Below are 144,179 nucleotides of genomic sequence, written 5' to 3' on the forward strand. Positions count from 1 at the left end.
AAAACTGATTTTGCTGTGTCCCATAGATTTTGTACAGTTGTGTTCTAGAAGCTGAATTTGTCATGTTTGTCCTTCATCTCATGCCTCTGAGTAGGTGTTTATTAACTATCAGTCAAATGAAATGGAAATATAAAAGGGGTTAGGGTCAATCATCAGTGAATTCTTTTCAGCCTTTAGAGAACCTATTTGCATTTTCAGCTTGAATCAGCTTGTGGATTCATACACTCATTCTCTGTGGAAATGGTGCTCAATTTTATTGTACTAGTGAGATTTTTAAGTTTGCCTCTTGGAGTTTTAGCATTCTGTTACTCTGTGCTTGCTCACCATATCCATGTCCTCCAGGGCATACAGACCGAGTCCTTACCAATCCTATTCTCCCTCCCTCAGCCTCCAAACCTAGTATATTGATTGGTTGGACCTTTTCTAGTTTTATATTTTTCTTAAAATACAGAAACAAGGACCTTATACATAGCGCCCTTTTTATAATGACCATTGTTTGACTTTCATTCATTCCATCAATCCATTCTTTTAACCACTTATCCTCCAAACATTTATTAAACACCTATTATGTGCTTGACACTGTGCTAAACATTTAGGGTGCAAAGAATAGTAAACACTCTTCCCATTCTTAAGGATTTATAGTCTAGGAAGGGATCAGTTCAGTTCAGTCACTCAGTCGTGTCCGACTCTTTGCGACCCCATGAATCGCAGCACGCCAGGCCTCCCTGTCCATCACCAACTCTCGGAGTTCACTCAGACTCACGTCCATCGAGTCAGTGATGCCATCCAGCCATCTCATCCTCTGGCGTCCCCTTCTCCTCTTGCCCCCAATCCCTCCCAGCATCAGAGTCTTTTCCAATGAGTCAACTCTTCACATGAGGTGGCCAAAGTACTGGAGTTTCAGCTTTAGCATCATTCCTTCCAAAGAAATCCCAGGGCTGATCTCCTTCAGAATGGACTGGTTGGATCTCCTTGCAGTCCAAGGGACTCTAGGAAGGGATAGGGGCATGTAAATATCAATACAACAGCACACTAGGGAATGGCAGATACTAGGATGGACAACTATACAAGCCACAGAAGAGTCACAATATCAGGAGTGGTCTGTTCTGAGTTGGGATCCAGAAAAAGGGTCACATAAGAGGTGTTTCTTGAGTTGAGGTGTGAATGTGAGGTGTTAGTCAAATGCTGCTGGTAGAGAGCACTCAAGGAAGACGGATGGTGTGAGAGCACAGATCCTGTAGCCTGGTTCAGATCTCGACTATGCAACAAGCTGTGTGACCTGGGCAAGTTAGCTACCTGACCTAGTTCCCCTGGTTCCTACTTTGTTTTTTTGGCTTGTGAGGATCTTTGTTCCCTGACCAGGGATTGAATCCAGGACCCTGGCAGTGAAGGCAGAGTGCAGAATTCTGACCAGGGACCCAGTTTCTTCTTCTGTTTTTTTTTTTTTTTTTCCTTTTCTTTTGTCCTGGTTCCTTATAAGAGGGACTAGTAAGAATTTATAAAAATAATAAGCTTCAAAGAGTTCTTAAAAAAAAAAAAAAAAAAGAGTTCTTATGAGGAAATTCCCTGGCGGTTCAGTGGTTAGGACTGTGTGCTCTCACAACTCAATCCCTGGAACTAAGGATCCTGCAAGCTGCCAGGCCAAAAAAAAAAAAGGAAAAAGGAAAAAAAAAAGTTTTTTGAGTTTTAAAGGAGGACTTATATATATGTGCTTTTAACATGTGTTTAGGGAATTCTACACATTTTGAAAAGAAGGTTTTTGAGGGGAAAACAAACAAACAAATCAGAAGAGTTTCACCAGAGTTTGTATCATATGGAGCTTCCTATACATGCTAAAGAGTTTCCACTTTATCCTGCATATTATATGGGATCACTAAAGACTCTTAGCAGGAAGTAACATGATTTGTGTTTTAGAGGGTTACTCTGGCTTAGAATACGGAATGGACTGTATAATACCAGAGTTAGCAAAGTCACCTGGGAGACTACAGCCAACTCCTGGACAAGACATGATGGAGGCATGGAAAGGGAGAGAAGATGGATTCGGTCCATATCACTGAGATCAAACCAAAAGGACTGAGTGGTGAATTGCATGATGGGAGAGGATTAAAGCATAGTCTAAAACATCTCTCCTATCACCTGGCATGGTGGAGAGTTGAGAGGTGGTAAGTGGTAGCTTTTATAGCGATATGGCTACCAAAATGCCAGCTTTGATGGAAAGGTGGTGTATTACAGTTTGTATCAGTTATGCCTTATTCACAAATTTATATAAAATATTAAAGTTTACTAGTGATAGAAATGAGAATTATGTCCTTCAGTTCATTTCAGTCTCTCAGTCGTGTCAGACTCTTTGTGACCCCATGGACTGCAGCACGCCAGGCCTCCCTGTCCATCACCAACTCCCAGAGTCCACCCAAACCTATGTCCATTGAGTTGGTGATGACGTCCAACCATCTTATCCTCTGTCGTCCCCTTCTCCTCCTGACCTCAATCTTTCCCAGCATCAGGGTCTTTTCCAATGAGTCAGCTCTTCTCATGAGGTGGCCAAAGTATTGGAGCTTCAGCTTCAACATCAGTCCTTCCAATGAACACCCAGGACTGATCTCCTTTAGGATGGACTGGTTGGATCTCCTTGCAGTCCAAGGGACTCTCAAGAGTCTTCTCCAACACCACAGTTCAAAAGCACCAATTCTGCACTCAGCTTTCTTTACAGTCCAACTCTCACATCCATATATGACTACTGGAAAAACCATAGCCTTGACTAGATGGACCTTTGTTGACAAAGTAATATCCCTGCTTTTTAATATGCTGTCTAGGTTGGTCATAACTTTCCTTCCAAGGAGTAAGCGTCTTTTAATTTCATGGCTGCAATCACCATCTGCAGTGATTTTGGAGCCCAGAAAAATAAAGTCAGCCACTGTTTCCACCATTTCCCCATCTATTTGCCATGAAATGATGGGACTGGATGCCATGATCTTAGTTTTCTGTATGTCTTTCAGTGCTTCATAATTATCAAGAATTATGCCAGGCATTTACTATATCTTATCTTATTTAATTTTCTCAACCCATATCCCCATTTTTTCAGATGAAATTACTGAGGCTTAGATTGGTAAAGTAACTTTCTATAGGTCCTACAGCTAATGAGTAGAGGAGCAGGGATTTGGTCACTTCTCTGAGTGCCTACAGAGACTGCATTTTATGTCGTTACTTAGAAATTGGGGTAAAAATTAGGAGAGAAGGGATTTAGGAAAAATGTCTGTTTCCCAAATGGCTCTCTCTTCCTGAAGTACTTACTGTACTTGGTCCTAGCTTTCAAAAGCCTGAAGAGACAAGGCAGAGAAAACACCCAGAAACATTCCCTGTGCCCGAGAGTCTCTGAGCTACTTGGAGTGGTGCTGGCTCTCATCCCTGTGGTTTTATAATGCATTTTCCTCTCCCAGGCCACATTCAGACACTGCTCCAAACAAATGGCAGTTCTGTTATCCTTCTGCTAATGGGTAAAATTGTCAACTTACTCTATCTTGACAGTTGCTGTTTTGCAAGAAACTTATAAAAATTTAATCATTGGGAATGCTTAGTCACCGAATGGACTTTCAAAGGGAGTTTAAAAACAGACAAAAAGCCTGCCTTACCTGCTCAGTAAGGTGTAGTGGGGGGTCCAAAGAGATCACATGTTAATTTTTGAAAATAACATGATTTTATTCAAATAAAGAGAGGATATGTTCTTAGATCTTGACTCTTACGCCTTATAAACAAGGGCATCTTGATGCAGTCATTCAGAAGGAAGGAAGGTAAAAAAATAAAGCCTGGGCAGAGATGCTGCATAGGAGGGATGTGTAGTGGATGTATTGTTGATCAGACATAGCAATATTCTAGTTCTGTGACCTTGGCTAATTTTGTAATATCTTGAAGCCTCAGTTTCTTTATTTGAAAGATGGGGATACTCATCGAAGCTCTTTCTAAGGTTACTGGGACTATTAAAGTAGCTAATACAGTGCTCAGTAAAGGAATTGCCACTGAGTTACAGTAGCAAAAATAATAGCAATTCTATTATTTTTCTTAATCACCATCTTGTTCTACCTGGTGGTCTTAGCAGACCAGTTGGGTAAGCCCTTAGTTGCTGACAGCTGTTTGGCACAACTGTTCTGATAGAAGACTAGGAGGAGTCTGGTTGTTGACCAGGGGTTTTATTTTGCCCATTAAAATGCTATCATAGTCTTTATGCAAACCAGCCACACACTGGCAGGAAGGAGGCCCTCTCCCATGAGGTTGTCATGAGTCTGTCTTCCTGCAGGAGTGGCTCAAGAGATAAAGTGGTTTCACCTGAAGATTGTGACGTGTTAGTCGCTCAGTCATGTCTGACTCTTTGTGACCCTGTGGACTGTAGCCCACCAGGCTCCTCTGTCTATGGAATTCTCCAGGCAAGAATACTGGAGTCATTCCTTTGTCCAACGGATCTTCCCAACCCAGGGATCGAACCAAGGTCTCCCGTATTGTGGGCAGATTCTTTACCATCTGAGCCACCAGGGAAGCCTGGTTACACCTTACTTAGGGAGAAAAGATTCCGCTGATTTTTCTAAGTTGGGAATTCCTCACATTGGTCAGAGTGCTGTCCCTTCCATCACCATGTTCCCAGGTCCTTTTGAGAAAAAAGAAAAATAAGCACTAAAAGAGGGAATTTCTCTCTTGTCCCAGATCACTTCTTTAATTGGTTGATTTTAATGTGGCTCCAGAGAACCCAGAGCCTGTGTTAGGTCTTAATGACTAGATCAGCTGTTTGCATGAGCACTTGTCCTAGTTATTTGATACTTTTTGCTGTAGGTCAAAGTGACTAGACATTCTGGTTTTGCAGGAACTGCCCCTAGTGACATGACTCCCAGTGTTTCCTTTTAGCCACTGTATGATGTCATGTGGTCCCTTCGTATTCCCCAACCCTACCCAGACTGAAGACGTGAAGTGATTGCTCTCGCAAAATGTTAATTGGAAGGATTAAATATCATCCTTTTTTTTTCTTCTTTCTTTTTCTTTAAATGGAGGCTGGAATTGAAATGGAGAACGTCCAGGGTAGCTGGTAATTGCAATCTGAAAAAGCTGGAGATTCTGAAAAACTGAACTGCAATGTAATATCTATAGAAGGAGGAGGCACAGATTTGGTTCAACTAGTTTGGAGAGGCAGGCTCAGAGAAGCTCATTAGAGCAAATTGAAAATTAAGAATCAAACCCCCTCAGGAAAGTGAGTCCAAGTCAGTGTTGGAAGAAAATTAATCAGAGGAAAGCCCTCCAATCAAGGCAAAGTAAGTGGCTTGTGGAATAGAGAGTTCCAGTGTTGACACTCACTATGAAGTTTTTTTTTTAATGTGGACCATTCTTTTTTTAATGTGGACCATTTTAAAAGTCTTTATTGAATTTGTTACAATATTGCTTCTGTTTTATGTCTTGGTTTCTTGACTGCAAGGCATGTGGGGTCTTACCTCCCCAACCAGGGATTGAATTCATATCCTCTGCATTGGAGGGCGAAGTCTTAACCACTGGATTGCTGGAGTAGGCCCTACAAAGTTTTGAGTAAACACTCTAATTGGATCTTTGTTGATTATTTTCAGATTCACTTACTGCGTTTAAAATGTGTTATTGGCAATGGAATTCTGACATTCTAGGATTAGGAGGGATGTTGGCATTCACCTAGTCTGACATGCCAATGAGTATATTTTGAAGGCAGGTGTATAAGCCACGTTGTGGCTGTATCTCCATCCATGGTCATTATAAATGAGACCTCAAGCATACTGGAAACTTTGTCCATTTGCAAAATTTAAATTGTTCTTTATTAGGTTGCTTCCCAAAGCATTTTTATATTAGAATATGACAAACTGTGGTAGGGAAAGTTGCTTGCAACTTTATCCTTGGTTTGCCTGTCTGCCTTTGAAATGTTGCAGTTTCAATGGTTCCATTGTGGACAAAGTGAAAACCTACCTTTTTAGAAAATGGGTATTAGGGGTCAGGGGCCTCTGACTTAGCCTGGATATTCACAGTCATCAGAAGCTCACAAAATGTTGAATTAACTGGTAATCACTGAGTAATTTCTGATACACTTTTTTGAGGCTTCATTTTTGATTCTGATATCATAGGAGAAAAGAATCCCAGCCTAATAATAACAATAATGCAAATTATTATTAAGACAGCTAATTTTACTGAGTGCTTATGAGGTACCAAATACTGTTCTAAGCATGTGTGTATATATATGAAATATATATATATATATATATATATATATACACACCCCCTTTGTATATATGTATGTAATTATTCATTTAATACTCATTATGGGTATTGCTTTTCACATATTGTTCAAGAAATTGTTCTCTACCCCAAGGTCACAAAGATCTCTTTTATTTTCTTCTGAAAGCTTATAGTTTTGTCTTTCACATTTAGCTCTATAATCCTCTGGGAGTTGATTTTTTACATATGGCGTGAGTTAGGGGTCCATTGGCAGTTTTTTCCGCAAATACCCAATTGTTGTTCCATTACAACTTGTTAAAAGACCACCCTTTTCCCACTAGTCTGCAGTACCACCTTTCACACATCAGATCTATATATGCATGTGTCTGTTCCTTAATTCTACTGTTTTGTAGTTTTATTTATGTATCCTTGGACCAATATTACACTCTCTTAGTTACTAGTTTTTATAGTTACTACACAGTCTGTAAAATAAGGCTTGGGAACTGGTAGAGTTAATTCTCTCACCTTGTTTTTCTTCCCTAAGAAAAACTAGTTTGGAGAGTTTTTCCTCTAAAAAGTTCCAACTAGTTCTAAAAGTTCTAAAGTTGTAAACTTCCTCTAAAAGTTCTGACTAGTTTTTCCTCTTCTTTTTCCTTTGCATTTCCATATAAACTTCAGAACAAGCTAGTCAAAAAGGACAAGAATAGCTTGTTGAACTTTTGATTGGAATCACAATGACTTTGAAAACAATGTGGGAACTGACATTTTTGCAATAAGTTTTCCCGTTTAAGAACATGGACCATAGCTCTTTTCTTTAATGACTCTCAGTAAAGATTTCTAGTTTTTCCCATAGTAGTCACAGACTTTTTCTAGATTTATTCTTAGGAAATTGATGCTTAATTGTGCTTAGTTTTTGATGTTGTCATACAGGGTGTCCTTAAATCACTTTATTTTCTAGTTTTTATTGGTGGAGTATAAACTACAATTTTTTTTGTGTGTGGATTTCATATCCTACTATTCTTATGATTTAAATGCAGTTTCTTTTAAGTTTTCTATGTTCATAGTAATATCATAAATTGTTTCCAAATTGTGGCTATTGAGAATAATGCTGCAGTGAACATGGGATTGCAAGTATCTCATTGAGATAGTGATTTCGCTTATTTTGGATGTATTTACAGAAATTACTGGATCAAATGGCAGTTCTGTTTTTATTTTTTGAGAACCACTCCCCATACTATTTCCATAATGGCTACATGGACATACACCCTCACAGACTATACAAGGAGAGCTCTGCACTTTGACTTTTAGTGATCTTACCCGCAAATCCACAACTCCAGTATGGATCTATAGCTTTTACTTTAAATTTGGCAAATGCCCTTAGGATTAAGCAGCTTTGAATGTTGAGCTTATCTTTTTGGGTTCTGCCTTATCGTAGATGTTGTCCCAAGAATTCTGTACTGTTTTTGTTTGTTCTTTAATACTTTTAATGGAATGTTTTATTGTAGTATTCTATCCAGTTTTAAAAATTATTCTCAAGAAGAAGATTGTTCTTTTGTAATGATGTTCATCTAGTATTTTTGAACTTTATTTCTTTTCAGCAGTGGAAACATTTATTCAAATTAAGTCTTCAGTCAGTTCAGTTGCTCCGTCACATCCAACTCTTTGCAAGCTGATGGACTGTCACACGCCAGGTTTCCCTGTCCATTAGCGACTCCTGGAGCTTACTCAAACTCATGTCCATCCACTCACTGTTACTCAAACTCATGTCCATCAAGTTGGTGATGCCATTCTACCATCTCATCCTCCGTCGTCCCCTTCTCCTGCCTTCAATCTTTCCCAGCATTAGGGTCTTTTCCAATGAGTCAGTTCTTCACATCAGGTGGCCAAAGTATTGGAGTTTCAGCCTCAGCATCAGTCCTTCCAATGAATATTCAGGACTGATTTCCTTTAGGATGGACTGGTTGGATCTCCTTACTGTCAAGGGACTCTCAAGAGTCTTCTCCAACACCACAGTTCAAAAGCATCAATTCTTTGGTGCTCAGCTTTCTTTATAGTCCAACTCTCACATCCATACATGAATACTGGAAAAACCATATCTTTGAATAGACAGACTTTTGTTGACAAAGTAATGTCTTTGCTTTTTAATATGCTGTCTAGGTGGTCATAATTTTTCTTCCAAGGATCAAGTGTCTTTTACTTTCATGGCTGTGGTCACCATCTGCAGTGATTTTGAAGCCCCCCAAAATAAAGTCTGTCACTGTTTCCATTGTTTTCCCATCTATTTCCCATGAAGTGATGGGACCAGATGCCATGATCTTAGTTCTCTGAATGCTGAGTTTTAAGCCAAATTTTTCACTCACCTCTTTCATTTTCATCAAGAGGCTCTTTAGTCCTTCTTCAAATTCTCCCATAAGGGAGGTGTCATCTGCATATCTGAGGTTATTGATATTTCTCCTGGTAATCTTGATTCCAGCCTGGCTTTTCACGTGATGTACTCTGCATATAAGTTAAATAAGCAGGGTGACAGTATACAGCCTTGACGTACTCCTTTTCCTATTTGGAACCAGTCTATTGTTCCATGTACAGTTCTAACTGCTGCTTCTTGACCTGCATACAGATTTCTCAGGAGGCAGGTCAGGTGGTCTGTTATTCCCATCTCTTTCAGAATTTTCCAGAGTTTGTTGTGATCCACACAGTCAAAGGTTTTGGCATAGTTAATGAAGCAGAAGTAGATGTTTTTCTGGAACTCTCTTGCTTTTTTGAGGATCCCACAGATGTTGGCAATTTGATCTCTGGTTCCTCTGCCTTTTCTAAATCCAGCTTGAATATCTGAATGTTCACAGTTCACATATTGTTGAGGCCTGGCTTGGAGAATTTTGAGCATTACTTTGTTAGTGTATGAGATGAGGGCAATTGTGTGGTAGTTTGAGCATTCTTTGGCATTGCCTTTCTTTGGGATTGGGATGAAAATTGACCTTTTCTAGTCTTGTGGCCATTGCTGAGTTTTCCAAATTTGCTGGCATACTGAGTGCAGTACTTTCACAGCATCATCTTTCAGGATTTGAAATAGCTCCACTGGAATTCCATCACCTCCACTAGTTTGTTTGTGGTGATGCTTTCTAAGGCCCACTTGACTTCACATTCCAGGAAGTCTGGCTCTAGGTGAGTGATCACACTATCTTGATTATCTGGGTCATGAAGATCTTTTTTGTATACTTCTTTTGTGTATTCTTGCCACCTCTTCTTAATATCTTCTACTTCTGTTAGGTCCATATAATTTCTGTCCTTAATTGTGCCCATCTTTGTATGAAATATTCCCTCGGTATCTCTATTTTCTTGAAGAGATCTCTAGTCTTTCCCATTCTATTGTTTTCCTCTATTTCTTTGCATTGATCACTGAGGAAGGCTTTCTTATGTCTACTTGCTATTCTCTGGAACTCTGTGCTCAAATGGGTATATCTTTCCTTTTCTCTTTTCTTTTCTCCTTTGCCTTTAGCTTCTCTTCTTTTCTCAGCTATCTGTAAGGCCTCCTCAGACAACCATTTTGCCTTTTTGCATTTCTTTTTCTTGGGGATGGTCTTGACCCCTCCCTCCTGTACAATGTCATGAATCTCTGTCCATAGTTCTTCAGGCACTCTGTCCATTAGACCTAATCTCTTGAATCTATTTGTCACTCCCACTGTATAATCGTAAGGGATTTGATTTAGGTCATACCTGAATTGTCTAGTAATTTTTCCTATTTTTTTTTCAATTTAAGTCTGAATTCGGCAATAAGGAGCTCATGATCTGAGCCATTGTCAGCTTCCAGTCTTGTTTTTGCTGCCTGTATAGAGCTTTTCAATCTTTGGGTGCAAAGAATGTAATCAATCTGATTTTGGTATTGATCGTCTGGTGATGTCCATGTGTAGAGTCTTCTCTTGCACTGTTAGAAGAGGATGTTTGCTATGGCCAGTGCATTCTCTTGGCAAAACTCTGTTAGCCTTTGACCTGCTTCGTCTTGTACTCCAAGGCCAAATTTGCCTGTTACTCCAGGTATCTCTTGGCTTCCTACTTTTGCATTACAGTCCCTTAGTGAAAAGGACATCTTTTTTGGGTGTTAGTTCTAGAAGGTCTTGTAGATCTTCACAGAACCATTCAACTTCAGCTTCTGCCGCATTACTGGTCAGGGCATAGACTTGGATTACCGTGATATTGAATGGTTTACCTTGGAAATGAACAGAGATCATTCTGTCTTTTTTGAGATTGCATCCAAGTACTGCATTTTGGACTCTTTTGTTGACTATGAGGGCTACTCCATTTCTTCTAAGGGATTCTTACCCACAGTAGTAGATGTAATGGTCATCTGAGCTAAATTCACCCATTCCATTCCATTATTGTTCACTGATTCCTAAAATGTCAATGTTCGCTCTTGTCATCTCCTGTTTGACCACTTCCAATTTGCCTTAATTCAGGGGCTTGACATTCCAGGTTCCTATGCAATACTGTTCTTTACAGTATTGGACTTTACTTCCATCACCAGTCATATCCACAACTGCATGTTGTTTTTGCTTTGGCTCCATCTCTTCATTCTTTCTGGAGTTACTTCTCCACTGATCTCCAGTAGCATATTGGGCACCTACTGACCTGGGGAGTTCCTCTTTTAGTGTCCTGTCTTTTTGCCTTTTCATACTGTTCATGGGGTTGTCAAGCCAAGAATACTGAAGTGGATTGCCATTCCCTTCTCCAGTGGACCATGTTTTGTCAGACCTCTCCACCATGACCTGTCAGTCTTGGGTAGAGAGTTAATTTAAGAGAGTTAAATCAAGTCTTAGGTGATCATAAAACACATAAAACAACCATGGTTGGGACGTCCCTGGTGGTTCAGTGGTTGGGAATCCACCCGCCAATTTTGGGCACGCGGGTTTGATCCCTCATCTGGGAGGATCCCATATGCTGTGGGGTGGCTGGGACATGCACCACAATTACTGAGCTCGAATTCTAGAGCCCATGCTCTGCAACAAGAGCCTGCAATGAGAAGCCTGCATACGGCAACTAGAGAGGAGCCCCCACTTGCTGCAACTAGAGAAAGCCTGGGCACAGCAATGAAGACCCAACACAATCAAAAATAAAAATAAGTAAATAAAATTTTAAAAAGTGCCATGCTTAAAATTACACAGGCATCAGTGGGCCATCCATCTCTTCCAAGAGTCATTTTCCTTCTGGGATTTGGAATTGCTTCCTGCTTCCTATTTCGATCTCGAGTGGTCTATACCTCTTTGTTACAATTATACTCCCACCCTTTCCACATTAATGGCCCTAAACAGCGCCCCTTGTTAATATTAAAACATTAATAAGAAACTGCTAAAGGGAATCAAAAATACTATGACTTATTGAAATTGCCTATTGAATAAATCAATACTGGTGACAATGTCAAATGTTTTCTGCTCCTCAATACAGGGCCCGAGTCTAATGCTCTTCAGTTACTTTGCTATATCTTAGCTTTTGGTCACTTCATATCCTTTTGCTGCTGCGGATCCAATTCATTGCACTTTGCAATCAGAAAGCTGGATTTACACCCTTTGCCAACTATGTGGTCCTTGTCCTCTCTCCCTCTCTTCCTCCCTTTGCCTCTTCTTCTTTTCCTTCTTTCCTTCCCCTCCTTCCTTCCTTTTAGTATGGTAAGACGCTTACTCCTTGGAAGGAAAGTTATGACCAACCTAGATAGCATATTCAAAAGCAGAGACATTACTTTGCCAACAAAGGTTCGTCTAGTCAAGGCTATGGTTTTTCCTGTGGTCATGTATGGATGTGAAAGTTGGACTGTGAAGGAGGGTGAGCACCGAAGAATTGATGCTTTTGAACTGTGGTGTTGGAGAAGACTCTTGAGAGTCCCTTGGACTGCAAGGAGATCCAACTAGTCCATTCTGAAGGAGATCAGCCCTGGGATTTCTTTGGAAGGACTGATGCTAAAGCTGAAACTCCAGTACTTTGGCCACCTCATGTGAAGAATTGACTCATTGGAAAAGACTCTGATGCTGGGAGGGATTGGGGGCAAGAGGAGAAGGGGACGAGAGAGGATGAGATGGCTGGATGGCATCACTGACTTGATGGATGTGAGTCTGAGTGAACTCCGGGAGTTGGTGATGGACAGGGAGGCCTGGCATGCTGCGATTCATGGGGTTGCAAAGAGTCGGACACGACTGAGTGACTGATCTGATCTGATCTGATCTAACAAACTAGTTGTAGACTATGAAAACATCTTAAAAGTCCCCTGAGGTTCTACTCTTAACAAAGCTGGTGAATAAGAATCTTTAGAAAATGGTGAGTTGGCCAAGTGAAACTCTTCCAAGTGATGGAGGCAGAAAGTGGCAGGGAGAAAAACAATGCACACTGGCCCAGTGTCATTGGTGGCCAGGACCTATTTTCAATTACATGAAATCAGAAGCTGATTTACCAGATGTTGTTTCTTTATGAAGTGGGTATACCCTATGCTTTTGCTTTGAAGTTGGGTGGAATTCAGGTGGATGTGTAGGAATCTTCAATAATCCATTAGAACATAGTTTATCCATATTTTCTTCCTCTCAGGCCATTTAGGGAGAAGAGAGCTTTGGTTATTTCTCCTTAAGTGCGGAAGATAAAATGAAACCGACAAAGGCAAACAAGCATCTACAACTGAGTCACTAAAATGACAACTTAGAGTTTAACAAATGGAACAAGCCTTTGCAATGGATTTGAGAATTTGGCTATGGAATTAAGACTGAAGTGTAACTTCACTGTTCACGTGAAACTATCACAACATTGTTAATTGGCTATATACCCCAATACAAAATGTTTTTTAGTGTTAAAAAATAAAACTAAAAATTAAAAAAAAATTTTTTAATTCACACACATTTAAGAAAGAACTAACAAGCATTATGCCTGATACTAATGAATTCATTTATTTATAGGGTACCAGGCACACATTATGTTAAGTGAAAACACAATAAATGAAAAGCATTCCTTGCAAAAAAAAAAAAAGACTGAAGGGTAAGCTGAAGAGTTCCTCTATATATGGAGCAACACTTCTCAGGCTAACTTTTTCATGCCCATACCCCATTAGCAAAGAAGTTATTGGCAAGCTTTATTTTCAAAGTTTGTATTATGAAAGTAATATATTTCATTTTCTAAATAGAACATTGTATTAAATATTGAATGTGCTTTTTCAAAATACCATTCCTTGCCCCCACTCCCATATTGTCCCCTCTACCCATTACTCTGTGCCTGAGGGTCACTGAACAGCACAATTCAACTGCCCTGCTCATGATGCTATGAATCTACTGTCAATTCTGGCAAAATGTCTCAGGGTATTCTTCTTAGGAAGTTTAACAGCAAACTGTGCAATGTTAAATAAAGTAGGGGAAGGTTTGGTAATTCTTTAAAAATAATGCAAATGCAGTGGTTTAAGTTTCTGGACGAGATACTTCTTAAAAATTGTTACTTTGACACAAATTATGTTGTTTGAGATCCATGAGATTCAAATGGGCCATTGATATTATGATTTTGACTAAACAAAATCTTTCATTTACCTCTCCCAAGCCATAGAAAGAAGCTTCTAATTTTCTGTATTATGTCTAGTGGCTAGAAAAACAGAGCATAGGAAAATAAGGGAACAGGATACAGAGGAAAATTTTTCCTTAGTCAAGAAATATGCCAAAACAGGAATTCTTCTCAATTCCTGAGTGCCTCATATAGAGCTGGGTGTGTAGGTGATAATTAGTAAATATGTTTAGACCAGCAATTGAAATTTCCTGTATAGCCATACATATTTAAAACTAGACTTGCTATTTTGTGGAGACGATGTCAGATAAAGTAGCAGAGACACAGAGAAAACTGGAGTAAGTGGATCTTGCCATTAAATGTCATCTTCTGCCTCTTATTATGTGACTTTGGAAAAACTGCCTACCTCCCGAGCCTCAGTTCTATCGTCTGTAAAACAGAAATTATAATCCCTTGCAACATTATTGTTTATAAGGATTAGAAAGCGTGTATGTATAGACAACAAGGATTTGCTGTGTGGCACAGGCAACTGTGTTCAACATCTTGTAATAACTCATGATGGAAAAGAATATAAAAGGATATCTATATCTATGTGAATCTCTTTGCTGTATATCTGAAACTACCATAATAGTATAGATCAGCTATACTTCAATAAAAAATAATAAATAAAAGTTAAAAAGAAATAGTATATATAAAGTGCTCACACATACTTGTTCCTCATTCAGTGGCAGGCACTATTATTACTGGTTAAAAAAAAAAGAACAACAATATTAACTTCAAAATTCTTTTATCAGGGAAAATCTTCCTTAAGCTAACTCCCTTCTAAATCCCTGTAGCTGAGCCTGGCCTCATCCCAAGTTTCAGAAACATGTAGCCTTGGCGTGAACTCTGCACCCAGTCCCTTTTCTGTAATCCCCAAAGACCCCAAGTTCATCTGACCCCAAAGTGCCTTAGTCAAAGGGGAATTAATGGGACATTTTGCCAAAAACTCTGAATGGAGATCTTCCAAGGACAGAACATTCTGGAACCCACAGTGCTTTATATCCTCTTCTCACATTCTCACAGTGGCTGGGTTCAAAGCAAAGCTGGAGGGAAAGCTGTCTGAGATCTGGACCCAAAAAAAGCCAAGAGTGGTTTTTTTTTTTGAATCTGTGTGTTGTAAACAGTATGTACCGGCATCATATTTAGATTCCTTTTGGCAAATTAGCTGGTCTCATTAGCAATAAAGTTAATTTTTAAAAAAATGAAACAACTTTTAGCAGCTGAAAAGTAATTCTTTGAAAAAAATTCACTAATTATTTTAATATTCCTTTTTAATGTTATTATATTAATTTTATATGCTGTGGCTCAAGTGAGAGTAGTTGTACCATTGAAAATTTGATCATCTTATTTGCAAATACAATTTTTAAAAACATTGAGAGTCATATAATTGCTAAAAGTATTTTCTTGTAAATTCCCTGGCTGTGTGGGGGGGAATGTTTTCTTAAATTGTGTTAGAAGCCAAGTGCTTTCTTTTATTCATCTTTGCATCAGCAGAACCTATTTAGCATAGTGACTGATACATAAAAGGTCATAAATAAAAGTTTGTTGGTTAAGTGGAGAAATAGATGAATAAAGTTTGTTTCTAGCATGAAGTGGTGGAGAGAGCACTTCACAGAAACCCAGAAAACCTCCATTTGGCCGTGGCTTTATCACTGATTCACTGTGTAACTTAGACAAGTGACTTAATTTCTCTGAGGCAGACTCTTCTGATGATGAGGACAAAGCAATATAATACTACTGATCTCGTAGGGATGTTCGGCTGGCCTCATAAGACTGGCAAGCCTTATATGCAGATGAAATAATGAATATGCTTTATAAACAGGAATGCATGATACAAATGACGATTAAATATATATATATATATAAAACTCTGCCACTTCTTAAGTTCTTAATCAAATTACCACTAGTTTCTGAGAAGCCAATCAAGTTGGGAATAGCTGATGTTCTCACTTAGGCTGTGCTGTATAATGACATAAATAATAGTAATAATGACAATGATTGTCATTAATTGAGCAGTTATTATAAGCCAAGTCTTGTGCTAGACATGGCACATTATTTGTAATCTTCACAACAGCTCTATAAGACAGAAGTTACTATTACTTTTATTTTACAGACAAGAAAATGGGAACTCAAGTCATATCCTTTACTTGATCTGTTTGACACCAATGTTCATACCCTTTCCACTAGACCGTGATGCCCTTTACAAAAGGTTTTACAAGGTTTTCAGCTCCACTGTGATAACAGGTTCCTTAACGTAGCAGATTTCATTGAATCCTCACCACAACCAACGAGGTGTGGTATTATTATGTTGTATCCATTCTAGAGATGACAAAACTGAGTCCTAGAAAGGCTAGGGAACCAGATCTGTCTGATTCCAAAGCATGGCTCTAGACTTTGTAATATTGTGTGTGTGTGATTATGCAGAAACAGTGGGATACACCTAATTTGCTATTGTCTGAAAGGCAAGAATGCAGTCGTAATATCTAATAGTCCTTCCGTATCAAGTGACCTTTGCCTTTGTAGAAACAAGTTGAAGATCGCCTGGGCTCAGGGCTAACCTTTATGTACAAGGCAGAAAAGGAGCTGAAAGTAATCTCAGTGGAGTTCGTGGAAATTTTTGCCTGCCAAATTTTGTGCAGTCATTCCGATTGGGGGAAATGCTCCTGCTATGAGTCTTATTACCCCAGGAGCCTCAGAGTTCACACCCAGACTCGACGGCTGCTAGGAGGCAGGGTGGGACCCAAATCCTGTAGATCCCAAGCTCCCAGTAGAGTCATTCATTCGGAGAACAGGGATCATGGGAACAAATGGGCTTGTGTGAGTGTGGCTCTTTCCTTTTGGCACTGGTGTCTGGCATTCCGTGGATGCAGCAGCAGAAGTGACAGCTCCCTAGGGCGCTTCAATTCCTGATGTGTGAGAGGCTTTGGTGCTGGTGGAAGGGCCCTGCGATGGGGACTGAGTGGGGACTTTCTGCCTTTGAGATCTTGGGTTTTCTCATGCTGGTCTTGGGCATTGCTATTGGATGCCTAAACTGCTTTTCATAAAATAAAATTCAAAATATCCTCCTCCTAATTAAATGAGCCTGGGTGGATTCTGTTTCTGGCAAATAAAACTCGTGCCAGATTCAGTAGTCAGGAAATTTAATGAGTAGGAGGGCTTGGCCGTCTCAGAAGACTTTGCTTGCTGCTGTGCTCTGAGCGGAAGGTCACGTCTGTCCTTTCCACTGTCCAGTGGCGCCGAGTAAGCGGGGCTCCAGCCCTGGATTTCTCAATGCTTCTAATGCTGTGATGTGCTGGAGCCTGCTTGTACTGGCTTCTGAAAGTTGAGTGTTACATTTTCAGGAATTTTATGAGTCTGTTGACAACTCTGATAGCTTGAAATCAACTATGTTGGGAGTATTTATATCGCAGAAACTTGCAAATGCTACAAATCAGGCCTCCCCCACTTCCCAGTCTGTTAAACATTTGCCAGCCTATCACTGCCCTGATATCGGATAATTCTGTACTCTTTGCTGCAAGATCGTTTATGAAATGTTCTGCTAAGCCTCATTCAATGTCAACAACTTTCTAAGACTTTTACTAGGAATCCATCTCAAATCACAACACAAGACTTGTAAGAACTTTGCCAGCGTTGTTTCCTAAACCCAGAGAACTCTTCCATTGCTCTTCTGCCCAGCAAACTTCAAGATCTAGAACCAATTAATCACCTTCCTTAGGTCTTAACTGACTCCTCCAACAAAATCAATTATGCCTTCTTCTGAGTGCCTCTCCCACCTTTAGCATTTGGCTCATGAATGCACTCTCGTCATTATTGTTCTTAAAACATTACACAGTGCTCACACATGTCACACTCTTTTCTAAGGCATTCTAGTGCCTAAGATATATTTGCTTACTATGTTCGTATTTACTGCCCAACAAGGGAGGTACAATTATTTGCACCTATTTTATAGGTGAAAAAACAGAGGCACAGAGAGTTAGGTACCTTGTCCAGGGCCACACGTGTTAGCATTTACACAGCCTGACTTAGGATCTGTGTTCTTGTTTTTATGTAGCTGCCTCCCTAGAGATTGTAAAAATTCACTGTTTGCCTTTTTGTTTTTGTGTGTTTCGAGGGCAAGATCTTGGGGAACCACACCTCCCAGCGTAGCAAGTGTCAGCATGTAATGTGCACTCAACTTATATGCCTTCGTAGTTTCTCAGCCCCTTCCTCATTTTGGAGATTCTTACACAGAAGCACAATTCAAAAGAGGGATAGGGATAGAGCTGCTCATGGGAAAGTCCTCACGGCCTTTACCGTGCTTCTTGAGGCAGCCCCTCTGGCATTGCCGTGGACCTTTAGGCTCTGGCCACGTCGTTTTGTGTATTACTGAATTGGACCACTCATCCTAAGTTTCCATTTAGAAAGTAAGATCTCAGTTTCTCTGATGATAGTGCTGAAGTTTTAGTGCTGTTACTGCTAGTATTAGGGCTGTGATCTAGGGAGGGGTGGGACCAGCAAAGAACAGAGAGGGAAATCCATTTAATAACAAAGAGATGCTCACTTCAAGGATAACCAGTCACTTTCGATAGTGGAAGATACCTTCAGGAACATTAGGGTGGGAGAAGGGGAGACTGAGCTAAGATTTGGAAGGATGGAACTCTGCTCGCTAGGAACATTGTATTTGCTGGGCTGCAGGCGAGCGCCTCCCTCCCCTCCTACCCCAGCAATGGGCTATCTCCAGTTAGGCCTTTTCAGTTGCAGTTTTCTCCACCTGAACTACTCCTCTGGCCGGGACACTCTGCTCATCATTCCTGATCCCATGCAAATGTCATTGCCTTGGGGAAGTCTTCTCTTTCTCCCTATGCCGCATCTACTGTGTAGATTATCGGGAGCTTTGTGGAATTCATCAAAGCCTCTGGGACTAAGGCTGATACAGTCAGCACTCAGTAATTGCTTGCTGAATACAAGACTTAAGAAAAAGATTGAGGAGGCTCTTCCTGTAATGGCCTCAAAGAAACCATTCCGTTCTTTGCTTGAGTAATTGCCTCAATTCTTCACCTGGTTATGGCCTTCAGTATAAGGGCACATGTGTTGCTTTCAGAACTTGCTTTTACCTCCCATCACTTTTTTTTTTCCCTTCTGGCAGAAGATTATTAGGATTGTGAAAGTTGAAGTCCAGCTTGACTCCAGTGGTGGCTGTGTGAAGTGTGGTCCTGTGTTGGGGGTGGTGGTATTAACTGTCTTCCCTCGGTGTCCTACTTTTCCAGGCACAGCTCTGTATATCCCATGGTGGTTTCTTTGTTTCTAGTATAGGGTGGCGTTTGTCATCCAGGAAGCTGTGGAGAAGAGCCTATACCCTAGAATGCACCAAACCCAAGTGAAGCATGCCAAGGGGCAACCAGTGATAGCCCCAGGAGCTAAGTTCGGGTCAATTTGGTCTGTAATTAGGCCAAGTTATTTCCTAATTCCACCTCTAGGGTGTTTCTAGGGAACAGGATTTGCCTCCCATGGCTGGGATGCGCAGTCTCTGTTCTTCCTGGACAGCCCTGGAGTGAAGACTCTGAAGGAGAGGAGGATGGACGCAGCCTCTACAAGCGCTCGGCTCACTGTTTAGACTCAGTAATAGCAACCACATGGTGCTGCCAAGGCCCTGCCGTGCCTGGAGGGCTTGGTTCCTGTTCTTATCCGGCTAGATCTCTGACTATAGCCAGGCTGAAAGTGACATGGCTTGCTCAGTAACACTCAATATCCTCTTACGGGATTCTCTGACTCAGAACTCACAGACAGGATGTGAGCTCAGCTTCTCGCATACCTTCACACACATGGGCACGGTCCTGTGTTTCCTCCAGTGTTAATTGGGGTGGGAAGAAATGCTAAACATGTGTGTGGGGGAGAAGGAAAGGAATTTCTTGGGGAGACTCTTTGAAGAGACACTTGGCGGGCTACAGAGGAGGATGGCTTTTCCTTCCTGAATTTTTGCCCTATTGTCCAGCTCTCAGCATTAAACCCAGGAGTGACTACCCAGTAGGCACAAAGCTGATCTCCTTTTCTTCAGTCTCTCAACTTCTTGTCCAGACAGAGAGGCCAGAGTCACTGTACTTAAGCAATGCCCCATCATATCCAGCTGTTTCTATCAAACCAAGTCTCTCCTGTCCATTCTGGTCAACAAAGTGGTCCATCGACTTAACCCAGTATTCCCGTCTTCCCTACCTCTTATCGTTCTTTCCTTTAGCTTCTATGCTGCCAGCTGGTCAGTTTCCTTCTAGTTTATCCCATATTTCCTGTTGGTTCTTCCAACTTAGTGTTGACGTTTATCCTTACTGGAAAGCCCAACTGCTTCAAAACAACCTCAAAATACCACTATCATGACCATCAGCATGACCCTTATCATCTATTAGCCCATCGTTTACACCAGGCTCTGTGCTAGGGCTTTCCATGAATTAATCCATTTAATTCTCATGATAATCCTATGAGGTGGGTACTATTTTACCCCCACTTTACAAAGGAGAAAACTGAGGATCAAAGAGATTGAGCGACTTGTGAAGGGCCTCAAGGGTATTAAGCTTATACCAGATCAAGGATTTGATCCTAGATCTATCTGATATCAAAGCCAGAACTTTAAAAAAAATTTGTAATTATTTTGTCTGTGCTGGGGTCTGTGTCTGTCTTGGTTGCTGTGCTGGGGTTACTCCCCAGTTGTGGAGCATGGGCTTCTCATTGTGATGGCTTCTCTTTTGTGGAGCCCAGGCTCTAGGGCATGGGCTCAGTAGCTGTGGCACCTGGGCTTAGCTCCACCAAGGCATATAGAATCTTCCCGGGCCAGGGATCAAACCTGTGTCCCCTGAATTAGCAGGTGGATTCTTAAGCACTGGACCACCAGGGATGTTCAAAGTCAGAGCTCTTAATCATGATAACATATAGCCTCCTGTTGACCCCAGGCTTTCTTACCTTGAATTCAATCAGAGTTCACATATGTAGTTTAGGGTCCGTCCTTGGGCATTTGGGTATTGAATGCAAGTGGGAATTCTTATTAGATCAGATGATTCAACACCTTTTTAGTAATTGAGAAAACTGAGTACAAGAGGGGCAGAAAAACTTGCCGAAGACTCTGAAGTAGGTTAATGGAGGAACCAGAACCCGGTCCCAGGTCTTCTGACTGAGGCACACCCAGTGCCATTTCCAGCACAGGACACGGCATCCATTTGTGTTCTTGAAAGTTTGTTCTCCATAAGCTTCAAAATTATTAATCTTCTCCACTCAGTTCAAGTACTAGTTAATTAAGGATCAAAGTCATATCTCACACTTTAAAAATATATTCCCAGTCTTACGTAAGATATGGAACCAAAGTGGTTTACATCGTGGTCCCTGAATGGAAAATTCAGAAGATGCTGGCAGTGCCTGGCACTTAGTCTACTCAGTAAGTGCTTTTCAAGTGAATGAGTGGATGAATGAAATGGTGTCAGGAAGACTAGAGTTGAATTTGAGCTGGGGGGTGTTTCCAGGAATATGCATGAAGTTTTGCAACAAAGGAAAAACACCCAGCTTTGAATGCTGCTGACAAGCTGGTCTTTAAAGAAAATTACAACACATATGTATGGAGAGATGAGTCACTGGAAAAGAGTTATTGAACCTGACGGGCATGGTGAAGAGAACAGAAGTGGTCTCTGACTGCTCAAGAAATATGCTGAACATCTGCTCGGCATCAACCGGACCATCTCTGCCTTCTGGCTGATGGGATGTGCCCCTGCGTCGAGCGGCGGCCTCTCGCGTTTGGCATTGTCATTCGAGCTCCGAAAAATGTGGTTACTTCAGAGGGTAAAGTGCCAGGAGTTTCAGGCATGCTCCTGTACAGTATTCCCTGGCTCAGTGCTCTTCAAACTTTAATGAGCATATGAGTCACTTGAGCATCTTTTCAAAGGGCTGATTCTAATTTAATAGGTCTTGGGTGGAGTTTAAGATTCTGTATTTCTTACACGCTACCAGGTAACGCTGATGCTGCTGATCTGAACGATACTTTGAGTAACAGAGTTCTAGGTGCTGCTCCATGGAAAAATACTAGAGAAGGCAACAGTTCAAAGTAGTTCTCCAGAGTTGTAAACACAGTGGGGGAAGGAGAGGGTGGGACAAATTGAGAAAGAAGCATGGAAACATACACATAACCATATGTCACTAGGTAGTGAGAATTTACTGTATGATGCAGACGCAAACCCAGGGCCCTGTGACTACCTGGAGGGGTGGCATGGGTGGGAGGTGGGAAGGAGGGTCAAGAGCAGGGGATGTATATATACCTTTGGCTGATTCATGTGGATGTATGGCAGAAATCAACACGATATTATAAAGCAATTATCCTTCAATTAAAAATAAATACATAAATAATGTAAACTGTAAAACAAGCAAACAGAAATACTGTTCTGTATATGTGGAATGTGTTAAGGGAGTGTTAAAAGTTCTCATCTCCAAAAGCAAGAAAGAAAGTAGTTCTTGTTCACTTCCTTAGCATTTTCTTCCGATCTAGGACACCCACTCAGGACCAGATTTCCAGCAGTGGGCTGGCCTCCCAGGGGGTAGTTATGATGCTTTCCTGGCGGCTGAATGGATTTGAGAGTCACGGAGATGTTATGAGATTGCAAATCAAAGAGATCAAAACTCATACTTCCTACAGATTTACACCTAAAGTCCACACAAAGAAACTCTGAGTCACTTAGAGATTTATCTTCATTTCTAGGGCCTAGCACATAGTAGCAGAGAAGGCAATGGCACCCCACTCCAGTACTCTTGCCTGGAAAATCCCATGGATGGAGGAGCCTGGAAGGCTGCAGTCCATGCGGTCTCTGAGGGTCGGACACGACTGAGCGACTTCACTTTCACTTTTCACTTTCATGCATTGGAGAAGGAAATGGCAACCCACTCCAGTGTTCTGGCCTGGAGAATGCCAGGACGGGGGAGCCTGGTGGGCTGCCGTCTATGGGGTCACACAGAGTCGGACACGACTGAAGCGACTTAGCAGCAGCAGCACCACCACATAGTAGGCCATTCTATTAAAAATGCCAGATGAATGAACAAGGGAAAAGAGGAGAGACTGTAATAATAAAAAAAAATCTAGATACTACATCTGTCTAAAATAAGCTTTACTTACAGAATTAAGAACTATGCCCCAAAGTCAAGTAAACAAAAATAGATGTGTGAAGGACCATACCTTAACACTCAGACATATTACTTATGGAAAACTTCTAAGCCCTCACTTGGAGCCTATTTGTACTTTTTTTAACGTTTAAATAAAAGAGTGAAATGGTTTATTATCAGTATAAACAGCATGATGTGATATCTCACCTTTTGTAAGATTTTACAATCTGCAATTCACTTTAAAAATAGCTTTATTGAGATATAATTCACATATCATAAAATTTACCCTTTAAAGGTGTTATTTGTGCTTACTTTACAACCTATTTTATAGAGCTTGGCTGTCTTAGTAGATGAGAAAAGGCAAGTTAAAGCGGTTTGGAGAGGACAAGAGACAGATAAAGGCAAAAGAAAAGATGGTGCTAAGAGGCAAGGCAAAAATAATATTAAAGAAGCACAGAGAAGTACCAAGAAAGTACAGTAATCTGGAATTATTTAGCTTGGTGGAAACCCATTTCTACTACACTTCAAAATATCCCAAGAAGATGGCTATATACAACCTGGGATAATAATGGATGTTCAGGTAAAGAGTCTGCCTGAAATGCGGGAGGCCCAGGTTTGATCCTAGGGTCAGGAAGAACCCCTGGAGAAGGAAATGGGAACCCACTCCAGTATTCTTGCCTGGAAAATCCCATGGATGGAGGATCTGGTGGGCTACAGTCCACGGGGTTGCTAAGAGTTGGACACGACTTCATTTTCATGGTGATGTCTTTGAATTGTCAAAGAGAGGTTGAGTTGTATTCAATGTACTCTGCTTAGGAAGCCAAGATAATTGTGATCTATTAGCACATTTTCTTTACAAGGGTAATAAGAAATATATTTTTAAAGAAGTTTTGGGTGCTTTAAGGAGTACTCAGCTCTCTCCACAATGAGTCAGTCCACAGGGATTCCAGAAAGCCCTGATGTTTTACAGTATGAACTGAGAGATAGGACCAAACTCAGCCACATGCACTTGGCCCTGCTGGCTTGTGGCAAGAAGTCCCCCTCAGCACCACATGTGTGATCAAGGGTGTCCAGGCTTCGATTGTGGCACATCTTTCTCCTGTGGGTACCATCCTCCCCTTTCCTTTTGGCACCTGACTATCTCCTGAGATCCTTCTGATTCTATAACTTAAAACTTCCTCAGTGGGAATCAGAGTAGTCCTGAATCTGAGAGGCAAAGAAAATGCTGGAAGACTTTCTGTCAAATTTTCCTTTGGTTTAAAAATCTGAAACTCATTTTCTCCTCTGACCCGTCCCCAGCTGCCTGGGGAAGGAAAACACCTGGATACACAATGCCAGGAGCCACTGTCTGAGCACTCTTACTTTTATACAATTAAAAAAATTTTTATTTTATTTATTTTTGCCTGTGCCTAATCTTCGTTGCTATGTGGACTTTCCTCTAGTTGAGGAGAATATGGGCTACTCTTTAGTTGTGATGCGAGGGCTTCTCATTGTGGTGGCTTCTCTCATTGAGGAGCATGGGCCCCAGGGCATTCAGGCTTCAGGGGCTGTGGCTCCTGGGCTCTAGAGCACAGGCTCAGTAGTTGTGGCGCATGGGCTTAGCTGCTCCAAGGCATGTGGAATCTTCCAGGATCAGGGATTGAACCTGTGTCTCCTGCATTGGCAGGTGGATTCTTTACTACTGCGCCACCAGGAAAGCCCTGAGCACTCTGATTCTTGATTGTGCAACATGCTTCCTAGTCTCTTGCTTTGAGGGGCTACATGATTATAGGGTTAGGCAAGTAATTTTCTGCACCTATGTTTCCTCATTGTAACATGAGGATGGTAATATCTGCCCTGCCTCCTCACAGTGTTAGTGTGAGGTTTAATAATAACTTTAAAAAGTAGGTCAAATATATTGAGAACTTATTATTTTTTTTCAGGTATCATCTGCATATTATCTCGCTTAATCTTTATATTAATGTTGGAAGTCAATAGCCTTATCATCCCTGTTTTGCAGGTAAGAACACTAATTAATAGAGGTGATGGACCAAGATCACCATGGCTAAGAACTGGTGGGGCCTGATCTTGAAGACAGGACCTCTGAGTTCAGAAATTATATGGGATAATGCCTACAAAAGCATTTTTTTGCAAGCTGAAGAGGTCTCAGAAATACATGAGGTTAATACTCTGTCTAGGATTAATTTATAGGACCACATTGGAGTCTACCTCCTACCTTTGTCTCCCTAATGTGGCTTTCCTGGCTGGGCCCTTCCTAAGTGGACTTAGGAAACTTCACAGCTTTTCCTGTGAAGCTTTTCCAACAAAAACTTTTTATGCTGCTTTTCCTGATGGTTCTGGATCACTGGCATCTTTGTCTATAGGATCTTGGAGATCACTGGTGAAATTTGAGTCTTCGACATCACGATAGTTCACATATCACTTGTAATGGCCTGACTCCTTACTGGGGAGAAATGCTTCCCCTGATCTTTGGAAAGGAAGCAGCCAAACTATTTTCTTCGTTATTATTAGGAAAATCAGCCACTGTACTTCTAGAATCGAAATGACCAAGATGACACCTTGCGCAGATCCCCAGTGGCTGCTATTTTTCTTTCCCCTTCCCTGGTCACCATCTCAGATGGAAAACTGCTGCCTGGTCTGCTCAGGTAAGAAGTACTGCTGATAAGGGCTTCTCAGGGTTGTTGGAATAGTTTCAGGATTTGTGAATATTTCATTTTATCTCTGGACTTCCCCTTTATTGCAAAATATCTGTTTCCTTGGGTGTGCTTGCCCTACACAAGGAAAAATTCCTCAGTCTCAGATTTCTTCCAGGCTACTTCCTGTTTCTTTCCTATGGTCATTTCTAGTCATCTTTGCCGTGGTGTGTGACTCAGTCTGGGAGCATTTCAGATTTATCCAACTTTATCCCACTCATAAACATATATTACTTTTTTTTTTTCCCCTACAATATCTTACACAGACTATCCCAAACTCTTGGCATGATTTTCTATTTAGAAGAGCCACAGTCAAGTTTACAGTCAAGGGCTGTTCTTTTGATTACTCTTCTAGCCCTTTCTGACTTCCATGCTTCAAAACCTCTGATGCTATCAATACTTTGCCAGCCATCACCTATGGAAGCCGCTGATTCTAGCGGATCTTTCTGAAAAACACAGCCAATTCCTCTTATATCACCGCCTTGACAGGATGCCAGCAGCTCTATACCTTCACCATTTCCCTTCCACACCCACCATTCCACACTCTGCTCCCTCCTTCCTTTAACTTAATATGTTTGCTTTTCAGAAAAAGATTAGGAAGAACTGATGGTAAGCACACAACTGGAACCAAGGAAGACTGCCAGGCACCCACATGATAGCATTCCTTTTTCTCTAATCAATAATTCATTTGGAACTAGGATGTTTGAGGAAAAGGAGACTCAGCCTGACATAGCCCTTCACAAACAAAAGAGAATGAGCAGAAGTTGAAAACAAAATACAGTTTGGGACATGAACCAAACAAAATGAAAACATCTTGCAGCGTGATAAAGACTGTGTAAACTTCTTTATGTTTCAATGGGATTGCTTTTGCAAAATGCAAGGGCATTGCTTATATTTTCTTTTGAAATGTATCTGTGTTGAGTAAATACAGCAATTGTGGCTTTTGACATGTCCTTCTACCCCAAAGTCTTACATAATTTGAATGCTGCAGTTTGATGGAGGCACAGACTTATATCATATCACATATTATCATCAGATCATAGTAAATAAAATGCTCAGCAAAGGAGATTATTACCCTTACAGATGAGGACAGGTCCTGTCTTCCTCTGGAGAAGTCCACAGGATCAGAAATTTCAGGAATGATTTGTTGTCGTTCAGTCACTCAGTTGTGTCTGACTCTTTGTGACCCCATGGACTGCAGCCAGGCTTCAATGTCCTTCACCACCTCCTGGAGCTTGCTCAAACTCACTTTCGTTGAGTAGCTAATGTCATCCAACTATCTCGTCCTCTGTCATCCCCTTCTCTCCTCCTTCCTTCAATCTTTCCCAGCATCAGTGTCTTTTCTAATGAGTCAGAAATGACTAACTGACTTCAAATGTCCAGGATGCCCATACATGAGAACACTTGGGTCCCTTCTCTGTAAATGCTCTTTTTGTTCCCATCAGGTTTATTCCCTGCTTTTTCTGCTCTCTTTCCCATGCCCTAATTTTAGTCTTATTATGCTTGTGGGGCTTTGTGTTTAGTTGCTAAACCTGGGCCCTTTTCACATTCCTCTCAAGACAGGTGAACATATCAAGTGTCTGCATGAGACAGCCCCAGGTGAGGCCACCAGCTTCCCCATAGAACAGTCCACGGCTGGGTCCCATTTTCCCATGTTTGCTCCTGGGCCCTGAGCCATCATGGCCAAAGCTTGGTCTGCGCTCTGCAGTCTCAGCGCCCCAGTTCGAGATCTCAGCGACTTGTGGGAAGTTCCTCCTCCTCAACCCATCCAGCTGGATCTCCAACACTCCTCTGCCCATCTTTGCTGTGGAGGTTCATTTCCTTCCTGTTTTTTTTTTTTTTTTTTTTTTTTTAGGTGGAGGGGGAAGTAAAACCGCATTTATTCACAGGGACATAGTATGTTGCCCTTGAGGAAATTGTTTTTAAAACATTTTACAAAATTTAACTGTATTTGATTAACACTATTCTGTTAGTTTCTGGTGTACAGCTTCAGATTCTTTCCCTTTATAGATTATTATAAGATATTGGATATTGATCTCTGTGCTATACAGTAAATCCTCGATGTTCATCTATTTTATATACAGTGGCATGTGTCTATTACTCCTGTACTCCTAATCTGTCCCTCTCTTCCCTTTCCCCCTCTGGTAACCTTAGGTTTGTTTTCTATATCTGTGAGTCTGTTTCCGTTTTGTAAATCAATTGATTTATATTATTATTTTTTTAGATTCGCACATAAGTGATACCATCAGTACATAGGATTTGTCTTCCTCTGACTTACTTCACTTAGTGTGATGATCTCTAGATCCATCAGTGTTGCTGTAAATGACATTATTTCATTCTTTTATGCAGCTGAGTAATATTCCACGGTGGGTGTATACACACATCTTGTTTATTCATTCCTCTGTTGATGGACACATCCGTTCAGTTCAATTCAGTTACTCAGTCGTGTCTGACTCTTTGCGACCCCCTGAACTGCAGCACACCAGGCCGCCCTGTCCATCACCAACTCCCGGAGTTCACCCAAACTCATGTGCATTGAGTCGGTGATGCCATCCAGCCATCTCATCCTCTGTCGTCCCCTTCTCCTCCTGCCCCCAGTCCCTCCCAGCATCAGAGTCTTTTCCAATGAGTCAACTCTTCGCATGAGGAGGCCAAAATATTGGAGTTTCAGCCTCAGCATCAGTCCTTCCAATGACATGTAGGTAACTACTATTTCTTAGCTATTGTGAATAGTGCTCATATAAGCATTGTGGTGCATGTATCTTTTGGAATTAGAATTTTCATCTTTTTCCAGATCTATTCTCCAGAGTGGGATTGCAGGATCATGTAGTAAGTCTGTTTTTTACTTTCTTAAGGAATCTCCATACTGTTCTCCAGAATGACTGGATCAGCTTACATTCCCACCAATAGGGTAACAGGGCTCCCTTTTCTCCACACCCTCTCCAGCGTTTATGGTTTGTAGGGTTTTTGAGGGGTACCTCATTGTTGTTTTGATTTGCATTTCTGTAATAATTCCCCATGTGGAATACAGTCATTGGGTTGCAGACAGTCAAAACTGAGCATGCTCACACACAATGTTCTTTCATGTGCCTGTTGGCCATAGGTGTGTCTTCATTACCCTTGATTTTTTTTTTTTTTTTAATTTAGAAGGTTTTGTGTATGGGCAGGTTTTCTCACACTGCTTCCTCTCTCTTTGTCTTGTTTTCCTTTGTGTGTCTGACTCTCAGTTCTACATGTGTATCTTATCTTGTATGAAATACCTGCTATGAAGTAGTATTGTCACTTCCTAGTAAATTAAAAAAAAAATCTTTTTTTTCTATGAATGCAGGAAGGGACCAGAGCTTGAAATTCAGGAAACACCTAGAACCCAAGTATGTAGCGGGGAATGAATGGGGAAGAATGAATGGGGAAGCGGGTGTAGAAGAATGGGGAACTTAGCTGGACTTGGCCCTCCCCCTCCTCCCAGAGACCCGGTCCCACCTTGCTTTGTTTCCTCTTCCCAGCTCTCCTCCCTTATAGCTCCTTTTGCAGCCTATAATTTCTATAGAGCCACCACTTCCACTCCTCTATGCAGTGCCGATTCTGCCCCCGCCCCAGGCAAAATCAAAGCTCTTTCTAAAATGCAAATGCAGATTAATTTTCACAGCAGGGGAGACAAAAATTAAGAAATTAATTAATTATGTTCTATTGATGTTTGTATTTTCAAGGATAAATATTTCTTTGATGATGTTGTCTTGAGAAAGCACTTGCTAAGACAGGCTCCTGTTTATGAAACAGAGGGCTTGTAGACCACGAGGGCCAATTTTCTCTTCCTGATGACCATGAGAACAGCACGATGTGTTACTTAAAGAACACAAGACAAAAATTTTTAAAAACGAGTGTGAAGCTAGAGGCATATGTTAAAATAGTTTGCTACTTGTTCTCCCGACTGCAGATGTGCCAGAGTTTAATCTAAACTGTACACAATCAATAATTACACCTCTTTGTGGCTACTGAAGTCACTGGCCTTGGTTTCTCTCTGTAGGACCACTAGTTGACCGTCTAGTCTAGGGGTGGGCATTATGGTATTTTCTTGCAGAAGAAAAGGATCTTGTATCAAAGGCTGCATATTCTAAGTTTTCAATTGCCTTCACTAGAAGTGACATGCATCTGATGGTTTGGACGGCTTAAGAACTTCAGCAAGACTGCTCTACATACATTTTTAGTCACATTCATCGTGAATATTCCCATACCTAGAGGTAGGTTTGAAACAAAGAAAAACATTCTGTCATTCATGGGTTCAGTGACACTCATTCTTTACTCTCTTGACCAAGTTTGTGTATATGTATTATTTCTTTGGCTTCCTCGGTGGTTCAGTGGTAAAGAATCTGCCTATGAAGCAGGAGATGCAGCAGGAGCCTCGGGTTCGATCCCTGGGTTGGGAAGAACCCCTGGAGCAGGAAATGGTAACCCACTCCAGTATTCTTGCCTGGGAAATCCCATAGACAGAGGAGCCTGGAGGGCTATAGTCTATGGGGTCACAAAGAGTTGGACATGACTAAGTAACTAAACAACAGCAACAATTATTTCTTTGGCTTTGACTTTTATTGGTATCTAGATTTAGCTATTGGCTCTGCAGATCCTGATAATAATTTAGATAAAATTTTAGTTTATTTCTTTATTATACATTTGGGAACTGCTAAGAAAATAGCCTATGTATAGCAAGATCCACATACAAGATTGTATATTTATATACAATCTTTAGTTTGCCTCCTGAGTGCATGCATGGTAAGTTGCTTTAGCTGTGTCCCACTTTTTGCAAGTCCATGGCCTCTAACCTTGCCAGGCTCCTCTGTCCATGAAATTCTTCAGGCAAGAATACTGGAGTGGGTTGCCATGCCCTGCTCCAGGGGATCTTCCTGACCTAAGGATCAAACCTGTGTCTTCAGAGGCTCATGCATTGCAGGTGGATTCTTTACCGCTGTGCCCTGGGGAAGCCCTGCCACCTACTTCTCTTCCAAGTGATATCTAAAGGCACCTGCTTTATCCCAGACACAGATGCCTTTTGAAACTCCAATTTGACAAAGGAACTTTTTTTTTTTTTAATATAAAAGCAGCCCCAAAATCAATAGCTTGTACTTTCTTGCAGGGCTGTCATTTAGAAGTGATTGACCAGATACTGTTCAGATTGAGGTGGGTTGATTTGTTTCCTGTCGAGGTTCCTCTATCAGGCATTACTGATCTTCTTCCTGGCTTTCTTTGGCACCATGCCATAGTCCATCAAAAGAGAAGCTTGTGATCAAAATAAGGCTGGAGTTTTAAGGAAGATATTTCATTATCTTTTACAGTGCAGAAAAAGAATTTTTGAATCACAGATGATGAAGCAAGAAAATTAGCAACATGAAAATAAACAGACATGTGGTTCTCAAATAGCAGATTACTGTTCAGGAACATTCCCGAGTAGAATTTCTAACTATCTTAAGAAAGACTCGGTACAGGACTGAGGGCAACAGCCATGGACAACTTAGGCTGCACCTCTGCTGCAAATAAATTAAGGGTTTTGCCTAAGGCCATGGCTTTCTATCCTAACATTATCCAAATTATATCTATCCATCATTAGTCCTACAAGGTATGGAAAGTTTCATTGGTTGAAGCTATTTGAGATACAAATTCACAAACATATTAGCAATCAGAAATCATTTAAAATGTTGTTCAACCCCATCTTTCTCAGCCACTCTTCCCTCCTCTTCTCCCACATCAGACCTGTTTCTATCCCTTGGATGTAGAGCCCACTGACCACATTTTGGAAACAGGATGCAACTCATTATTCTTCAGCTCTCTTGTGTGGGCCCTGCAAACTGCATTGACCACCTGGTTGCTTTTATGAAGAGGAGTGTTCTTAAGACCAGACACTTTCTTACAATTTGATTCTTAACATGTCAATTCTTCTACTCTTGGCCACCTGACATTTTTCATTTCTCACTGAAAAAAGCGGGAAGAAAAGTGGAAGACGCCTTGATGCTGCTAAAGAATTGTGGAAGACTCCTCGTATCACTTTGCATTCCATTTGCTCTTTCTTCAACAGTGAATTTAGATGGCTGAACACCAGGTTCTCTCCCTTCCCCAGGGATTGTCCCAGCTCAGAACTTCTGTGATTCCACTGTTTCAGGTTCCTTCTGCCCCTCCGCACGAACAACCTCACATCCTCATACCCAAGAAGCATCTCTCTAGGGGTTTACAGTCTTTTTTTCTTGGAATCTTCAGCAACTGGTTAGAGGAGATCGTGGGCCCTCTTCATGTCTTTGGAGAGCACCACTGAACATAGTTTTGCTGGATGTCTAGTCTTTAGCCTGCAATTTTCTGAACAATCTTTCTTCCCTGCGCCTGAGGCTTAAAGTTCATTTCCATGATATGAGTGGGCCACCAATGTAGATACAATGCCATCAGTTGTCAAGGTCCATGTTTCTTTTAGACAGTAGCTGAGTTAATTATTCAAGGTTATATTTCAAATAAAATCAAGAAAAGAGAAAGAAAATCTCATGGTCATCTCAGTTACTGTCTGGAAGTGAGATTTTCTTTCTTTTTCTTTCCTTCATTTTATTTGAACTATAACCTTGAATGATTCCTTTTCTTTCCCAATTTTCTTTATTTTTCTTTTCCAATTTTTCAAACAAATTGCATATGTATAGAAAATGTATATGCACACACATTTTCATACACACACACACACACACACAGAATGCATTCATGGAGGAAACTAAAAATCACTCATAATTTCATGACCTGGGAATCAAAACAGTTGACCTAGAGTTTTTACATTTCCTACAGCTCTATATTTCTGTTGTCGGGAGAAATTTATTTCCTATTATTGGCATTGCTTTGCATGGTGAGGAACAGCTCCCCACCCTGCCCCCACCTCTGGCTATAACACTCCTAGACTCTCATTCCTATCCCCAGCTTGACTCCTGGGGAGAGGGGATGTCTCTGGACTGGCAAGTTTGGGAGAGGAATTAGGTATGAAGCGCCCAGCTCCTCCTTCTGTTGGAGTGTGCCCTGCCAGGAACGTGTGGCCCCACTTGCTCTCAGTCATGCTGCAAGCTCAGGGGTAAGTCTGTGGGAGCTCGCTGGGGAGGCTGGATGGTTAAATCATACTGGTTAGGAGTCCAGGATTAGGAAATTTGTTTACCAGCTGATGTAAACCACAATATACGAGAATTAGCTTTTGCTCAGCCTTGCATCAAGAAAAGTGAGAATCGAGTCTTCATTCGCCTTTGTCTTTTAGGTTGAGCAGGAAAAGAGGACTGTTGTTTATGAGCCCTTGGAACTCTGCTGTCCCTAACTCTCCATTCCACCTTGAGTTTTGTTGGACTGGCTGAGCTGAGGACCAGATGCAGTAAGTGCTAAAAATGTGGCCGCATCTCTCCCTTTCCTTGGAGTCAATTTGCACATTATAATGCAAGGGGAGTTTTGTTTTATCATGGTAGAGATGGGGGGAGTTTGGACCAATGAGGAAAGCAGAAAGGCTGGGATGAGCAATATAGTATTTTATCCCTGCCTAAGTCTTTTATTGGATTTGAACATTTATGGTTAGAAGAATGAGGGCCCCAAATCAGAAAATCACAGAAGTCAAGAGAGACAGTCAGTCTCTGGCCCAAACAGAGCTCCTCTGGGCCCTAGTGACAAAGGAAGGTCCAGAATTGGAGAGGAGGACATTTTTTCAACCTCTGACTTAAACCTGGCAGTAGTTTGGCTGTTTAACTATTGGAAGTCAATCCAGGGCATAGGTGATGAGGTTTTGACTGAAAGCAACGGTGACGGCTGAAGTTTTGTGGTCAGAGGACATTGACAAGGGGACCAGCATGCTGAATGCTGGGAGATGCTGATGGTGGGATACATAAGACAATCTTTGGAAAACTTTCTAAAATTATGGAGGAATATTTTGAAATGGCCTAATTTCTAGGAATTATCCTGATAAGAATCTGTGTTGTGACAGCCATCAATTACCTGATAAATATTTACCAAGTGCGTACTATAAGCCAGATATTCTTCTAAGTGCTAAGGTATCAAGGTGAACAAGACAGATAAAGATTTCTTTCCCCAAGGAAATTAGACTCTAAAAGGGGAGTTAGAGAGATACATTTGAAGATGATGATGGTGATGATGATTACTTTTATTTGTCTGGTAAGGTCTGGGACATCTGTATGCATTTCTCTGTGTGCTGTATTAATATACATGTACTCAACCAGTGCCCCATACAAGCTTCGCTTGCCTTCTTTCTTTCTTTTATTAATTTTTATTGGCATATGGTTGCTTTACAATGTTGTGTTAGTTTCTGCTGTGAAGCAAAGTGAATCAGTTATACATATAGATATACACATATGTATTTGTGCTCAGTTGCTAGGTCGTGTCTGACTCTTTGTGACTTCATGGACTGTAGCTTTCCAGGCTCCTCTGTTTATGGGATTTTCTGGGCAAGAATACTGGAGTGGGTTGCTATTTTCTCCTCCAGGGGATTTTCCCAACCCAGGGATTGAACCTATATCTCCTGCATTGGCAGGCGAGTTCTTTACCACTGAGCCACCAGGGAAGCCCACAATACATATACATATACACGCTGCTGCTGCCGCCAAGTCGCTTCAGTCGTGTCCGACTCTGTGCGACCCCATAGACGGCAGCCCACCAGGCTCCCCCGTCCCTGGGATTCTCCAGGCAAGAACACTGGAGTGGGTTGTCATTTCCTTCTCCAATGCAGGAAAGTGAAAAGTGAAAGTGAAGTCGCTCAGTCGTGTCCGACTCTTAGCGACCCCATGGACTGCAGCCTACCTATACATATACATAAGCGTATACATATGCATATACATGTACATATGCATATGCATATACATGTTCCAATCCTTGTGTTTTTGAATTTCCAATCCTTGTGTTTTTGAATTTCCTTCCCATTTAGGTCACCACAGAGCACTGAATAGACTTTCCTTCTCTATACAATATGTTCTCATTAGTTATCTATTTTGTACATAGTATCAATAGTGTAAATGTGTCAATCCCAATCTCCCAATTACTGGCTATTTCTGATCCCCAACAGGAAACACAACTCCGGTTCTCTTGCAGCCAGCCCTATGGGTGCTCCAAACATACTCAGACCTTCCTGAACCCTCAGCAGCAAATGTAGCATGGCAAGAGGATTTTCCTGCTCTGATGATCTTAACAATATGCATATTAATTTACATGTCCCTGATTGTTTTCTTAAGCTAAAATTCTTTGAAGCATTTTTAAGGGATTTTGATACCCATTGTCACACTTGGCTTGACATCAGGCTAGCTTTAGCATCAAGAGCCTAGAGCATAGAGGGCTTGTTCTGTTTTGAGTCCAGACGTTACACAAAAATGTTAGCATCAGTCCTCTCTTTGGTAGAGTAACTCAGCTACCAGATGCTCAGGGTATTGCGGGGTCGGGGGGGTGGAATTCACAAATGTATGTCTTATTATTTTTTATTTTTTCACTTCCTACTCAATCTGCCCAGTGGTCGTACATTGTCCCAGGGCTTCAGTCCAGCCAGGTGGGAGGGAAGTTCTCTGACAGCACAGAAAAAATGGGTTCAGCGTTATTTGTGATGGACACACTCTGAGGAGCCGAGTCACTGCTCTGTGAATAGTCTAGCATTGGTGCTTCAGAGGACAGGGCTGCTGAAGGATTCCTGCATGTTTCCTCAAAAGCCCGGGCCCTTTGGATTTCTCCATCATCTGGAAGCATGTGCTAGAGGCATCCCGGGAAGAAGCATACTTGGTCTGAGAATGGCATCTGCTGATCGGGGGCGGGGGAAGTGTGGCTATTACGAGCCCCACCTGGGCTGGAGGGCCTGCCTGTGGTGACCACCAACTGTCCTGGTTTGTTCAGGACAGTCCTGCTTTTAGCACTGGGACTCCAGGCGAACTGGGACAGCTGGGTGCCCTGTTCCCAGTAAACGGCCCTCTTTGGGACACTCCCGAGGTAGACAATTGGAAGGTAGAGACAGTGACTCTGGGAGGGGTGTCTGTTTAAAATGTGGTGAAAATAGTTGGGAGCAGGAAAACAGAAGCCCTGGGCTGAGTTCATCTCTTTCTCTTGTGAGTTCTGATACCCTGGGGGGTTAACACGCTTCCCTGTGTTTTCTGTTTCTCACCTGGAACACCTGAGTAGTAAGTTTGCCCTGCCTGCCTCAGACAACGCCCATGAGGATCAAGCACGAGGTTGCCTAGAAAGCACTCTGTAAACTGCGGAGAAGGAAATGGCAACCCACTCCAGTGTTCTTGCCTGGAGAATCCCGGGACGGGGGAGCCTGGTGGGCTGCCGTCTATGGGGTCGCACAGAGTCGGACACGACTGAAGTGACTTAGCATAGCAAACTTGGTCAGTGTAATGTGGTTTTATTGTTCTAAGGAATTTATGGTTAATGATAGTCCCAGTGGTGATTGATTCCATTTATTCTGAATTTCATCTCTCAGCTCACATTTAGTTCAGGGTAAATGAATACACATGTCAAAAGTCATAGACTGACTGCGGTGGCATCTGAGATGGTGGTAAGGGGCTGGGTTTCCAGCAGAGCTGGACGAGCCTTGTGGAGCTGCTTCGAGGCCATCTTGAGGAAAGGCAGGGTGGTTACTCCTGGTGCCTCCAGGCACCTCCACCATCTGTGGGTTTTCTTCCCCCTGCTGTCTCAAAGCAGGAAGGATGAGATTGGGGCGAAGGTGGATTGAAGATTGATTCAATTCTGTCAGTTATGGAACCAGCTTATCCAAAGGTCCATCAGTAAATGACTCAAGAATGTAAAAAATGAGAACAAATGCCTTTTTCCCTTCTTTATTTTTTCCATTTTGTAAGAGCCCAGTTTTGTGAAATGGGCCTTTGGTGAGTTGTGTTTTAAAGGAGACACTCTGTGGAACACAAAACACGATGGGCCGTGTGAATTGCTTTTTGTGTTCTGGGTTTTGGGTGCCCACAGTTGCCTGACTGCAGCTCACTGCTCGAGAGAGAGAGGCATAGAATGGAAAAATGCTGTAGGCACGACAGAGGACCCATTATCTCAAAATAATTCTTCCCTTTTAGAAAGTCACCGCAGCCAGGCTGGGGGCAGAGAACAGATGTGGCTCCTAGTCAAAAATACTTAGAACCCAAAGGAGAAATCCAACCACAGAAAAAGCTGACACCCAGGATGAAAGGCCATGGGGGGCATGGTCCTTACTGAGCTGTGATGTCTAGCCCCTCAAAATGCAAATGCTGTTGTCTGCAGCACAAAAGCACTGATTTTCCCTTCAACAGAGCTGGTACTATTAAAATAGCATGTCTTGTGTGTAGTTGCCGCACATTCTTTCCATTTTTTTTTTTTTTTCTGTGCGAGTCAGAATGCAGATTCTCGACAAGGCCGAAAAGAAAGCCAGCCATCTCATTTACATGGGCATGGAGTATCCACATCTGGATAGAATTAGAGCAAGCAGGAATTATTTGCAGCATTTAAATATAGGCATGCAGAACTGCTTTCTCTTGACCATATGAGGTATTCACATATAATTCCATGAGAGCAAAATGTGAAAAGTCTACTTCTTATTAAAAGAGGATGTTACCAGTGTGATTCAGCCATTACAGGAACTGACCCAAACCTGGAGACTGACAATGAATGGCGTGAGGCCGCCAGATTCTCACCACCTCTCGGATGCCCAGTGTTACGCATCACTGTTGGAAGCTGCTAGAGCCCACTATGTCTGTGCTCATAGGCTGGCAGGATCTGAGTTCTGTCCCACTTGGAATTCCCAAGCCTGGTAGTGAGCTACAGATGCTGGGAAAGCCGGATGGAAAGCATTGATGGTATCAGGCCCCACGCTGGATGAATCTTGTGCATATTAATCCCAGCACCGACAGACATGTTTTCAGTTCAAATAAAATGGGGGGAAAGAGAATATGAATAACAGATACCCAAGATACTCAGGCACCAGGAAAGAGACTATAAATAGCTGGCATGTGTGTAAGTTCGTTGCTCACTTGTGTCTGACTCTGCAATCGTATGGACTGTAGCTCTCTGGGTTCCTTTGTCTATGGAATTCTTCAGGCAAGAATACTAGAGTGGGTTGCCTTTCCTTTCTCCAGGGGAACTGGAGAAAGGAACTTCCTGACCCAGGGATCGAACCCGAATCTCCCACATTGCAGGCAGATTCTTTACCTTCTGAGCCACCAGGGAAGTCAGGCACTAGAAAGACCAGGGGAAGGATAAATGGCAGCCTTCTGGAGCTGGGGCACATCAGTACCTCATTACTAGCATCTAAGGAAGAACTGTATGGCTTTTACAGCTGAGCAGATACCCTCGTCAATGTGTGGAAGCTGGCAAACAAATAAAGAACATGATATTGTTAGAGGGCTAACAAGGCAGAAAATACATATCATTTTGTGGACTTGTTCTCAAAACGACACACAATGTTTTAGGAGAATGCTCAGCTCTGTGGATTTCCTGAATCCCACTTTTTCCATGTTAGATTTGTGTCAGGTGACATCTGGTAGAATTTCAAGCATCTGGCCTTGACTTTGATATCCTTCCCTGGGTTCCCAACAGGCTTTTTGAAGCACTATGGTAGTGTTATTGTCTTTACAGGTGACTCCATCGGAATTCTTTTGGGGAAAGGTGTCTATTTAGGAAAAATCCTTGATGCTGTTAGTGATAAAAGGGAGGCTCAGAAGGCACAGGTTCAGAGGGCTGAGGGGAAGGGAAGGGAGAGCAGACTTGCCTTACACTGGACATGGATTGACATATGAGAGAGTGGTGTCAGAAGAGAGAGCACAGAGGGTGAGGAGAGAGGAGACGGTCAGCCTGGAAAAGGCACCAGCCTACAGTCGGTTGGGTTGCAGGAAGACAAGAAGAGGGATGTCCACTATCTAGCTTGAAGTTGCTGTCATTGTTGTGATGGCAATCTTGCCTCCCCAAAGCCATGGCTTCATAAAGTCAACCTCTCAAATACAAAGTACCTGAGGGAGGGAATTTGGGGGATCAAGGTACTGATTGGGGTTGATAAACAATGAGTTGGGAGATAAACTGCGGAAACAGGAATTTGGAAGTAGAGGTGTGGGAAAGGCAGTTAATTCATTCCTGATATCCATTCTTTCTCTTTCCTTTCATTAAAAAACCAACTGAGTTTTAGCTGGGCGCATTCTTGTCCAGATAGAGACTACTTTCTAAGACTTTTTTGTTTGAAGTTATGACTGAACGTATGATTAATGGATGGCTAATGGCTGGGGTAGAAATAATATGTAGTATTCCTAAGTTGTGTCTTTAAAAGAAATGAACATGAACTTCCATAAGTCCTTCCTCATTTTTGTTGGCCAGTAAGTGATGGAGGAATTGGAGTAGCCACCTTGAATCTAAATAGGGGAGTCTCACATTAAGGATGATAGAACTGCTCTATTCATCTTGGATTGTCAATGTTTGGACTGTTCTGTGAGAGAGAGAGATCCAATCTGAGATGCCATCAGTTGCAAGAACCCTATTATTTCATATAGCCTCAAGAGGAAAAGCACACATAGTCAATCAAGCAATGACATAACCTGAAGATACAATTAATGATAAGGCACATTCCCATTTCAGAATTGCTTAAAAGTGAAAACAATATTTTAAAATTGTTAAAATATGACAAATGTGTCCTGTTTAGGTCACTGTACTTTGGGTTTTATTGTGATAGCAGCTTGTGTTATAGCCTACCGGACACAGAATTTGCAATCAGAAGTGGGGTGCTATCATAACAAAGCCAAAAATAAGTGGTTTGGTGATCTGGTAGTGGGAAACAAGGAAAAACATTGCAAACTAGAAATCTGGGGATTCTGGCTATGTGATGGCAAACTATTCGGGAAAATTGTCTACAGTGAAGTCTTGGGAAGATAAACTGGATGGTATGAAATCCAGAAATTTTAGTGAAACTGGTTGGGAAAACACAGAATGTTGATGTAATCAACAAACATTTTGCTACTTCTAGACTGATGACCTCAGGCGAATGAATTACAAAAGGTGACTCATGTTTTAAGGGGCAGCCTTAGCAGGTGATAATATTATAGCCCTCAGACTTCCCAACTGTGTCCCAGTAAGACTTCTTGTCCAGATATGGGAGCTGATTCAGAAGCCAAAATCTGATGAAGGGTTTTGCTATTCCACTGAAACCTCTTGTTGCAGATCATTTCAAGGGAGCCAAAATTAGAGAGAGAGAGTGGGGAGGGGAACACAAAGGTGAGTAAATATAAGATCAGTTAAAAAAACACAAGTCTGAATGAGCTCTTTGGCCATAGTTACATATACATGGAATCAGCTACAACCAAGTAGCCAGAAGCCTATAATTCTTTCCTTCCCCCGAACAACCCTAATCCCCTAGATATGTCCCAAGCAGGAAGTGAGTTACTAAAGCTGTACAGCTCCCAAGGAAGGTCTGCTCTTTGCTACTCATTTCAGTATAAGAAAGAAGGAAGAACTTCACAGTGGGCAGGAGCAGGATCACACCAAGGATATTTGTTCAGTCCGGGGAGGGGAACTTGGGTCATTGCTGTGGACAAGTGGCTGCTGTGTTTTCCCATCTTCCCTTTTCCTCATGGGAGTTTTAAACTGCCATCTGTTAGTTTCTACTCTGCCACTGTCCATGGGGTGTGTGTGTGTGTGTGTGTGTGTGTGTGTGTGTGAAAGAGGCAGACAGGACTTTAGTAGTGAGCCCCAAGGAGCTGTATCTAGACCACAGGAAAGATCTCTCCTCGTTGGACAGAGCCCAAACTTGAAGCTAGAAACAGCAACCAGATGGGACATTAGACTGAATCCCTCAGGGGTGGGGCAATATGTCCCGTGGTATTTGTGGGATGAAGGGTGTGAGTGAATGTTGGAGTGGTTGGAGATGGGGACCGTGGCAGAGACTGCTGGCCATCAACCATTCTCTCCTCACTTGACTAATAGAATGTCCTTTCTGGAGTGAGACCTATGACAGCCTAGGTAACAAATGCAATTCCGAGCCTCTTTTGCATTTGAAGCCAGTTGTGCAATGCCGTAATTTCTAGGTAATGAGATATGAACAGATATGAAGTGCACCACTTCTGCATCATGCCTTTGTAGGGCATGAGTGTGAACTCTGCACGTCGTCTCCCTCTTCCTGCTGCCTGGGATGCAGATGTGGTAGCAAGATCTGGACCAGTCCCCTTGAGCTCAAGCGCATGCTTTGAAAATGGCAGAGTGTCTTTACCTCCCTTACTCTGGCAACCCCTGGATCACTGCTTGAGAGAGAATAAACTTCTACTTTGTTTAAGCCCCTGCTGTTCTGAATCTTTTTATTATAGCAGCTGAGACTGAACCCTAAGAAATAAAAGTAACTGTAGGCATGCCCAACCCAAGAATTCACAGAAATCTGAAGAGCTTCTGCACTAGAGATTCAAGCCAAATCTTATCTCTATCTCAAGGGGCAGATGAGGAGAGAAGATAAAATCTAGATCTCCTGTGGGCCTTCCATTTCCCAGAACAGACCAGAAAACCCAGACAGGAAGTGGAAACGCTAATATTGCCTCAGCAGTTGAAAGCTGGAGGCAACATGACCTTCTCTCTCTGCCCAGAGAATTTTTTTATGCTAAGTGTCATCAGATCCCTTTCTGCCACTATTGCCTATAAACTAATACTTTGCTTCTGTCAGGGAAAGGAAGAGAGGCCATTTTTCTTTTCTCATAGAAAATTTTATCCAATTGTTTTTAAACGAAGAGAAATGCAAAGGATATTTTATTTCTAAATTTGTCAGTCACTGAATCAAACTGAAAAAGTTCTGTTATGGTTTTCCTGAGAGAGCTTACACAAAACAATAATTAACATCTCTTGGGATTCTTGGAGCATTCTCTCTACATACATCACCCGGATGCTGTAGCCACAAGTGAAATGGAAAATGTAACTGGCGTTGCTGACTCCAGTCAGGCTTTGATAAGGGCGACTGAAGTAGTCTGAGCATATGGCCATTAAATAAATGCTGATCCAATCACCTCTACTCACAGAAACAGGCCGTTTTACATCCAAATGAGCTTTGACCAATCACTTGGTTCTCGTTTTAGATTCAAGGGAAACGAGTGACTTGCTGGTGTGGGGCAACAGTGGGACTGGAGTGTGGTCCCCTGACACCCAGCTCGTGGTTCTACTTAACTTGGTTCCTTTAGAGCCTCCATCAGGGCCTTTATGACAGGAGAGACCCCCAAGGTTTAGGACTCCCCCTGTGATTTTCCACAGATTGCTTGGGAACTCTGAGTTGAAGTTTACCATACCCACTCCTCCTTTTTATCGTTTTCTTCTTTGTTTTCAAATATGAAAGTATGATAACACACTTACAGGAGAATTGGAAAACACAGAACAAAGTTGCATATAATTACACTATATATTACAACTACTTTTAAAGTAGATCCATTAAGATTTTTAGTTGTAGTTTCAGTATCAAACTCTCAAAAATTAATGGAATGAATATACAGAGAAGTAGAAGGATCTAGTAGAGCTGAAGAGCACCATGAACCAATTCAACATAATTAAGATTTATACAATTTTCATACAACAGTAGGATTACAAGTTCTATTCAAGTTCCCATAGACTACAAACTAGGAGACACTGGGACATATCCAGAGACATCAAACAAGGTACAAACATTTCATGGTCTAAAGCTTTTGAAATCATACAGAGTCTGTTCTCTTATTACCCTCCTTTTTAGAAGAAGTTTCCTCTCTTTAAGGTAGGTGGTCTTCTCGGCACTAAACAAATATTTATAGAGCATCAGCTGAGTCAGGTACTATGTAGATGCTGAAGACACAGCAGCAAGAAACAGACAAAAATCTCTGCCCTCTTGGGACTTAACAGAAGAGTAAACACAATAAAATATTGATATGTAGAACGTTAAACATGCAGTAGAGAAAAGAAAACAGAGGGATGCAGAGTGTTGGACTCGGGGTGGGGGCCTAATTTTAAAATGGGTGAGCAGGGTGGGCTTTGCTGAGAAGTTGTTATTCCCACAAAGTCCTGGAGGAAGTAAGGGAATGGACCGTGCAGCTATTTCAAAGAGGAGGCAGCTGGTTAAGGGGAAAAGCCAACTCAAAGGGCCAGAGGCAGAAGGGTGCTTGGCTCGTTAACAGAACTTTAACTTCTTGAACACTTTATAAATGGTCATGATTCTATTAAGCAAGCTTTCTTTCCTTTCCTTTTTTCTCTTTTGTTTCCCTTCCTTTTCTCTCTTCTCTCCTCCTTTCTCCTTCCTTCCCTCCTTCCCTCCCTTATTCTCTCTGCCTTCCTTCCTTCCTTTCTTCTTTTCCCTCTCTCCTTCCCTTCCTCCCTCTCTCTTTCTTTCACTGATAATATCCTAAACACTGCTTAGAAATGCTGTCTCCTTTACATGGTTCTCTTACAAGTGCTATTACTAGCACATACCAAATGTATGTGTTCTAAACGCTTTGTATGTTTCATTCACTAAAACCTCACAACAGTCCTAAGAAGCAGGTAATACTATTATCCTCATTTTACAAATTGGGACACATTGAGGTTAAATATGGCCCATGGTTAAACCTGATAAAGCAGATAGTAAAGATGAGACAACATTGGAACCCAGGGATTGTGGTACCCTAGATTTTGGTAGGAAAGCATGTATGTTTTCACCATGATGTTATAAGACACCCCAGCAGTCTGCTGCTGATGGGACATAGTCTGAGTTGGGGTCAAAGGCTTTGCTAAGGTCTTCTAAGAATAAAGCCCACATTTGCTGACTGATTCTAAGTATGATCCCCAGGGTGGAAGTGGATCTTCCATAAACAGGAATAGTTGCCGAAGGGAAAGAAACCCTCTGTTTTCTTTAGAACAAAAACATCCAAGTTACATGGGAATGCACCACATGATTTTTGTGAATTGAAGTCAATTTGGCACCAAGAGAAATAACCTTAGGAACAAAGTTTGTATACAGTGTGTTCTTACGGAAACCACAGTTAGAACGTAGAGTAAACTGTTAAAGATAGACCCTTCTTTCTGGAGTTGCATTAGCTGTCTTTGGGTGGGGATAGCAAATTGTTTCGTTTATAAGCTTTGTACATCAAAAGCTAGATCTGCTTACACTTTAAAACCAAAAGGAGGAGAAAGACTTATTTTTAGCTATCTGAAATTTAAACCAAACCCAACATTGACATATGGAAGTCTCAGGCTGCACCATGTCAAAAAATTTCTCAGAGATGACATTGAGTAACAATTTATTATTGCTTATTGTAGAAAGTCAGTGAAGTTCTTCTCTTGTAACTTGGTTTAATGGCTACTGGGCCTCTGTGCTAAAGATATTGGATTTCTCAGAATTAGGGCAGGCTGCGTGGGATTGATGTTGTCATGCGGGAACTGAGTTGAGTCCCAAGAGAATGAGAATATCTTTTGATCTAGAAGAAACAGTTTCTTGTGTTTTGGGTAGGTCAACCAGCTGGCTAAAAAGCTATCTGATTCAGCTTGTAAGAGAAAGGTTTAATTTTTAAGTTATGTATGTGTTTGGTATAGTATATACTTAGTCATTTCAGATACATTAAAATCTATGTATTAATCTAAAAAAATTCACCAGTAATCTTCAACCTCAAATAATTGCTCAAAATTTTGGGTAGACTTTTCCACCTAGGCAAATATGTAAATATTGAATAGCTATAGAGATAGGTACAGATATACAGACATATCAAACTATAGATTAATTTCATTCTATAAAAATGAATGAAACCATCTGTATGGGGTAGCTTTTTTTTTTTTTTTTTGCTTAAGTATTTTTCTTTATTTCACTTACCATCTTTCCATGACATTAGATATTTTTCAACACCATTGCTTTTATTTATATTCCATTTAAGTTTATGCATGTCCCATGCTTTTCTCAGGGTTTCCCTGGTGGCTCAACAATAAAGAATCTGCCTGCAATGCAATAGAGGTGGGTTCAATCCCTGGGTTGGGAAGATTCCCTGCAGAAGAGCATGGCAACCCACTCCTGAATTCTTGCCTGGAGAATTTCATGGACAGAGGAACCTGGTGGGTTACAGTACATAGGACTGCGAAGAGTCAGATACAACTGAAGCAACTTAGCACCCACACATGCATGGAGCAAAGGTGGGCTTCCCTCTTGGCTCAGTCTTCTGCCTGCCAATATAGAAGACCTGGATTTGACCCCAGGGTAGGGAAGATGCCCTGGAGAAGGAAATGGCAACCCGCTCCAGTATTCTTACCTGGAGAATCCCATGGACAGAGGAGCCTGGCAGGCTACAGTCTACGGGGTCACAAAGAATCAGACATGACTGAGCAACTAACATGCGCATGGGCGTGCATGCACACACACACACACACACACACACACACACACACAGAGCAAGGGAAAAAGGAAGCCACTGCTCTTTTAAGCTGTTGGTTCCAGCTATTGGTTTCCAGCTCATACAGTATAACTCTTTCCTCCTCTTAGCTGACCTCAGCAACCTTTGTGCTTTCTGTGCAGATTGAAATACTTGCTGCCTTGGTGGAATAATGGCCAACTCAAGAGCTTCTGGGGAAGATCTCTATGGTAAAGCTGCTCCCTAAAATTTGGAACATTAGTCAAAAGGTATAAGACCAAACGTTGGAATCAAAATGGAATGTGCTTTGCTCTTCAAATACCACTTATGCTGGCATTAGAGAAGGCTGGGGGTAAGTCAAATATTCATTACTGGGCAAACAGCTTGAAGTATGTTTATTTTCTGGGGTTCTCCCCATATGTATTAGTCAGAGTTGGTCAGAGGCTAACTGCCTCTTTTATGAGCCTCAAGGGTAGCTGCCCTCAAATACATTCAACCACATCAGAACTCAGAAATGTCATTTGGGAGGTTGTTCATCTGGATGAAGAATTTAGAAAACAAAAATCCTACCCCCTGCCAGGTTACTGGGTGCACCTCAGTCATGTTCCCAGGTCTAAGCCAGTGTTCATCGTTCATGTTTGGGTTGGCTTAAAGTTTAAAACAACATTTAGTTTCAGATACCATATTTAAAAATTTGGCTGTGTATTCTTTTCTGGAGCCACAACTGATCACACTTGTTTTTTTGGATACAGAATGCATAGGGATAAAGCTTTAGGACTACACAGCTATATCGTATCTGAAATAATGAACAATAAATAATAAAATGGCTACATTAAAACTTTTCATTTTATAAAAGGACCCATTTCAGTATTCTTTTAAACAGTACTGAAAGTCTCTGGGGAATCTAGCATTACACTTAACTTACAAAAATCAGAACTATATATAAGCTGCTGCTGCTGCTGCTGCTGATAAATCGATTCAGTCGTGTCCGACTCTGTTCGACCCCATAGATGGCAGCCCACTAGGCTCCTCTGTCCCTGGGATTCTCCAGGCAAGAACACTGGAGTGGGTTGCCATTTCCTTCTCCAATGGATGAAAGTGAAAAGTGAAAGTGAAGTCGCTCAGTCGAGTCCGACTCTGAGCGACCCCATGGACTGCAGCCTACCAGGCTCCTCCGTCCATGGGATTTTCCAGGCAAGAGTACTGGAGTGGGGTGCCGTTGCCTTCTCCATATATAAGCAATGTATCGCAAAGAGTCAGACATGACTGAGCGACTAACTTTCTTTCACTTTCATAGAGGGGGCACATCTCTCTCTTTTTCTCTGTCACTCACTGTCCATTTGTGTGTGTGTGTGACTTTAAGTTCTCATGATGTAGAACAGCTATTAGTTTTGGCACACCATAAACTCATTTCTGACAAGTGACTTTATCAATAGCAGATCTTTTTTTAAAATTGGAACTCTAGTCAGTTAGTGCCCTTGAAAATGATACCATTAGCAAGTTCAGCTGTGGAAAGGCAGCCCAGAACACAGACTTGGATTTGGACTGGCTAGCTTTGAATTTTGCATCCCTGAAGATTTCTCCAATACTAGTTGAGGGTAAACTGTAAAGTTCTTATTATTTATAAATGTCATGTCAAGCTAACCTAGTGATATATGGATTCAAACAGCAATCAATAATGTATCTAAGTTTACCTGTAAAGCTCAGCGTTCTGGAAGGCTCTTTTGCAACCGTACATCTGCCTGAGAAGTCTCCCTTTATGGTCCTGAGGTTCTGCAGGTCTCCACCAGTATACCAATGCTCAGAGGCTGTGGAGAAAAGGCAGAGTGTTTTCAGTGACTCTATGTTCTTTGTACACTGGTGCCCTGTCCTTGTTCAGCCTTGAGGCAATGAAGATAAGGGAAGAACTAGGTTTTTCAAAATCTCCTGTGGCTCTGTCTTTCCTTCAGCATCAGCTGATCAGCAGTATAGTCACGGAGGCCAAAGTTATATGATAAATGAAAAAGGCAGAGATTGTCAAAGATCCCATAAATTCAGACTGAATGTGCCATCAAAAAGTATTGGAGAGAGAAGGGACCTCAAAGTACTGGTTTTTCCATTAATACCACTCACATGCATTAATTGATCATTTGTCTCTATCATTTTCACCATTTAAATCCCTATCATCTCCACTTGGTTGGTCACTAAGATATGATCATTTTACCTTTGAAATATCTCTTAGTCTCTCCCTTTCTCTTTGTTCTCTGGGTCACTGGACTAGCTTTGATCTCATTTAAAATATGGCTCCTTAATGGTCTTCTTTCCTCCTCTATATTATACTTTCAATCCATTCTTAATACTGGCAAGGTTATTTTGCAGATGAGACAATATAGTCTGTCTTCCTCAAGGCTTCTAAAGGATCTCCTTCTACATAACACATTCCAAACTCGTCACCCTGGTCCTCAGTATTTCCCATGATGTGGTTCCAACTCACTTCTCACATCTCATTTGCTCAATTTTGTTACATAAGGATGCAGTGTAAATTGAGTGTTGTTTTCTTTACTCATTGGTCACATTCTTTGACTAATCCCTATGACTCAATCAAATATTTTGATGTTGGTGCTATCCTAGATATTTTGAGACCTGTTATATGATGGAAATGTCAGGCTTGAGCTAACAAAGAGAGGTCATTTAAAAAATACAGTACCAAGTCTGCATCTTTGGGCTACAAAAACCAGTAAAATTTAATCAATATGCTTGGAAATAAAACATTACCCAGTGCACTGAAAAACAGAGCCAAAAATATCTCCTGGTCTTGATTTTACTAATCAGTTTTAGTGGAAAAGTCTTTCTTTACCAAGGATCTGTTAATATTTCCAGGAAACAAGTCCCTAAGCTCTTCTTTCCTGGGATGTATTGCTCAACTGTGAATTTCTAATGTAATGAGTCCAGAGATTATAAGTGAAGACCAGAGGAGATAAGGAAAATAGCAGCTTGAGGAATCCCTAAGTAAGTAAATAATATTAGATCAGCTGTTGAAATACGAGCATTCTGAAGCTTGGTTGGCAAACACAAAGGCAGAAGGTTTAAGTGAACTTGAAAAAAAAACCCATTACTTTTTAATAAATGAGCATATGCTAGGAAGTTAAATGCAGAGTTCTGGGGGCTGCAGGCAATGGGAGCCGTTATGTTAGAAGATCGTGTATTTTAGCAAAAGAGTCAGAGTTAATCTCATTCTTTAAAACCATCAGGATGGAGTTAACATCTCCCGTAAATGATATACAGCATATAAATGCAAAGCCAAGTATTCACACCTCACTATTAAATTCGCATAACACCCTCCCTCTCCTCAAAGAACGTGTATTTTAGACATGTCATCTCTGTTCATCTCTCGCCTCATTATGAAAGCCCAGAGGAAAAATGCTGAGTGACTCAGTCAAGGTCACAGCGTGAAGAAAGTGCTTGAGAGCCGGAAGAGAACCCAAGACACTCCATCCAGTGCCATGAGCATGAATTTACACTGCTGGGCACGGCAAGCACATGCGTGTTTAAGTCATGTCAGTGCTAAACGGTAACAAATGTAATGCTTCCCACTTAGGATGTGTTCTTGGCTAACTCTGTTGGAAAATATATGGAGATTTTGCCATAGTAAAAAAAAATTTTTTTTGAGCAGTTCGTTTAAACAAAAACGAACAAGATCTGAAGCCAAGAATATTCCCACGCCTGTTTTTCTAAGGGTGGCAGTAACTCCAGCAACCTTGCTTTATGGTTCCTGTGAAGTGTGAAAGCAGAATGGCACAGCTCAGGTATTCTTTCTAGAGAGCACCATCGAATTCCCGCAAGCAAAACCATGTCCTGCAACAGAGAGTAATGCCGCATCACAAACCATTCGGTAAAGATCAAAACTTGTTTACACTGTGGCGCACTCAAATCTCATAGCTGCCTAAGCAGGGTGTCCCTGGGTTGGGAAATGTGTAGGCACCATCAGAGTTGACAGCTGACCAGCACGTTGGAGCCTGGTTCCTTTACAGGTGGAGAAACCCTGAACTCTGCTAGGAAAGCTCCTCAGAAAGAAAGAAGACTTGAGCATTCCATGAAGTTAGAGACTCCCGAGGAGTCTGTTCTCTATGTCTGTGAGTCTGGTTAAATCCCTGAGATTTAGGTAAGTGTTTGTTATAACAGCACATTCAGTCTAATAGACAGGCCTGAGATAACTTTCTTGTCATAAGGGAGCTTGAATATTTATGATGAATACATTCACTTTTTTTTTTTTTTCTGATTCATTTCTCACCTTCTCACTCTTAGAACACAGTGATAAGATTGTAAAATCTTAGTCAGTTCTTTCACATGGACTATAGACCACACGTTTGGTATTCCAGTTGCGTAAAAGTAAACAGGCACCCTTTCCATAGTGGCCCTGTAATATTTGTGTGCCTCTGTTGGTCATGAAATACATTTCATGCAAAGATGGGCTCGATAAAGGACAGAAATGGTATGGACCTAACAGAAGCAGAAGATATTAAGAAGAGGTGGCAAGAATACACAGAAGAACTGTACAAAAAAGATCTTCACGACCAAGATAATCATAATGGTGTGATCACTCCAGACATCCTGGAATGTGAAGTCAAGTGGGCCTTAGAAAGCATCACTATGAACAAAGCTAGTGGAGTGATGGAATTCCAGTGGAGCTGTTTCAAATCCTGAAAGATGATGCTGTGAAAGTGCTGCATTCAATATGCCAGCAAATTTGGAAAACGCAGCAGCAGCCACAGGACTGGAAAAGGTCAGTTTTCATTCCAATCCCTAAGAAAGGCAATGCCAAAGAATGCTCAAACTACCGCACAATGGCACTCATCTCACACACTAGTAAAGTAATGCTCAAAATTCTCCAAGCCAGGCTTCAGCAATACATGAACTGCGAACTTCCAGATGTTCAAGCTGGTTTTAAAAAGGCAGAAGAACCAGAGATCAAATTGCCAACATCCGCTGGATCATCGAAAAAGCAGGAGAGTTCCAGAAAAACATCTATTTCTGCTTTATTGACTATGCCAAAGCCTTTGACTGTGTGGATCACAGTAAACTGTGGAAAATTCTGAAAGAGATGGGAATAACAGACCACCTGACCTGCCTCTTGAGAAATCTGTATGCAGGTCAGGAAGCAACAGTTAGAACTGGACATAGAACAACAGACTGGTTCCAAATAGGAAAAGGAGTACATCAAGGCTGTATATTGTCACCCTGCTTATTTCACTTCTATGCAGAGTACATCATGAGAAACACTGGGCTGGAAAAAGCACATGCTGGAATCAAGATTGCCTGGAGAAATATCAATAACCTCAGATATGCAGATGATACCACCCTTATGGCAGAAAGTGAAGAACTAAAAAGCCTCTTGATGAAAGTGAAAGAGGAGAGTGAAAAAGTTGGCTTAAAGCTCAACATTCAGAAAATGAAGATCATGGCATCTGCTCCCATCACTTCATGGCAAATAGATGGGGAAACAGTTTCAGACTTTATTTTTTGGGGCTCCCAAATCACTGCAGATGGTGATTGCAGCCATGAAATTAAAAGACACTTACTCCTTGGAAGGAAAGTTATGACCAACCTAGATAGCATCTTCAAAAGCAAAGACATTACTTTGCTAACAAAGGTCCATCTAGTCAAGGCTATGGTTTTTCCAGTGGTCATATATGGATGTGAGAGTTGGACTGTGAAGAAAGCTGAGCACCGAAAAATTGATTCTTTTGAACTGTGGTGTTGGAGAAGACTCTTGAGAGTCCCTTGGACTGCAAGGACATCAACCAATCCATCCTAAAGGAGACCAGTCCTGGGTGTTCATTGGAAGGACTGATGTTGAAGCTGAAACTCCAGTACTTTGGCCATCTCATGTGAAGAATAGACTCATTGGAAAAGACTCTGATGCTGGGAGGGATTGGGGCAGGAGGAGAAGGGGATGACAGAAGATGAGATGGCTGGATGGCATCACCGACTCGATGGACATGAGTTTGAGTGAACTCCGGGAGTTGGTGATGGACAGGGGGGCCTGGTGTGCTGCAATTCATGGGGTCGCAAAGAGTTGGACACGACTGAGTGACTGAACTGAACTGATTGGTCATGCGCCTTGTTCTTTACTTGAAAATAACCCCCCAGCTGTTTCTCTACCTTAAAGTCTTTCATAATGTGCTTCATGGTCTTCGCTGGTGGCTCTGTGGTAAAGAATTCCCCTGCAAACGCAGGAGACATGGGTTTTATCCCTGGTCCAGATAGATCCCCCCATGCTGAGGAGCAGCTAAGCCTGTGTGCCACAACTACTGAAGCCCACTTGCCCAGAGCCCACGCTCCACACAAGAGAAGCCCCTGCAACGAGAAGCCCACGCTCTGTAACAAGGAGGAGCCCCTACTCTCCACAACTAGAGAAAAGCCTGAACAACACAGCCAAAAAATAGATAAATACATGAAATTTTAAAAATGCCCTGAGATTTCTTTGACATTCCATGGATTTCTTCCTTTCTTTTTGATAAATTAATCATCCATGACATCTGTGGAAACATCCCTTCTCACCATCAGAAATTTTTTTTTTAACTGAACTGTTAAGATGACATTTCTGATGTCAGATGTATTCTATTACAATATGTATTTTATTTTAAAATCAGGCTTTCAAGCAGAGTACTATACCAAAGGTGACTGTCTAGCAGAGACTGTGGTTACATGACTTGCCCTTCTGGATGAAACCCTTAAAGGCGCAAGAGCTACAAGGATAAACTGTGTAAAAGGTCCAGACAATACAAGCGGCTGAAGTCTCACATCATTAAAAAGTCCCAACACTAATTTGTACTGCTTTGGGGATTTATTTAAAAATGAATTATTTAGCTTTTTAGAAAGCCAACTGCAGTTTCTAAGAAGTGCACGAAAGAGGCAATTATGACTACAGTCACCAGTGGAACAATATAAGTAAGTATAAGTAATATAAAAATAACTTAGAATTCATTGTTCATTTGACCTTTATTTTGCTAGTTAAAATGATCACACTTTGGGAGTCTCTTCTTAATTGCTTTGTGAGAGCCAAACTGCCTTTTCCATGTGCAAGTCTTACTTTTAGATTTGCGTAACCCCCTAAAATAATGTTGATGGAAGCATTTCACTGCCAGTAGTCAACAGACACAAGTTCTAGTTCTCAAACACAGTGTTCGATGATAACTGAAATTCAGTTTAATCATCGCCCACATTTTCTTAGTTCTAACATTCTCAGCTTTCATGGTAGTGATGTACATTCCAAGGACACAAAAAGAACCATTTGTATGCATGTTCCTATCTATCTATCTAAATGAATGTGTGTGGAGAGACAGAGAGAGACAGAAGAAAGAATATACATTTTTTAAAACATTTCAGATATGACTTTAAAAGCTCTTAAGGGAGGTTAACATTTGAATACCATTTCCTTCAGTTTATAATTATTTACATTTTTTTCACTTGTGATTTTTGAAGTGCCAATAACGTATCCTTTCATTCTATGTACTTTAGGTTGAGCACCAAAGAAAAGTAACAGTTTGGATCTCTGAGGGGATGTAGTAATAATTTTGCTATAGAGAAAATCTGTGATGAGATTTAACCTATGACTATGAACATTACTGTTCCAAGACAATGAAAATATACCGAAGGAAGGAAGGGAAAAAGGAAAAGTTTCCATTAGGCTGTATGGGAAGCTTCCTAATGCCAGGGACTGATTCCTGGTCTTATTCCCCCACATTCACTCTGGGGGATTCACTGCACTGTGCTTGGTGCATTGAGGATGTCAATAAATATTTGTTGACCAAATGACAATTTCATAGTGACTGACTGGAACAAAAGTGTTGTCACTGAAACAATGACTGATTTTTTTTTAAGGTTTATTATTATTTTATTATTCTGTTTTTGGCCACACCATGTGGCATGTGAGATCTTAGTTCTCAGGCCAGGGAGAAAACCCACACCTTCTGCAGCGGAAGCACCGTGTCTTAACCACTGGACCATGAAGGAAGTCTTGAATGACTGATTGCTCATCTCTTTGACCGGGCGTACAGTGCAGTGAAGAACCGAGGGATAGAAGTTTATGACATCTTTGTTGTTCTTAGGGTATAAGCAATGATTTTCTGTGCATTCTTTGCACCTTTACAGGTGTCCCAGTTGAGGGTGGTGGGCATATTTAAAATACTGACTGCCTATGCTTTTAATACCACACTACCCCCTGCTTGCCAGCTTTCAAAATACTATAACCGTTCCCGTGTCTGTCTCCCTCGGTGGGTCAGGGATGAACAAATGATAGCAGGGAGCAAGATCTCACACAAGGACAGAAGAATAAGGGCCTCACCCTGGGACCAGCCCTAAGTTTAAGGTTCCCATTCTTTGGACTCTTTCTTCAACTTCTCTGACCTTTTGAGGTCTGGACCTTTCCTGCCTTCATCTTAGATACCTCCCTGAGATGGATTTGTCTCCCTAGATTTTCCACCCAATCTCTGCTCTGACTTAGAGGAAGCACCTCATTCTCTCTCTCTCTCTCTCGACCTGGGCTTTTCACTCACCATCTGTTCAGATCTTGGCCACCTGACTGAGACTTGAGCCCCATCTCCTGCTGCCTACACCCCAGCTGACCCAAACCGATAAGACAAACATCAGCAGAGCCATTAGAGACCCAGGCACAGAAAAGGGAGGTCTGTGTGGATTATAGAGATTAGGGAAGATTTTTCAAGGGAAGTAGAATTTCAAGGGTGGATTAACTCTGCTTTTCCCCTCGCTGTTGGTACAAACGTTGCATGAGCCCACGTGTAGTAAAACGAGACTTCTGTAAGCTAGAATATTGAGGCTCTTCATTAATTCACATCAGCATTTCTAGTTTCCATATATTATAAGGTTTTCTGGTTTCCCTTGTAAGCTCTAAACATTCTGTGACTTGAATTGGTTGGGCATAGGATTCTAGGTATACTCCACCTCCCTCCTCCTTCCCTGCTCATGCACACCTGTGCTTACTTATTTTCTGCCTTCTTGGATCAGAGTTGGGAAGCTCAGCTCCATGTTGGGGTTCCTCTTGGGGAGCCATTGAGTGGGCTGTGTCTGCCATATTGTTTGTGGCCATCCACACCACTTACAGAACCGAACTCTCTGAGCAGCCGGGACAGGGGGAACCTGGACCAGGGTGGGAAAAAAGTTCCCAGGGCCAAGTGGCAGGCCTGCTTCAGCTCTGCCCGGCCTGATTCATGGCTTGGAAGTGGAGCCACAGAACTGGGCCAGGAACTTTCTCCATGGGCCCCTGCCATTAGGCCTGATAGGCATGGCTCAGTGACAGTGATGTGTGTGGGGGGGCAGGATGTGTGCTCTGTTAGCAGAGACTTTTGGCAGCTCCTGCAGTTGTGGAGTGGCTCCCTAGTCTTCCCACCCACACCATCCTTCAAAGGGGGCTCATCTCTGACCTCCCATAAACTCTCCACTCCCTTTTCTGGTGCACCTTGTAGAGCGTGGTCTACCTGCCATGGTAAGTAGGAATATCATGAAGTTTCGAGACTGCGGTCTACTGTGGTCTGCAATCTCAATCCTAGGGGATTTTGTAGGGTGAACTGTACTCTGTGTTTAAGAAAAGTATACCAGACCTTTGGACTTTTCATTTTCTCACTTGGAAACCAAATGCAGAGGTTTGGGGCCAAGGAAATAAGTCAGCGGGGCCATGATCTTGGGCAGAGGCATCCCGTGATGACTCCATGTTCACTGATTTTTGGTCGCTTCTGTCAGCAGAGTGACTCAGCCTAAGCTACTCTCCATCTTTTACATTAGCAGTGGTGAAGTTACCTGTAGAAGAAAGTCCTAGAGCAGGAAGCAGGTACCCAGTGGGAACTGTGAGTCCTTGGGCAAGGCACATACTTTGTCAGATCCAGTTTTCTCACTAACATATGAGGCATGGCTGATGCTTCTGAAAGTCCCCTCCACAGGACCAGTCCTGGATTTGCAATATTGACTCTGGCTTCAACATTCCTTCAACATGTTGTCCCTTGATTTTTCCATGCCGCGGGCAGTGTCCACTGTGGCACTTTCAGTCTGGATTGGATAATGTGTCTTCTTCCCTACCTCTGCCTGTGGCTCATTACTTATTTATTTATTTTTGGCTGTGCTGGGTCTTCACTGCTTTGTGTGGGCTTCCTCTAGTTGCGGCGAGTGGGGATTGCTCTGTCACGGTGCACGGGCTTCTCATTACGGCGGGCTCTCTTGTTGCTGAGCACTGGCTCTAGGCACGTGGGCTTCAGTAGTTGCAGCACAAGAGCTCAGTAGCTGTAGCGCACAGGCTCTAGAGCTCAGGCTCAGTAGTGGTGGCACACGGGCTTAGTTGCTCCTTGGCATGTGGGATCTTCCTATACCAGGGCTGGGATCCATGTCCCTTGCATTGACCGGTGGATTCTTAACCACTGGGCCACCAGGGAAGTCCCCACCTATGGCCCATTATGATGGAGAACATTTGTTAAACCAGAACATAGATACCAAAGGCGTATCAAGAAGTGGTACAAACAGATGAGGGAGCTTCTCGATGAGAAACCAAATGCTTCCATGTTCTATCCCAGGACAGCCCCTCCTGGGGCTGGAACACTATGTTCCACATGCTGGTTTGAAAACTTGTGCTGAGGAATCTTGTTGCCTGGATGGCACAGGCAAATTGCCCTCCCTGCTCCCCCACTGTGCATCTCATCTGGGAAAATAAATCCATCCTATCTTCCTGTTAGGGATGTTTCACGGGTGGCATGGACTAGTATTTTGTAAAGGGTTTAGAACAGTCCCTGGTACATAGTAAGTGCTTGCTTAATACCTCAGTACCTTGAAATGTTAGTAGGTGTGCTATTACAAAAGACATAAAGAGATCTCCAAGTAAAATAAGTTTGTTTGGAAAATCTGTGTTGATCAAATTAGAACACATTTTTTTTCCCTTTAGTATAATACTTAAAACATGTACCGTGCTACTCTGTGGGAGAATTTTGAAACTTCCTTGGAGATTGTGGAGGGTATAGGGTATTATTTGGAATTTCCCAAGCTTACTTGACTATAGATTTGTTTTCACGAAACACTGTGGTCTCAAGGGACTCAAGGGTGTCTTTTAGTTGTTTAGTTGCTCAGTCATGTCAGACTCTTTGCGACCCCGTGGGATGTAGCCTGCCAGGCTCCTTTGTCCATGGGATTCCCCAGGCAAGAGTACTCCAGTGGGTTGCCATTTCCTCTGCAAGAGGATCTTCCTCACCCAGGGATTGAACCCTCATCTCCTGCACTGGCAGAAGGATTCTTTACCACTGAGCCCAAGTGCATCTCATGGAACACAATTAGAAATGTGGTTTCAGGCTCATGCAGGCAGTTCCCCAACTGTTCAACATTCATCAGAGGTTTTCTTCTACTGATTTGGTCCTCATACTCTCCTTCTCCAGGGGTATATCTGTGACTTGCTATGCTGTCCTCTATTTCTTTTCATATTTGTATAAAATCTGCCTTTTGTATTATTTAAGAGACCTCTGGTGGCTCAACGGTAAAGAAACTTCCTGCCAATGATGGAGACTTTATATTTATATTTTTGCTTGAGCAATTACTTGCTTATTTTAAAGACTGAAATAGCTTAGTTGGAGGCACCCTGTTGAAGGAAGCAACCAACCCTCAACCCTCAGTCTCTACTGAGTTAGCTGAGTTAGCGCAGACTGCCTCAGCCTATGGCAGGACCCAGCAAATTTATCTCTAACTATCCCCAACCCGATAGCAAAACGCTGGCTTTGTTAAGAAGAGGTGGCCTGTGAGCTCCTGGGATTAATGAGAGCCAGAAATCTGGCTCCATGATGCTTAGGATGGTAGTGTTTCTGTGTAAGCTAGAAATTCTTCTCCCCAAACTCCTGCTAAGACCTTCTAACGACCAAATGTTCTTACCTGCTACCTAGCTCCGATATTCAACAGGCCTTCCAGAAAGCCAAGTCGGCAGCTATAAAACAGATGAAGGTGTAGGGCTAGACCTTGCCAAAGTCACATGCTTATTGACTTTGCACAAGATCTGTTTAGAGCGAAAAGAATTAGATTAGGGATTAGAACCTCCTGGGACCTAGGACTTACTGCTCTCAGAGAAAAGCCCCATACATTAGCCAAGCAGTCAAAACTTTCCCTTGGAACTTCCCTGGTCATGTAGTGGCTAAGAGTCCATCTGCCAGTGCAGGGGACATGGGTTCAATCCCTGGTCGGGGGAGATCCCACATGTCGTGGAACAACTAAGCCTGTGCACCACAACTACTGAATCTTTGAGCCGCAACTACTGAAGCCGAAGCGCCTAGAGCCCCTGCAGGCAACGAGAGACGCCACTGCAATGAGCGTGTAATGAGAAGTAATGAGAAGTCTGCATCACAACTAGAGAGGAGCTCCCACTCTCTGCAACTAGAAAAGCCCATACTCAGCAATGAAGGCACACTGCAACCAAAAATAAACATATAGATAAAAACAACCAACATGAAAACATAAAAGAGCCGTAAGCTTTGTTAAAAAAAAAAAGAAAAAAACTTTCCCAAAGCGGGCCAACCTCTCTTCTCTCCCTCACATGTCAATATCAACCTTCATCTCCACTCTTCTGGAATCACCATCCTCAGGTGACCCAGGACTTTGTTGCCTCTGAATTGTTGCTTAAATAACCTTTCCATGTGTGTGGTTAATCTCATACTTATTTTTAAGACCAAACCAAAAATGATCACGCTTGCTTTCCCAACTATGCCCACCTACTCCTTGCCTGTCAGAAGATACGGGATTCCCTTTTTCCATTTCATTTCTCTCTGCGTAATAGCTCTTGGTGTAAACATGATCTCCACCCATAGAAAATAATTTATTTGAGGGCAGGGACTGCATCATTTTACTCATGTCTCTGGCCACATCTGAACAAGTTTGCACTAAGAAATATCTGCCAAAATCAATCAGTTAGAGTCACTGCTCCGCTATGATGTGGTTTCTTTAGTGTCAAAATTCAACATACATACATCTGCAGGGAGCTATTTATTTTGCTTTGACTTATCATGACTTCGTCCCCTCTGGGCTAATTGTTCTGCAGACTCAGGTGATTTTCTTATTTTTCTGAGCTCGCTGAATATGGAAGAGTGTCTATATGCTTAAGAATGGCATTCAGGGCCCTCCACCATCGGGGCTTGCCATACCTTTGAGCGCATGGAGAAAGGCTGTAATCTCTCCACGCTCCCTTTGGTGAGCAGCCGAATCTACAGCAGAATTTATTCATCTCAGCATAGTAGCTACCGTTGTGCGCAGGGTCACTTGGTTGTTGATGGTTGTCCTGTGAACAGGAGGGTGTTTAGTAGCATCTCTGCTTCTACCCACCAAATGCAGTGGCATCCTCCCTAACTGGCCCTTCCTCCTGAGACTGGGATAACCAGGCATACTGTATCTCCAGACAGTGCCACTCCTGGTTAAGGACCACTGATCTAGAGGTCTCCAATATTCTGCTCTGAATCGGGATAAAATGGCTCATGCCAGTCTCTCTAACACTCAGGTGATATCTTGCTGGTCTGGAACCAACTGGGAAGGACTGTCACCAGGGTTAGGCAAATGCTCTCTGAAAAGAGGGAATAGACAGTGTACTGTCACTTGCTCATGTAGTCAGAAATAGGCCACGATCCAAGTGACATAAACCAAAGAAAAGCAGAGAGGTAGTTAGATCAGTGGTTTTCAGAGTCCTGTTCATCATGAACCACATCTTTTGAAGAAAGGATTAAAATAGAGACTCCTGGGCTATTCGCTGGATGTACTTATTGAAATTTGGATGTTTTCACGACGCCCAAGGAGATCATTATGCATCCAACACTGTGTTGGACAACAGTGCTTACTTATTTGTTTTAAAAATATTTATTTTTAAATAACTAGATACAGTGTGGGCTCCCCTGGTGGCTAAGATGGTAAAGAATTTGCCTGCAATGTGGGAGACCTGGGTTTGATCCCTGGGTTGGGAAGATCCCCTGGAGGAGACATAGCAGCCCACTCCAGTATTCTTGCCTGGAGAATCCCATGGACAGAGGAGCCCGGTGAGCTATAGTCCATGGGGTTGCAAAGAGTTGGACACAACCGGGCGACTAACACATACACACAGGGACAGTGTATTAATGGCACACACAGAACGTGGCTTCAATGTAAGAAAAAGTACTCCACCTTAATTTTGTTTTCTTTCTTGTTTGTTTGTCTTCTCTCTCTATTTTAATGTAACTGCCTCCTAATATAATCCATATATCCTAGAAAAAAACCAAATCCCCACCAGCATGTGAGGTTCACTGGGCACACTTGGGTGAGTCTATCTACCCTGGTACCTGGTGGGTGTTGGATCCAAGTTTCTTTCTGCATGATGTGGGCATCCAGTGCCGTTGCCATTCCCTTTGCCAGTCTTCATGGTCTGCACTTCTTTTTTTCTGACCCAGGAAGAGATATTTTTGAGACTTAGAAGGAAAAGTAAAAAGAAAGGAAAGCTCAGATAAAGTACTCTTTGGCCAAAGAAGAGGATAAAAATGCATTCTAATTGCTTGTTAAATGAGTTATCTTATCGGATTTGGGTCTGTGTTTCTATACGCGAAGCCCCAAATTCTTAACCCCCAGTTCCCCAGAGGGAGTGCAACACAGCAGCTCAGGACTTAATAGATGGACAGATTGTAATTTCTTTCTGTTCTGAGAATGTGTATTTCTGCATCATTTGCTATCTTCTCTTATCTGGCATCACTGCCAGGCCCACTGTTGTTCAGTCGCTAAGTCATGTCCAGCTCTTTGAGACCCCATGGACTGTAGCATGCCAGGCTTCTCAGTCCTTCACTGTCTCCCAGAGTTTTCTCAAATCCATGTCCACTGAGTTGGTGATGCCATCTAACCATCTCCTCCTCTGTGGGAGATCTGTAACTCCTTGATGATTGGAATTCAGTACTATACAACCCATAGGCCCACTAGTTTGGGGCAAAAAGATATCTGGATGTTGACCTGTGCACTAAACTCTGTGGAGAATTTTCCTACAGTTCATAAGAGATGGGGGATGGGGGGCGGGGTGCCCAGACACTGTGTGAACCTCTAGAAAGCGCTGTCCTAGCACCCCTGCTTCCTGGGAACTGAAATAACTGGCACTGCGGAGCTTGGGTGAAAAAGACAGAACACAGAAAATGATGCCAGAGGAGATATCTATTGAAAAGACAAGCAATCCAGATTCTGTTGGAACTGTAGCTCCCCAGTTTAAAAACAACCACATCATTAGAACCACAGAGCCAACACTAGGAAACATAAATAAAGCTATACCCAGTAATGGGATACCTCCAGAGGCCTATCCTGACCTCTGCAGTAAAATCTGGCCCCAGTCCTTTCAGATTTGTGTTTCTAGGGTCTTTCGTCTTTGTTTTATTAGCACGCTTGTTCCTACTTGTCAAGTAGTAAGACTGGTGTCTGGGTGTTTACAGATTTTAGGGGTGTAGGTAAGACACCAAATGGGGATCTGAGACCCAAGTGCAGGAGAATACATTTTTCACAGCTGTTTGGTTGAAACTTGGGACTGGAGGGAATCTCTCTTTTTAGCCAGCCTTGCCTAATACTCTGGCATCCTACAATTTTGTATACTTTTTAAGGAAAAGGAAAAGGAAAGTGGGAGGGTGGGAGGGTTTGTCTTTCATTATCTCTGCTGGAGAAGTGAGGAAATGTGGTGTTTTATTCATAGGCAAATTTTTCTGGCAAATCTTTTGAAAGTTAGTGGGATTTTATAGATCCTCTCTGCCCACACCACCCCCTCTATGTTAGCTGCTCTCCATCAGAAACTCTTTGGTAGATAGAATTATTGGCCTCGATTCTTTGTCCACACCCTTTATGGCATGTCTCTGTAGCCCCTCCAATGAAAGGCAGAGTGCATTTTTCTACAGCTGGTGACTTGCTTTGGTCAATAGGGTGTGGGTGGCAGGGACCATGTGCCAGCTCTGCACTTGGGCTTTAAGAGGCATCACTGCTCCCATTTCTATGCAAAAAGTTTTCCCTAGGGAGCTGCCACCCCCTTTCCCAGGCCTGGATAAATGCCCTGGGAACCTGCAGCCTGGAGCCAAGTGCAGCTGGATCTAGAGCCACTTAGCTGAGCACAACCAAGATGGGCCAATACCGAGTTGACCTGCAGACCTCTGAGAAAGAATAGATGATTATTGCTTTAATCCACTGAATTTTGGAGTGAATTACTTGTTAGGCAATGCTCTTAATCCACTTATCTCCCCAATTCACATTTTAATTCTCAGCTCAGTATGTTTAAGGATGAATGGATAATTTTTTCTGGACCCTTCAAAATGCTACAAAGGCTGGTTCTATACGTTGGCTTCACTGACAACATGTTAGCCACCAGCTCCTGTTTTAATGAAGAATGGCTCAGGGGAAACATCTACAGCTTCTGATCTCTACATCTGTCACACTGAGCTTTTGTATGAGACAGTCCAGCCCTAGAGTGAAGTCAAGCTTACGCCACTTAATCACTGTGTAACTTTGGGGAGCTCATGTGCCTCTCTGAATCTCCATTTCACCATCTGTTGAGTTTGCTGGGAGAAAGTAGAGATAATGTACAAAAAGTGCTCTGCCCATCATAATTGTTATATAAATGGCAACTGTTATATTTGTGAAATAAATCAATGAATGCTAGTTTTTGTTAGTAGCAAACGTCTGGTACTTTTTATAAGGTATTAATACCTACCTCTTTCTTTCTTCAAATATGGCAGCTTCTTTGAGCTCCAGCTGGTGTCTGTCTGAGTCTGATATTGCATGTCATCACTCTGTCTTCCTTCCCTAGTCCCTATCCAGTAAACTCCTTCAGAGTGGTTATCAAGCAGTAGACCTAGATGTCTTGGTCAGCGGTGCTGGTCAGCAGCAGTCACAATGATAATAATAGACGTTGAGTGCTTACTAGACTTTGCCAGACAAGGCACTCCCTACTACAGAGACAAGCAGGAACCAAAGTAAGATCGTGGGTCCCAGACCCTCACATTTCCCTTTAGATTGAATCCATTTTTGGTGAGAAGAAGTGCGAAAGGAAGACATTCTTGAAGATCTAAACAAGATTTATCATCCAAAAAGAATTCAAACTGGAAGAGACTGAGACAGCATTCATTGACATGCTTAAAATTTTCTCTTCCCAACTACCCAGTGCAGTGATCAGGGATGAAAAAATTAAGAAACTACATCTCCTTTGCACATCTGAAGAGCAATGTGAGTGTGTGCGAATCTGTGATGTGGTAATAATAACAGTACTGCTGCTGCTGCTGCTGCTGCTAAGTCACTTCAGTTGTGTCCGACTCTGTGTGACCCCATAGACGGCAGCCCACCAGGCTCCCCCGTCCCTGGGATTCTCCAGGCAAGAACACTAGAGTGGGTTGCCATTTCCTTCTCCAATGCATGAAAGTGAAAAGTGAAAGTGAAGTCGTTCAGTCGTGTCCGACCCTCATCGATCCCATGGACTGCAGCCTTCCAGGCTCCTCCATCCATGGGATTTTCCAAGCAAGAGTACTGGAGTGGGGTGCCATTGCCTTCTACAAACACATATAAATTACATGCTGAATACCCTGCAGGCATCATCTTATTTAACCCTCAGCAAGCTGGGCTGCCGTCTATGGGGTCGCACAGAGTCGGACACGACTGAAGCGACTTAGCAGCAGCAGCAGCAGCAGCAGCAGCAGCAAGCAGCCCTATGAGGTAGACCTTTCTACTGTGGTCTTTTCCTTACTTGTGTAGACACTGACTTGCAGCTAAGATTAATTATTGGTCCAAGGTGTTTTGACTGGGAAGTGATGAGGTTCCCAGACAAGGTGATTCCAGAGCCCAGATGCCCCCAGACTCCAACACTCTGCCTTGTTATTGCCCTGGCATTTTGTGTCTATGTCCCAAATTCATCCATTCATTCCCCGTACCATATTCATAGGTCAAATGGTGCCATTCCATTTCTCTCCCTAGCAATGCTTAAAGAGAGCAATTCTAGCATCTAATTCCTATTGAGCGCTGATTTTTTTTCCTCTTGGGAGCTCCAATACTCTCAAGACTGAGAAGGAACTAAAGGGAGCATTTGTTATCATAGATTATTCATAGTAAAGAATTTGCTGCACCCAGAGCAACAAAGATCTGCTTGTGTGTAGACTGCAAGGGCAGCAACAGTGTCACACTGAACAGCATAAGCAGAGCACTGAGAAATGAGCTTCTCCTTGGGCCCATGGAGTGGTCCTCAGTAACAATGTCTCATAGATAGAGTTTCTGCATCCTTCTTAGCCCTTCCTCTGCTGCTCTTTCTGAAACAGCCAAGGATTCAGCATTATCAAAGATAAAAGTCAGTTATGCTAAAATGAATCCTTAAAACACTTTTTAAAAGACAGATATCAGTATCTATTTTAGTACAACTTTTTGGTCTGGAAATAGTGTCTTCATGAACCTGAACTTCCACACACTTGGCTTCTTGACTGGGTATGAAGAGGCCAAAGAACAATCAATGGATATCCAAAACAGCCCTCTTCTTTTAAGAAATCTGAATCTTAGCAGTTTTGTGAAAGAACAAACTTTTCTTTTTGGGGGGAGTCATTGCCATGGGGTAGATTTAATCTTGTTGGGAATCGACTTCTATTTAATGCTGACTGTGGAAGATTGAAGATAGTTTGGTATTTTCTGATTCTTCTCCCATAGAGCAGAGGGTTCTAGCTCTCCATTTAAATCTGAGTTGGCTTGTGATGTTTTGACCAACAGAGTGTGTGGAGGTGATGCTGGGCTGGCTCTGGGCCTCGTGTTTAAGAGGATCAGCAGCTTCCGATTTGGTCTTTTGGAAGATCAAGTCCTCATGTGGGAAGTCCGCCCTCACGGCGGTTGCCAGGCTGTGGGAAGCAGGAGGCGTGTGAGGGTCCTGGCAGGTGAGTTGCCACAAAAGGAGTGAGAGGGAGATGAGAGAGATGGAGGGAAGGAAGGAAAGAGACAGAAAGAGAGAGTGAGAAAGCACTGTGGCATCTATTAGCTGAGTGAGAAGCACTTCTAGAATCTCAGAAATAGATCCTCCAGCCCCAGCTGGGATCAGAGATAAACCACCAGAGTGAACTCTTTCTAAATTCCCAACGAAAGTGGGAACAAAATAAAACAGTTGCTTTAAGCCACAACATTTTGGAGTTGTTTGTGACATGGTAATAGATAACATTTTCAATTACTAAAGATCATTGTGGCCTAAGACAGTTCTCCGGCTCTCAACTTGGATAAAGCGATAATTCTTCAGATGTTAGGACTGGAGGGTCAAAGACATCATCGGTTCTGATACATTTATTTCACAGAAGAAATTGAAATCCATAGATGTGAAAACAGCAGGTAGAGCGAGGGGGTTAACTGCTGTTCTAACAACCTTGGGACAACTTTCCCAGGTAAGAGCATTTCTTGGTCTTCAAGTTTCTTGTGAGGGTATTTACTTCTGCCACTAAATTCAGAATCTCTCGTTTTCCTCACTCTGTTCCACAGCAGGCAGGGCTCCCTCCAAGGGACCATGTCTAGTCCAGGTTCCGGGAAACCTTCCTTCCTTCTTCTTCCACCTCATCCAGGAGCAGAGTTCATCCGACTTCAAATGCAGGCACAAAAGACATTGTGATTCATGCTATCAAGTCTCCTTCCTTTACAATAGGCACCTGGGCTGTCCCCTGGGAACCCAAGAAAAGGCGAACCCCAGGACAGGATGGGGTCAGGCTCCTGCATTATCTGCCTGGGTCCTGGGTCCCTGGGTTCATCCCACGGCTGTTCACATGTAGCAGGTCAAAGCCCTGGGTTCCACCTTCCCCTCCCCCCGATGCCCCCACCCCTGCCTCACCGGCTCACGTAGGTGTGTTTCTGTGGCCCATGCGCTCTGTGCATAAGTTAACCACCTCACTTGTAAGTTCACAAGGGAGTAGCTTGCAGGAGACCCAGTTTAGCTGACTTCCCTTAGATTAAACTGCTCTTGGTGGAAAACTGAAGAAATAACCTTTCTGGTATTCTCTGTCTTTGTCTAACTGAGATCCAGAGTAAAGTCGTCTCTATTACACTTGCCCCAGCCTTATTCCAGAGAAGGCAATGGCACCCCACTCCAGTGCTCTTGCCTGGAAAATACCATGGATAGAGGAGTCTGGTAGGCTGCAGTCCATGAGGTCGCGAAGAGTCGGACAAGACTAAGCGACTTCACTTTCACTTTTCACTTTCATGCATTGGAGAAGGAAATGGCAACCCACTCTAGTGTTCTTGCCTGGAGAATCCCAGGGACGGGGGAGCCTGGTGGGCTGCCGTCTATGGGGTCACACAGAGTTGGACACGATGAAGTGACTTAGCAGTAGCAGCCTTATTCAACACAAAGGGACTTGAGGTTTCAGAGACTAAATAGTTTCCAAAAATGAGGGGGGAAATCCCCAGTCGTGGGAATGATGGGACTCAGGCTTAGTGGGAAAATTGGGGAAAATAGTTAAAAGTTACTCCCCCGTCCACGAATATGATTTAAAAAAATATAAAAAGAGAAAAATATAAACCCTAGACTAGCATTTTGCAGAGTGGTTCAAGGACCATTTGCACTGGAATGACATGGGACGCTTGTTAAAAATAAAGATTCCAGAGCTCTAGTCTGGACCTCCTAAACCAGGTTCTCTGGGGGGTGGAAATGTAAATTTTTGTTGTTTCTTCCCGTGGTTCTTCTGCTCATTGAAGTTTGAGAGTGGCTGCCTTAGATTTATTTTACACACACACAGATCATGAAATATTTTCTGGGAAGTCCGTGCAAATTTGAGTTCTGATTTATGGCTCCTTCCCTAATCCTTGCACGTGCACATTGTATAAGCACACCCACACGCACATGCACACACTCAAACACACATACACACACATACACACTTGTTTTATAAACCTCTAACGGGAATGGGGAAAGGGGGTGGAGGCAGACTAGTTTAAATCTTTCTGTGTGGTTTTTGAACCTCAGGACTCACCCACTCCTCCATTTTGCCTTATCTGCTCCCTTGAACATTTCTTTTTTGCATGAAACATTCCCCGTTTAGGGTTTCCTGCCACAAGGGAAATTCCCAGGTGCAAGAACTTTCAGTTAGCCTCAGGAAAGACTCTGATGTGGATCTTTGAAGATGGAGGAACTTAAATATTAAAGGATCCACCAGGTGCCAATAGAGTTGAATGGGAATCCCAAAGGGGAATTTGTTTTCAACATAAATGCTAATAATATAGTAATTGTGAAGCGAATGTTTATAATGTGTGGAGTGCTCTGAGCAGTGCTGCCCTGGCTGTCTTGTGAGATGTCAGGGTGGGTGAGGCAAGGTAGGAAAAAATGGGAAAGCAGTGACCTGGGGAATTTGTGTTGAACAGGCATTGTTTTCTCTTCTTCACCCCTGACAGTTTTTGGTTCCAGGCCTCATACTCATTGATGCTGCTGCTGCTGCTGCTGCTGCTGCTAAGTCCGTCCTTCAGTCATGTCCGACTCTGTGCGACCCCATAGACGGCAGCCCACCAGGAGGCTCCTCCGTCCCTGGGATTCTCCAGGCAAGAAACTTCTGCAAGTGGTCCTTCACATCACAGTAGAGAAAACCTAGAACTGATTAGAAACGGAAAGGCATCAGGTAAGAACACCTTTCAATACTTAGACGTAATGAAACAGCCAAGTATTGCTTAAATATATCCATTTTTTAAGACTGAGCTGAATGACAGATTCTCCATGAAGCACTTACCACATTACAAATACTATTATTATATTGCTAGTTTTTTTTATAGTTTATGTACTTATACCATTATACATACAATATGTATGTATATATATAGAGAGAGAGAGAGAGCTTAGTTGCTCAGTTGTGTCCAACTCTGTGATGCTATCTATGAACTGTAGCCCACCAGGCTTCTCTGTTAATGGGGTTTTCCAGGCAAGAATACTGGAGTGCGTAGCCATTCCTTTCTCCAGGGGATCTTCCTGACCCAAGGAAGGAACCTAAGTCTCCTGCATTGGCAGGCAGATTCTTTACCATCTAAGCCCCCATATACAGCTTGAAGTAATATTATGCTGATTAACATTATAATAATATTAGCTACTGTTTTATAAAGATGAGGCTTCCCAGTTGGCACTAGTGGTAAAGAATCTGCCTGCCAATGTAGGTTAGACGTAAGAGACAAGGGTTCGATCCCTTAATTGGGAACATCCCCTGGAGGAGGGCATGACAACCCACTTCAGTATCCTTGCCTGGAGAATCCCTTGGACAGAGGAGCCTGATGAGCTACAGTCCATGGGGTCACAAAGAGTCAGACACGACTGAAGAGACTTAGCACACATGCACTCCTGCTAGTTTTAATATGCTAACTGCTAAGTCACTTCAGTCGTGTCTGACTCTGTGCGACCCCATAGATGGCAGCCCACCAGGCACCCCCATTCCTGGGATTCTCCAGGCAAGAACACTGGAGTGGGTTGCCATTTCCTTCTCCAATGCATGAAAGTGAAAAGTGAAAGTGAAGTCGCTCAGTCGTGTCCGACTCTTAGCGACCCCATGGACTGCAGCCTACCAGGCTCTTCTGCCCATGGGATTTTCCAGTCAAGAGTACTGGAGTGGGGTGCCATTTAATATGCTAGTAGTGTTATTATTGGAGAAGGCAATGGCACCCCACTCCACTACTCTTGCCTGGAAAATCCCACGGACAGACGAGCCTGGTAGGCTGCAGTCCATGGGGTCACTAAGAGTCAGACACGACTGAGCGACTTCACTTTCACTTTTCACTTTCATGCATTGGAGAAGGAAATGGCAACCCACTCCAGTGTTCTTGACTGGAGAATCCCAGGGACGGGGGAGCCTGGTGGGCTACCGTCTATGGGGTCGCACAGAGTCGGACACAACTGAAGCGACTTAACAGCAGCAGTGTTATTATCTTGTGTATTAATACCTATGACAATATTATTATTATCCAGTTAAAATAATACTAGCTAGGTAATAAAACCAGCCACAACAATAATAATGGCTACCATTTATTGAGCACTGACCAGATGTTATGTCCAGCTGCAAGCATGATCTCTTCTAATGTTCCCACCATTCCATAAAGTGGTTGGTTACTCCAAGCGCTCTCACTTTGCATATGAGTAAAGTTTTTCCCAGCCAGAAAACAGTGAGACAGCAATTTGAACCCAGAACCCATTTTCCCCCAATTAGCAGGTCACCTCTCCTCACCCTTTGGGTCCATACTGTGGTCTGCCGTGGACTGGAACGCTTGATCACAGTCTGCTTTTTCTTAGAGTGATTTATGAGTTACCAGCTCCTGGAGGGCAGAGTGCAATTTATATCTGAAAGCTTCAGAACCCTCAGCCCTGTGCCTTGAACTTACAGATAAGCACTGTTCAAATGTTCAGAACACTGCATAAGCGCTGTTCAGATAAGCACTGTCTGAACTGGTTAAAATTCCACACTGCCAACAGGGTCAGGCTTGTTGGTGACAGTGGCAGCCCATCTTCTCTGGTGTGCAGTTCCAGGACAGCACTGATTATTTACAACTTGTTTCTAGTGATCATAGGATTCCCATGCCTGTTTTCAGCAAGGACCAACGCAACTGTTACCCAATCATTTGCAAAGTGTCTATCAGATTTAAGAGGAGTTCCAGTAAACTGTATAATAATAATGAGAATAACAGGCACCGAGTGCTTCCCACATGTTGAAAACTATGCTGAACTCTCTGCAGAATTAATCTCGTAACCCTTATCACAGCTCTTTGAGGTAGATATTGTTATCTTTTTTCTATACATGAAAGTTGAATAACCTGCCCCAAAATCAGCCAGCTGGTGAGTTGCAGTGTTCAGATTTGAAATCCAATTTTACTCCAGAGTAAATGCTTTTAATCATTTAATCACTCTTCTAAGTAACTCATTCTTCCCTTTCTTCTTTCTTTCCTTCCTTCCAAAAATATTTAATGAATGCTTCTTCTTCACTGGGCCTCTGTAAGATGAACGATGCAAAGATGAGCTGATAAGACACTTTCCTTTCCCTAAAAAGTATTGGGGGAAATCAGAGGTGAAATAAGCGGTTATTAAATATAAAAACAGCTCCAATAGAATTGACAGTGTTTTGAGAGCAGATGCATAATAGCCATAATGCCTGGGTACCTGCTTGGCTCTTGAAGATCCCTGAGTCCTCATACCAACCATCTGGGCTGGATGCCAGTAGTCCTCTTTGTATGTGATGATGCTGAGTTTCAGAGAAGTCAGAACAATTGCTCAAGGCCACACAGACATCGAGTGGCAAACTTGCCATAAATCCCAAAGTCTGTGCTTTCCTTACCAGGCCAAGTCACCCGGGACTAATATAAAGAAAACTAACATAAAACGGCCACCTTTCTCCATCGAGGACAATATGTTTTCTACTAAATAAAGTAGTTAAATTTCCTCCTAGCCAAACTATAATCTCTCCACACACTTCAGAAAAACAACATCCAAAACTCTTTCTGTGAGGATATGGAGGAAGCCCTTAAGATAACAGATCTTTTAATTTCTTCAAGTTCTGTTGTAATGGAGTTTGCTAGGAAAGTTGTTCCTCAGTTCATATTTATTTAAACCTTCCATACCTTGGATTAAAGCTTCATTCTGGGCTGTAACGGACTGATTGAGGACAAGTACTAAATACTGAAAAAAAAAAAATACAAAGAAATATGGAGGTACTTGAAATACAGGGTACTCGGTGGCTGGGGCAAAATTGAGGATGTGAGGTTCCACAGGGTGTTTGAGTCTGAATTGTTAGCACACTGGAAGTTCCAAGACATTTAACCTCTTGCTGGTCCTCTGAATTTTCTTTCTTTCTTTTTTTAAATAAGCACAGTAGCATGGAATGGCTTCAGAGGGAGCATAAACTGGCCTACCACTTTGAGAATACTGCAAATGCCCTGGAAGAGGAGATGAAAAGGGTTCAAAGGCAATATTCTCCTGTAAGGGCAATGGAAAACTTTCACTTGTCTGAAAGTGCTTTTTACAGGAGTTCAGAACTGCTTTTGAACCATTATCGAAATGATCAACAGAGTAGCAGAGTCACCAATGTAAGTTTTGTGAATTTTACAGTCTTTGGTCCAAATCAGCGTCTCAGCTGTAATAGAAGAGAAATTTTATGCACTTACAGAGCACTGGTGGAGAAGGAAATGGCAACCCACTCCAGTGTTCTTGCCTGGAGAATCCCAGGGACGGGGTAGCCTGGTGGGCTGCCGTCTATGGGGTCCCACAGAGTCGGACACAACTGAAGCGACTTAGCAGCAGCACAGAGCGCTGGGGCTCAATAGTTGTCTTTGCTCTTTTTGATTTCCTGACGTTTAATGCTGTCATCGTTTCAGAGGGTCCAGCAACGCTTTTTCCCAATAGAAGGCTCCACTAGCTTGCTGCTCTCCCTTGCCTGTGGTCTGCCCATCCACGCAGTGACATTCTTAAGCTCCAACCTCACAAGACACATCACACATTCTAAACTGCACCCTGCATCTTTGTGGTGGCTGAACACATTTAAAAAAACTGTTCTCATGAACAGTATTTGGACATGAGACAACTAATTTCCTGCATCACGTGTGGATTTCAGAACAACGCCAGAGGGGCTAAGAACACACTTTCTCTGTTGACTACACAAAAACGTTTTCAGCATCTGCCCAGGGCCAGAAGTTTATCTTCTCCAGTATATTAAAAACACTAAGCTGGAGAGCCCATGTTAAAGAAAGAACATTTATTTAGCCAAGTGCTTTTGAAATCATTATTTTGGGGGGGTTCTGAGATAGCCCTGAAGAATAAAGTGCCTCAACTAGCGCTGACCCTGATCACCCGAAAGCAAAATTTAAACAGAAAAGTCTGGTTTCCCTTTACCCTTTCCCTTTTAACCCTTCTCACCAGTTTTCTTATTAGTTCAAGGTCAGTAATAGTTGGCTGATGTGGTAGATTGTTAATACATTGTGTTATTGAAGGTCATTTTCATCCAACCAGAAGTCCAAGCAAATTTAAATTCAGAAGAAGTAATTCATGATTTACTCTTTTTCTCATTACTCAATAAAAGAATTCAGACTTCCAGCACTTTTTTTTAAAAAACTTATCTCCATGTGGTTTTTAATTTATTTATTTTTGACCACACCACAGAGCATGATGTGGGATCTTAGTTTTCCGACCAGGGATGGAACCTGCAACCCCTGCATTGCAAATGTGGAGTCTTAACCACTGGACTGCCAGGGAAGTCCCACATTCAATACTTTTTAAAAAGAAAGCATTAATCTTCTGTGTAAGGAAAATATGAGCCCGAGTGAGACTTATCACAGTTACTTTTGAGAGACGATGTGTCGTGAAAATTTTCAGCAAGGGATTCATTAGCGTCACATGATATAAAATTTGGGATTTTAGGATTTAAAAATATATTTATTTGAGGGAGAGGGTGGGGAGATTTGGGAGAATAGCATTGAAACATGTATAATATCATGTATGAAACGAGTCGCCAGTCCAGGTTCGATGTACGGTACTGGATGCTTGGGGCTGGTGCACTGGGACGACCCAGAGGGAGGGTAGGGGAGGGAGGAGGGAGGAGGGTTCAGGATGGGGAACGTGGGTATACCTGTGGTGGATTCATTTCTATATTTGGCAAAACTAATACAATATTGTAAAGCTTAAAAATAAAATAAAATTAAAAAAAATAAAAATAAAAAAATAAAATAAAAACTTAATTTTGAAAACCAAAAAAAAAAAATATTTATTTGAGATAAAAATTGGGATCTGAGGGATCATGTTATAAATAACAGATTATAAACAGGTGATCCACACATTACATGAAGTTCATAGATGTGTTTGTTTGGCCTAAAGAAAATTTTCATAGAATTTAAAATTTTTCCCAGCATTCTAAAATGGGAGAAAGAAAATATAGGAGAACGTCTCTATGATCTTGGGTTAGGCAAAAATTTCATAGCTAAAACACCAAAATCATGATCACATGAAAAAAAAAAATAAGCTGGGCTCTAGAAAAATTAAAAACTTGTGTTTTTGGAAGATACTGTTAAGAGAATGAAAGACAAGTCATGGATTGGGAGAAAATAGTTGAAACTCACATATCTGATAAAGAACATGTATAGAGTTTATAGAAAGAACTCTGAAAACTCAATAATATGAAAATAAATAACCCAATTGGGCAGATTTAAATGGACACTTAAGCAAATGAGATGTATAGATAGCAAATAAACACATAAAATGATATTCAACTGAAATAAGGAATATATTTAAGGGAATGTAAATTAATGCAAATTAAAACCACAATCACTGCTGCTGCTGCTAAGTCGCTTCAATTGTGTCCGACTCTGTGCGACCCCATGGACTGTAGCCTACCAGGCTCCTCTGTCTATTGGATTTTCCAGGCAAGAGTACCAGAGTGGGCTGCCATTACCTTCTCCAGGGGATCTTCCCAACCCAGGGATCAAACCCAGGTCTTCTGCATTGCAGACAGAAGCTTTACCATCTGAGCCACCAGGAAGATATCACTACACAACTATTAAAATGGCTAAAATTAAAAAGACTGGCCATATTGAGTGTTAGCAAGCATGCAGAGAAGTGGAACTCTTGTACACTGCTGGTAGGAATGTAAAGTGGTAACTGCCATTCTGGAACCGGTTTGGTAGTTTCTTAAAAGGTTAAATATTTAGCATATATATATGTGTTTATAAATTGCACATTTTATTTTTATTTAATTTATATTTTTAGGAAGTATAGTTGATTTATAATATTATGTCGGATATTCAACATGAATATTGAATGAATTCAATATTGGGAAAGGAGTATGTCAAGGTTATATATTGTCACCCTGCTTATTTAACTTATATGCAGAGTACACCATGTGAAATGCCAGGCTGGATGAATCATAAGCTGGAATCAAAATTCCTGGGAGAAATATCAACAACCTCAGATATGCAGATGGTACCACCCTAATGGTAGAAAGCCTGCCACCCTAATGGTAGGGTGATACCACCCTAATGGTAGACAGCCTCTTGATGAGGATGAAAGAGGAGAGTGACAAAGCTGGCTTAAATCTCAACATTCAAAAAACTAAGATCATGGCATCCAGGCCCATCACTTCACGGCAAATAGATGGGGAAGAATGGAAATAGTGGCAGATTTTATTTTCTTGGGCTCCAAAATCACTGCAGACAGTGATTGCCACAATGAAATTAAAAGATGCTTATTCTTTGGAAGAAAAGCTATGACAAACCTAGACAGCATATTAAAAAGCAGAGATATCACTTTGCCAACAAAGGTCCATCTGGTTAAAGCTATGGTTTTTCTAGTAATCATGTAAGGATGTGAGAGTTGGACCATAAAGAAGGCTGAGTGCCAAATAACTGATGATTTCAAAATGTGGTGCTGAAGACCTTTGAGAGTCCCTTGGACTGCAAGGAAATCAAAACAGTAAATTCTAAAGGAAATCAACCCTAAATATTCATTGGAAGGACTGATGCTGAAGCTCCAATACTTTGGCCACCTGATGTGAGGAGCCAACTCGTTGGAAAAGACCCTGATGCTGGGAGAGACTGGGGGCAGGAGGAGGAAGGGCAACAGAGAATGAGATGGTTGGATGGCATCACCAACTCAATGGACGTGAGTCTGAACAAACTCTGGGAGATGGTAAAAGATAGGGAGACCAGGCGTGCTGCAGTCCATGGAGTTGCAAACAGTCGGACACCACTTAGCGACTTAATAATATCCATTTAAAGTTATTGCAAAATAATGGCTCTATTTCCCTGTGCTGTACAATATATACCTGTTGCTTATCTATTTTACACAGAGTGTTTTGTATCTCTTAATCCCTAGCTTCTTGCCTCCCCCCACCATAACAACTAGTCTGTTCTCTATAGTTATGTGAGTCTGTTTCTGTTTTATTATAGGCATTGGTTTGTTTTGTTTTTTCAATTCCACATATAAGAGAAAATCTAGTGTATTTGTCTTTGTCTGTCTGACTTGGTTCACTTAAAGCATAATACTCTCCAGGCCCATCCACATTGTTGCAAATGGCAGTATTTCATTCTCTTTTCCTGTGCCTGGAGTAATGTTCCATTGCATGTACATGCCTTGTTTTTTTATCCATTCATCTGACATTTCTTAAGTTGTGCTTTTTAAATATGTGCAATTTATTACTTGGCAATTATATTGCAATATCCTCATTAAAAACTGGTGTGTTACATCTAAATCTTTTGTATATTGGGTTTCTCTTACAAATGAAGCAGGACACCAACAGGCTGGAGCAGGGAAACCACTGATTACCTTCAACAGGATGTCTCCCGTGTGTTCACTGTGAACTGAATTAGTTTTGCTTCATTGTGGAGCCTGTCTGCTTGGCCTTTGCAGGTTGTTGACTTCAGAGCCCTAGGCTGCCATGCTTCTTGTAGGCATCTGAGTTTTCAAATGTATGCCTTGCTTCCCAGGTTAAGTTCCCTTTAGATCAGTTTTTCAGGTATAAGCCTGACACCAAGCCTGGTGTCAAAGTTCACTAATACAGAATGGAAGATGCCAAGTGATGATGAACACAGAGATTGGAGAGCTATGTCTACAAACCAAGAGCCATTAGAATTATTAGTGACCATCAGAGTGAGAAAGAGGCAAGGAAGGATTCTCTCCAAGAGCCCTGCAGTAAACTTGGTTTTCTTTAGGCATCTGTCTCCATCAAAAATCTGCCTTCTTTTATTAAGGGATTTCATCTGAGACTGGAGTATATCCTTAATTCTCTGTTTGTGTCAAAAGATGTATAAAGGCTGCCTATCTAGAGAAGTATATGATATTTCTACAAATGCAGAAGGTGTAACACAGAGCTTGGAGGTGGGAAGGGGAAAGAGAGTAACTCAGCCTGGATATGTTTCTGGCCAGGTCAAATTTAGAAGACACCTCTTTTATTATTATTTTATTCTTTTTGAGTGAATAACTCTCAGTTCAGTTCCGTTCAGCTGCTCAGTCCTCTCCGACTCTTTGCGACCCCATGAATCACAGCACGCCAGGCCTCCCTGTCCATTACCAAATCCCAGAGTTCACCCAGACTCACATTCATTGAGTCAGTGATGCCATCCAACCATCTCATCCTCTGTCATCCCCTTCTCCTCCTGCCCCCAATCCCTCCCAGAATCAGAGTCTTTTCCAATGAGTCAAGTCTTCGCATCAGGTGGCCAAAGTACTGGAGTTTCAGCTTTAGCATCATTCCTTCCAAAGAAATCCCAGGGCTGATCTCCTTCAGAATGGACTGGTTGGATCTCCTTGCAGTCCAAGGAACTCTCAAGAGTCTTCTCCAGCACCACAGTTCAAAAGCATCAATTCTTCGGCGCTCAGCTTTCTTCACAGTCCAACTCTCACATCCATACATGACCACAGGAAAAACCATAGCCTTGACTAGACGGACCTTTGTTGGCAAAGTAATGTCTCTGCTTTTGAAAATGCTATCTAGGTTGGTCATAACTTTTCTTCCAAGGAATAAGCGTCTTTTAATTTCATGGCTGCAGTTACCATCTGCAGTGATTTTGGAACCCCCCAAAATAAAGTCTGACACTGTTTCCACTGTTTCCCCATCTATTTGCCGTGAAGTGATGGGACCAGATGCCATGATCTTCGTTTTCAGAATGTTGAGTTTTAAGCCCTTTTGAAATGAACGTCAGTTGGTAAGCATAGACAAGCATGAGTACACTCTCCATTCCACATTCATGAAGGGACAAGAGAGTGGTCTAACTAAAGTTTATATCATGAGATATATACTCAGAGTCAAACATGATGGCCTTAAATTAATCACAATGGTGGCCATGCCATGTTTTTCAATAAAGTTGCCAGCTTCCACTGTCTGAAACATCTCTGGAACTCTTCTTCTTTGCTAACTTTTGTAAAACCTTACACTGGATTATTTTGAAAGTCCTCAAGAATGTTAAACTCTGACTTTTTTTTTTTTTAAAGTTTGATTTTGGGCATGGAATGGGCTTCCCTGGTGGCTCAGATGGTAAAGAATCAGCCTGCAATGTAGGGGATTCAGGTTTGATCCCAGGGTTGGGATGATTCCCTGGAGAAGGGAATGGCTACTTACTACAGAATTCTTGCCTGAAGAATTCCATGGATAGAGGAGCCTGGCAGACTACAGTCCATGGGGTTGCCAAGAGTCGGACATGACTGAGTGACTAACACTTTCACTTTCACTGTGGGTTGAATAGTTCAGTTCCGTTCAGTTGCTCAGTTGTGTCTGACACTTTGTGACCCCATGAACTACAGTAGGCCAGACCTCCCTCTCCATCACCAACTTCCACAGTTTACCCAAACCCATGTCCATTGAGTTGGTGATGCCATCCAGCCGTCTCATCCTCTGTCATCCCCTTCTCCTCTGGCTGTCAATTCTTGCCCAGCATCAGGGTCTTTTCAAATGAGTCAGCTCTTCACATCAGGTGGCCAAAGTATTGGAGTTTCAGCTTCAACATCAGTTTCAGCTTCAACATCAATGAACACCCAGGACTGATCTCTTTTAGGATGGACTGGTTAGATCTCCTTGCTGTCCAAGGGACTCTCAAGAGTCTTCTCCAACACCACAGTTCAAAAGCATCAATTCTTTGGCACTCAGCTTTCTTTATAGTCCAACTCTCACATCCATACATGACCACTGGAAAAACCATAGCCTTGACTAGACGGACCTTTGTAAACTCTTTAAAATTGACATATACATGGAATCTCAGAATGTGATCTTTTGTGGAAATAGGGTATTTGCAATTATAATTAAAGAGGTCATAGTGAATTAGAGTGGGCCTTAAGTTCTGTCTGCCCTGGTGGCTCAAAGGGTAAAGAATCTTCCTGGAAAGTACTCATGCCTGAAGAATTCCATAGACAGAAGAGCCTGGTTAGCTATAGTCCATGGAACTGTGAAGAGTTGGACACAACTGACTGACTAACTTTAAGTCCTAACTGAAGTTTGTATAAGGAAAGGAGAAGAGGCACACAGACAAATATACACAGGGAAGATGCCAAGTCATGATGAACACAGAGATTGGAGAGCTACATCTACAAGCCAAAGGGCATCAGGATGTAATGGGGACCATCAGAGAGAGGAGGAGGCAAGGAAGGCTTCTGTCCAAGAGCCTTTAGAGAGAGAGAGCATGGCTCTGCTGAAACCTTGAGTTTGGACTTAGCCTCCAGAACTGTGAGAGGATTTCTGTTGTTTGAGCCGCCCAGTGTATGGTACTTGGTGACATCAGCCCTAGGAAACTAATATGGAAACTAGGTTGAATGTCTGTAAAAATAATCAAGCTGAGTAATTGTGCTGCTAGTCAAAAAATTCCATGATTACCTAACAAGATTGGTTTGATCTCAAACTGAACTTAGATGACATGGGAATGGCTGCCTTTGATGGCCAGCAGGCTAAGACTGGTGCTTTTAGCATCATTTCATTGATCCTCTTAAAACTGTAGTATAGTAGCTCATCTCCATTTCACAGGAGAAAAAAAAATCTAAGGAGTTGATAGTTTAGGAAACTTGACTACACTTGTGCAGCTGGTAATGGTCAGAATTCAACATTTACACTTCTTTGATTAGACCACACCGAGTCGCAATGTCTGAAGATGCCTTCCAAAAATGTTTGAGCAATAGACGTACCTCTGAACTAATTGTACTATACCCCAACGTAAGGGATTTGCAGAATGGCTCTCTTGAACAGTAAGTTCTGATATTTTTGTTGAAAAGATTCCCTGTCATAACTTTACAGCCACACCTTGTCTATATTATGTTAGATTCTTTGCCTGCTTAACTTATCACTCCCAGAGGAGGCACTGGGACTTCTTTTCCATCTTGTACTGAACTGAAAAAGCTGTCAACGGTTAGTAAATAGTCAGTATTTAAGCGCTCCCTACAAATTATGACCCTCAGGCTAGAAGACTAAAAAAAAAAAATTCTGTTATGCAATTTTCCACTCTTTAAGTAATCTTAACAGTGTGGGTCATGTTAGTCCTAGTTTAATATTATAATCCAAACAACATTTGACTCCAAACAGAATGAGGTTCAGGAGTCACCCTGGCTGTGTATTCTAAGACCACTCATGAGCTGGTCGGGCTGTTTGACCTTTCTAGTATTTGCAAACTGGCTGGTCTTTTTGTCCCTCCTCTGCCTACATGGCACTTACCACACACAGAATAATAGAACAATGGTAACATTTTAATTTTCTTCTTTTTTTCCTTCTTTTTTAATCTTTGAAGAGGGACCAGCTCAGCCCTATTGGTTGGGTAAGTTGAGGACCAGCTTGCGTATTTGCTGGCGCTCCAACCTGAGAGAAGTCAGGCTTGAGTGTGTCTATATCCTCTGCTCAGCTGTGAATCTTTGTCATTCTCTGTCCCCAGTCAGAGAAACTGGCTCATCCCCGTGGAAGGGATTATTTACAAACTGTCTTCAAGACTTCACCTTTCCTTTGTTCTATGTGTGTGTGTGCCTGGGTAAGGCATGTGCTGGTGTTTATAATGTGGCATGGAGGGAGAATGATCTTTGGTTCCGAGGACCAACTTTGGGTTGAGCTCAATCTTAAAAGTCCCCAAATATTAGTACCTCCTCTAAGAAGCATTTCAACTACACCCTTGATTTCATGCTGCCTTCTCTTAAACCCTTTCTTCTTGTAAAATGAAATCATTGACTTCTTTTCCTTTATTCTCAAAGCCCCCCTTCCTGTATAATCAATTGTACCTATATTTTCTTGTGAATATCAATTTCATCAGCTCTTGCTTTGTCACACTTTGTACTCAAAATTATTTGATAATTAGTTGCTTTCAAGGTAAAATTCAGAAGCTTATTGTTAAAGGTCCACCACATCCTCAATCCCCTTCTAACTTGTTTGTAAAAAAATTCATTCACCCATCCATCTCTCCATCTATCCATTCAGCAAAACTTTATGGAAATCCTGTGCTGTGCTGTGCTTAGTTGCTCAGTCATGTCTGACTCTTTGCGCCCCCGTGGACTGTAGCCTGCCAGGCTCCTCTGTCCATGGGGATTCTCCAGGCAATAGTACTGGAGTGGGTGGCCATGCCTTCCTCCAGGGGATCTTCCCAACCCAGGGATCAAACCCAGGTCTCCCCCATTAGAGGCAGATTCTTTACCGTCTGAGCCACCAGGGAAGCCCTAGAATACTGGAGTGGGTAGCCTATCCCCTCTCCAGGGGATCTTTCTGACCCAGGAATAGAACTAGGGTCTCCTACATTGCAGGCGGATTCTTTACCACCTCAGCTACCAGGGAAGCCCATTGAATACCTAACAAGTGTCAAACACTATCATTTGCATTGATAACAAAGTGCAACATGGACAGGCCTTGTCCGTCTTCTCATAGAGCATAGAATTTGGTGGCAAAATGGAAAAATGAATGTGATCATGCAGTGTGACAAGCTCTATGAGAGAAAGCTCAGGGGGCTGTGAGAAAAGAGAAGAGACAGTCTGGGGCCAAGGGACTCCTTCCCGAGGAAGTGTTATCTAGGCTGAAATCCTGTGAATAGGAGTCAGCCAGGTGAAAGCCCGGGAAAAGGTTTCTTGGTGAGTGAAAGATCGTGTCTAAAGCCCAGAGGTGAGACACCATAGCACACCTGGGAAGTGAAAGAGGTTCAGGGTAGCTGGAGGGCAGAGTGGGGACTTTGTTTTAAGGTCAGTGAGGAACTACTGTAGGGTTTAAATAGATGAGAAAACAGATAAGATTTATCTTTTAAAAGGATGATTCTTGCTTCCTGAGGACAGTGGATGGGAAGAGTACAAAGTAATGGGACTGGAAACAGAACCAGAGGCCGAAATCTAGATAAGAGAATTGTAGGAACCAGGAGCAGAGAGACCAAGAGATATAGACAGAGATATTTAGACGTCATGCAGGTTCCAAGTAGGTCACACGATTGTATTCACATTGTACATTCACTGCCAGGCCAGCCTTGCTCCTTCTCTGCACAGATTTAAATTCTACCCACACTGATGCTCTATGTGATGTCTTCTCTGACTTTCAACCCCGGTACCTGTATGAATGTTTGTAAGATATTTTCTGTCTGCACCCCTTATTTCACAAAAAGAATTAATTTGCAATGTCAATTGTTCCCTTAGCATATTTATTTTCTCAAGTGGATGACAAGCAGTAGGAGCAGAAATCATGTAAATACACCTTTTAATCTCATTCCCCTTCGGTGTTCCCTCCTCATCTTGTGCTATGTGGATGAGCCATAAATATGTGTCTTATTGACCAACTGTGATGCTGCTGCAGTTCCAAAAATTCTCCAGGTGGTTCTCTTCCACGTTTCATTTTAAACGGCACAACCAACCAGTCTAGTAGTTCAGTTATTCATTTATTCATTAGCTTGTGCCTTATTCATTCACTTAGTTTGTGCTTTATTCATTCACTCATATTTTTTAAGTCCTTGCTATGCCTTAGGCACTATTCTAGAGTTGATCTATTGCCTTTTTCTCAACTATCTGTTTAATTCTGGGTACTGAGCTTTTTATCACAGAGCCAGACCACTTCTCCTATTTGCCATATAAAACAAGGATTGAATGTACTGGAAATGTTTTTCTGCTATAAGCATAGCTTAGCACATGGTACCCAGATGAGCTGTCTTATGGTATGAGAAGGGGCTAAGGTGTGGACTGATTCCTTTGGCTTCCTAGATGGAGCGCTAGATTTCTGTCGTTGGCAAATGTCTTGCCCAAGGGACTTAGACCTTGGTATTTGAATGTGTACTGGACTGAGTTAATTCTGTCTTGCTTTTTAAATAGTTTCTAATGTTTACTCAGTAGAAGCAGAGTTAAATGATCCCAAATACTCCAAAACTCATGAATCAGAAGAATGTTAGAGCCCTAACGTAAAATTCCTAATGTAAAGAAAACTTTGATCTTTTGCCCCTGCTGCCTGATCAGCCCTGAGTCGGCCATTCCTGCCAGAAACAGGCACTGGACTAACTGTGGTTTGGGAGGGAAGTTTCTGAGTTCCAAAATTCTTCTGAGCTGTACTTGCCACGATTTTTATCCTAGCATTTCATCAAAGCTCTTCTTTGGTGAAAAATTTGCCATATATGATTAAAAATAATTTGGGGGGCAGGATTTCTACCAGGAATTGAACAAACAATGTACTGTCTTATCCTGGTTCCAAATTCCTAATGCATCTGCTTTGTACAGTCCCCATTTCATAAAACTACAATTCCTCATTTGTCTGAGTTCTTTCTGCTTGTGTGCTAGCAGAGTCACACCCCTTTATTTTTGGCCCTAAAGGCACCTTCCCAAGTTTGGGAAAGCCTCTTATTTGAAGTCACAGAAGCCCTAAATAATGCAGTTGTTGCAAGCATCCTTGCTCAACATTTAGCAAGCTACCCCATTGCTTTTCCCCAGCAGAGCAGATATTGTAAAATGGCTGACTCCTCAACTAGTTTCCTGACGAGAACTCCCGATCTCTGCTCCACTTTCCTGCCAGAGCCACCATCTTGGATTCTGGTACTTTTCCAGTTTCTCTCTCTCGAAACTCCCCAGTCAAACATATGTGGCCACACAGAAGAAATGAGATGTTTTATTTGTTTGCTTAATTATTTTTACCTGAAGGTGCACCATGAGTCTGTGAGTCAACTTGTAGACATTTCTAGGTTCCACCAGCTTTTGTGCTGGGCCTCAGTCTCTCAGCTGTGATCCTAGAACTTTTCCTCATATGCCCGATGACTCCTTTAGACTTAGATATTTTTTTATTTTGTTTGTTTGTTTTTGATACCAGATCTCTATATCACTGGGTGTGTGTGCTCCGTCGCTCAGTTGTATGTGACTCTTTGCAACCCCATGGACTCTAGCCCACTAGAGTCCTCTGTCCATGGAATTTTCCAGGCAAGAATACTGGAGTGGGTTGCCATTCCCTTCTCCAGGCTCTATATCATTAGGTCACCTTAATTGGCATGTAACAAAATCCTAGCCTAAACTGGTTTAAACAAAAAAGCAATTCATTGGCTTACCTAACCTTGAAAGTTCAGGAAGCAAGGTAAGGCACAGCTGAATTCAGAGCTCACAGTGGGGGGATTCTTAGGAGTCAGTTTCTCTCTACTCCTTGGTTCTGCCTTCTGCTGTGGTCAGCTTTTGTCCCGTGTTTCATGCACAGGAGTGGTAGCACTTGGAAAAAAGTGAAAAAAAAAGTGGAAAAAAGTGATCCAAGATGTTCAATAAAATTCTTAACCTATCATTAACCAGAGTTTTTTTCATGTACTCATCCCTGAAGCAGTCACTGTGGCTAGGCTTATGAGGAGTAGCAAAGAGCATCCCTGATGTGGGAGTCCTGGTAAAGAGCCTGAAACACAACAAATCAGAAGAGCTATTCCCCCTCCGCTCCTAACTTGGGTGGGGAATCCCCTTTTCTCTTTCCTTCACTCACAAAGGATCCAAGTTGCTGTTGTTTCAATAAGGAAAAGTATTTATTTGTACCTTACACAATTTTTGAAAGCTGTTATTGCCATTCAATTTTTGGTATTTACTACAGTGATGGGAGCAAAGTTAACAAAAGAAAAGCTTATTGAATAAATGAATTACAGGTTGAATGAAGTGATAGTAATTTCTTGACAGCTCCAGTTCCATTACAGGGACCCTTTCAGGCAGCCCCACGGGTTTCAGACTACAGAAGAGTTCAGTGCCTGCCACAGACATGTTTGATCTGCTGCAAAATACATCCATTTTCAAGAATGTAATGCTTATGTGAGGTAAAACTTGAAGGTTACCACCCCCGAATTAGCATTGCCAGCCTGTGTGTGTGTGCTCAGGAGCTCAGTCATGTCTGACTCTTTGTGACCCCATGGACTGTTGACCACCAGGTTCCCCAGTCCTTGGAGTTTTCCAGGCAAAAATACTGGAGTGGGTTGCCATTTTGTACTCCAAGGCCAGGCTGGCTTTAAAGGATACACGACCCTGTAAAACCATTTAAAACCCAGTTGTCAGAGTCTGAATGAACTATCATTATAAACATGTATATATTCTTTTTACATTCATTAACATTACTTTTTCTGTTTCATAATTGTGGTTGTATTTGTTTTTGAGTTTTTATTTTCAGTTTTATCTTTTGTTTTACTCCTATTATGTTACATTTTCAAAGTGGAGTAATCTAGACTACATTTTCAAAATTCTCTTTTAAAAAAGTTCATATATCATTTTAGGAGCTTCCCTGGTGGTTCAGCAGTGAAAAAAAAAAAATCCACGTGCAATGTAGGAGCTTCAGGAAATGCAGTTTCAATCCCTGGGTTGGGAAGAGCCCCTGGAGAAGGGAATGGCAACCCACTCCAGTATTCTTGCCTGGAGAATCCCATGGACAAAAGAGCCTGGGGTCTACAGTCCATAGGGTAGCAAAGAGTCAGACACGACTGAAGTGACTTAGCACTCAAACATATCATTTTAAATGCCATTTGTAGAGGCCCAACAAATGAGTGGAATATATTAGCTTTTATCTTTCAATAAAGGTTATAAAATTCAACTGTTAAAGATATCTGCTAGCATTATTTTAAATGTGATGTTTTGTCTGAATTGAGAATAGGCAAAGGTCAGCTCACCAAAATTCTATAAAAGTGTTTGAGAAATTTGGCTTAGTCAAGGTATTTTATATTGGCCTCAACAAAATTGACTAAAACCTTCTTTCTGTTCCTCTTATCCCTATATGACAGGTTAAGAGGACATCAAAGCCTATCCCTGGTAATTATTCTTAATGTTGTTTTACAGACCTAAAATCTCAATTATAGCACACACATGAAATTTAAATAGAAATTTAAGAGTGAGAAAACTCCTACCTCCTTTATTTTTACTATTACTAATAATTATACTGAGGATGGCTACCAGTTATTGATAGTTGACTGTGTGCCAGTGACCAGAGAAGGTACTTGGATTCACAATTTAGTTGAATTTCCTCAACGACTACGGGTAGTATTTATTCCCATTTCTGAGTGAGGAAACCAAATTAAGAAAACTTCTCTGAGATTTCATACAACCAGTAAATCACAAACCTTGAGAGTTAAAGACAAGTCTGCCTAATTTCAAAGCTCACAGTTTCCATTTAGGTCCTGTTAACTGAAAGATTTATCCTTTACGTCTACAAAACAGAAATAGCATTGCCTCATGAAGTCCTTCTACCTGGCCCTGACTGGCCCATCCTGGAGAGGCGCTTCGCTTGGGTGGTAGATAATGTGTCCACAGTCTTTGGGGCCTGGGCTCTGGTTTTGTGTATCAGACGGGTCCCATGTGCCTGCTCCGCACATTTGGACCTTTTATTATTAGTCCTCACACTGGCAAATCATCTATAAAATTTGTTACTTGATCATTACTTTGTCATGTTTGGGAAAGAAGAGTTTAAAGATCTTGATTAAGATGAGTTGGAAGTGGTTACAGTGTTCCTAAAAGCTACATATTTCTATCTTGTGTCTTAATTAGTGGATAAACAAGAATGTATCAATCCATTCCCAGACTTTAGCACCTTGTTATGACCAGGAAGCCTTCCATTAACAGTAGGCTCAAAGTACCAAGGCATCAGGTGGGAAAGGCTCTTCAAGGAGAGTAGCTTTGCTCAAACTGCTTTAAGCAAGAAAAGGAGTTCTTGTAGCTAATGTCGTTGACAAGTTCGGGCAGTGTCATCTTCAGGCACAGCTTGGTCCAGGGTCTCAAACAAATGCCATTAGACATCTGAGTCTATGTATCTTTCATTTCTGTGTTCCTCTCTGAGCTTAGTACTCCCGATAACAGGAGGGCCCTCACAAGCCTCATGCTTAAAACCTATCGGTTTTCACATCCAGAACAAAGGCAGTTATTTCTCTCCTAAGAGTACTAGCCCAAATCCTAAGAATGACACTTTGGCTTAGCTTGACTTGGCTCATACACCCATTTCTTAAATCAATTACTGAAACGAAGGAAGAAAACTAGCCAGGCCTAGGTTGTATACTGTCTTTTGGAACTTAAAAGTGGGATTAGCCCCTTCAGAAACATAAATTCTGGAAATGTATAGAAAAATATTTTTCCAAAAGAAAGTCAGGAAGAAGGAGGACCAAAGGAATCAACCAATCAATTAACCACCATCACCAACAAATACATAGGTGTCCACCGTATATTTTCTAGAACTCAGTTTCTCTATCTAGAATCAAATCTGACTCCAGAATACTGGGCTCCTGTGTACCCACTTGTGTGGGGGAAGCAGGCAGAGAAAGATGTGGTATATAGGCTAGCATTAGTCAGGGTAACAAAAATGAGCTCTGGGCATTCTAGTGACCCAGCGAGCCTGCAGGATACAGTAACTATTGCTACAATAAGAATGTGTCCCAGCTGGGAATGTTTCCCAGTTGGGGAATGAGTGAGGGAGAGCAAGATCCATCTTAAGGAAAAACAGATTTATTTTCAAACATCCGTTTGGGATGATTGTTAAATAAGCCTTTTAGAATACTTCCAAGCCCCTGCTGGGCTGCTCTCTTAAGATGTGACATTTGGGAGAAACACCCACTGCTACTAGTGACTAGAAAATAAGGATGAAGTAGGAAGCTACATCAAATGATATAGGACCATCAGGAACAGGAGTGATGTGGGTGGCACTGAGTTAAATAGAGGTCTTTTTGGAAGAAGGTGGATTCCTATAGTTTGTGGAAATCACTTTCTTATCAGTTGGGTAAAATTTTTTACAAGGATTTGGGTTTATGATTCAACATTTTCAGTAAGAAAGAAAGATAACAGCACCTGCCCCAACCTGCCCCCCCCCCCGCCCCCCGGAAAAAAAATCTTGTCTTACCATTGGTAGAAAGTGATGCTCACTTTGTGAGTCGTATTTAATATAGAAAGCCAAGGAACCTTTGGTTCAGAGCAGAGGATCCTGGGAACACATTACTAGATAATAGAATAAATTACAGGCCATCCAGGAAAATAAAATCAAGGGCCTCAGCTATAAAGAGAAACCCAAGTTCAGAAGATGCTCTTGGAGTAGAGCACTTATAGATCAAATAAAAATTCTTATGAATTTTCTAAACTCACAAATTTAATTCAATGGGTGTTAGAGAAAAACTCTTGATGCTTCCAAATTTTAAAAAAGGGGATGAAAAAAAGATACCCTGTTTTCTGTTTTTTCCTGTCCTGTGAAAAGTGCCAGAGAGCTGGGCTCCAGGGCTAATAGATGTCACCTGGAATGGGTGTCCTGGCCACTTGAGGAACCAAAGTCAGTACCTCCTCCATCCTTAAGTGGATATTGGCTAAAGCAACTCGCCCTGTGCCTGTCAAAATATAAGCTTAGGATGGTATATGGGATTAGAGAGGGAGCATAGGCCCTCAGGGGCTTCCCTAGTAGCTCAGGTGGTAAAGAATCTGCCTGCAAAGCGGGAGACCTGGGTTTGATCCCTGGGTTGGGAAGATTCCCTGGAGAAGGGAACAGCTAATTCCAGTTGAGCTATTTCAAAAGGATGCTGTTAAAGTGCTGCACTCAATATGCCAGCAAATTTGGAAAACTCAGCAATGGGCACAGGACTGGAAAAGGTCAGTTTTCATTCCAATCCCAAAGAAAGGCAATGCCAAAGAATGTTCAAACTACCGCACAATTGCACTCATCTCACACGCTAGCAAAGTAATGCTCAAAATTCTCCAAGTCAGGCTTCAACAGAACGTGAACTGTGAACTTTTATATGTTCAAGCTGGATTTAGAAAAGGCAGAGGAACCAGAGATCAAATTGTTAACATCCTTTGGATCATCAAAAAAGCAAGAGAGTTCCAGAAAAACATCTACTTCTGCTTTATTGACTATGCCAAAACCTTTGACTGTGTGAATCACAAGAGAACAGTTTTTCTAGAGATGGGAATACCAGACCACCTGACATGCCTCCTGAGAAATCTGTATGCAGGTCAGGAAGCAACAGTTAGAACTGGACATGGAACAACAGACTGGTTCCAACTTGGGAAAAGAGTATGTCAAGGCTGTATATTGTCACCCTGCTTATTTAACTTATATGCAGAGTACGTCATGAGAAACGCTGGACTGGATGAAGCGCAAGCTACAATTGAGATTGCCGGGAGAAATATCAATAACATCAGATATGCAGATGACACCACCCATGGCAGAAAGTGAAGAAGAACTAAAGAGCCTCTTGATGAAAGTGAAAGAGGAGAGTGAAAAAGTTGGCTTAAAACTCAGCATTCAGAAACTAAGATCATGGCATCTGGTCCCATCACTTCATGGCAAATAAATGGGGAAACAGTGGAAAAAGTGACGGAATTTATTTTTTGGGCTCCAGAATCACTGCAGATGGTGATTGCAGTCATGAAATTAAAAGACATTTGCTCCTTGGAAGAAAAGTTATGACCAGCCTAGACAGCCTATTAAAAAGCAGAGACATTACTTTGCCAACAAAGGTCTGTCTAGTCAAAGCTATGGTTTTTCCAATAGTCATGTATGGATGTGAGAGTTGGACTATAAAGAAAGATGAGCACTGAAGAATAGATGCTTTTGAACTACGGTGTTGGAGAAGACCCTTAACAGTTGCTTGGACTGCAAGGAGATCCAATCAGTCCATCCTAAAGGAAATCAGTCCTGAGTGCTCATTGGAAGGACTGATGCTGAAGCTGAAACTCTAATACTTTGGCCACCTGATGTGAAGAACTGACTCATTGGAAAAGGCCCTGATGCTGGGAAAGGTTGAAGGCGGGAGGAGAAGGAGACGACAGAGGATGGGATGGTTGGATGGCATCACTGACTCAATGGGCATGAGTTTGAGTAAACTCTGGGAGTTGGTGATGGACAGGGAGGCCTAGTGTGCTATAGTCTATGGGGTCAAAAAGAGTTGAACATTACGGAGCAACTGAACTGAACTGAATGCACTCCAGTATTCTTGTCTGGAGAATCCCCAAGGACAGAGGAGACTGGTGGGCTACAGTGCATGGGGTTGCAAAGAGTTGGACACAACTGAGCAACTAAGCACAGCGCATGGAACCTCAGACATTCCCAAGAAAAATGAACTGTATAAGGTCTGGCCTTACATGGTCTGCAGCTCATTATTCCCCCTTTCCACAGTGGTGGGCTGGTTGCTGGAGATGTGGGCTGCAGATGGGATGCACACTTTCCTGGGGTTTTGTTCTATTATCCAGGCCCCTGTTAGGCACCAAAAGTATTCATTTCCTGGCATGCCTGTGGGTTCAAAGCATGGATGTCCAATTTGCTCTTTGGATAGCTTGGACAGCCGGCTGGGCCCTGGAATATATGAAAGGGCCAATGGGAACCCACTATTACGCTAGGTTGTGTCTGACCCAGGCGTCTTGTCTTTCTGCCTTTGCAACACCAGCATGACCCTCAGTTGACCTCTTTTTCCTCGATTCTCCTACTTCTGACCATTCCAAACATTGCTGCCAGGTATGCCTTCTCAAATCACCGTTTAAAGTGGCGAATCCTTGTCTCAAAGGTCAGCAGGGACTCTTCTTTGTTTCCAGAAGGATTCTGAACACCTCCATCTCAGATAGGCCAATGTCGCATCCCTATAGGCCTTCAAACACCTTGCTCATGCCTCTTTCCCAATCTTTGCCCATCTCTTCCCTTGGGCTAGAATTTCTGTTGCACCCCTTACCGCCCAGTATTTACCGACCCTCTCCAGACCACTCCAGCTCTCAGGGTTTTCTTCAACAAATTGCTTATATTGTACAGCATCTAAACTGCTCCTTGGACAAATAATTGTGCCATTTTTCTCTTTAGCACATTTTTATGTACTTATGTCGATGAGGCTATAAATTTCTTCCTCTCTTGTATCTCCCAGAGAGATGATCACATAGGAGACATTTAATAATTATTGAGTAGATGAATACATAACTCAGGGGCATTGATAGCACTGAAAGCATTCTTGTGATTCGAGTAAAACAGGTTAGAAAAATGACAACCTACTCCCAGCCTTGTGATTTCAAAATCTGAATTTGATCTACACGTAGGTTAGGGTGCCCTTTGTACCACTTGTTTTAATTTTCAGCAAAAAAAGATACTAGAAACATCTTTCATCAGAGGAATATTTCTACTGTCCATCCTCTGCTTAGAAACCTCTAGTGATTTTCTTTCGGTACAACATCAATAACAAGCCAGCCCCTGGAATTCTCTCCTTTCTTGCCTCCTTGCTTTGATCGGTTCCCACAGACTCCTCTTCCTGGTTCCTACCTCAGTCCACTTCCTGGTTCCAACCTCATTTTCAGGGAGCTCGAGCAGCCTGCCTTTGCCCCCTTCCTCTCCCAGTCAGATGGGCTGCTTTCCTTGCCTCCTGGGCAAAAAGCTAGAGCTTTCTGATGTTTTATCTTTAAAGCTGTGTAAAAGCGCCTCTAAAGCTGGAGGGCCAAAGCGGGGGAGGTGCAGAGATCTGATTTACCATTCGGTGTCTGTGACTTGTTGAGATTAAAAAAATAAACAAAAGCAGGCATATTTGAAACATTAAAGACACATCAATTACTTCCAGCTTGTGCTGTTTCCTTTTGAACTCCTCATCTTGTGAATGTTATTGTCTCCCTGCTCCTGAAAGCCTTTGTCCCCTTCTGGGGTCTGAGGCCCACCCTTCAAGGGAGTCTCGGCCAGGGAAAAGGAAGCCAGGGGAAGTGCGGTTGTCCCCGAGCCAAGCTGGCGCCCTGATGGCTCAGCAAGCCTTGCCTGCCTTCACTTCCCACTTACCAAGCTGGCTCTCCACCTGAGTGCTGGCAATGAAGAACATGGGTGGATGGAGTGTCCTAACTTTTATGGCGGCCGAGCAGCCTAAGCTTTCCATTTGCAAGTGCCTGATCCACAGGCAAAGGGGCTAAAAGCCCAGAAGGAGAGCAGTGCTGGTGACAGCAAATACTATGAACAAACAGAGGCTGGAATGCCTCCCCAGGTCTCATTTTCACACTCGGTTATCCCTTGTTTGGAAATCTGCTTTCATTTGCTTGGAGTCAACTCCAGGAAGAGGAGCCTTACAGAATCCCCAGGTGGTCAGGGTCAAATCTTCAGGGGTGACTTAGCCCAGGGCCTACTGAGGTCAAGTGCTGTATTTTGTGATCTTCCCTGGGACTTCCATCTCATGGCCAGAACTGTACGAAACTCCTAGTGCACTTGAGCATCTGTGAGAAATACAAAGGTTGAAAGAACATTATTGTTAAAAGGGATCTGAGCAGTCAGTCTTCTTTCCATAGATGAGAAAACTGGGCCCAACAAGTATGTAAAATTCTCCTTGGATTTTCGTCTTCATTCTTTTATTATGCAGATTTTTGTTTAGTGCTTAGGGCTTCCCAGGTGGCTCAGTGGTAAAGCATCTGTCTGCCAGTGCAGGAGACGCTGGTTCCATCCCTGGGTCAGGAAGATCCCCTATAGAAGGAAATGGCAACCCATTCCAGTATTCTTGCCTGTGAAATCACAAGTACCGGGGAGCCTGGCAGGCTACAGTCCATGGGGGTCACAAGGAGTTGCACACAATTTAGTGACTAAACAACAACCAGAAATGTGCAAGGCAGTGTTCAGGGTCCTAGTGCTGGTTTGTACTGGGACCAGATCCCAGGGCTCCTCATTCCTGGTCCAGTATTGCTGTATGTATCGTTTTCCCTACAAAATACAATAAGTCAGCATGTTGATTAGTCACTTGACCGTTCATCAAGCCCCTGCTACATTCCAGGCACTGGTGTGTGACACAATGATTTCAATCAATTTTATACCATCTTGAAAGATGTATGCTGAGGGAATCGAGGCTCTGAGAGGTCGTACACTGCGTTTGCCAGTAAGGGGTAGAATTGGGATTGAGTTGGGAGTCCATTTGACAGCAAAGTCCAAGCTCCATTTTCATCATGGTGCAGTAGCAGCTCAATTTCTCCCAAAACTTCACAGTCTAATGAGGTTGATCTCATTCCCCACCAAGGGACCCCTCTCCTTTTTACCAGAAAACCTTTGGAAATGGAGTTCCCTTGCTTGCCTACCCTTCTTTCCTTCTCTCTACCTTATTACTACATCTCCCTTGGGGATCACACCTTAATTGGCTCATACTTCAGGAATGTTTAGAAATGATGAAATCCAGCCACCGGGTTTTAACTTCGCTGAGCTTACTATTTAGAGAGCCATCATTCCTTCAAATCTGTTTTATTTTGTCAGATTTTACTGACAAGCCTGGGTCAGATGAGCAAACAGTATCGCTACATAAACCTTTGTTGCTGGCCCTTTAGAGAACCGAGGAAGACCTTGACCTGACTTTTTTCTTTTTGTCGGGAACAAATTGCTCCTTGGCCGGGGGAGGGTTATTTGCTATTGTTCAGCCAAGTCAGGGAATGCTCTGGATTATCAGATATTCTGATGGACAGAGTTACAATACAGGGATCATCACCTTTTAAGGAATTAGAATGAAATACACTTAACACACAAATACTGTACTAAGCACAACGTAATTTGCTTGCTGGGTTCTGGTGCTGATCCTATGAGCACCAATTGTCACTTGACAGGACATCTTATGAAAAGAGCGCCAGAAACCAGGTAACTAACCTGCTGAGTGGTTCTGAGTCATCCCACTTTTCCTTCCTGAGTCCTGTTTCCTCCTCTGTAACACAAACATGTTGGATTTGATTCATTTTGGTATACATGTTGCACGCATGCCTTAGTACTCCGCTCCTGGGCCCATATCAGACATCACGAATCAATTGAGGCAGTTTTTCCTTTAATCCCTGACAGCCTCAGGACTTCTTTACATCTGATGTTCCAGCACCAACCCTCAGTGGACTGGAGTTGGCAAATGAAATGAAATCTATCTGCTATCGTTGAACTAGATGATCTCTATGGTCTTGGCTTTTGTGAGCTGCCTGGAGTAAGTGCATGGTGGATGCAAAGCTATGCAAAGCTGAATAGTTGGTGGGATGATCAAGCATTGAGTATGTGACCACTCAACTGTGATTGTTTTTCTCCTTCAGTCTACTAAGACCTAGGCTAATGTGGCTACTGAAAACCATGGTGGAATTTCATCTAAAATCTGGGGTGGATGGTGACAAGAGGGATTGATCAGCTTAGCTCAAGACCTAAGATTCAAGTCCCCCTCACAGAAACAGGCATAAGTCAGTAAGCCCACATCTGAGTTCCCTCTGCCCACAACACTAGACTGGGATATGTCATTCATGTTATGGTTAGTGGGACGTGAAATACAAACCTCCTAGTGAACTAGAAGGCCCTTGGAGTCAGGGAGGAGGTTCTAGTTATCTTTCGGATGTACAGCCTGATTCCATAACAAAGTGTTTAACCTTTGAAAAATCACTTAACCTCTCTCTGCCTCAGTTCTTCATTTAATAAACAGGGAAATAATAATAGTATATACTTCTGGGGTCCGTGGTGCCTGTCAGAAGAGGTTATTGATGAAAGTGCTTAGAAGACCACCTGGTATATTCTTGCTTTTGTTTTGTTATAAAATCACAGCCTATCTAAATGCATGATGAACACTTGGGCTGATGTATGTTGACTGAATTTTTAAATGACCATCAGAGGTGAATATGCACCTTTGGAGAGACTCATCCAAGAATCAGCAGGAAGCCACATAAGACAGGATGTTGCCACAAGCTAGTGGGGAACTGAACAGGGAAGAGTTAGTGCTAAGGATCTGGATCCATCTGCTTTTAAGGCCCTGAGAACTGCTGAAGGGAGACACAGGATGAGGGGGAAAGCTCTGCTCAGTTTTCTGGGCTCAGGCAATTTTTGTTCTTTAAATTAGAAGCTTCCATTTTTTGAAGCATATTCAAATCATCAAAGTACTTTCATGAGAATATATCATTTTTATCTCATTGTGTCCTCAAACTTATAAACTCAAGCTCAAGGCAGTATCAATCACCTTTATATGACTGATGAAGGGAAGCTGAGGCCTAGAAAGGTTAATTTGCCTAAGGACACACAGCTCGTGTGGGAGAGGCAGAGCCTGCACTCAGACTCCTGTCTCCACAATCTCCTGTATTCTCTCTACTTCCTGTTCTCCACAAGCATAGTTCAGTTTTAGGTTTCCCAGCAGTTTTTTCCAAATAGCATCAAGAAAAAGCAATTTTATTAATTTATTAATATAAATAATGAGTTATGAGTGACTTTTATCTTCCTCAAATCCTACAACCAAAATATTCCTACAAAAGGAGTCTGTAAAACACGCTTGGGTACGCCTGGAAAGAGACGACAGGATCAGCATATAATGCCTAATGAAACGTATAAGGGACAGAACTGGGCTTTTATTCGAAACATGATCTTCATTTTGCTGCCAAATAAAATAAAACAAGTATGAAACAGGAACAAACCACTGTTGGACATGTTTGCCTAAAGACTTGGACACATTGTGAAACCAGGACTTCATATGTTGCCCTTTAAAAAAACAATTAAAGGAACGTGTACCTTTTGAGTAGGCATGACTTTTAGTTTTCTTTTCCATGGTGGGAATACTTTTGCAAGACATCAAAATCAATTCATCCCCCTTCTTCCTTGAGACCATAGCATGCAGTAAATCCATTTTCCAAAATGCTACTCCACCAGGACCTGAAATGAGTGGGGCTGGGTCCCCACGTTTGCACACTTGAGAGTCCCCATTTTCATAGTCCTATGGCTTCAGCTGATTACCATGATCTGACCCCAAGGGGAGCCATAGTCTGGGTAGGCCAGTGAGATCCTTTTCTTTAGATGTTTTCAACCACAGAGAGGAGGATTCTAGTTGGTGTAAATACTTGAGTGGGGAGAACATGGAGATCAGGCCTAAGAGAGCTGCACTGGGCCATGTCCAAAACGAGCACACAGAGAAAGAACACAGGGAGAGAAACAGGGAAAAGTGGTGAAGACACAAAAAAAGGAGTGAAGGCACGAGAAGATACGAGAAAGACTGTGTAGGTCTTGAAAAAATAGAAGGACTACTTCTCAAAGCCCAGATTCCAACTCCAGTCCAGGAGGCCTGGCTGGACTTCTTGACCTGATTACACAAAATTCTATAAGATACCCTCATGTCTTGACGGAGTGTGGCACTCTATTGTTGAGTAAATTGTCCATTAAATAACCCTCCTTCCTTGTGCTACTTTGAGTAGATTTTTATCCCTTGCAGCCAAAAAGTCTTTGATTGGTATGTTACAGCTTTCTCCAGCTGACATAAAGTTGGTGGGGCTATTCCAATGATCAGGTGATTTCTTTCTTTCTTTAATGTAATAATTTATTATGCATTTTACACATTCCAGAATCTGTGCGAAATATTTCACTGCATGATCTCATTTAAGCCACACAGCAATTTAGGTTTGTACATATGATTTAGTACACACAATCAGTTCAGTTCAGTCACTCAGTCGTGTCTGACTCTGCGACCCCATGAACCGCAGCACGCCAGGCCTCCCTGTCCATCATCAACTCCCGGAGTTCACCCAGACTCACGTCCATCGAGTCAGTGATGCCATCCAGCCATCTCATCCTCTGTCGTCCCATTCTCCTCCTGCCCCCAATCCCTCCCAGCATCAGAGTCTTTTCCAATGAGTCAATTCTTCACATGAGGTGGCCAAAGTACTGGAGTTTCAGCTTTAGCATCAGTCCTTCCAAAGAAATCCCAGGGCTGATCTCCTTCAGAATGGACTGGTTGGATCTCCTTGCAGTCCAAGGGACTCTCAAGAGTCTTCTCCAACACCACAGTTCAAAAGCATCAATTCTTTGGCGCTCAGCCTTCTTCACAGTCCAACTCTCACATCCATACATGACCAATGGAAAAACCATAGCCTTGACTAGATGGACCTTTGTTGGCAAAGTAATGTCTCTGCTTTTCAATATGCTATCTAGGTTGGTCATAACTTTCCTTCCAAGGAGTAAGCGTCTTTTAATTTCATGGCTGCAGTCACCATCTGCAGTGATTTTGGAGCCTAAAAAAATAAAGTCTGACACTGTTTCCACTGTTTCCCCATCTATTTCCCATGAAGTGATGGGACCAGATGCCATGATCTTCGTTTTCTGAATGTTGAGCTTTAAGCCAACTTTTTCACTCTCCACTTTCACTTTCATCAAGAGGCTTTTCAGTTCCTCTTCACTTTCTTCCATAAGGGTGGTGTCATCTGCATATCTGAGGTTATTGATATTTCTCCCAGCAATCTTGATTCCAGCTCGTGCTTCTTCCAACCCAGCGTTTCTCATGGTGTACTCTGCATAGAAGTTAAATAAGCAGAGTGACAATATACAGCCTTGACATACTCCTTTTCCTATCTGGAACCAGTCTGTTGTTCCATGTGCAGTTCTAACTGTTGCTTCCTGACCTGCATATAGTTTTCTCAAAAGGCAGATCAGGTGATCTGGTGTTCCCATCTCTTTCAGAATTTTCCACAGTTTATTGTGATCCACACAGTCAAAGGCTTTGGCATAGTCAATAAAGCAGAAATAGATGTTTTTCTGGAACTCTCTTACTTTTTCCATGATCCAGCGGATATTGGCAATTTGATCTCTGGTTCCTCTGCCTTTTCTAAAACCAGCTTGAACATCAGGAAGTTCACGGTTCACATATTGCTGAAGCCTGGCTTGGAGAATTTTGAGCATTACTTTACTAGCGTGTGAGATGAGGGCAATTGTACAGCAGTTTGAGCATTCTTTGGCATTGTCTTTCTTTGGGGTTGTAATGAAAACTGACCTTTTCCAGTCCTGTGGCCACTGCTGAGTTTTCCAAATTTGCTGGCATATTGAGTGCAGCACTTTGACAGTGTCATCTTTCAGGATTTGAAATAGCTCCACTGGAATTCCATCACCTCCACTAGCTTTGTTCATAGTGATGCTTTCTAAGGCCCACTTGACTTCACATTCCAGGATGTCTGGCTCTAGGTCAGTGACCACACCATCATGATTATCTGGGTCGTGAAGGTCTTTTTTTCTACAGTTCTTCTGTGTATTCTTGCCACCTCTTCTTAATATCTTCTGCTTCTGTTAGGTCCATACCATTTCTGTCCTTTATCGAGCCCATCTTTGCATGAAATGTTCCCTTGGTATCTCTAATTTTCTTGAAGAGATCTCTAGTCTTTCCCATTCTGTTGTTTTCCTCTATTTCTTTGCATTGATCACTGAAGAAGGCTTTCTTATCTCTTCTTGCTATTCTTTGGAACTCTGCATTCAGATGTTTATATCTTTCCTTTGCTCCTTTGCTTTTTGCTTCTCTTCTTTTCACAGCTATTTGTAAGGCCTCCCCAGACAGCCATTTTGCTTTTTTGCATTTCTTTTCCACGGGGATGGTCTTGATCCCTGTCTCCTGGACAATGTCACGAACCTCATTCCATAGTTCATCAGGCACTCTGTCTATCAGATCTAGGCCCTAAAATCTATTTCTCACTTCCACTGTATAATCATAAGGGATTTGATTTAGGTCATACCTGTATGGTTTAGTGATTTTCCCTACTTTCTTCAATTTAAGTCTGAATTTGGCAATAAGGAGTTCATGATCTGAGCCACAGTCAGCTCATGGTCTTGTTTTTGTTGACTGTATAGAGCTTGTCCATCTTTGGCTGCAAAGAATATAATCAATCTGATTTTGGTGTTGACCATCTGGTGATGTCCATGTGTAGAGTCTTCTCTTGTGTTGTTGGAAGAGGGTGTTTGTTATGACCAGTGCATTTTATTGGCAAAACTCTATTAGTCTTTGCCCTGCTTCATTCCATATTCCAAGGCCAAATTTGCCTGTTACTCCAGGTGTTTCTTGACTTCCTACTTTTGCATTCCAGTCCCCTATAATGAAAAGGACATCTATTTTGGGTGTTAGTTCTAAAAGGTCTTGTAGGTCTTCATAGAACCGTTCAACTTTAGCTTCTTCAGCGTTACTGGTTGGGGCATAGACTTGGATTACTGTGATATTGAATGGTTTGCTTTGGAAACGAACAGAGATCATTCTGTTGTTTTTGAGATTGCATCCAAGTACTGCATTTCGGACTCTTTTGTTGACCATGAGGGCTACTCCATTTCTTCTGAGGGATTCCCGTCCGCAGTAGTAGATATAATGGTCATCTGAGTTAAATTCACCCATTCCAGTCCATTTCAGTTCGCTGATTCCTAGAATGTAGACATTCACTCTTGCCATCTCTTGTTTGACCACTTAGTCAGCAATGAATATTACTGTATAGTACATAAAGTCTTACTAGCTTTATTAGTAAAGTGAATGGGATCTTTACTACCAAGCTTATAGAGTAGGAAAACAAGAATAAGAGTAAGAACAACTGACCTGACCTAAGTTCGTACAGGTCTACATGGCAGGGCTACTATTAAAATCTACAACTGGGCAGATCATTTAACATTTCTTTGTTTCAGTTTCCTTATTGTAAGATGGACACAATAGTATCTAAAAGGAAGGAGTATTTTGAGCTTCAAAGATAAGACATGAAGACATAAAAGTGTCTAACACGGTGCCTCACAATCAGTGCTCAATGAATATTTGTTTAAAATAACAGTAAGTCAAAGATTCTTAACTGAGGTCCATTGATGGGCTCCAGCTCTGTTTACTCCTGTAAGTTACATGCAACATTTTATATTTATGTCAATGTCCACTCTTCTTCTTCTTTTTTTTTCTGCTGGGAGAATATGTGCTTTCAACAGTTTTCACCCAAGTGCTCTCCCAACCCTATCTCCAAAATGAAAAATATGTACTTTAAAGGGAAACTTAAGATCCTCTTTGCCTCCACTCATTGCTCACTCAACTCCAAGAAGGAAGAGTTTTGCAGTCATGGTGAGCTAGGTGGGGTTCTTGTGGGACAAGGAAAAGAGACAACTCCTTGACCTCCAATGGGAGTCCTGGCCCGTTAGTCATATTCTGCATTTCTCTCACTTGTGAAGTGTGGCTACAACTATTAACAGGGGTTTTCTCATATTTGGGAGATATTTGAGGAGAGCTGGGCCTATTAGACCTCCCCAACCAGGCAAAATCGGAGAAGGCGATGGCACCCCACTCCGGTACTCTTGCCTGGAAAATTCCATGGATGGGGGAGCCTGCTAGGCTGCAGTCCATGGGGTTGCTCAGAGTTGGACACGACTGAGCGACTTCACTTTCACTTCTCACTTTCGTGCACTGGAGAAGGAAATGGCAACCCACTCCAGTGTTCTTGCCTGGAGAATCCCAGGGACGGGGGAGCCTGGTGGGCTGCCGTCTATGGGGTCGCACAGAGTCGGACACAACTGAAGTGACTTAGTAGCAGCAGCAGCAGTAGCAACCAGGCAAAATAAATCCTCACAAGTACATAGGTCTGAGCCCATAGGTCATGGGGTTGGGGCTAAAACCTCAGGGGGTAATTAATTCTTCCTTTGTTAGCTCTCCTTATCATTTGTGGTGGCTTTCAAGAGGAGAGAATTTGAGCTCAAGATCCCATGTGATATGTCTCTGCCTCCCAATAAAAGTTTGGCCATTTTTAAAAATAATACTTCATGATTACATACATATATACACACAGTAGCAAAGTCTTAAAAGGACAATCTCCAAACATTTTATTGGCTTTAGTTGATAAAGATTGAGGGAACTTTACTTGTATTTTAGCTTCAAAATTTGTGAAAGTGATTCCATGAATGAAATGAGCCATTTTGTCTCTTTTTAACATATAATCCAAATAATAGCACAAACACTTATTTGAGTGCTTATTTTATGCCAGTAACTAGTGTGTTGGGTGATACCCTACCAGCTCAGATGGTAAAGAATCTGCCTGCAATGCGGGACACCTGGGTTCTATCCTTAGATCAGGAAGATCCCCTGGAGAAAGGAATGGTTACCCACTCCAGTATTCTTGCCTGGAGAATTCCATGAACAGAGGAGCCTGGCAGGCTGTAGTCCATGGTCACAAAGAGTCGGACACAACTGAGCGACTAACACCTCAAAATAGTGTGTTAGTTGCATTATCTCTAATTCCCAACCACCTTATGGGATTATATATATCATTGTTTCCACTTGTAGGTTAAGAAGCCAAGCCTCGGCAAAGAAAAAGAACATATCCAAAGTCACCTGGTGTGTATCTGACTAGAAACTTCAGTTACCAAAATACCATTGATTTGCTTCATGGTACAGAAGAAAGTGTGTAGTGTGTGAGTGGAATCCCATCTGTGAGGACGTTTGGGTTTAATTTTCATGTCTCTCACAGCTGGAAAAATCAGTTCTCAGTTTCTTCACCCAACAAATCGGGTACCCTTATTCCTGCCTCCTCTTCCATCAACGAAGAGACTTCTGTCTGATTGTGCACACATGCTCCCCAAAGACAGAAAGTTATTCGGCTTAGTTTTAACAATCTAGATTCTCAGAGTTCAGCCGGCAATGACATAGTCTCTGAACTTTGTAGGGAAGAATATCCGAATTTGTTATTCTTTGTGAAGCCAGCAAGTGTTAGAAATTAAAATTTTACTAACACCCTTCTATATTCTTAGTTTTCTACTCATTAAATTATAGTATTGTTATATCCATTGACTGGAGCCACCATAACAAAATATTGTGGACTAGGTGGCTTACACAATAGACATTTCTCACAATTTCAGAGGCTGGAAAGTTCAAGATCAAGGTACCAGCCAAATCAGTGCCTGCAGAGGGCCTTCTTTCAGGTTTGTGGACGGCCAGCTTTTTGCTATATCTTCACATGGCATGAAGAGAGAAATCTCTCTTTCTTCCTCTTTTTCTAAACCTATCATTGATCCCATCATGAATGTCCTACACTCATGACCTCATTTAACCCTAAGTATCTCCCAAAGAATTCCCAAATAATATCTCAAAATTGGAAGTTAGGCATGAAATTTTTGCACCTGGTTTTATGTCCCTGGATATAGTTTATCATCCATAGGAACTTGAAGATAATTTGTATCTACTGTTGTATGAAAATTATATAAATCTCAATTAAGTTGAATTGATTCATAGTGCTTTTCAGGACTTCCCTGGTGGCTCAGACGGTAAAGCATCTGCCTATAATGTGGAAAACCCGGGTTCGATCTCTGGGTTGGGAAGATCCTCTGGAGAAGGAAATGGCAACCCACTCCAGTACTCTTGCCTGGAAAATCCAATGGATGGAGGAGCATGGTAGGCTACTGTCCATGGCCTCGCAAAGAGTCTGACTGAGCGACTTCACTTTCACTTTCTATATCCTTCTACTTTCCTGTACATTCATTCTACTAATTTTTGAGAGTTTGATCTTGAAACTCCAACTAAAAATCTTAATTTATCTACTGAAAAAATAATTATAATATATAGTGGAACTATATGTAACTTTGTTCTGTATTTTCCAAGTTTCCTGTAAATGTATTATCATATTTTCATAATTAAAAAAAAATTTAAAGTAAGCAAAAATAAAATAAAAAATAAATAAATTGGGGGTTAGGGTCTCAACATATGAATTTTGGAGGGCCACAACTCTGAACATAGCAATTGTAATTAAAACAACTGGGGACCAACAGAGAGTTGATAACACTATTTCGTGAAGTAACTGATTATTTAAAATTAGTTAAATTATACTATTTGACATATAAATAGACTAAAGGAAGGTCCTTTAGTATATAAAATACTTACACCATTGTCCTAAATTTTTCTATGTGGTGACAAAACTTTGTCATAAAATGAATTTTGTAAACCATTGCTATTGAAATGTTTGGTATGAATTTACAGTGGAAGAGATAGAAACTTTGCTTTATTAAAAAATGTTTTGAAGCTCAACTAATTTGTGCACAAAGTTTTCCTAATTTTTGAATTTTTGCAATTCTGCTCTGAGACACTGCTTGGAGGCAAAGAAGTTGAGAACACTCAGTCACTGATAGACAGTTTAATTTAAGACATGTTTATCCAGCCCAATGTCAAGGACATCAAAGTGGATAATTTTAGCTCTTTATCTATGCATTGTTCATACAACCCTTGGTTATCCAGTGTAAAATGTTAATTTTAATCTTCAACAAATAATATTAGGTAAGTAGGATATCAATCTTTGATAAGTAAAACTAGTTATTAACCACTGAAATTAACATCTACACCAATCAACCATATGTCTCTGGATGGAGTTGGAGAAGAATTTCAGCTATCTAAGACTCATAAGTTCCCAGCTCTAAGTGGGACTTCAAATCATGTTTCCAGAACACAAAGAACACTTGATAAAGTTAGAGAGAAATATTTTTCAAAAATATGTCACCAGGCGGCTTGGGAGTGATTTAGCAGAACCATCCTACAGGGAATGAATTTAACCTTTGATCCCTGCAAAGAAGGTCAGCAAATTTGTTTTTACTCTACATCTCATAATCAACTCAATGTCTGGATAAATCAGTTTCTAAAGAGGAGTCTGTGTTTGCAGATAAATGATACTTTCACCCTCCAATTTTTAAGCATTTAACCCTCTCTTCTCTGAATTAAATTCTACTGCTGTTCTCAACTTTTCTGGGGAGGGGAATCTAAAAACTTAAGATGCCATACAGTATGTTTTTGACATGAACGAATTTCAAGTACTTATTGAATTTTGTAAAATATTGTTTCTGTTTTATGTTTTGGTTTTTTGGCCTCAAGGCGTGTGGGATCTTAGCTCCCCAACCAGGAACTGAACCCACACTCCCTGCTTTGGAAGATGAAGTCGTAACCACTGGACTACCACGGAAGTTCCAGGATGCCATATATTAGAAAGACATGCCACTCTGCTGCCTGCAAAAGAAATTAAATGTCCAACAGAATGTTTTGGTGATTTTTTTTGTTCCTTCTCAGAGATGAACACATGAAAAGATATTGGTTTTTATCTATCAGTTCACCTGAAGTCTTCTTGCTAATCCAGGGTTGGCAAAGTACAGCCCATGGGATAAATCCAACCCACTGCTTGTTTTTGTAAAGTTTTATTGGAACACAAACATGCTCATTCATTTAGGTATTACCTCTGGCTGCTTTTGTGTTACAATGACAGAACTGATTCCCTGCAACAGAGATCATATGTCTCATAAAGCCTAAAATATTTACTCTCTGGGTCTTTACACAACATGTTTGCCAACTACTGCTTTAAATCAAAGAAAGAGGCTTGGGGTGGTGACATCATGAAAATACATCCTTAGCCCAGATACACCAGTGGCTTGGGGGTAACTGAGAATGGACATTGGTTTTCATCCAAATAGTCACTTTGCAGAAACAGAGTCTGAGAATGACATTAAACTGATGAAAAGAACAATAGTTGGGGATGCATCGTAATGAGGTATAGACACAGTAACTAAATTTATTCCTCTGATTCTCCAGCAGCCTCTCTAATAAAAATATGCTATGGTGGAGATGAACCCAGAATCTTCAGCTAATGTCAGCCATTTGGGAATAAGAGTTCCTTCTCTGCAGCAGATGCGTGGCTCAAAGTTCATCTCGAGTGCACTCACAGAGGGAGCACAGCATGTGCTGTTCTGCGAGGGGACCAGCACTGGTCTGTCAATGGAATCACTAATTTTGTTAAAGGACTTGGGGAAACAGTGGGGGTTGGGCGCTAGGCTAGAACTTGGGAAAAACAATTTTAACCCTTCCTGGGCAGGACTAATTTACTTTTTAAATAATGATGATTTTATTCAAGAAATGTCTGTGGCATTTAGACCAAAAGAATGCAATAGGTTCTGCTGGCCGTTCTTGCCAGTCACCCCATGTGGACAGCTGCCAGGAGGCTGACACACAAAGGCGATCGTTGCGTGCACAGTTATTTAAGGCGTAGACACTCCTCATCCTTTGAAACTGCTCCACTCTCAGGATTCTAAATTCCAACTTGCTCTTGCCCCCGCTCAAAATCAAGTGCATGGGCTAATGAGGATGAGCTCCCTCAGTTTTCTTCTCCAGTGCCAACTGCCAGGTAATCTTCCTGAGTCTGATTTTCACTCCTCTCTTGGAAGAAGAAGGGCAGAGACCCACCTCTGGGCTTGAGCATTGCCATGTTTTCTGCTCTCTTTAGGACACTGTGTCATCATCTGTCAGTTCGTTATTTCTATTGACTCTTTCTGTTTCCCTAACTAATGTGCTTGGGGCTCATTTGCCCCCAAAATATGAAAAATCAAAACCCAAAACATTTTTTCTTGAACTCCAGTTCAGTTCAGTTCAGTTCAGTCACTCGGTCGTGTCCAGCTGACCGACTTCATGGGGTCTTTGTGACCCCATGAATCACAGCACGCCAGGCCTCCCTGTCCATTTTTCAAGGAAACATTTTTTCTTGAACTTCAGTTCAGTTCAGTCACTCAGTCGTGTCTGACTGAGCGACTTCACGGGGTCTTTGTGACCCCATCCAACTTCATGGGGTCTTTGTGACCCCATGAATCGCAACACACCAGGCATCCCTGTCCATCACCAACTCCTGGAGTTCACCCAGACTCATGTCCATCGAGTCAGTGATGTCATCCAGCCATCTCATCCTCTGTCGTTCCCTTTTCCTCCTGCCCCCAATCACTCCCAGCATCAGAGTCTTTTCCAATGAGTCAACTCTTCACATGAGGTGGCCAAAGTACTGGAGTTTCAGCTTTAGCTTCTTTCCTTCCAAAGAAATCCCAGGGCTGATCTCCTTCAGAATGGACTGGTTGGATCTCCTTGCAGTCCAAGGGACTCTCAAGAGTCTTTTCCAACACCACACTTCAAAAGCATCAATTCTTCGGTGCTCAGCTTTCTTCACAGTCCAACTCTCACATCCATACATGACCACAGGAAAAACCATAGCCTTGACTAGATGGACCTTTGTTGGCAAAGTAATGTCTCTGCTTTTCAATATGCTATCTAGGTTGGTCATAACTTTCCTTCCAAGGAGTAAGCGTCTTTTAATTTCATGGCTGCAGTCACCATCTGCAGTGATTTTGGAGCCCAAAAAGTGAAGTCTGACAGTGTTTCCACTGTTTCCCCATCTATTTGCCATGACGTGATGGGATCAGATGCCATGATCTTCGTTTTCTGAATGTTGAGCTTTAAGCCAACTTTTTCACTCTCCACTTTCACTTTGATCAAGAGGCTTTTCAGTTCCTCTTCACTTTCTTCCATAAGGGTGGTGTCATCTGCATATCTGAGGTTATTGATATTTCTCCAGGCAATCTTGATTCCAGCTTGTGTTTCTTTCAGCCCAGCGTTTCTCATGATGTACTCTGCATAGAAGTTAAATAAGGAGGGTGACAATATATAGCCTTGACGTACTCCTTTTCCTATTTGGAACCAGTCTGCTGTTCCATGTCCAGTTCTAACTGTTGCTTCCTGACCTGCATATAGGTTTCTTAAGAGGCAGTCAGGCGGTCTGGTATTCCCATCTTTTTCAGAATTTTCCACAGTTTATTGTGATCCACACAGTCAAAGGCTTTGGCATAGTCAATAAAGCAGAAATAGATGTTTTTCTGGAACTCTCTTACCTTTTCAATGATCCACCGGATGTTGGCAATTTGATCTTTGGTTCCTCTGCCTTCTCTAAAACCAGCTTGAACATCTGGAAGTTCACAGTTCACATATTTCTGAAGCCTGGTTTGGAGAATTTTGAGCATTACTTTACTAGCGTATGAGATGAGTGCAATTGTGCAGTAGTTTAAGCATTCTTTGGCATTGCCTTTCTTTGGGATTGGAATGAAAACTGACCTTTTCCAGTCCTGTGGCCACTGCTGAGTTTTCCAAATTTGCTGGCCTATTGAGTGCAGCACTTTCACAGCATCATCTTTCAGGATTTGAAATAGCTCCACTGGAATTCCATCACCTCCACTAGCTTTGTTCGTAGTGATGCTTTCTAAGGCCCCCTTGACTTCACATTCCAGGATGTCTGGCTCTAGATGAGTGATCATACCATCGTGATTATCTGGGTCATGAAGATCTTTTTTGTATAGTTCTTCTGTGTATTCTTGCCACCTCTTCTTAATATCTTCTGCTTCTGTTAGGTCCATACCATTTCTGTCCTTTATCGAGCCCATCTTGCCATGAAATGTTCCCTTGGAACTTAGTTGTTCTCTTTTGCTGTTTTTCTGGCTTTTTTAATCCTTTCAGTATCTGCAACAAGTATAGGACTAGGTTATGATGTAACAACAGGGTTTCCCAGGTGGCACTAGTGGTAAGAACCCCCTTGCCAATGCAGGAGATGTAAGAGATGTGGGTTCGATCCCTGGGTCGCTGAAGGAAGGCATGGCAACCCACTCCAGTCTTCTTACCCGGAGGATCTCATGGATAGAGGAGCCTGACAGGCTACAGTCCTTGGAGCTGCAAAGAGTTGGACCTGACTGAAGTGACTTAGCATGCACACAAGCACGTGATGTACTAACACACAGCCCCTGCATGTCAGTGGCTTGCCACAGTGGCTCTGCTTCTGTAAGGATGCCCTACACTGCTGCCACCTACTTCCTCAGTGTTCACTCACTGTTCCCCTCACTCGTATCTTCTAAAACTTAGCTTCTGTCACCATTATGCTGCTAAAATCACATTTTGTTGTTTTGACATTTTTTTTCTTAAAATGGCCTCATTGTTATAAAACTATAGTTTCTCTGTTATTTCCTCTTTGTTTTCTTTGTAAAATTTGACCCAAACTTTAATTTCCTTCCTCTTGAATCCTGTTCTTGGTTTGTGTGATTAGCATTTGCAGGATTTTCCAGCTTTCTAATTTTCTTTCTGCACACTTTTTCTGTCTCCTTCACTAATCTCTTTTGCTCTTCCTTCTGTTCAGTGGAGATTGTCCAGGCAGGTCAGACACTTCTCGTACTCTCTCTGTGCTTTCCCTGGGACTTCAGCCTTCAGCTCCAAACATGGAACTTCCAGTCCATCTATCCATCCATTCATCTATCCATCTGTTTCTCCAGATCTTCAATTACCACTCAAACTTTCACTTGGATTATACTTGCAAATTAATGTAAACTCATAGATTCTCTGAAAAACCAACACTTCTCCTTCTTGTTCATAGAACTGTATCAATTAAAATGCTGTGGCTACAAGTGATATGATACCCCAACTCAGGTGGCCTAAAAAATAAGAAAACTTATTATCTTAAGTAATAATAAGTCTAGGTGCTTCTCTTGGCTCTGGCCTCTTCTGTGGGTCAGTTCTGGCTTCTGCGGGTTCCTGTCATGGTAGGTAGACTATTATAACATCCCCAGCGATTATATTCAGTCTCTTTACATCAGTTTCTAGAAAAAGGAGGCTGAGGTTGTTTTTGTATATGTGTGTGTGTGTGGTATTTTTTTTAAAGCAATAAAATCTGTTCCAGAAGTCTCCCTAGCAGTCTTTCTTTTGGTTCTTAAAAAAAAAAATTAATAACAGCTTTATTGAGATACACTTTGCATACCACATAATTCACACAATTCAGGTTTTGAATAGATTCACAGGAGCCACAGAACTGCACAGCCATCACCCCAATCAATGTTAGAACATTTCCATTGCTCCCAAAGGAAGCCTGTATCCATTTACAATCATTTTTCTTTTCCCTCTCTCTCAAGCTCCTGACAAGCACTAACCTACTTTCTGCCCTTATGGATTTGTGATTCTAAACATTTTGTTCAAAAAGAATCACACAATCCATGGCTTTTTGTGTCTAACTCCTTTCATTTAGCATAATGTTTTGAGGCACATCCGTGTTGTACCATGAAGCAGTATCTCATTCTTGTTTATTGTAGAATAGTATCCCACTGCATAGACACGCCACATTTATGTATCCATTTCTTAACTGACGAACGTTTGGGTTGTTTCCACTCTTTTGATAAATTTGCCAAGAATTTTGCCATATGCTCATGCCGAGTCCAATCACTGGGAAGAACGTGGAGCCACCTGGATGTCTTGGACAAGTCAATATCCACCTGCTGGTGCCGAGGACACGTGTGTCATCTGTTAAGCAGTGGCCATTTAAAGGAGGGTAAACATTTGAACAAATTTGGAGGAGGGGAGGAGAGATGGGGAATGAGGGCTAGGCAAAAAACATGATCTGCTAAAGGTGGCAATCAATACTTTCTAAGTCTGAAAACTTTGGTTTTCTTCGTTCTGATCAGTGACAGTCAATTGGTAACCAAACTTGTATATTCAATCGCCGCAGTTCCCTCTCTTTCTCTCTCTGATCTTCTCCCCCTCCCTTCCCTTTTCTCCCTCCCCTCCTCTCTCCCTCTACCCTGCTGGGTGCGCCCTCCCCTCCCCCTTCACGCTCACACCACTTCTCAACTGGTTTTTTTTCTAACAGCCTCCTGCTTACACCAGTCTTTCCATTGTATCCTTTTCCCGCTCCAGTCCATCTACATACTTTGGTGAGAGCACATTTTTCTCAGCATCTCTCTACTAGGAATAATGTCTCAGCCCCTGCTCAGAAGTCTTCCCCAGCTCCATTGCCTGTAAAACCAAGTCCAAATTCATTAAGCACACAGTTATTAAGGCCAATTTCTTAATAACTTTAATTATTTATTCTTCTAAGTTACAAATTCCTCTTTCTATTTATAAAAGCCCTACCCACTCTTTAAGACATCTCAAATGAGAGCTAACATTTGTTAAACTGTGATTACAGGTCAGCACCGTTCTAATACGATTCCACTGAGTGCTCATAAGAAGACTGCTCTCTCCCTGCCTTCTTATTCCTCCCTTTTCTCCTTCCACTTCTCTTCACCTCTTTCTTATTTCCACTGCTTCAGGTAGACATCTGACTCCCAATACATTTTTGTGGTGATCTAATTCACATCCTAATTCCTAATGTTGTGGTTGCTCACCTAGAGCCAGACATCCTGGAGTGTGAAGTCAAGTGGACCTTATGAAGCATTTCTACAAACAAAGTTAGTGGAGGTGATGTCATTCCAGCTGAGCTATTTCAAATCCTGAAAGATGATGCTGTGAAAGTGCTGCACTCAATATGCCAGCAAATTTGGAAAACCAGCAGTGGCCACAGAACAGGGAAATGTCAATTTTCATTCCAGTCTCAAAAAGGGCAATGCCAAAGAATGTTCAAACAACTGTACAACTGGGCTCATTTCATATGCTAGCAAGTTAATGCTCAAAGTCCTTCAAGCTAGGCTTTAGCAGTACATGAACTGAGAACTTCCAGATGTACAAGCTGGGTTTAAAAAAGGCAGAAGAAACAAGGGTCAAATTGTCAACATTCACTGGATCATAGAGAAAACAAGGGGATTCCAGAAAAACATCTATTTCTACTTCATTGACTACACTAAAGCCTTGGATTGTGTGGATTACAACAAACTGTGGAAAATTCCTAATGAGATGAGAAACATGTATACAGGTCAAGAAGAAACAGAACTGGATGTGGAACAATTGGGAAAGGAATACATCAAGGCTGTATATTGTCACCCTGCTTATTCAGCTTATATGCAGAGTACATCATGTGAAATGCTGGGCTGGGAAATCAAAAGCTGTAATCTAGATTCTTGGGAGAAATATCAATGACTTCTGATATTCAGATGATACCACTGTAATGTCAGAAGGTGAAAAGGAACAAAAGAGCCTCTTGATGAGGGTGAAAGAGGAGAGTGAAAAAGTTGGCTTAAAACACAACATTCAAAAAACTAAGATCATGGCGTCCCATTGCTTCATGGCAAATAGAAGGGGAAAAAGTGGAAGCAGTGACAGACTTTATTTTTGGGGGGATCCAAAATCACTGCAGATGGTGACTGAAAATAAAAGATGCTTGCTCCTTGAAAGGAAAACTGTCATGAACCTAGACAGCATTTCAAAAGCAAGGACATCACTTTGCCTGTATAGTCAAAGCTATGGTTTTTCCAGTAGTCGTGTATAGATGTGAAAGTTGGACCATAAAGAAGGCTGAGCTCTGAAAAAATTGATGCTTTCAAATTGTGGTGCTGGAGAAGACTTTTGAGAGTCCCTTGGACTGCAAGACGATCCTAAAGGAAATCAACTCTGAATATTCATTGGAAGGACTGATGCTAAAGCTGAAGCTCTAATACTTGGATCACCTGATGCAAAGAGGTGAGTCACAGGAAAAGACCTTGATGCTGGGAAAATTGAGGGCAGGAGGAGAAGGGGACAACAGAGGATGAGATGGTTGAATGGCATCGCTGATATAATGGATGTGAGTTTGGGCAAATGCTGGGAGACAGTGAAGAATAGGGAAGCCTAGCGTGCTGTAGTCCATGGGATCACAAAGAATCTGACACAACTTGGTGACTAAACAAGAATAACAACAACAATTCATGTCCATTGGTGTTCTAATCATTGACTTCAGAGGGGTTCAGTCTACCAGACTGAATGGGGCAGGGACTGGAGAGCAATGGAGCCAGGCTTCAAGTGAGTTACCCTTTCTGGGTATATAGGGCTTAATGGCCTTCTAGAATCTGCGTTCCGACATTTCCAAATCTCAGGCTTGAGTAGACTTGGTTTCTGTCATGTGTGACATACCAAAGAGACACAATAATAACAATAGCTCCTTAAGGTTAAAGGAGCACATGCTGTGTGTCAGGCACAAGGTTAAAGGAGCACATGCTATGTGTCAGGCACAAGGTTAAAGGAGCACATGCTATGTGTCAGGCACGGTGACAAGCACTGGACATGCTTCAGTCTCATGTCACCATCCCCTCCACCCTGTGAATTCCTTCATTTTATGGATGTGGCGACCAGGGCTCAGAGAGGTTAAGCAACTCACCCAGCGTGTCACAGGCAGGAAGTGGCAGAGCCGGAATCCCAAACCCAGACCCCTGACGCCAGACTCCTCCTCCGTACCTCTTAGCCCCTCCATACTGCCTCCACGGTTGGCAAGCCTGGTTGGATCGCAGTCTGCAAGCAATTAGCCAAAGCGGCTCTCCAGCACATCTCAGAAACAATCCAATCTGTGAAAGGGGAGGGGAAAGCCGTCTTAAAAGAGAGAGCTTTTTCCTCCCCAGCTGCTTGAGGGGGAGCAGTCTGCCACAGGCTGCTGAGGGCAAGGAAGGGGCGGAATGTTCGCTGAATGTTCATTCTCCTAATTGTTTTTCTATGACATGGAGCTCACACTCCAGGGAAAATGCAGGGGCCTGAATTGAAATGTCGTCCAAAACCATTCAGCCAGGGCTTTAAAAGAAGCTTTTGTTGGGGAAAATCTCTTGATGGTCTTGACTCTCCCTGGGTTAGGGTTGCCTGATAAAATACAGGATAATCAGTTCAACCTGAATTATAGATAAACAACAAATATTGTTTTAGTACAAGTATGTCCCATGCAATATTGGGGACATACTTATATTAAAACATTATTCATCATTTATCTGAAATTCAAATTGAACTGGGTGTCCTGTATTTATCTTTGCAAATCTGCCAACCTTGCCTGAGCTTCAGGGAGAAGCCTGTTCCCTTCTGCCCTGATGGCCGACTAGAATCTGACAGATTATGTCAGAATCTAAGGGTGCATTCTGAGGCTGCATGCTTATTCTATGCTGTTCCTTTAAGGAAACTTTGAAACAATGGTGTAGGCCTGTAAATAATAATAATAAATAATCCTTTCAGGATCTGGGAAATGCCTTGAGGGTTTGGGGGGAATCAACTTTCCACTCAAGTTCCTGGAAGCTGCTCAGTGCAATTTGTATTTAATAAAGAGCAGGAGCATCGCTGCCACAGCATCTTGGGAGAGCATCCCAGAGAGGAAGTGGGAGATGGCCCTGACCTCACTGGAGCGGAGGCTTCTTCCTCATAATTAGGGTTGAACTCTAAGCTCCTCAAGACCAAGTGACAGTGGAGGATGGGGTACAGGAGAGGGAAATAGGAGGATGGAGAAAGAAAGGGGGGGCAGAAGACAGAAGAGGCTTCGGTGGAAATTCAACATCGTTTTCTGCATTGCCGAGTTCCCAGCTTCCCTCTTAGTGATCAATCTGAGAGTGCATTCTTGGCACCGAGGCTCTCCTACTAGGATCCTTCTCTTTTTTTAGTTTCTGGCACCGTGAATTTGGCCGTTTGTTGCATTGATGGACCATTGCAGGGAGTGCCCCTTCTAACCAGCAGCAGGCCAGCTGTCAGAGCAGCCTCTTCAAAAGGGAAGACACCCTGGGAGGAAGAGTATTTGCCAAGCAACTAAGTAGCCCCATGTTTCCAGGTGTTTAGTGTATGCCTGTGAGTGCGCACAGCAGCGAACACAAGAAGCCATTGTGTTCTGCACTCTGAAGCTGGCCCAAGGCCTGGTAGCCAGGGTGGGTTGTGATTCACTGCAATTCAACACATTTTTATTGAACTTCTAAGTCCAATGCCCTGTGCTTAGCTTGTGTGTATGCGAAGTCACTTCAGTTTTGTCTGACTCTTTGCGACCCTGTGGATCATAGCCCACTAGGCTCCTCTGACCATGGAATGCTCCAAGCAAGAATACTGGAATGGCTTGCATGCCCTTCTCCAGGGGATCTTCCTGACCTAGGGATCAAGCCTTGCATCTCTTATGTCTCCTGCATTGGCAGGCAGGTTCTTCCCACTAGTGCCACCTGGGAAGCCCTGCTTAGCCTATAGGAAATGTAAAGGTTAGACGGATCCTGGCTTTCAAGGGACTTGAAATCTAATTGGGATCAGGCAAAGAGACAGTAACATGACGGGCAGAGCAGGCTAAGTATCCTTGAAGAAGTAACAGCCAAAGTTTTTAAGATGTTCAAGAGAGAATGAAAACATTTGGAGAGATCAGCAAAGATGTAATGGAGGGGGTGGCATTCAAAACGAGCTTTGATGGATGGGTGAGATTTAATTAAGTCAGGCATGGAGAAGATATGTTTGGCAACTGGTGTTTTATTGTGTTTCATATAGAACTAAATTCATTCTTAACAGATATAAAATGAATGCCACTAATGGAGAGCATAGTCATAATAGGAGTAGTATTCAAAGCTGACAAGCATGACCAATTTCATTATAATGTTTCCTCCTCTTGGAGTGGCCTTGGTGGTATCAATAAGTGACATGGTTGGCTAGAACCAAACACCAAGCCCACGTGCCAGATGTGGTGCTGTGTGGTTTACATACCATATCTCACTCAATACAAATGAATAGCAGCTTCCTGAATAATGGTCATCTCAGTTGCAAGATGAAGAACACGGTCGAGATGGACCTAGAGATTATCATGCTCAGTGAAGTAAAACAGAAAGAAAAAGATAAGTATTATATGATATCACTTATACGTGGAATCTGAAATAAGATATAAATGAATTTATTTACAAAACAGACTCACAGACTTAGAAAACAAACTTATGATTTCCAAACAGGAAAGGGGGTGGGGGTGGGATGAATTAGGAGTTTGAGGTTAGCAGATAAACACTGCTAAGTCTGCTGCTAAGTTGCTTCAGTCTGACTCTGTGCGACCCCATAGACGGCAGCCCACCAGGTTCCCCAGTCCCTGGGATTCTTCAGGCAAGAACACTGGAGTGGGTTGCCATTTCCTTCTCCAATACATGAAAGTGAAAAGTGAAAGTGAAGTCGCTCAGTAGTGTCCGACTCCTAGCGACCCCATGGACTGCAGCCTACCAGGCTCCTCCATCCATGGGATTTTCCAGGCAAGAGTACTGGAGTGGGGTGCCATTGCCTTCTCCGAGATACACACTACTGTGTATAAAATAGATAAACTTCAAGCTCCTACTGTATAGCACAGGGAACTACATTCAATATTCTGTAATAAAAATGGAAAATAATACATATATGAATCACTTTGCTCTATGCCAGAAACTAATATGACATTTTAAATCAACTATATATCAATTAAAAAACATATGATTGAGTCAATTTATACAAAATGCCTATCTACCCATCTACTCGGATCCAGGTAATCTTCCACTGATATTACAATGCAATTTATCTATTCTTTTTTCCTCCAAGTTTTTTCATTGATATACAGTCTTTGGCAATGTTTAATTCAGTACAAATGGCCAATATGGATTACGTGAGTGTTCAGTCATATCGGACTCTGTGACCCCCAAGGACTGTAACCTGCCAGGCTCCTAGTCCATGGGATTTCCCAGCCAAGAATACTAGAGTGGCTTGCCATTTCCTCCACCAGGGAATATTCCCTACCCGGGGATTGAACCTGTGTCTCCTACATTGCAGATGGATTTTTTACCACTGAGCTATCAGAGAAGCAACATGGACTGATAGGTTTTATTACTCCGTTTTTTTTTTCTTTATTTATATAGTAAAAGTATATCACATGTGGAATAGTATTGAAATGTGTTTTGCTAAAACACAGGTTTTGGTTTGGGGAGGCATGTGCCATTTTGAGCTCTTGTTATCTCTGTGCACTCTTGTATGTGCAAATATAACACATGTACTTAATTAAGAAATTATATAGTAAGTTTTTGGTAGTTCCTGATCAATATTTGTCTACCTCTTTAGAAATTTTTGTTCTTTCAGTAGAGTATTTATGTGAAGATAGCTATTGAAAACTTGTATTATACTTAAATACTTTAATAAGATATGGAAAGTTTTCTAAAATATTTTAAGGAAACTGAGGTATAACAGTGTTTGAAAGTGACTGGGTTTTACTTGTGTCATAAAGTTCTGAAAAGAAAAGTCCTGGCTCTTTTAAGAAAGAGGCAGAAAACTTTGGCAGCCGGTAAACACTGTTGGCACACTCCGTGGAGTACGAGCCACTTTCCATGTGAAGGAAGTCTTGATAAAGGAAGGAGAGTTGAGCTCTGAGCTGTCTAAGTAACCATTTTCTGAGTTAGGAAAAAAAAGTTCACCAGAAAAAGACTATTATATAGCCTTGTTGGTTTAGCCTTTTTTTTTTTTTTTTTTTTAATATCTAATCATCTTCAAGGGATCAAAATGTTTGTTTGTTTGTTTGTTTTAACTTATCAGCAAAAGGAAAGGATACCCTAGAAAGTAGCACTTCAGATATAATGATGGCATACCAAGGTAAATGGTTGCTTTCTCACAGGAGGCTCAGCAGAGATGCTACTCAGAGAGCCAGTGGAAAAAAATCAGGGCTCACTAGAGATCTCAAGCAAGTGACTTATTCTCTTCACATTTGTATTTCCCCAGCCGGTAAAACAAGCCTCCTACTGTTATTTCATGGGGCTGATATGAAAATGTACTTTCTCAACAAATAGGTATTGAGCATCTCTCGTGCATCAGCCCTCCTCAAATAAAAAAGACAGCCTCTACTTCCACAGAGTCCTTAAATGAGAGGATGCCCACAGAATCCACTGAAAGGAGCCAACATCTGCTGTGGGGGAGGCTACTGTTGGGATAACAAGAAGTGCAAGTGTCAGTAAAGGCCCATTTTCTGGGCCTCTTTTGGAAGAACACCCCCAGCTGAAACACTGATACACAGAGTGCTTCTCAGCAGCTCAGTGTTAGGTAAACTCCCACGATGGGCTTTCCTTAGGCCTGGAAGTGAGATGGCTCTGGGCAAGTGGTCACTGATAACAACGTTTTGTGGGAGAAAGATCCTCAAATTATATTTCTGGGGTTAGAATTTCTTATTTCATTCAACTTCCAATATTGACATATTTGTTATGTACGCAAGTCATTAGTTAATAAGTGTTTAGATCAGGTATGTGGATATTTTAAGTTTCTTTCTCCCTCCCTCCCTTTCTTCCTTTCTTTTTCTTTTTCCTCACTTGCTCTCTCCCCCTCCTTTTCTTCCTTGCTTATTTCTTAGTACAAGAAGTATCAAGACTAGGTCTTGTATTCTAAAAGCCTAATTAGTTCATCTACAAAGTAACTCTCATACCAAAGGCTTCTCAGAAATGGCTGTTAAGAGCCTATTAGAAATTAATCAGCATCTCTGTCAATCAACAAAAATGTCACTGCAATGTTGCAATATCGGTACACTTGTTATCTTACTTTACTGCATAAAACACATTCAGTTCAGTTCAGTTGCTCAGTCGTGTCTGACTCTTTGCAACCCTATGAATCACAGCACGCCAGGCCTCCCTGTCCATCACCATCTCCCGGAGTTCACTCAGACTCACGTCCATCGAGTCAGTGATGCCATCCAGCCATCTCATCCTCTGTCGTCCCCTTCTCCTCCTGCCCCCAATCCCTCCCAGCATCAGAGTCTTTTCCAATGAGTCAACTCTTCGCATGAGGTGGCCAAAGTATTGGAGTTTCAGCCTCAGCATCAGTCCTTCCAAAGAAATGCCAGGGCATATCTCCTTCAGAATGGACTGGTTGGCTCTCCTTGTAGTCCAAGGGACTCTCAAGAGTCTTCTCCAACACCACAGTTCAAAAGCATCAATTCTTCGGCGCTCAGCCTTCTTCACAGTCCAACTCTCACATCTATACATGACCACAGGAAAAACCATAGCCTTGACTAGATGGACCTTTGTTGGCAAAGTAATGTCTCTACATTATTCCCTCTTAAATACTGGTATCTATACCTAACTTGAGATCACAGAAAAGCTCTTCTAAGACAACATTTCTTCTAAATACAGGCTGTAAAAAAATAGCAGAGAATGACACTTTCTGTGTACTGCAACTTCAGCTGTCACAAGGTACAGACCAGACTATATTTTTAACATGTATCAAAGAATGAATCGATCTGGAAACAAATAGTTATTGAGTGATTTGTGCAAAAGTTCATATTGGATCCTGAAAGGGTAACCCCTAAAATTTAAGTAAACAAAAAATAAGACCGAACTTTTCCTTTGCAGGATCATGAAGTTGGGAAGATAACAAAAAGTTAATTAACAACTCAAAGCCAAGTGACGATTGTCCCCCTCCAATGGTGACAAAGCACAGAGTTATCAGGAAAGCTTTGTGAGGAAAGTTGTCCTTCAAACACAGCTAGGGTTTAGACAATTCATTTTCTAAAACTTGTATAATGATAAACTGGGGATAAATGTCTTCCTAGCAACCTCAGCTACCATGAAATACACAACAGACTGTATTTCTCATATTTATCAGCTAAGAAATTCATCAGTCAACAAGCATTCCTTGAGTATCTGCTTTGTACAAGAACCAATGCTGGATCTTTTAAATTTGTTTTTTGATTTTGGAACTTAATGAATTTCAGAACATATGTGTTGACTATTTGGAGGACAGATTTTTCAACCTCTGTCATGTGCTGGGAGAAGTTGATCTCAGCTTTCAAGAGCCAACCGACTCCCCAGTGCCTCTGAGGCGATGCATTTGGCCCCTCCCAGAGAACAGATCACTTGAAAGCCCGAGTGTAAGAATGATGACATTCTACTGATACCTTCTCCACTCACAGAAACTTTGCATCTGAGTGGAAGGGAAGTTGAGGCTAAGAGACCGAAGAATCTGGAGGGGCCACTTCCTTAAACTTTATAGCAGGCATAGTTCCCCGCATCAGACAGTGGAATTACTTTAGAAGGAACTTGTGCACAATATAACCTGGTAACTCTCAATGGGAAAACACAGACTTGCTTCTTGTTCATTCCCAAGTCCATGGACCTAAGCCATGAATGAAGAGTTTTGGCTCATTAAGAAGGACAGATTATTGGGTATGCTGTGGAGCCACCCGGGGTTTTGGGAGGCTGGGAGTGGGTTACACAAAGCAACACAGAGCGAGAAAGGAAGATGTTTGGAAATATTTTTCTGCTTCAAGTGCTGTGATTGCAAGCATTTTCTTAGCCCTGTGGAATTCCTTTAACAGCCTGGGGATTTCTAGGTTTCTAAGAAGCTTGAGGTGGTTGTTAACCTAATACACAGTCGGACGGAGCCAAGACGGCCTCCCCATGCCAGCTGTGTGGTAGGATGTCTTCTTAAAAGGCTCTTTAAAATCAAGCTTGTAAGGGAATCCTTCATTCCTGAACTAGGGCCTCTGAAACTGGGTCAATGGCTCTTATCCTCATCTTCCTGCTTGCTTTGCTGAAGCACAGTGTAAGCAAATAAATATCAACGAATTGCTTAATGATTTTCATAAGGCTCCATCTTTTCAAGGCAAGGGGCTCTCCTGAAATGTTTGATCTACTCCATATGAATCTGTTTTCCAAATGGCCAGCACATGTCGAGTCTGCTGTCCTCTGGGTTACAGGAAGATGTCTTTGATGGGTTAACCGCAGAGTAACTGAACTCTTTTTTTCAAGTCCCTTTCAAAAGTTCCTTTGTCCTGCGGTGAATCCTGCCACTTGGATGGTTATGGCAGGAGACTGCTCCTGGCAAAGGGTTCTAGTATGTTCTCCCTCTGATCTGGGTTTTGTCCCTGGGTAATGCCATCTGTAATCTGGTATCCCAAAGGTTTAAGCGCCAGGCAGTTGTGAAATAATTACCAAACTCTAGATGGGCCACTTATACTTTTCCAGCACTCTCCACCCAATTCATGCCTAAACAAATTTCCTTAAAGCCCAATGAAATCATCATCATTCTCAACTGTCTTAGAGAAGACTGGTCTTCCTATTAACGAAACTGGTTGGCAGCTGCCTGATGCTGCCTTCTCTAGGACGACTGCTTCCAAGTCACTTTCCATGCTCTACAGTCTTGACCACTGGGAAAAGAATGGGTGGTGGGATGTTTAGCCAGGAAATGACTTTCCGGACACTTTGCACATACATAGTAAAGTGATGATTTCACTTGGTTTATTTCTACAAATTTTGATATGTATTCAAGTCATAACATAATAAGTGGGATATATGTTGATATTACCAAGTTGGGAGAGCAAATTAAAGAAATGAAGGGAGAAGAAAAAGGCTATCCTGGTAGCTGCCAGCCTATGGACACAGTGCCTTGGGCACGTGGGAATCACTGAGGACCAAAGTATTACATTTTGTGATTTCCTATACAGATTAAACCCATTGTGAACAAAGCTTAATTTTTAATGCAAAGATGTAATAACAACATATGTGATAGAGCAAGATTTAAGAAAATAGAAATATCTTTCCCTCTTTGCTCTGTTTTCAGTGGTAAAAATATTTGTATCAGCAGTTTTACCATTATTAGGCACTTCTTGCTGCTGCTGCTGCTAAGTTGCTTCAGTCATGTCTGACTTTGTGCGACCCCATAGATGGCAGCCCACCAGGCTCCGCCGTCCCTGGGATTCTCCAGGCAAGAACACTGGAGTGGGTTGCCATTTCCTTCTCCAATGCGTGAAAGTGAAAAGTGAAAGTGAAGGCGCGCTCAGTCGTGTCCGACTCTTAGCGATCCCATGGACTGCAGCCCACCAGGCTCCTCCATCCATGGGATTTCCCAGGCAAGAGTACTGGAGTGGGGTGCCGTTAAGGTACTTCTTAACCCTAGATTAACTATATACTTCCACAGTAGACTTTACTTTTTCTTGCCTACTGTGATGCTGGGTACACAAAAGCCTCAGCTCCTTACTCATTCATACACTCTGTACACTGCTGTTATCTTTGGCCTAGTTCAGTAAACATTTATTAAGTGGTAACTTTGTCAGACCCAGGTCTACTGTGGGCTTCAAAATCTGGTAATTCTCCTCTCTCTCTCCTGTTATTGAAATCCAGTAATGGCAAAGCTCTTTTTCAGCCAGATGGCACTCATTTCTCTTAGTAATTTCCCCCTCATGCAACACTTCCCCTTTGCTAACATCAGAAAAACCTTCAAATCGCATGAGAAGGTCATGCACAGCAACGAAGAGTAGCCCCTGCTCATCACAACTAGAGAAAGCCCATGTGCAGCAACAAAGACTCAGCACAGCCAAAAATTGAAAATAAATAAATATATATACCATTAAAAAAAAAAAAACCTTCAAACTGCATTTTCGATTTTGACTAATTGAATTACCATCCACAGAGCCACCTAATTCAGAAAGCTGGGAGTCATAAGGGACTCCTATTTCTTCATTATGATCCTTCTCCCACATCCAGTCAATTAACAGCTTCTATCAGTCTTTCTCTTAACTATTGCTGAAATCTGCCCTCCGTCTATCTCTACCAGTAGTCACATATGGATGTAAGAGTTGGACCATAAAGAAGGTTGAGCACCAAAGAATTGATGCTTTTGAACTGTGGTGTTGGAGAAGATGCTTGAGAGTCCCTTGGATGCAAAGAGATCCAACCAGTCCATCCTAAAGGAGATCAGTCTTGAATATTCACTGGAAGGAAGCTCCAATACTTTGGCCACCTGATGCAAACAGCTAATTCATTAGAAAAGACCCTGATGCTGGGAAAGATTGAAGGTGGGAGGAGAAGGGGACGACAGAGGACGAGATGGTTGGATGGGAGGAGAAGGGGACGACAGAGGACGAGATGGTTGGATGGCATCACTGACTCGATGGATATGAGTTTGAGTAGGCTTCGGGAAATGATGGAGGACCAGGAGACCTGGTGCGCTGTGGTCCATGAGGTTGGAAAAGGCAGACACGACTGAGAGACTGAGCAACAACTGTCTCTACCATCAGGACTTTCCTCCAGCCTCCAAAGGGTGTGTTTCACATCTGGATTTGCCATGATGACCTCCTAATCATTCTGTCTGCCTCCATTCTCTTTCTTCTTCTTATCTACTAGCTTCCTTTTTTGTACAAAGCTTAGAATGTCTTCACCTGCACTAAAATATAATAACTAGTAAGCCACGGAGCTAGGATTCAAATCAGTTGGCAAAGTTTTTTTTTAAATTATGAATAGGAACAGAATTTTCCTGAATGTTTCCCATTATCACTTGTAATATGTCAATGTGATAAATTGTATGATTGATTTTCTTATGTTAAACAATTCTTATATGCCACATGAAACATATTTTATATGATATTTATATAATATATACCCACTCATTTTGGATTTCTTGCTTATATTTATTTAATATTTTTGTACCTTTGTCCTTAAGTGAGATTGAGTCTTATTTTGTCCTTGTCTGGTTTTGACATCAGGATTGTAATGACTTTATAAAACACATTGACAAGTTTTCTCTAATTTTCTATTCCCTAGAATGGCTATTTGTTAGAGGTTATTATTTCTTCCTTGAAATTTTTGGGGAAAAAAATGTTTACAAAACCTTCTGGAGCTAGTAGTCTTTGTGGTATATTTTTGATTGTTGAGTTAATTTTTTCCCCTTACTGGTCATAGATTTATTCAGTGTCAGTTTCTTCTCAAGTTTATTTCCATAATTTATGCTTTCTAAAAATTGTATGGTGTACCAATATTTCAAATATATTGGTCTGCAAATGTTCATGTCATTCCCTTATGATTTTTAAATATTTACTTTTTCTGCTTCAGTGTCCCTTTTCATATCTAGCACTGTTTATTTCTGCCTCTTAAAAAAAAAAAATCAGTCATGCAGGAGTTTGTCTATTTAATTACTTTTTTGAAACAACCGGCTTTTCATTTTGTTGATCAGGTGACCAGCCATTCATCTTGACAGCACCACAAGAGTAATTTTTTGGAAACTCAAATCCACTTTCGAAAACCCATCAGTGGCTCACCAAACCACATCCAAGGCCCGGCCTCCCAACTACTTCAGCAGTTCATCTCTCCACGCTTAGCCCGTCTGCTCTCCCCTCCAGCAATATCAGATTCCTTCTGGGCCCCAAAATGTCAGCTCATTTCATGCTCTGTGCCCTTGTACAGACTTTGCTTTTTTCTTCCATTATCCACTTAGTCAAAATCTTTAAATTCCAGCTCAAGTTTTCCTCCTTGTGAAGCTTTTCCTGACCCATTCGTCCTCTCTTTAGGTAATTACGTACCTCTCTTTTTTGGGCCTGATACATGTTCGTATTTTTCACCTACCATCCTGTTTTGTTTATGCGTCTGCCTCTCCTTCTGGACCACAAGATACCCTGCAGGCAGGTGCAGTCCCTTTGTCATCTTGATTATTACTCGCACTGTTATTTTAATACCCCCATGTCTTTTCCTTCATCAAAATGGAAGATAACAAAATTGAGAAAATAGGATGCTATGTCTTTTCCCTCTATTTTAAGAAAGGTCAGCAGCCACACCCTTCAAAGAAGAAGCGAACTGAATTAGCTTTACTCTTCCTGCTTTGTCAACATGCACTCAGCACTGAACACCCTGTGTGCTAATATTTTTAACTTTCCAACTTTTCAAACCACTATTTTCCTCTTATAAGAGCCAAACTATTTTATGTCTGGACATCTCCATGCACTTCAAATATCAAGGGTACATATTGTCTTCCTCACAGAGTTTATTTATAAACCTGCACACTATTAATGAAAAAGAATGCTAGCATTTCATGACCAGCCGCACTACCTTCAGATTTGGGCAAACTATTGCAAGTAGGTAATTCAAAGAAAGCTCTGTTTTATCTCCCGTGGTAGCTCAGATGGTAAAGAATTTGACTGCACTGCAGGGAACCCAGGTTTGATCCCTGGGTCGGGAAGATTCTCTGGAGAAGAACATGGCAACCCACTCCAGTCTTCTTGCCTGAAGAATCTCATGGACAGAGAAGCCTGGTGGGATACAGTCCATGGGGAGTCACAAAGAGTCAGACACTTCTGAGCAACAACACTTAACTCTGTTTTAGCTCATAGTTTTTCTCATCTAGAAATTTACACTTTACAACAATCAACCTAGATATGAATACACAAAAGACACGTGGCTGTGAAACATGGAAGCTGGAAACCTAAAATTGAATCCTAGACACTTACACATCAAGTCAAAAGCTTTAATCAGCATTAGCCCCATCAGTAATATAGTGGCCATCATACTTACCAGGTACTTGTGAGGGTTAAATCACACAGCATAGGGAAAATGCCTTCCTCAGTGCCAGCACCACAGCACATCAACACTCACCATTTTTTAACTGGCATGATAAAACAGAATCACCAGTATACTTACTGTTCACAAGACAATTTCATATTTACAGCATTATTACCAAGGCATTCAACCTAATTAAAGAAAATCCTACTTTGCTTGAGGCTCTGTTTGCTTTCTGAACTTTTTGGCCTGGAGCAATCGTTTTTTGTTAATCCATTTTACTTTCATTGTTTTAGTCAAAGGACAATTAATCAGACACTGGGATTTGGGAGTCTTGAGTCCCATTTTGAGCATGCACAGTCTGGTGACCTTGAACAATCAGTGGAATGATGCTCTTTTGTGAACAATTTTTCTGCCTTGCCCCGAAGGCAACACATTCGTCCTATCCCTCCTTTCTGCCTGCTCAGCACTAGCTTGGCAATGCTCGTTACCCCAAATCAGGACATCGATGTTTTAATTCACAAGAAAATTCAATTCATGGAATATCTCTATCCCTCTTTGAACTGTGGGGGAAAGGTAAGTGACCAAGCCTGAACGTTCAGTGGAAAGCCTTGGCCAGTATCCCTTTAAAGTTACAGCCTTTCCACAAGGCCAGCCGCCCTTACACTGACACTTCATTTTACTGCTGGAAAGAAAACCTTTTCTGCACTCTATATGTCCACCTGAACTGCTCGGTAATTACCAGTTATTTTGTTTCTCTAATCACCCTCGACAGCTACATGCACATCATCCGTCCGTTCGCTGTCTAAATCAGAGGGCTGAGGAAAAGTCCCTGTGGGAAGCGTGCAGAGCCAGCAGCTGCATTGGGCCCAGCCAGCTGAACTTCAGCCTGCTCCTTGGCTCAGCCCCAGGACTGATAAAGCCTTTGCTAAGCTTTAGATTTCCCAGGCTTTTGCGAGTGAAAGGAACGACCGCTTTCGCCTGTCTTGATGGCCTCTCTGCGTTCTTTGGGCCTCTTAACTCCCGTCTTGGGCAGGAAGAGAGCGAGGGGGAACCCGTCCGGGGTCCACATGCTTCCAGCCTCCTCCTAGTTGTTCAGCGAAGGCCGACCTACATTCCAGTGACACTCGGCAGATCAGAGTAGGACAGAACTGCCCGGGGAGCCGCCCACCTCTCCTCCTCCTCCTTCCTCAGCCCTGAAGGCGGCCAGATCTGTACACGAAATCCTCTCTTGTCAACCTGATGGCACGACAGGGCCCCGGGGTTGGGGGTGGGGTTTATTTAGGAGGAGAGCCCCCCCCAAAGCCTGAGCCTCAGGGTCATCCCACACTGTCTCTCCTCCCAGGAGCGTAGCACTAACCAGGAGGGTGCAGAAAAGTCCACCTCTTGAGTTTGTTCAAAATGATTGTCTTCCAGCCATTGTTTTTTGGACTGAACTGCTGCGTTTCTTTAGAGTGGGCAGATGGCAGGATTCTGAAGGTGTAAAACAGCTACAAAAAACAAGATGATTCAAACAGAAGGAATATGTATAAACCCTGCTGGATCATCCTGATATTAATCAGGAGAATTGGCTTTTTTCTTTTCTTTTTTTTTGGTTTTCTTTCCAGGATGTTTAAAGTTTTTAGGCTTTCCACACTGCACCCCCGCCCTTTTTAAAAAAGAACACTATGTATAAATCGGCCACTTTTAGGGCTTTGGCTGGGAACGCTGGTGTCCTTTTTTGTCTTCAGCTTATTTTGAGGAGGAGCCCAGTTGAAAGATCTTAGAATAAGACCACTCACTTTGAGTGGACGGAGGAAAGTGAAAATGGAACCCCTAGAGAGGCAAGCTGAGCAAAGCTGGGCAGCCAGGGCTGATGCCATCCAAAATACAGGAACCGTGCCTGAAAGAGATAATTTCAAGTTGAGCTGTGGTTTACCACAGTGTCCTCGTGATCAGTCGAGTGGTCAGATGTCAGGGGTGACTGAAAATAAGTTCATTTTCCCACAGTGAAAGAAAAAAAAAGAACAGCTTTACGCCAACGAAACCCACACATGCACATTTCAGAGTTTGGCTGGCGCAGAAAATGTACCATCATCCTTGTGACTTTGGGGAGGAAAGCTGAAGAAGAAACAACAGCTACTTGTTTTTGATTAGCCTAACAGTTTATCCACCCTACTCCCCCTTTATTTTCCCCTAATGATCACAAGTCACCTTTCATGGTGTCATTGCTTGATTCCAACGTTGGTTTGATTCAAAAGATCTTCTGGGAGCGAGGGTTATGCGTTTATGTCATGACATTGCTGGAGGGGAGAAGAGGAGTCACAGACCGATCTCAGATGGAAGGGTTTGAGATCGCGGGTGGCCAGAACTTCCTCCTTCTACCTCTGGTGCAGTCTGGTTTTAGGGTGGCAGCTGCATGCCTAAAAGGCATCTTTTCCCACTGGGTGTGAGCAGGAGGACTCTGGGAATCAAAGCGTTAAAGTGTCATCTGCAATGGGAAAATGGCTTAACCGCAAATGCATCCTGTGCTGGCCTAGTTATGTGTTACTGTGTGTGTGTACTTTTTTTTTCCATTTCAAAACTCTTGTCTTTCATGAACTCATATCCTAAAATGTCTCCTTTCTAATTTAGTGCAAGGGATTCCATCTACGACTCACCACTCAGAACAGGGTGCTTTGCCTCATCACGTCTGCCAGAGAAGCACTGAATACCTCAAAGGTGAAAACCCAGAGCATCAAATCACTGATTGGAAGACCAAAGGCTTGATTCGGAAATCAGAGACCAGGCAACCGGAAATCCCACTGTCCCAGTGCCTTTCTTTCTTTTTGTCTTTTTGTTCCTAATGTCTCCTGACCTGATCTCCCCAACCTCATTGAACCCCGCAGCACCTTGAGCAATTCAGTGGCTGTAAAATCCCCTGCCGACTTTGTTTTGGCTGCAACTGCAACCCACATAGGGGAGAATTAAGCTAAGACATCACAGGGCTAATAGCGTGCCTCTGTGCAGTGGTAGCAGATCAGTAGAAAAAGGTGACATCATGGTTATTCCAGAACTTCGGGTCTGCAGTGCAAAGCGGCTTCCCTGCTGTACATCAGAGTCAGAACCTGGATTGGAGACAAAAACAACTCTCTCTTTTCATAAATATCTGCTCTGGAGCTCAACAAATATTCTGAGTGCAATGGCTCAGAAATGGTCTCTTTCCTTGGAGACCCATCTGATTTTCCAAATCCAATCACAAACTTTTTAATAGCATGTCATGAACCTCTCAGCTCATTATTTCTCTTCAAAGCCCTCTGGTTTGCCAGCTTAGAGGCTGTGAAGTGTTGTTTGATGATGTGCGGTACCATAAATAAACGCATAGTACATGCTAAAATCCATCCTTCACTACTCTGGCTTTCCCACCAGGAATACTGCCATATAATCAAGGATGTGTGATTTGTAGCAATTGCTCTAGATTGGGTGTTTTTTTTTTTTTTTTTAAACGCATTCAGTCTGTAATGTAAGTAATAGAACAGATTTATCACATTTATCTAAATCCCATTTTTCTCTCTTTCTGTTCCTGCCCCTCTCTTCCTCTTATGTTTAGGACATTGGAAGAGGGAGGAATATAGACAGCCCCCTTCCCCTCAAACTAGCAATCACAGTTTTAACCATTCCCTTACTGCAGGAAATCATCACATTGGATAATTTACCATGTCTCTAATGCCCAGTGTTCCCTCTGATGTTTTGAAGTTGTGAGCAGACAACCATTTCACATGTGTAACCAGCCTTGAAGGTTGTAGCATCCAGAGTGGAGGTTACTCTTATAATCAAATAAAGCTCACACAAGCTAATCTGACATGCGTTTTGACTAATTTTTTTATTGTATGGTAATTAGGCAAAAATGGTAAGCAGTTGACCCAAATAACTGTCCGTTGTATTGTTTTGTTGCAAATAATGGTGAGATTAAGATGGTTTGAGGTGGGGCGGGGGCAGGGACACAAAAATACATGAATCCTATTCTTAATCAGACTCCTTCCCCTGCAGTCATGGAGGAAAATATACAAGCAGAGAACAAGGGTGTGCAAAAGATCTTTTTATTCATACCCAGGGCTTGGACACAAACTGATTGCATGACCCAATGAAGCATCGCTAGAAAAAATGCCTTGGCTTGGGCTCCATGCCGTCCCAGGACTAGGACCCAAACAGTCCAGATCTTGCTACCAAATTTAGGCCTGCTGACTGGCAGCAGTGGCATCACCTGGGATCTTGTTAGAAATGTAGACTCGTGTAACTATCCCCTCACACCCCTACCCCTCAACCCTCCATAGCCAAAACATGGATTATAACCATATCTTCACTGATTTTTACACAAATTCAAGTTGAAGAAGCACAGGCCCAATTTATTCTGTCCTTCTCTAGATCAGTGGTTCTCAAAGTGTGGTTCCTGGGTCAGCAACACCATTGACACCTGGAAACTTGTCAGGCATACACATTTCCTAGGCCCTAACACAGACCTACTGAACCAGAAACAGAGGGCCCTGCCTAGCATTCCATGGTTTAAAAGGCCCTTTGGGTAACTCTGAGGTCATTGAAACTTGAGAACCACTACTCTAGGTCAAGAGTTCTCAAGCTTTCATATGCACTCAATCACTTAGGGACTTTGAAACCTCCTGATGCTCAGGCTGAATCAGAATTCAGAATCTCTAGCACTGAATGCCTGGCATTAGTAGTTTTTAAAACTCCTCTGGTCATTCTAAGGGGCTTCCCAGGTGGCTCAGTGGGTAAAGAATCCATCTGCAATGCAAGAGACACAGGACATGCAGATTCTATCTCTGGATCAGGAAGATCTCTTGGAGGAGGGCATGGCAACCCAATCCAGTATTCTTGCCTGGAGAATCCCATGGACAGAGGCCTCTGGAGGGCTACAGTCCATAGGGTCGTAAAGAGTCAGACATGACTGAAGCAACTGAGCACTCACGAGTCATTCCAACTTACAGCCAAGATTGAGTCCCAGTGCTTCTGAAACTTTGGTGACCTGGTAAAAATACAGAGCTGCAGGTTCTCTCCTATTTCAGTGGCACGGGGCTTCAGGTGATGATGTATACAACCAAAGTTTGAGAACTCTTATCATTGCCTCTCAAAACGTGGTCCAGAGGACTTGTCTAGTGGTCCAGTGTTTAAGACTTTACCTTCCAGTGCAGAGGTTGCAGGTTTGATTCCTGGTCTAGGAGGTAAGATCCCACATGCCTCAATAGAAGCTATATTGTAACACTTTCAATAAAGACTTAAAAAAATGGTTCACATTAAAAAAAAAAATTCATGTTGAGGTTTGACAGAAAACAACAAAATTCTGTAAAGCAATTATCCTTCAATAAAAAATAAATAAATTAAAAAAAATTTAAAAATGTGATCCCCAAACCAGCCAAATCAACACCCACCCTCCTGGTGGGAAATGCAATTTTCCAGACACCACTCCAAAGTACTGATTGGGAATCTCCAGGATGATACCCAGTTGAAGCCCAAGTGATTCTGATGCACTCCAAAGATTGAAAGTCACCAGGCTAGAGCACCCTCCCTAACGTATTCATTTGTTTTTCAGTGCTTCTCAGTGCTGGTCTCATGGAAGAAAGACTGTTGAGAAACAAGAGGAGCTACCCAAGTACAGGTATGTTTATCCTCTTCCTACATGGCTCTTTCTTTAAGAAATGTGGTTCATCCAGAGCCTTTGATTTTGACCAGCGGTACTCATAAAGAGTGTGGTGAGTGAGAGGAGTTGTGAACTTCTGACCATTAGAGGCAAAAACCACTTTCCAGTTTTCCAGGATCTCTAAACTGAAGCCATTTGAGTGTTTTCCATGTCCTCACATACACACCCAGGATAGGATCACACACTTGCTTGACTAATGCTACTAAACATGCTATGAAGCAGTGGAATTTGGTGTCATGGCAGAGGTGGTAATAAGCACGTGTGTGCATGCTAAGTCCAACTCTGTGACCCTATGGACCATAGCCCACCAGGCTCCTCTGTCAGTGGATTCTCCAGGCAAGAATACTGGTGTGGGTTGCCATGCCCTCCTCCAGGGGATCTTCCTGACCCAGGGATCGAACCCACATCTCTTATGTCTCCTGCATTGGAAGCTAGATTCTTTACCACTAGTACTGCCTGGGAAGCTCATCAAGAACAGAAGCAGCCAAATAATCATGTAATTACAATCATGGTGAACACCACAGAGGAGAAATACGGGAGGCCATTAGAGGATATAATATGGGGCTGGAGCCTAACTTAACTTTTGGGTGACCTGTGTAAGCTGGGGCCTGAAGGATGAGGAATTACCCAAGCCAAGAAGTGGGAAAGTCATTCTAGAGGAAAGATGTGTGCCAAGGCCCTGAAGTTAGGAAGAACTTAATGAGTTAAGGAGTTGAAAGAAGGTGAATAAGGCCAGAATAAGAAGATCAAGAGAGATGATGGAAGGAGAGATAAGGCTGGAGACGTACTGATTGATTCAGGGCCCTGAGAAAGACAAGGGATTTTATTCTAAGAAAAGACTGAAGTGCACACAACTGATCAAGCATAAATATGGTACACCCGATAAAACTATTAATACTTGGCCTCATCTGTGGTAATAGAAAAGGCTTCCCTGAGCAACATGTGAGTTGAATTTGATGGATGAGTAGAAGGAAGCCTGGTGAAGATGGGAAAGGTGAGTGCCAAGCATAGCGAACAACATGGATGAAAACTTTAAGTTAGGAAGAACACAGTGAGTTTGTAGAACTAAGTCGCAGAGCTGGACAGGCCTGGCATAGAGTCCCTGGCCTGCCATTTACTGTGTGACCTTGGGCTAACTATCCTTGCTGAGTCTCAATCTTCTCATCTGTAAAATGGGGCTAAGAGCCCTAACATCATCGAGATGTAGCGAGGATTAAGTGAAGTATGTTAAAACATGGTACTTCATATTAATAAGTATACTAGTCAGGGTTCTCAACAGAAATAGAATTAATAAGATAGCTGGTAGATGATAAATAGATAGATAATAGGTAGATTGATAGATCGGTAAATTTATTATAGGAATTGGCTCAGGTGGTTATGGTGGCCAAGAAGTGTCATGATCTGCCATCTGCAAGTTGGAGAAGCAGGAAAGCTGGTGAAATAATTCAGTCCTAGCTTCTAAAGTTACATATCATCACTCTCCTATTCTGTTCATTGAAACAGTCATAAGTTTGTCAGATTCAAGTGGGATTGGCGGGGGCGGGGAGGCAAGGACACATCGTTCAATGGGAGAAACAACAAATAATTTGGGGGTCATATTTTAAGACCATCATTCTTGAATTAGCAATTTACAATAGGAAACTGCTCCATTTACCTTACTTAGAATGTTTTCTGTTTTCCTAGTTGGACCCTGAACATTCAGTTCAGTTATTTTCTCTATTACAATTTCTTAAATTCCTCCAATTAGAATTGGTCACTTCCACCTTTGTGCTACTGTGTCTCACCATAATACTTGGATAAACTGTTCTAATCACTTACGTGTTTCTCTTTCTCACTAGACCATGGATTCCTGGAGGGACTGAGTCTTACGTATGTCTGAATCCTTCACTCCTAGCACGTGCCTGGAACACAGTAGACAATAATATATGTTGAGAGAATTAAAGCAAATTTTACTCTAACCCCACAGATCACCAAAATAATTTTGCACTCAACGCCTGGAGAAACCTGGGTGGAGGCCTCCACCGAGCTTCTTAAAGATTTTGACTCCTGATATTGAGCAGAGGTCATGAACTCGAGGGCTGGAAAGGCCTGGTGTGTGTATGAAAGTCAGGCAGTTATAGGGGAGAGGAGGGGTTAGGGGGCTTTGGACAGCATTTTTCTGTCTAAAGAGGCTACCCCGTAGACAGTCCTAGTCAATTCATGCTGTCAGCGGGTGAGACTGTGGCTTGGTGTTTCAAGAACTTCTGATTTAGGAGAAGTTAGAATCTTAACTTGTATATAATAATCTCCTGATTTTTAAATGTTGTGAAGTAATTCAAAAATTTTAAAACTGCTGTGTGGGCCAACACTCTGCCAGCCAAACCAAATAACCTTTGGCTGGGACGACTCAACTATGTCCTCTAATTTAGAGTTCTCTGGGAATGATCCACAGATAACTTTATTAACCCAGACTTTAATGGCTTGAGATCATCATCCTAAAAGTACAATCTGTGAAAGAGACATATAAGTTTGTTAACTAGTCAAACTCTGTGACATAAAAAAGCAGACAATAATCTAACAGGATAAAAGAGCAAACTGCACATCAATTTGCTCCACTCTGTCAACCTTGCTTGTTTTAAAAGCTGTAAACCTAAAATTCACAGTAGTTTTGTCTTTTGAGGTTGAAATATTTCCTCCAGATTTTGTCTTTGATCCAAACACTTGCATAGTCAGAGAGAAGGTATAGATTGCTATCTAGCGATTAGATCACTCGTCCACGATTACCCATCAAAAAGATGGCAGGCTGATGTTTCTAACTTTTATACAGAGTACCAAAAATGTAGATTGCAGGATATAAAGGGAGAGCACTGGACTGGAAGTCCAGATGACTGCCTTCTGGTACTGGGACTGGCCAGAGCCTCATGGACAACAGCTAGCATGAAGAAGACACTCAGTAATATTTTCATGAATTTATACATGAAAAAATGAACAGCTGTGGAACTTTGAACGATTCCTCTCCACTGCTTGTGTCCATTAGTTTTTATATATGTAAATGAAAAATATGAAAGTTATTTTATTCATCATTGATAAACATACCAAGCACATACCAAACCTCCTAATAAATAGGGTCTCATTTCTATTAACATAAGCTCTGAAAATCTATAAACGAGGGTTTCCCAAGGAGTCCCAAAGAATGGACTGGGAAGTTCTGTAACTATCTAATAGACAGCTCTCCCTTTTACTCTTTTGTAAAAGCTTTTTCTTTTTTTGACTACACTGTGCGGCATGCAGGATCTTAGCTCCCTGACCAGGGACCAAACCTGTGGCCTCTGCAGTGGAAGTGTGTAAACTTAACCACTGGACCACCAGGGAAGTCTTTGCCCTTGAATCAGGTGAGAGTGAACAGAGATCTTAAGTTCACCAAAAGTCAGACTTCAAACACCCCCTAGCACATGCTCACACAAACATTTACACAAGCACACATACAAACATACACACGAGCATGCACACGCACAAATGCACTTAAGGCTGAAATGACACCTTTTGGTGTTTGGCATCTTCTTGTGACCCAACTCTGTGTGTTAGTGCAGGTACTCATGCAATTTAAATCTCTGAACCCCCTTTGAAGTTTCTTCCCCTCCATATTTCAGGTAAGCTTTGTCAAATGTTAAGCACAGGCTAGGGAGAAATCTAAGTGGGTCATCTAAGATTTTTTCTCACCTATAAAGCAAAGGTCCATCTAGTCGAAGCTATGGTTCTTCCAGTAGTCATATATGGATGTGAGAGTTGGACTATTAAGAAAGATGAGCTCCGAAGGATTGATGCTTTTGAACTGTGATGGTGGAGAAGACTCCTGAGAGTCCCTTGTACAGCAAAGAGATCCAACCTGTCCATCCTAAAGGAAATCAATCCTGAATATGCATTGGAAGGACTGATGCTGAAACTCCAATACTTTGGCCACCTGATGCAAAGAACTGACTCATTTGAAGAGACCCTGATGCTGGAAAAGATTGAAGGCAGGAGGAGAAGGGGTCGACAGAAGGTGAGATGGTTGGATGGCATCACTGACTCAATGGACATGAGTTTGAGTAAACTCTGGGAGTTGGTGATGGACAGGGAGGCCTGACGTGCTGCAGTCCATGGGGTCACAAAGAGTCAGACACGACTGAGTGACTGAACTGAACTGAACTGATAAAGCCTCTTCCAATGGGGTGCCATCACAGAGCATTTATCCCCCTTTCAAAGCACATCAGAGACAATTGGCAAGAAGAGCTTTATTATGTGGAATTGAATCCCTCCTTCCAAGTGCATCCCTCCCTGATCATCTGGGCAGAGATGGGCTTGCTAGTCACCAGTCATCAGATAAAAATCATCCAGGGAGCTTCTATTCATAAGCAGCTTCTGGGTGACCTAGTCTGCCCAGTACTTTCCCCCTTCCTTCTCTCCTTCACCCCTCACACTTTTCCATCTCTCTTCTCTTCTCTCTGGTCTTTCAGGAGTTATTTATCCCACACCCCCTGTTCCCTGGCTCAGAGTAGGTACTCTACATATTTGATGAACTATTCAGATTGTCCTGACCAATTTGTGATGGTAGAAAGTTCAGACAGTTCTCTAAGCTGCCAATCAGAAAGTCTGATTTTGTAATAACTTTTGGAAGAAAGAAAGCCTTTGTTTTCCTTTCTGAGTGCCCAGCTCCTCACAACACCCAGCTCTCCTTACAGATGTAGAGACTTGTCCTGCTGGCAAGCTTGGCTCACCACCAGGCTTCATGACACGTGATGGGTCAGAGGACGTGGCTGGAGGGTTTAGGGCTGCAGTTTTGTTTCTCATCTTCCTTTGCCCACATCCTTAATTTCCTTTAGGACTCCTCAGATCCAGTCTTTGCTCTTGGGACCCTTCTTTTACCCTCCAAGATCCTGTGAAGTTTCTGTTGATGCACTAAGTCCTCTGTCCTTAATTCCATGAGCATTTATCATCCTGTACTGTCATTGCTTATATGGATATCTTTTTCCCCTACTGGACTGTGGACACCTTAGGGCAGGGCTGAGGCTTATTCATCACTTTATATTCCTAGTTCACTGCTGGGCACAGAATAGGTGCTTAATTAACTGAATAACTTACTGAATGAATGACTGTTTTACAAATATGTTACATAGATAACTTTGTAGGTCTATTCTCCTTAGGACACAGAGGCCTTAAGCTACAGAGTAACACTGTTGATATTGCACAAGCTGGTGATACTAAGACTTTCAGTTAAGACTATAGTTGTGGGCTTATGGTTATTAGGGGATAAGAGGGGAAACGATAAATTGGGAGACTGGGAATTGACATATATACACTACTACATACAGAATGGGCTTCCCAGGCAGCGCTGGTGGTAAAGAACCCACCTGTCAATGCAGGAGACATAAGAGACACAGGTTCGATCCCTAGGTCAGGAAGACCCTGGAGAAGGGTATGGCAACCCATTCCAGAATTCTTGCCTAGAGAATCCCATGGACACAGGAGCCTGGTGGGCTACAGTCCATAGGGTCCTAAAGACTGAATTGACTTAGCACTCATGCATGCATACATAGAATAGATAACTAATAAAGACCAACTGGGAACTGGTAGCTCTACTCAATACTCTGTAATGGTTTATATGGGAAAGGTACCTTTTGCACCTAAAAAAAAGAGTGGGTATATGTATATGCATAACTGTTTCACTTTGCCTTACACCTGAAACTAACACATTGTAAATCAACTATGAAAGTGAAAGTCACTCAGTTGTGTCCAACTCTTTATAGACCTCATGGACTATACAGTCCATGGAATTCTCCAGGCCAGAATACTGGAGTGGGGAACCTTTCCCTTCTCCAGGGGATCTTCCCAACCCAAGGATCAAGCCCAGCTATCCTGCATTGCAGGCAGATTCTATACTCCAAAGGAAAAAAAAAAAAAGACAGTAGTTTTGGAGATGGAAAGGAAGCATCTTTGCTGGAGCATTGAATGCTTGGGCCTTGATCACTTGCTCCTTAGGGGGAGGTGAATTTTTCTGGAGCTTTGGCCTTATATAATTTTGCTGAAGATAAAAGCAGAGTTTAAGAAAACATTTGGGCAATGTCTCAGGGCAGCCAACTTGAGCAGTTTTAAAAACAGTGTTTCTCCTCTGCAGCTTAGGCTATGGATGTGACTTGCCTGCTGCATTTTGGAGCCTGGGTCACTGTCCAGGTTGGAGTCTCAGGGATCTGTCTCTGGGGTAGGAGTGAAGCTCTCATAATGCTCTCAGAGATGCTTCCTGAGTCTTTGGCTTTAACATGACAGTGACCATCTGTCCTGCCCAATCCCTAGGTAGACCCTAGGAGCAGAAACACATTGATATTCAGGCTCAGGAAGCCAGGTGCTTGTGCTGACATGGAGAGACTTCTTCTGGGTTATCTTCACTGGGTCCAGGGGTGGGACCCAGCGATGGAATGCTGGATAGACAGGGACATTGCTGGGGTGAGCTGAGTGTGGGAGTACTTGCTTCCATAGACATGTTTCTATGGGACGTCTGTAGGGTCTTTAGAAGTTGGCACCAGCCTTGCCCTGAAAACCAGATGGTGCCTTTCACAATGTTTCCATTGCCTTTTTATTTACCAAAGGAGTTTTATGGTGACTGCCCTGTCTTTGGCCTGAAATTCATTGACATTCTGTGAAAATATGATGGTGGACTTCAGAATTCTTAAGCCAGGCATCTGCCTTTCCAGGCAGAGGGTCTCAGTGTCCATATATGATGAGGAACAAGAAGCTAGGCTCCCATGCCCTTGGCGTGTCCCTGCTCCCTCCTGCCTCTTCCCCAGGCCTGGATCTGTCCCCCGGGGCCTGGCTCTCAGCCAGTTGTCAACTAATCCCTGCTAAGGTGTTAGGTGGCAAAGGCTCAAGGGTTATTAATCCTTGTAGGAGCTTTCCACATTAAAAAAATTTTGTTACTAAATCAAGGGGCATTAAAATTTCATCACCATAACAGAAAAACAATTTCTTTGTGTTCCCTATAAATCTTTACATTTATAAGTGAATATAGTTATGATTACAACTCATATTCAATATTTGTTTTGTTTTTCTTCACACAGAAGGATATTTCATACATATCTTCACATTTCTAAAAAAGCTCTGTTTTCATCATCATAGTAATTTGAAGGTGCTTTTTGCAGCATCTGTACATTTCATGATGATTACCGCCCCCCCAACCCCCACACACAACCAACTGCCCTCCCATTCTGCCAGCCTCTCCACCAGTAAAGTGGGCCGCAGGTGGAAGGAAGACCTCCCTGGAAGAGGAAATGGCAACCCACTCCAGTATTCTTGCCTGGGAAATTCCATGGACAAAGGAGCCTGGTGGGCTACAGTCCATGGGGTCGCAAAGAGTTGGACATAACTGAGCGCGCACGCAGGAGGAAGGGGCCACTGTGTAGCTGTGACCTATCCCTGGCCTATGCCTGACCTTGGCAGCAACTGAGTGAGCAGGATTAGCACCAGATTCAAGGTGACTCCTTCAGATTCTTTCCCCCAAAAATATGAAATGAAGGCCAGGAAAAAGACTGGTGTTGGTCTCTTTTGGAGGATCTGAATCTGCAATATGTCAGCTTAGGAGCTGAGGGGTGAGTTTTCTCCACCAACAACCTGGAGCTGAGAAGAGAAGAAGCCAAGAGACAAGAATGGAACAAATGTGCCGACCAGGACAGAGGTATCCTAAGGTCCAGGTACATTCCTGTTCTTGGTTTCTGTATTTTTTTTTTTTTTCCTATTAAGTCAGCTTCATTCTTAATCATTTGCAAAGCGGAGTCCAAAGTACCTATGTTAATGATGATATTACTGACTAAATTGAACAACTGCTATGTGGTAGCTACTTTACTCACACTGGCTCATTTAATCCCTTCAATTACTTAATGAGTTAGTTCAGAGATGTTTAGACATTTTCCCAGGTTAATACACCTTGGTGAGTTGTACCAGGATTTGAACCCTGATCTGTCTGGTGCTATAGTCTTTGGTTTTAACTATTATCTTATGTGACCACCCAAGGTACGTGGGTCATCCCAGAGGTAGGATGACTAGAAGGAAGAACATGCCTTTCAGGAATATATGTCAAATGCTCTAATTACAGAAGAAGACATATTGAGGCAGAAGCCCCTCCCTGCTCATCCCCTTGAACAACTCCATTCAGATGACACTGCTCCTCCTATGTACTAGCTCCTGGCTGTCCTCTCTTGGACTTTGGTACCTCTAAGAGGACAACCCTGTCTCCCACAGCAAGGGAACCTGTGTTGAGTCAGTACTCTACACACAAGGTGCTATCCATGTGTGGATTATCCAGGGGACTTTTGCAAAGGTCTTCCTTTTGCCATCAACCTTACACCTTGACCACCTTTCCTTGCCTCTAGCTGGTATATTTTTAAGCTGTTCAAACTAGTTGTTGTTCAGTCTCTCAGTCACGTCCAACTCTCTGTGACCCTGTGGACTACAACACGCCAGGCTTCCGTGTCCTCCACTATCTCCCAGAGTTTGCTCAAACTCATGTCCATTGAGTCAGTGATGCCATCCAACCATCTCATCCTCTGTCACCCTCTTCTCCTCCCACTCTCAGTCTTTCCCAGCTTCAGGGTCTTTTCTAGTGAGTCATCTCTTCGCATCAGGTGGCCAAAGTATTGGCGCTTCAGTTTCAGCATCAGTCCCTCCAATGAATATTCAGGGTTGATTTCCTTTAGGATTGACTGGTTTGATCTTCTTGCTGACCAAGGGACTCCCAAGAGTCTTCTCCAGCACCACAATTTGAAAGCACCAAACTAGAGCCAGTCTGTTATGCATTTATTCACTATCTACAAAATGTCAGTTGGCCAGGGTCTATGGGCTTGTCCTAATCTTAGAAATACAGACAGGACAAATTGAACACTATCTCTGCCTCCTTAGATATCACAGTGGCATCTGAAGACACTCCCTAGCAATATCACACATTAATACCAGATGAGTGGCACACACAGGCTATCTTGGGAACTCAGTAAAGAGGAAACTAACTGCATCTGAGGAACTACGGAAGGCTTAATGGAGAAATGGACTTTGGAGGCTGAGTTTTTTCACTAACCTAACTGGACTTGGAGAAGGCAATGACATCCCACTCCAGTACTCTTGCCTGGAAAATCCCATGGACAGAGGAGCCTGGTGGGCTGCAGTCCATGGGGTCGCCAAGAGTCGGACACAACTGAACGACTTCACTTTCACTTTTCACTTTCATGCATTGGAGAAGGAAATGGCAACCCACTCCCGTGTTCTTGCCTGGAGAATCCCAGGGACGGGGGAGCCTGGTGGGCTGCCGTCTATGGGGTCGCACAGAGTCGGACACGACTGAAGCGACTTGGCAGCAGAAACTGGATATGGAACAACAGACTGGTTCCAAATAGGAAAAGGAGTATGTCAAGGCTGTATACTGTCACTCTGCTTATTTAACTTATATGCAGAGTTCATCATGAGAAATGCTGGGCTGGAAGAAGCACAAGCTGGAATCAGTATTGCCGGGAGAAATATCAATAACCTCAGATATGCAGATGACACCACCCTTATGGAAGAAAGTGAAGAAGAACTAAAGAGCCTCTTGATGAAAGTGAAAGAGGAGAGTGAAAAAGTTGGCTTAAAGCTCAACATTCAGAAAATGAAGATCATGGCATTTGGTCCCATTACTTCATGGGAAATAGATGGGGAAACAGTGGAAACTGCCACACTTTATTTTGGGGGGCTCCAAAATCACTGCAGATGGTGACTGCAGCCATGAAATTAAAAGACGCTTATTCCTTGGAAGGAAAGTTATGACCGACCTAGATAGCCTATTCAAAAGCAGAGATATTACTTTGCCAACAAAGGTCCGTCTAGTCAAGGCTATGGTTTTTCCAGTGGTCATGTATGGATGTGAGAGTTGGACTGTGAAGAAAGCTGAGCGCCAAAGAATTGATGCTTTTGAGCTGTGGTGTTGGAGAAGACTCTTGAGAGTCCCTTGGACTGAAAGGAGGTCCAACCAGTCCATTCTAAAGGAGATCAGTGCTGGGTGTTCTTTGGAAGGACTGATGCTAAAGCTGAAACTCCAGTACTTTGGCCACCTCATGCGAAGAGTTGACTCATTGGAAAAGACTCTGATGCTGGGAGGGATTGTGGGCAGGAGGAGAAGGGGACGACAGAGGATGAGATGGCTGGATGGTATCACCAACTCGATGGACATGAGTTTGAGTGAACTCCGGGAGATGGTGATGGATAGGGAAGCCTGGCATGCTGCGATTCATGGGGTCACAGGGTCAGACACGACTGAGCGACTGAACTGAACTGAACTGAAGCAAGGCAAATTCACAAGTTCTAGTCTACTATGATAAATCATCTGTTGGGAACCCATCCTGAGTTGCAAGGCTATGTGTCCTCCAGGAACATCATGATCTCAGGAACCGACATTATTTATAGCCAATCATCCAGGAGTATTGCTTCAGCAAAGAGACAGTCTTTAGGTGAAGTCTTGGCTTCACAGTTCTCATGAACGGTAGCATACCTATTTAGAAACCACCCAATGGAGGGAGGACAATCTCATGCTTGACTTCTTCAAACACGGCAATGAGGGATCATGACTACGTGCAGAACTTTTCTTCCTCCAGGATAGGTACCATGGAGCAAAGTTATAGCTGCACCAGAAAGGGCAGAAAATAGAGTTTCAGGAAATCCAGGCAAAACTGGCCTGTTGGGATCTTTTTTTATTTAATTTTTTTAATTCCAGGCGAATGATTGGATTGGAATATAGTCAGTGTTCCAGTGTGAAGACACTCCCCTCTGGCTATTGATCTTGCAGCATTTCTGAAAGCTGTGTGCAGGGAAATGGTCACTCTTTCCCTTTACATAATGTTCATAAATGTGCAGGCAAATTAAATGTGTTATAGATGAAATGACCAACCAGAAGTACCACCCGGCTGTCTCATGTGAGCTTGGTTTATGGATCCAACCTTCTCCAGCGAGCATCACAAATCCACATAATGTTCCCAAGTGCTAAATCTGGAGCTCTGATTTAGCTGACAGATGTTTAAAATCACATTTAGTTGGACAACTCCCCGAGGAGGACACAGCTGCAGATGTGAAAGAACGCAAGCTCTTCCAGTTAAGGTCGGCGGGAACTCAGCAGAAAGCCTTCTGTGTCCATCCGCCTTTTTTCAGACAGGATGGGATGGGTGAAGGAACGTTTTCAGCCTGATTCCATCCACCTTTGGCCAGACCTCGTCCCCTTGTTGAACTGTTGCCAAGAGAGACGGTGGAAGTTGCATTTGGGCCATGTCTGGGTGCTCCAGGCAGCCTTAACTGAGTATGCGGGGGGCAACCAGCTCTGTAAAAACAGTCACAACACCATGCCTTGGAGGCTGCTTTTGCCCCTCTGGTGGCATCTTAGGGCCGCAAATGAGTATGATTTGGGAATTATGCGCTTTAGGATCAGTTATTCTGATGTCGACCTCTCTGGATAAGTTGAAGTCCATGTGCTAGAGGAGGGTGGAGAGGAAGAGGGTGCCATTCTTCTCTGCTCTGTCCCCCCCACCTCCACCTGCCCCACCACCCCAAACAGTTCCTCCTTCACTTTTTAAAAAACAGCAGATTTAAAATTATCCTCCACTCTTCTTTGCATAATCACATATTTTAGACTTGTCTCAAGACTCAGACTGAAATGGATTTGTTTAAAAAAACTGTCTGTGTATTTGATGTGGGAGACTAGTGACCTTTGGTATTTAGTGTTAAAAAAAATATATTTGATGTCTAAAATTTCCCTACTGAGCTTGTATTGTTTCTGGTCTCTCTCTGTGATTTTTCCATCCTCCATCATTCCCCACGTTCAAAATCAGTTCTTTATTTACTCAGCAGAGGTTTTGACATAGTAATGAGCTCATCCTGATGGCAGCCTCAAATCAATATAAATCACATTATGATGTCAAAATTGATGTGATGTGAGTGTAAGTTAAACAATTGTAAAACAATTTTAGGACAGAGCCCAAGAGACACCCTTACACTGTCAGGAGAGTGGCAGGAAGGAATTAGTGGAAGATCTGCTGCATTTAGTTCAGGGAGCCCTGTGCGTACCAAGACTTCATTCCCAATTATCATATATGAAACAAATCACCAGTCCAGGTTAGATGCATGATACAGGATGCTCGGGGCTGGTGCACTGGGATGACCCAGAGGGATGGTATGGGGATGGAGGTGGGAGGGGGGTTCAGGATGGGGAACACGTGTACACCCGTGGCAGATTCATGTTGATGTATGGCAAAACCAATACAATATTGTAAAGTAATTAGCCTCCAATTAAAATAAATAAATTTATATTTAAAAAAATAATAAACTTCTTATAAAGTCATACTTGGGGTTTCCCAGGTGGCGCTAGTGGTAAAGAATCCACGGGCCAATGCAAGAGACATGGGCTCGATCCCTGGAGAAGATTCCCCTGGAGTAGGAAATGGGCACCCCACTCCAGTATTCTTGCCTGGGAAATTCCATGGACAGAGGAGCCTTACTTGATACAGTCTATAGTGCTGCAAAGAGTCGGATGCAACTGAGCTGCTGCTGCTGCTAAGTCACTTCAGTCGTGTCCGACTCTGTGCAACCCCATAGACGGCAGCCCACCAGGCTCCCCGGTCCCTGGGATTCTCCAGGCAAGAACACTGGAGTGGGTTGCCATTTCCTTCTCCAATGCATGAAAGTGAAAAGTGAAAGTGAAGTCGCTCAGTTGTGTCCGACTCCTAGTGACCCCATGGACTGCAGCCTACCAAGCTCCTCCATCCATGGGATTTGCCAGGCAAGAGTACTGGAGTGGATTGCCATTGCCTTCTCCAAAAGTCATCCTTAGACACCACAAAATACTCTCAGCAGAAACTGAGGGGCAGCTGCCTAGGGTGACAAAGTGGATTTAGTTCCTAATTTTTATGCACAAGGATGAACACAAACTATGTCAAATAGGTGAGAAACTGGGAACAGACTAAACTCAACCAGCGCCAATTAATTCTGGGAGCCTAGTTTGTAACTGGTCAGGCTGGGAGGCCTAGAGTTTTAGGAGGAGGGATGCAGGCATGAGTAGGGGAGCCAGCAGTTGACTCTACCAGATGGATTCCTGTGCTAAAACTTATCAGAATTATACTTTCTGACTTCCTGGAGGAAGTGCATTTTACTACATGACCCAGGCTATGGTATTATCTTAGAAGCCATAGATTTTCATCATCCAGAGTATAAGTGAAAGATTATAGACCAATCTGTTGCCATGGATACCTTTGGTTGGCGGGGGGTGGGGTGGGGCGGGGCGTGGGATTGGAAGAAGAAGGAGAAAGGTGATTATCTGAAAACAATATCTGTACTGTTTGGTTTGTTACAACAAACATTGATTCTTTTACCTTAAAAAAAAATCCAATAAAATAATTAAATCATATAGGCATGAACAGATATTTCTCCTCCCGGAAGAAATTTCACTGAATGAAGAGTGAGAAGACTTAATAACTCCCTAGGCAAATTCTTCAACCTCATGTCTTAGGAACCATAGTATTTCTGGGAGAATAAAATGCATCAATAAATAGGGAGAGTTCTTTGAGAAGTTGAAAGGCAGTCTTGTATGTAAAATGTTATTGTCATTATTCTTGGTAGGACATAAAGAGTAGTTTATGAATATCACTGACTGACTGTGACATTAATGGTAATTCCTGTAAGAGAGTCTTTTAGGCATACATTTTCAAAGGACTTTGGACACCAAAGATAAATGTTTAAAACTATGCATTCTGTATCCTATTAAATAAATCCTAATTTGACTTGTGTAAAGAACCGTCTTTAAAGTCAGGTCTGCACCCTGACTTCATAACTCATTTATTTTGATACCTTTGGGCGAGTTAGTTAATTTCTCTGAGCCTCAGTTTCCATGGCTGTAAACAGAGGATATAATAATGCCTTTCTCCTAGGGCTGTCGTGAGAAATACATGAGATAATTAATATTAACTGTGTAACTCTGATATGTATGCTAATCATGACTGCTCATTTCCATGCAAAGCACAATTATTATTTGATGATGGCAAATATTCATTCTTTTCTTTTACAATTGAACAAACGGAAATAATGGGAAAAGTGATAAATTCAAAGCTACAAGGTGAGTTAAGGTGATGATGGTTAGCAATAAATCTCTGGCCTAAGATTTGGCAATTGGGTCACAATAAAAACCATTTGATCAGATTCTATAGAGGTGCTCTTACCTTGAATGTTAGGAACCTGTGATGTCTGGATATTGGAAAAGATAGGCTCATCCCTTTGCCAAAGATCTTTGGCACAGGGATCATGAGAAAGTGGGGGAAATAAAGTGCAGTCTCTGACGCTCTGTTACTGATAAGCTCAAATCTCTCAAGCTAAAGTGCATTGTGGATGTCCCCACTTTCCCACACATGGGAAGGTGGTACAGCAGAACTTGCTTAGATATTTTCTGAAGGAACAGCAGCTCTACCAATCCCTGACAATGAATGGCAGCTGGAAAGGAAGCAGCAGTCGGGATGCTCAAGCATGGAAAAAGACTGATTTCTTTCCTCCTTTTCTATTCCACAGTGGTCTGGAAAACAAGGTCTAACATGACATCTTAACAGAGTTTGAATGCTCACTCTGACACTTACCACCTGAGTGACCTTAACTCGTTTATAAAAAGGGGATAACATGAGACCCTATTGGTATTAGTTTGGAAGGGCTAAGTCATGCTGCAGTAACAAATACAAAATAGCAATGATTTTTAGACCACAGAGATCTATTTCTCACCCATACTATTTTTCCAGTGACTGAGGCTTCCCCACCTTACGATGTTGTCTAACAAACACGAGAATTTAGGGTCCACCATTGCACGGGAAAAGAGTGCCTGCTCTTAGATAATTACATGTGCAGGTGACATATGTCATTTCTACTTAAATTTCATCAGCCAAAGCAGGTGCTTAACTTCAAGAAGAGAACCAGAAGCCTTGGTGAGCCCTGATAATATCTACCCCTACCTGACCCTCCCTTTAGGATTATTATGGGTCTTGAAGGTCACTGATTATTGTAACAATTTTTTAGTACTCACTAGAGCCTAGGCATTAAGTGACTAAAAGGAGGACCAACATTGAATCTCTGACTTTAAGCCATTCAGAGTTTAATGGAGGGAATAAAATTAAACCAAGAGCCAAAAACAGTGTGGCAAGTGCTAAAAGCCCTGAGAACTGTGCACTGAGAAACAGAAGGATCAGACCAATCCTTTCTGGATGGATGGGTGGAGTATGAGCAGTCTTCATGGGAAGTTTCATGATGAAGGTGACACTTGTGAGTTCTGAAAAATGAAGGAGTTCATTTGATGGAGAATCAGGAGAAAGGCAGCCCAGATGAAGAAAGCAGTCTACACAAGGCTCAGAGCAGTGAGAGTTGTTATGGGTCAAATGTTTGTGTCCCCCTCCCAAAATTCATATGTTGAAATCTAGTTCCCAAGGGGAGGATATTTGAATGGAGGACTATTGACCACCATGGTCATGAAGGTGGAGCCCTCATGAATGGAATTGGTGCCCCCACTTCCCACCCTGTGAGGATACAGCAAGAAGTTGGCTGTCTGCAGCCTGGAAGAGGGCTCTCATCAGAACCCAACCGTGATGACACCTTGATCTCAGACTTTCAGCCTCTGGAAATGTGAAAAATACATTTCCTTTATTTATAAGCCACCAATTTAGGGTATTTTGGTACAGCAGCCAGAGCTAAGACAAAAGTGCATAGTGAGTACTTTCTGGAAAATATATATAGAGAGGTCTTGCTCTGGTAGTCCAGTGGTTGCGATTTTGCGCTTCCAATGCAGGGGGTGTGGGTCCGATATCTGGTTGTGGAACTAAGATCCCACACGCCACACAGCCACAAAGACAAAACAAACAAATGTTCATCCTGAGGGATTTTAGGAGATGATGGTGATAGGTAGGCAGAGCTCAGACCAATGAAAACCTTGTACACGTATGTCATAGATAGAATTATCTTTTTAACTGAAGGATTATAGATCTAGTGCCCAATGGCATGTCTTAACCATGGGGTAACACGGGGCAGTGGAAAGTCCTCTGTCCTAGCTCCATAATCTGTTCAACTAGTTTTTTGAATGAACTATGCTCATGATCTCAGTGACCTCTGGCATCTAGGGTCTCATCACCTTTATCTGTAAATGAGATAAATTTTGAGTTTTCTTCAAACACCGAGCTTCATGGAACATGACTCAGATACGTGCTCTTCTTGGCGCTTCAATCCCAGGAAGTTGGCCAAGCCAGTTTGACCAGATAATCTGACACAACCCTCCTAGTTTCTCTGGCACCATTCCTGGTTAGCGACCAGTTTTCTGGGGAAGCACAACTTTCTGGTATGAGCAATTCAATAATAACTACAAAAGTATAAAACTTATGATAAATAATAAATTCAGGCACTGCCAAGCTTATTCTTCAACAGTTGCAACCCAGGGAGAAAAATGTATTTCTTATCAATAAATCACAGATTTCAAGGTCTTGTATGTCTCAGAATAGCTGACTTGACTTGAAATATATTTTTCTTCTTGCACTATTCACAAGTGCCTAAAGGAGACTTCAGATCAGGGCATTAGGTCTGTGATTTACAGAACATCTAGCCTTATGTCTGTTACTATATCAAGACACTGTGATTACTGTACTTTATTCTGGCCTCTGTGGAGTCTTCTTGTGTTGATGTTTGATTGACCTGGGCTACTTGAAGCATTCTGGTATAGTGGTTAAGAGTGCAGATTTCTCTCAGCACTTCAGTTTCCTCATCTGAAACGTTTCTAACAAGCAATGAAAAAGTTGCTTAAAGCAGTGCCTTGCACCTCTAGTAATGTTAATGATAATTATAATTATTATTAAGAAGTTGAAAGTGAGGCAGATCAATAGAGATGCAAGGATAATATGGAGAAACTTTGAGCAGGTGGGGTGTAACTCAGATGCAGAGAAATTATACAGTGGTTGGGAAGGGAGCAGGCAGGATCTCTGAGCACCCAGAACAACTTTGTTTTCCAAAGTAAATCCTAAAATCCTAAACCAACCAGATTTTCATATATTTGCATTCAAAGAATAATTATCACTCTTCATATTAACACTGTTGCCAATAATGGCATCATTCCAATCAAAAGCAGACTTACTGGGAAGTTAACAGAGCTTAAGCTTCAGCCTCTCTCACTTACAAGAACCCCTTCTAAAGCCCTATGCTGAATTTTGTTTTCATATATTTTTTTTCTCTTTCTTAAAAAGAGCTGCCTTCCACCAAATGTGCTTTGTCAGTAGTGGTAAAGAATCTCCTGCCAATGCAGGAGATGTGGGTTCGATCCCATCCCTGGGTTGGAAAGATT

At 42.3% G+C, this 144,179-nt stretch overlaps 1 long non-coding RNA gene across 1 annotated transcript; it reads left to right on the top strand.

The window, feature by feature from the left end:
* The first annotated feature begins 4,936 nt into the window (after nucleotides 1-4,936).
* On the top strand, nucleotides 4,937-66,337 carry LOC139179932 (uncharacterized). The gene is made up of 3 exons (XR_011564229.1): nucleotides 4,937-5,291; nucleotides 45,034-45,221; nucleotides 66,242-66,337. It is a non-coding gene; the product is annotated as an uncharacterized lncRNA (long non-coding RNA).
* The last annotated feature ends 77,842 nt before the right edge of the window (nucleotides 66,338-144,179 follow it).

This window comes from Bos indicus, chromosome 26, assembly GCF_029378745.1.
Source record: "Bos indicus isolate NIAB-ARS_2022 breed Sahiwal x Tharparkar chromosome 26, NIAB-ARS_B.indTharparkar_mat_pri_1.0, whole genome shotgun sequence".
Taxonomy (NCBI): domain Eukaryota; kingdom Metazoa; phylum Chordata; class Mammalia; order Artiodactyla; family Bovidae; genus Bos; species Bos indicus.